Source organism: Mustelus asterias, chromosome 3, assembly GCF_964213995.1.
Source record: "Mustelus asterias chromosome 3, sMusAst1.hap1.1, whole genome shotgun sequence".
In the NCBI taxonomy this organism is placed as follows: Eukaryota; Metazoa; Chordata; class Chondrichthyes; order Carcharhiniformes; family Triakidae; genus Mustelus; species Mustelus asterias.
The window spans coordinates 65,022,086-65,166,264 of NC_135803.1; the positions used below are offsets into that span (position 1 = coordinate 65,022,086).

The 144,179-nt window shown below is 45.0% G+C and overlaps 4 protein-coding genes across 13 annotated transcripts; all 4 read left to right on the forward strand.

Moving 5' to 3' along the window:
* The first annotated feature begins 27,218 nt into the window (after positions 1 to 27,218).
* LOC144491374 (uncharacterized) lies at positions 27,219 to 36,326 on the forward strand. Of its 3 annotated transcripts, XM_078209098.1 has the most exons (4): positions 27,219 to 27,285; positions 29,507 to 29,721; positions 34,772 to 34,964; positions 35,309 to 36,326. In XM_078209098.1, the coding sequence occupies exons 3-4, from the start codon at positions 34,820 to 34,822 to the stop codon at positions 35,437 to 35,439; spliced, it is 276 nt and encodes a 91-aa protein (XP_078065224.1). In that variant the 5' UTR covers positions 27,219 to 27,285; positions 29,507 to 29,721; positions 34,772 to 34,819; the 3' UTR covers positions 35,440 to 36,326. The 3 variants fall into 3 exon arrangements, with proteins under 3 accessions (XP_078065224.1, XP_078065225.1, XP_078065223.1); XM_078209099.1 differs by lacking the exons at positions 27,219 to 27,285; positions 29,507 to 29,721 and adding an exon at positions 34,458 to 34,531; XM_078209097.1 differs by lacking the exons at positions 27,219 to 27,285; positions 29,507 to 29,721 and having other exon boundaries at positions 34,717 to 34,964.
* Positions 36,327 to 42,902: 6,576 nt separating this feature from the next.
* LOC144491373 (uncharacterized) lies at positions 42,903 to 53,061 on the forward strand. The gene is made up of 4 exons (XM_078209096.1): positions 42,903 to 43,507; positions 45,647 to 45,744; positions 50,075 to 50,248; positions 51,101 to 53,061. Exons 1-4 carry the CDS (start codon positions 43,420 to 43,422, stop codon positions 51,566 to 51,568), a joined length of 828 nt encoding a protein of 275 aa, XP_078065222.1. The 5' UTR covers positions 42,903 to 43,419; the 3' UTR covers positions 51,569 to 53,061.
* Positions 53,062 to 66,266: 13,205 nt separating this feature from the next.
* LOC144491370 (ubiquitin carboxyl-terminal hydrolase 47-like) lies at positions 66,267 to 118,355 on the forward strand. 8 transcript variants are annotated; one of them, XM_078209090.1, is made up of 15 exons: positions 67,371 to 67,468; positions 70,485 to 70,669; positions 73,844 to 73,888; positions 78,491 to 78,587; positions 79,709 to 79,824; positions 80,895 to 80,983; positions 82,974 to 83,105; positions 85,120 to 85,215; positions 88,597 to 88,737; positions 92,434 to 92,499; positions 98,510 to 98,590; positions 99,064 to 99,186; positions 104,570 to 104,616; positions 110,125 to 110,170; positions 117,843 to 118,355. In XM_078209090.1, exons 2-15 carry the CDS (start codon positions 70,633 to 70,635, stop codon positions 117,966 to 117,968), a joined length of 1,242 nt encoding a protein of 413 aa, XP_078065216.1. In that variant the 5' UTR covers positions 67,371 to 67,468; positions 70,485 to 70,632; the 3' UTR covers positions 117,969 to 118,355. The 8 variants fall into 8 exon arrangements, with proteins under 8 accessions (XP_078065220.1, XP_078065219.1, XP_078065217.1 ...); XM_078209091.1 differs by lacking the exon at positions 70,485 to 70,669 and having other exon boundaries at positions 67,347 to 67,468; XM_078209092.1 differs by lacking the exons at positions 67,371 to 67,468; positions 70,485 to 70,669 and adding an exon at positions 73,320 to 73,498.
* Positions 118,356 to 134,019: 15,664 nt separating this feature from the next.
* Positions 134,020 to 141,843, forward strand: LOC144491371 (E3 ubiquitin-protein ligase DDB_G0292642-like). The gene is made up of 4 exons (XM_078209095.1): positions 134,020 to 134,231; positions 136,671 to 136,768; positions 136,856 to 137,029; positions 140,305 to 141,843. The coding sequence occupies exons 1-4, from the start codon at positions 134,156 to 134,158 to the stop codon at positions 140,800 to 140,802; spliced, it is 846 nt and encodes a 281-aa protein (XP_078065221.1). The 5' UTR covers positions 134,020 to 134,155; the 3' UTR covers positions 140,803 to 141,843.
* The last annotated feature ends 2,336 nt before the right edge of the window (positions 141,844 to 144,179 follow it).

The window sequence follows — 144,179 nt, forward strand, 5'->3', positions numbered from 1 at the left end:
CCCAAGGGGCAAACTGGCAATGCTTAATCGGCACTTTGGCACTGCCCAATGGCCATCCGGGTGGGGAGGGTGGTTGGGGCTGACGGGGATTTGGGGCTGCTGGGGGGTGGGCGGGGGGGGGTTCGGGACTGGTGGGGGGGTGGGACTGTCAGGGAGAGATTGGGAGATCGGGACAGGCCGGGGAGGTCCGGGAGGCCAGCGATTGGGTGTGAGGGTTGCGGGGCTGGCCAGTAATTGGGCTGGCCACCAATTGGGATGCCGGCAATGCGGGGCCACTGCGCATCCGCCGATCTCAGCACTGACAGATCAGTACATGCGCAGTGGCCCGCTCAGTGCCATGCTGCCGGCCTCTCCAGTGGCAATAGGCCCTGCCCCCTGATTTTCAGAGGGAATCCCACGAAGGCACTCTGCAGTGCTCAGAGTGTTGGAGATTCAGTCTGAAAATCCCGCAAAAAATAATCAGCAGGAGTTACTCCCATTTTCACATGAATTGGAGACTTGGAATGTTTTGGGGAGTGTGGTAAACCACTGTTATGTCCTGATAACCACTGTTATGTCCTGATGACTGGACACATCCCTACCGGTGCTGCCTGAGGCTCCTCCCCTGTTCACTGGGGTATAAAGGTGGCTGCTCCTCCCCTTCGCCTCATTCTGGTCCGGTCCCTTGGTTAGAGTTACTGTAAAGTTAGTTCCCTTTTATACTTAATAAAAGCCTATTATTCCAGATTCCATCTCTGGGTGTTGATAGTGCATCAATTTTATTAACTATATTAAAATTTTCTTGTGATGGAGCAACTCTTGAAGCCAGACAAACTCAAGCTGGACCCTCAAGCCGTGGGAGCCTCTGATAGTTTTGATCACTGGCTAAAATGCTTCCAGGCTTTCCTCGACGCCTCCGCTGTCGTACAGTCTGAGGCTGACAAACACCACTTGCTCCACGCACGAGTAAGCGCCGTCATGTATGCTACCATCCGGGACGCCGACACGTATACGGCCGCAATCGAACTGCTAAAAGACCAGTACCAGCCCCTGGAGAGCTCAAGTGGTAGTCGTAAAGTCCGGTGAGAAACACAGAATGGTCATTGACTACAGTCAGACCAGTAATCGATACACGCAGCTGGACACGTACCCTCTTCCTCGCATATCTGACATGGTCAATCAGATTGCGCACTATCGGGTGTTCTCCACCATTGACTTGAAGTCGGCATACCACCAGCTCCCCATCCGCCCGGAGGACAGGCCTATACGGCCTTTGAGGTGGATGGTCACGTATACCATTTCCTTAGGGTCCCTTTCGGCGTCACCAATGGGGTCTCGGTCTTCCAGCGTGAGATGGACTGGATGGTGGACCAGAACGGGCTATGGGCTACCTTCCCGTACCTGAATAACATCACCATCTGCGGCCACGATCAGCAGGACCACGACGCCAACCTCCAAAAATTCCTGCACACAGCAAATCTCCTTAACCTCACCTATAATAAGGAGAAGTGTGTATTCCGCACACACCGCCTTGCCATCCTCGGGTACGTAGTGGAAAACGGGGTCATCGGCCCCGATCCCGAACGTATGCATCCCCTCCTGGAACTCCCCCTCCCCACTAGCATCAAAGCACTGAGAAGATGTCTGGGCTTCTTCTCGTACTATGCCCAGTGGGTCCCCAATTATGCGGACAAAGCCCGTCCGCTGATCAAATCCGCCTCTTTTCCCCTGATGGCAGAGACCTGTCTGGCCTTCGACCGCGTCAAAGCTGATATCGCGAAGGCCACGATGCACACTATAGACGAATCCATCCCGTTCCAGGTGGAGAGCGATGCGTCTGACTTTGCCTTAGCCGCCACTCTTAACCAGGCAGGCAGACCCGGGGCGCACCTCATAAAAGCCACCCGCCCTTTTGAACGCCTAAGTGTCGACTTCAAAGGGCCACTCCCCTCTTCTGACCACAAGATCTATTTTCTGAATGTGATAGATGAATATTCACGTTTCCCCTTTGCCATTCCCTGCCCGAATATGACCTCGGCCACGGTCGTCAGGGCCCTGCATGGTCTCTTCACTCTGTTCGGTTACCCAGCTACATCCACAGCGACCGGGGATCCTCCTTCATGAGTGATGAGCTGCGTCAGTACCTACTCTCTAAAGGCATAGCCTCGAGTAGGACTACAAGCTACAACCCCCGGGGAAACGGACAGGTGGAAAGAGAGAACGCAACAATCTGGCAGGCCGTTCTACTAGCTCTGCGGTCTAAGGGTCTTCCAGTCACCCGCTGGCAAGAGGTCCTCCCTGATGCACTACACTCGATTAGGTCCCTCCTGTGTACAACAACCAATGCCACTCCCCACAAATGAATGTTCGCGTTCCCCAGGAAGTCGTCCTCGGGGACATCCCTACCATCGTGGCTGGTGTACCCCGGCCCTGTTCTGCTCCGGAGACATGTTCGGACCCGGAAGTCGGATCCCCTGGTCGATAGGGTCCAGCTCCTCCACGCCAACCCCCAATATGCCTACGTGGCGTATCCCGATGGTGCCCCGGAGTCCACTACGCCCCTCAATTCCACCGCCCCAAACTCTTTTGGTCTCCAAACAGCGCCAGGGTCTCTGCTCACTCCTCTCACCCCTGTGTACAGCTCGCCTGAGCCCCGGGAACCATCACCACGCACCCGGCAGTTGGACGAGGCTGTGGATGGGTCCGATAATCGGGTTTTGGCGCCCGAACCGACACCGCAATCTCCGCAACTGACTTCGCGGCCATCGGAACCGACATCGCAACCTACACTACGGCGGTCGCAGCAGCGGATCAAGCCACCAAACCAACTTAATCTGTGACTCTGTATATACAGTTCCACCCATCTCACCCCCGCTGGACTCTTTTTTTAAACAGGGGGTGAATGTGGTTAACCACTGTTATGTCCTGATAACCACTGTTGTGTCCTGATAACCACTGTTATGTCCTGATGACTGGACACACCCCTACCGGTGCTGCCGGAGGCTCCTCCCCTGTTCACTGGGGTATAAAGGTGGCCGCTCCTCCCCTTCGCCCCATTCTGGTCCGGTCCCTAAAAATATTCTAAGTGCTGAATTGGCGGGAAAAATGGTGTAATTCATGATTGTTTTTGCAGTAGGAGTTCACACTCTGTGCACTGCAGAGGTCACAATCATGAATATTATTAAAAACTCAGGAGGGCTGGGCCTATTCACACCAGAGTCTCACTATTCTGGAACTCTGCGCATGCACAGTGGCCCCGAACTGTCAGCCTGTAGTTTGCTGGCCAGCCTGATCGCTGGCCAGCCCGGACCCTTGCAGTGCTGCCTCTGCAGCCCCCCAGGGGGCACCACCCCCCCACTGCCCGAACCCCTGGGGGGCCCCCGATTGTCCTCCTTCACTCCAGCGGGGTCGTCCCACTAGTTCCCCGAAAGTGGGGAGCTACTCTATAAACCTCGCCGGAGTGAAATTGCACTGGTGGTGTGGGGCTTGCTATCGGGCCCGGGGTCTTCAGTTCCAGGCCCGATAATTACATCAAATAACATTAAAAATAGGTTTAAAGTACTTAGCTGGTCTTCCCGCTGTAAAGACTCGCATTCCAATCATTATTCATTATTCTGTATATTGATTTTGTGTCTTTATATGCCCTGTTTGCTGTTTGTTAGCAGATCTCCCACTCACCTGACGAAGGAGCAGCGCTCCGAAAGCTCGTGACGTTTGCTACCAAATAAACCTGTTGGACTTTAACCTGGTGTTGTTAGACTCCTTACTGAGAGAGAAACAAACAGAGTTAATGTTTCGAGTATGTATGACTCTGCTTCAAAGCTTTGAAGACGTTTTTCGCCTTGGTTCCCTCTGCTACATCAGTTAGGCATGACGTAGATACCCAGTACGCCCTTTGAGCAAATATCACAATTTATCAATGTTTCAAAAGACATGCTAATCAAAGAGATCAAGCAATTGACTTTTATAGGCTCGCTGAATTCCTACTGATACGGATGCTACATAACTGCACTTATGTGGCCCTGAAAGCATCATATGACAACAAATTTAATTTCACCAATCAGAAGGACAGAGATTGCTTAAATATGCATTAAGTGATGCATATTATAAAATAGTTAATTCTGAACTTATTCACCTAGAATGCATTATCCTATTGTCCAGCAGTGAAAGATCGATTTCTAAATTTGGGCAAGAAATAGCAAAACTAATAAATTGGGCTTTGCTCATCAGATGAAATTATGTTTTCCAGAATGATGATGGTCTTTTAGGCACCAATATCTGCCACTAAGATTGAAACCATTCACAACCTCATTCTTTCCTCTTGACCCTAAAACATCACCATATCATTTCTTCTCTAGCCACAGGCCTGGTATTTCCCCATATCTTGACTCTGCATTTTCAATTAGTCCATGACCACCCAAATTCCCTTTATGATCCCGATACTAGCTGACATAAAGAATAGCATCTTATTGATTACATTACTGATAGCATTCCATGGACAAAAATTAGCAATGATCATAAACTCACTGACCACGTCCTCAAAACTAAGTGCAATGGCCTGAGCAAGGACATGAATGAATGCTTAAATCAGATCCTTTTAATCATTTGTGGTTCCAGCAACTCTGAAAATACTGAGCAAAGAACAAAGAACAATACAGCACAGGAACAGGCCCTTCGGCCCTCCAAGCCTGCACCAATCATGTGTTCCTAACTAGACCATCCATTTGTATCCCTCTATTCCCAGTTTGTTCATGTGGCTATCTAGATAAGTCTTAAATGATCCTAGCGTGTCTGCCTCAACCACCTTGCTTGGTAGTGCATTCCAGGCCCCCACCACCCTCTGTGTAAAAAACGTCCCCCGCATATCTGTATTGAACCTTCCCCCCCTTACCTTGAACTTGTGACCCCTTGTGTTTGTCATTTCTGACCTGGGAAAAAGCTTCCAACTGTTCACCCTATCAATGCCCTCCATAATTTTATAAACTTCTATTAGGTCGCCCCTCAACCTCCATCTTTCCAGGGAGAACAACCATAGTTTACTCAATCTCACCTCATAGCTAATACCTTCCATACCAGGCAACATCCTGGTAAACCTTTTCTGCACTCTCTCCAAAGCCTCCACATCCTTCTGGTAGTGTGGCGACCAGAGCTGGATGCAGTATTCCAAATGTGGCCTAACCAACGTTCTATATAACTCCAACATCATATGCCAACTTTTATATTCTATGCCCCGTCCAATAAAGGCAAGCATGCCATATGCCTTCTTCACCACCTTTTCCACCTGTGTTGCCACCTTTAAGGATCTGTGGACCTGCACACCCAGATCCCTCTGTGTGTCTATACTTCTGATGGTTCTGCCATTTATTGTATAGCTCCTCCCTGCATTAGATCTACCAAAATGCATCACTTTGCATTTATCTGGATTAAATTCCATCTGCCATTTCTCCACCCAATTTTCCAGCCTATCTATATCCTGCTGTATTCTCTGACAATGTTTATCACAATCCGCAACTCCAGCAATCTTTGTGTTGTCTGCAAACTTACTAATCAGACCAGCTACATCTTCTTCCAAATCATTTATATATATCACAAACAGCAGAGGTCCCAGTACAGAGCCCTGCGGAACACCACTAGTAAGAAGTTTAACAACACCAGGTTAAAGTCCAATAGGTTTATTTGGTAGCAAATGCCACTAGCTTTCGGAGCACTGCCCCTTCGTCAGGTGGAGTGGAGAAATGCTCACAAACAGGGCATACGGAGACACAAACTCAATTTACAGAATAATGATTGGAATGCAGTCTTTACAGATAATTAAATCTTAAAGATACAAACAATGTGAGTGGAGAGAGCATTAAGCACAGGTTAAAGAGATGTGTATTGCCTCCAGACAGGACAGCCAGTGAGATTCTTGACTCTGCATTTTCAATTAGTCCATGACCACCCAAATTCATAGAATCATAGAAACCCTACAGTGCAGAAGGAGGCCATTCGGCCCATCAAGTCTGCACCGACCACAATCCCACTCAGGCCCTACCCCCACATATTTACCCGCTAATCCCTCTAACCTACGCATCTCAGGACGCTAAGGGGCAATTTTTAACCTGGCCAATCAACCTAACCCGCACATCTTTGGACTGTGGGAGGAAACCGGAGCACCCGGAGGAAACCCACGCAGACACGAGGAGAATGTGCAAACTCCACACAGACAGTGACCCGAACCAGGAATCGAACCCGGGACCCTGGAGCTGTGAAGCAGCAGTGCTAACCACTGTGCCACCGTGCCGCCCTTATGATCCCTTTATGATCCCGATACTAGCTGACATAAAGAATTGCATCAGGCAAGTGGGGGTTACAGATAGTGTGACATGAACCCAAGATCCCAGTTGAGGCCGTCCTCATGTGTGTGGAACTTGGCTATCAGTTTCTGCTCAGCGACTCTGCGCTGTCGTATGTCATGAAGGCCGCCTTGGAGGACACTTACGCGAAGATCAGAGGCTGAATGCCTGTGACCGCTGAAGTGCTCCCCAACAGGAAGAGAACAGTCTTGCCTGGTGATTGTCGAGTGGTGTTCATTCATCCGCTGTCGTAGCATCTGCATGGTTTCCCCAATGTACCATGCTTCGGGACATCCTTTCCTGCAGCGTATCAGGTAGACAACGTTGGCCGAGTTGCAAGAGTATGTACCGTGTACCTGGTGGATGGTGTTCTCACATGAGATGATGGCATCTGTGTCGATGATCTGGCATGTCTTGCAGAGGTTGCTGTGGCAAGGTTGTGTGGTGTCGTGGTCACTATACTCCTGAAGGCTGGATAGTTTGCTGCGGACAATGGTCTGTTTGAGGTTGTGCAGTTGTTTGAAGGCAAGAAGTGGGGGTGTGGGGATGGCCTTGGCGAGATGTTCGTCTTCATCAATGACATGTTGAAGGCTCCATTGGCCCCAGTCCAACGCCGGCATCTCCACATCATGAACACCACTAGTCACAGACCTCCCATCAGAAAAAGACCCCTCCATTGCTACCCTCTGTCTTCTATGGCAAAGATGTGGAGATGCCGGCGTTGGACTGGGGTAAACACAGTAAGAAGTTTAACAACACCAGGTTAAAGTCCAACAGGTTTATTTGGTAGCAAAAGCCACAAGCTTTCAGAGCCTTGAGCTCCTTCTTCAGGTGAGTGGGAATTCTGTTCACAAACAGGGCATATAAAGGCACAAACTCAATTTACAGAATAATGGTTGGAATGTGAATACTTACAGCTAATCAAGTCTTAAAGGTACAAACAATGTGAGTGGAGATAGCATTAAATCAGGTTAAAGTGATGTGTACTGTCTCCAAACAGGACAGCCAGTGAGACTCTGCAGGTCCAGGCCAGCTGATGGGATTACAGATGGTGTGACATGAACCCAATATCCCAGTTGAGGCCGTCCTCATGTGTGCGGAACTTGGCTATCAGTTTCTGCTCAGCAACTCTGCGCCGTCATGTGTCGTGAAGGCCGCCTTGGAGAACGCTTACCCGAATATCAGAGGCCGAATGCCCGTGACCGCTGAAGTGCTCCCCAACAGGAAGAGAACAGTCTTGCCTGGTGATTGTCGAGCGGTGTTCATTCATCCGTTGTTGCAGCGCCAGGATATCAACCGGGATATTGGGTTCATGTCACACTATCTGTAATCCCCACAGCTTGCCTGGACTTGCAGAGTCTCACTGGCTGTCCTGTCTGGAGACAATACACATCTCTTTAACCTGTCTTAATGCTCTCTCCACTCACATTATTTGTACGTTTAAGACTTGATTAGCTGTAAGTATTCGCATTCCAACCATTATTCTGTAAATTGAGTTTGTGTCTTTATATGCCCTGTTTGTGAACAGAATTCCCACTCACCTAAAGAAGGAGCTTCAGGCTCCGAAAGCTTGTGGCTTTTGCTACCAAATAAATCTGTCGGACTTTAACCTGGTGTTGTTAAACTTCTTTCTATGGCCAAGCCAGTTCTGTACCCATCTAGCTAGTTCACCTTTGATCCTGTGAGATTCAACCTTTTGCACCAGCCTGCCATGAGGAACCTTGTCAAATGCTTTACTAAAATCCATGTAGACGACATCCATGGCCCTTCCTTCGTCAATCATTTTTGTCACCTCCTCAAAAAACTCAACCAAATTTGTGAGGCATGACCTCCCTCATACAAAACCGTGTTGTCTATCGCTAATGAGAATATTCAGTTCTAAATGCATATAGATCCTATCTCTAAGAATCTTCTCCAACAATTTCCTTACCACGGACATCAAGCTCACTGGCCTATAATTACCCGGGTTATCCTTGCTACCCTTCTTAAATAACGGGACCACATTTGCTATCCTCCAATCCTCTGGGACCTCACCTGTGTCTAATGAAGAAAGAAAGATTTCGGTTAGCGGCCCGGCAATTTCATCTCTTGTCTCTCTCAGTAATCTAGGACAGATACCATCTGGCCCTGGGGATTTGTCTACCCTAATGCTTCCTAAAACACCTAACACTTCCTCCCTTGTAATTGCGATTTGTTCTAACGGGTCAACACATCCCTCTGAGACACTACCAATCAACGTGTCCCTCTCCTTTGTGAATACTGATGCAAAGTATTCATTTAGGATCTCACCTACTTCCTTGGGTTCTAAGCATAATTCCCCTCCTGTGTTCTTGAGAGGTCCAACTCTTTCTCTGACAACCCTCTTGTTCCTAACTTATGTATAAAATGCCTTGGGATTCTCCTTAATCCTGTCTGCCAAGGACATTTCGTGACCCCTTTTTGCCCTTCTAACTCCCTGTTTGAGTTATTTTCTATTTCTCTGTATTCCTCCAGTGCTTCATCTGTTTTTAGCTGCCTGGACGTTATGTATGCCTCTTTCTTCTTTTTGATTAGACCCACAATTTCTCTGGTTATCCACGGCTCTCGAATCCTACCATTCCTGTCCTTCCTTTTTACAGGCACGTGCCTGTCCTGCACTCCTATCAACTGCTGCTTAAAAGACTCCCACATGCCAGATGTGGATTTACCCTCGAACAGCCTCTCCCAATCAACAGCCACCAAATCCTGCCTAATCCGGCTGTAGTTAACCTTTCCCCAATTCAGCACCTTACCCATAGGCCAACACTCATCCTTTTCCATGACTATCCAAAAGTTTACAGAATTATGGTCACTGTTCGCCACATGTTGCCCCACTGAAATTTTGATTACCTGACCGGGCTCATTCCCCAGTACTAGGTCCAGTATAGCCCCCTCTCTAGTTGGGCTATCAACATATTGTTCCAAAGAGCCTTCCTGGACACATTTTACAAATTCCTCCTTGTCCAGACCCCCAGCTCTAAGGAATTTCCAGTCTATATGAGGGAAATTAAAGTCTCCCACTACAACAACCCTATTTTTTCTACACCTGTCCAGAATCTCCTTACATATCCGTTCCTCAACTTCCCGTGGGCTGTTGGGAAGCCTGTAGTATACCCCCAGCATAATGACTGCGCCCTTCCTGTTTCTGAGCTCTACACAGTGTCTTGTTACATGATCCTTCCAAATTGTCCACCCTCTGTACCGCGGTAATATGCTCCCTAACCAGCATTGCTACTCCCCCACCTCTCCTCGCCCCTCCTCTGTCTCACCTAAAACACTTATACCCCGAAATATTCAGCTGCCAGTCCTGTCCTTCTTTTAACCAAGTCTCTGTCACTGCAACCACATCCAAGTTCTGTGCATGCATTAAGGCTCTAAGTTCATCTGTCTTGCCCGTTACACTCCTTGCATTGAAGCAGATGCACTCCAGACCTCCAGGCCCACTGAGTTCATCCTCCCCCAGATTGCTCTTCCTCTTAGGTAGTCTTGTCCTGGCCCCATGCTCATCCCCAGTCTCTACGCTTGCTGACCTATTGTTCTGATCCCCTCCCCCTGCCACATTAGTTTAAACCCACCCGAACCACACTAGCAAACCTCCCAGCCAGGATATTGGTGCCCCTCCAGTTCAGGTGTAACCCGTCCTTCTTGTACAGGTCCCATCCTCCCTGGAAGACTTCCCAGTGATCCACAAATTTGAAACCCTCCCTCCTGCACCAGTTCTTCAACCACATGTTCAGCTGCACAATCTCCCTGTTCCTAGCCTCACTAGCACATGGCACGGGGAGTAATCCAGAGATTGCTACCCTAGAGGACCTGCTTTTTAGCCTTCTACCTAACTCCCTAAATTGCTCATACAGGACCTCCCTGCTCTTTCTGCCTACGTCATTTGTACCAATGTGGACAATGACGTCTGTCTGATTACCCTCCCCTTTTAGGATGCTTTCTACCTGCTCAGAGACATCCAGGACCCTGGCACCAGGGAGGCAGACTACTATCCTGGAGTCTCGTTCGCGCCCACAGAACCGCCTGTCTGTGCCTCTAACTATTGAGTCCACCACTACTATTGCTCTCCTATTCTCCCCCTTTCCCTTCTGAGCCACAGAGCCCGACTCTGTGCCAGAGACCTGGTCACCGTGGCTTACCCCTGGAAGGTCATCTCCCCCCACAGTATCCAAAACGGTATACTTATTTTGGAGGGGAACAACCACTTACTTTCCAAAAGCTATCTTTATTATTTCTCTGACTTCAACGATAGGTCACAGAAGACAAAAGGTCCACTTCCTGTTACCTCTTTTGGTTTTCCCTTTGGTTTGGAGGATGTCGAAACATCAGTTTACTTACTCATCTAAAGCTTTGCTATGGGTACATGTTAATTCAGTTTTGTCATCCTCTGTAATTAATTGTGAGGTTGATGTGCATTGTGCTACATGCCATTCATTATCAGAGAGGGTGAAGGCAGGTAGTCAGCTTCTGTCAATGCTTTCAGATCTGCAACTATCCATGTGGCCTAGACCAAAACTGAACTTTGAAGACTTTAGAATTCAGTTCCCAGCTGGCTGAATCAAAATTAGAAACTTGCCCTATGGGACATTATAGATGTAAAATTGAAGTGCTCACTCTATTACTGGGATACAGTGGAATAGATTCAGGAGCCATCTGGGAGAGTGTGCAAACCAGCCGCCCAATGACACCAGTAAAAGGGCAATAGGATGGGCAATAAATAATGGCTTAGCCAGTGACACCCACATTCTGTAAAAATGAATTTTCAAAGTCAATTTTGAGAATTCAGATTCATTAGGATTTTACCCATTAGTTGCCAGAAGGGTAGGTCCTAGGGGGAGAGGAATCTAAGTCCATGTCACATTTTGAAGACAAGAAGAGTGTTCCTATATCTCCTGGACCTACTGAAATCATTTCTAACTATTTCTAATCCTCTTTGGTTGCATCGCCAGGTAACATGGGACACTGTGCAATGTCTAGTTGTTTCCCCAAATTGGTACACAGAGTGCTATGTTATGCCATCTGTTCCATCTACTCAGCATTTAGTTCCTTTCAGGATGATGCCTGACAGGTCAGGAGTGGAAATGAAGAGGTTAACTATTTGTGTTAATTTTCCATTTAAATTTTAAATTTGCTATTCGGTTCCTACCTGGTAGAGGTTGTGAAACTTTGTCCACTCATCTGTTTTTGCAAGGAGTTTACAACATATTCAAATCTTCTTCAATGAGCCATTGGAGTTTATATATTTGATTATAGTTCCTTTATACTTTGTGCTTCTGATAAGGTCAAGTCCTATAATTAAAGATTTTAAGCAGGGTGGATTTCCTGATGAGTTCACACTTACTTGCATCAGTTTCACAAGAGGCCAGTATGTTCTAATTCTAGGACTGAGTAAAGTCTCCAATGCACATAACTTCTCATATCCTGAATGATCTCTTGCGATGCTCCTTCAAATCTTGATAGTTCTATTGGGGCACAGATAAGTTTTAAAGTTTATTTATTTGTGTTACAAGTAGGCTACATTACACTGCAATGAAGTTACTGTGAAAATCCCCTAATCACCACACTCTGGCCCCTGTTCGTGTACACCGAGAGAAAATTTAGCATGGCCAATGCACCTAACCAGCATGTCTTTCGGACTTTGGGAGGAAACCAGAGCACCCGGAGGAAACCCATGCAGTCACAGGAAGAAAGTGCACAGACAGTGACCCAAACCAGGAATTGAACCCATGTCCCTGGTGCTGTGAGGCAGCAATACTAACCACTGTGCCTCTGTGCTGCCCTACTGTGCCACGGTACCACCGAGCGATGGAATAGAGTTCTCACTTCTTTCTCATATGCATAATATTAGCACTGCAAACTGCTTGAGAAAATGCCACACAGCTAACAATTATATAAAGAATGGTAGCTGCCATTTAAAAGTTGCTTGGTCACCTACAAGTCAAGGGGTGAAGCTACAATATTCAATAAAGGAAAGGTTCCAGCTTGCACATATGCAGGTACACAAATGATGTGTTGTATCCATGCTGAATTAATACACTGTTTCCCTCTATGAAATGCAATTGTCCAGTAAAACGGTGACCTGGAGTGTTCTGCAGATGAAAAGTGCGAGGTTGAATGAGGTCAGCAGTAATATTTCCTCTGAGCTCTACGGCTACACAGCAATCCAGAATGTACCCTGCAAACAATATACAGGTCTCCAACAACCAACATTTCTTTTAAGAGGGGGCTCTGTATGTGGCCATGCAGCCATCTTAAAGGAATCACGCAGTGCAAGCAGACCATACACAGCAAAAATAAATTAGTGGGAGCATCAAGCAGCAACATTCGGAAGGCCTGAATTTAAAATCAGAAAGAAAACCTAAACCTTTGGAAACCTACTAAAGTTAGGTTACGTGACAATTTCTCATATACAATAGCTGCTGAAATACCATAAGTGTTTCTTCTTATTTCATTCACACCATGTCACTAGTCCTGCACATAATGTGTAACAATACTAAGCAAGAGTCAACCTCAAGCTCTACCTTACAGCTAATAGTTGAAATGATTAAGGATCATCACACAACATTTCATTCCAATTCAGTCCAGCTGAATGTTCATAGCTCACCAATAATGAACCTTAAGGGATGCTTAAGTGTCCCAATATACGTTATTTAAAGCAGTTACATTTCTGATTATTGCACTGCTTGCTGGACAATCAAATTTCTTTCTCATATCACCATTGCTACTCTTGCTAGTTACCTTCAATTGGTGTCCTTTATTCTCAATCCTTCTACCAATGGGAACAATTTCTCCCTCTCTACTCTGCACCTGCATCAGTGGGAGCTGATGCTGCATCAATGGGCAGTGGCATCCGGGGGGGAGGGTGGCATTCTGGCGGCATGGCCAATTATCAGGCCATCATCAGTGTGGTGAACCATAGATGGTTACCACTATGGGTACTGAACCATAGATGGTCAGCACTATGGGTACTTGTACATATGTTACTGTTGTCACTGTTGGGGTTAGGGTTGGGGTGTTCTACCTGTTGATAATGTTCTGTGGTACACTCCAGTTGGCTCCACCTACCTGGAGGAGTATAAAGGTCACTGCACTGCCTGGTGACCCTTTAGTCTGGGATTGTATTGTTATATAGTATGCTCCATTCTTGTTACTAATAAAAGCCTTTATTTCCCGGGTACAATCTAGCCTCCCGAGTGATTTAATCGCGCATCAATTTTATTAGTAACAAATTTTGGTAAAAAAAACCCATGGAGCAAATGTTGAAACCCGATCGGCTTACCTTAGATCCACGTGCAGCGGGAGCGTCGAACACTTTCGACCATTGGTTGAAGTGTTTTCAAGACTATATCGATGCCTCAACAGCCATTCAAAACGACGCCGATAGACTGCGGGTCCTCCACGCAAGGGTAAGCGACACAGTATACTCATCAATCCGCGATGCCCAAGACTACAAAGGGGCCATCGAACTACTTAAGAAACTGTACAACAAACCGCCAAACGTGATTCATGCTCGACACCTTCTAGCCACTCGACGGCGGCAGCCCGGTGAAACGACAGGACAGTACCTGCGCGAACTTCAACAGCTAGCCAGAGCCTGCAACTGCAAGCCAGTGTCGGCGGCCTAGTATACTAATGACTTGATCCGAGATGCGTTCGTGGTGGGAATCGGCTCATCTTATATTCGCCTGCGGCTGCTAGAGCAAGGTAACCTAGACCTAGCTAAGACGGTGGAATTGGCTGACACGATGGAAACGGCCTCCAGAAGTCTAGAAACTTACCCCACCGACCACGTGGGAACATCGTGGCAAGTACAGCCACCGACTCAACTCTACCCAGCGGTTCCGAAAAACTGCGCGATTGTGCTTTCAACCTCGGACCTGACGACGGCGGCAGCTCCAGGAGGCCCGCGGTGCTATTTCTGTGGATTGGCGAAACACCCTCGGCAGCGATGTCCAGCCAGAACGGTATTTTGCTCCGCGTGTGGGAAGAAAGGGCACTATGCCAAAGTATGCAGAGCTAAACCACCCTCGAAGCGTAGCAGCGCGGCGTGTGATTCTCCAGAGCCTGTCTCCTTGTCTCCAGCTTCTTCGAGGTCTTCCACCACGTGCGATTCTCGAGCGCCGCCATTCCTGACGACGAAGATGCAAGACACGTGCGACCTGCAGGGGCCGCCACTTTTAGCGCCACCGACCACATGCGAGCCATTTTGGTCAGCACCGACCACAGACGACCAGCAGGGGTCATCATCATCAACCATCTCAGCAGCCTGCAGTTGCACTCAAGACTCAACGGTGGCGTCAATCATCCTACTCAGTGGGTGATGGCATCAATCAGGAAATAATTAAAATTTACTCCACCGCATCCCGATCGGGGGACGGCAGTGCCACTGTTAGAGCTGACCACTGTTGAGGCTGTGAGATGAAGGGAGAAAACCCAGACCGGATGATACCGGAAATACAAACACTTCTCTTCCTTTGATGCGATCAGGGTGGGCATCACAGGCTATGAGAACATCAAGGAAGTATGGGAGGCTGAAGCTAGAGGTTTGCTCCTAGTTAGCATCATTCCACTTTTATTATGTCTATTGCTACCTCACTCCACATTCCCCCTCTCCATCCCCACTCACTCACTCAGGAATGCCTCACTCAGTAGCAATACCACACCATTCAGTGCCACAAGGCAGCATGGCGGCACAGTGGTTAGCACTGCTGCCTCACAGCGCCAGGGTCACTATCTGTGTGGAGTTTGTATATTCTCCCCATGCCTGGGTGGGTTTCCTCCGGGTGCTCCGGTTTCCTCCCACAGTCTGAAAATGTGTTGTTAGGGTGCATTGACCCGAACAGGTGTCAGAGTGTGGCAACTAGGGGGTTTTCACAGTAACTTCATTGCAGTGTTAATATAATTCTACTTGTGACGAATAAATATACTTTAACTTTAACTTTAAACAGTTATTGAATTTAACAGAGTAGACAAAGTTAGAGACGCCAGCTTTACCGTGCAATATTATTTGGTACAAAGCTTTTATCATGAGCGCTCAGCAATAGGTTAAATTGAGTAAATTGTTTGCCATCAGTGCTACGTAGGCTGCACGGTATTCTTTACATACTCTGGTTGCACCTCCATCACTTTACTACAACAACTTAAGCAGGGTTTACTCAGACCAACCTGTATTGGATGATGGAATTAAAGCTAAAGCCAATTCAAAAATATAGCAATGGGTGTGAGGATGCAATTGTAAGTGGACAGATGTGAGAAAAATGTCACTGTCACCTCTTAAAATGAAACTTTAAAATTCAGTGGCCTGGACTATAAAGAGAACCAATTGTTGTTTTTTTCATTGGTCAAGCCTTGATTTCCAAATGTTTTAAACAGGTAAAAATGTTTCCAGTAATGTACAGGAAAAACTGCTGTTTTCGACATGGGCCTACAGGGCATGATTGAAAAGTGTGCAGATGAAATGTAACTTGGAAATATAGGGCTGGATTTTAATGTGTATATGTGCTGGTGGCATAGAAAACCCAGAGGGCCAGTAATTAAAATATAGGAAATTGAGTGGCGGGATACAGAGAGTCGTGGTTAACGGTTGTTTCTTGGACTAGACAAAGGTTCCCAGTGGAGTTCCTCCAGAGTTTGTATTAGGATCTCTGCTCCTTCTGACCTATATTAATAACCTAGACCTTAGGAACACCATTTCAAAATGTGGTGATGACACAGATCTTGGAAGCGTTATGAACGAGGTGAAGAACAGTGTTAAGCTTCAAAAGGACATGTACAGGTTGGTGAAATAAGCGGACAAGTAGTAAATAAGATTTAATGCAGAGAAGTGTGAAGTGATCCAGTTTGATATAAACTTTTTTAAAAATCCAAAAAGAAGTGCAGGAGCAGAAGGATTTGGGGTAAATGTGCACAAATCAATATAGGGGGCAGCACAGGTTAAGAGAAAAGTTAAACACGTAGGTTCCTGAGCTTTATAAACAAAGTAAGATGTCTCAAAACACCAGGTTAAAGTCCAACAGGTTTATTTGGTAGCAAAAGCCACTTGCTTTTGGAGCCCTGCTCCTTCGTCAGGTAAGTGGGAGTTCTGTTTACAAACAGGGCATATAAAGACACAAACTCAATTTACAAAATAATGGTTGGAATGCGAGTCTTTGCAGGTAATCAAGTCTTAAAGGTACAGACAATGTGAGTGGAGAGAGTGTTAAGCACAGGTTAAAGAGATGTGTATTGTCTCCAGACAGGACAGTTAGTAAGATTTTGCAAGCCCAGGCAAGTCGTGGGGGTTACAGATAGTGTGACATGAACCGAACATCCCGGTTGAGGTCGTCCTCATGTGTGCGGAACTTGGCTATCAGTTTCTGCTCAGCAACTCTGCGTTGTCGTGTGTCATGAAGGCCACCTTGGAGAAGGCTACGGGGAAGTACTGGAAGTACTTCTCTGGGGAAGTACTGGACGATGAAGGGTACTCTGTCCGTCGTGTTTCTCTTCTGAGGAGTTCGGTGCGGTTTTTCGCTGTGGCGCGTCGGAGCTGTAAATCGATGAGTCAAGCGCCATATCCTGTTCTTATGAGGGCATCCTTCAACGTCTGGAGGTGTCTGTTGCAATCCTTGTAGCGGAGAAGCTATGACATCCTCTCCGGAGCCTTCAACATGGCATTGATGAAGTCGAACATCTCGCCAAACCAATCCCCACTTCTTGTCTTCACACAACCGCACAACCTCAAACAGACCATTGTCCGCAGCAAACTACCCAGCCTTCAGGAGAACAGTGACCACGACACCACACAACCCTGTCAAAGCAACCTCTGCAACATGTGCCGGATCATCGACACAGATGCCATCATCTCACGTGAGAACAACATTCACCAGATACACAGTACATACTTTTGCAACTCAGCCAACGTTGTCTACCTGATACGCTGCAGGAAAGGATGTCCCGAGGCATGGTACATTGGAGAGACCATGCAGATGCTACGACAGCGGATGAATGAACACCGCTCGACAATCACCAGGCAAGGGTGTTCTCTTCCTGTTGGGGAACACTTCAGCGGTCATGGGCATTCGGCCTCTGATCTTCGGGTAACGGAGCATGGAAAGGTCCATTGACCTCAGGCGGGATTTTATGGTTTTGGGACGAGCAAGGCTGTAAAATCCTGTCCAATAGCACTGAAGGAGGCCACTGATGATTATACATTAGCGAGTATGAGAAATCAAAGGTGCTCACATCTCCTCGGAAGCTTCAGGCAAGTGTTCGATGATGGTTGACAAAATGTCACCTTAATATCCAGTTGGCTGGGTTGGAAAGTGGTCATCTGTTTTGAGATATTCTGGGTTAACAATGACACTTGCTCCTTGACACATCTGCCTGAATTTTAGACAATGGATCAAAACACACTTGACAAGAATGGAGGTCCTAAAGAGTGAGTACAAAGAGCTTGGAAGGAAGTTAAAAAGCAGGACCCCGAGGGTAGTAATCTCAGGATTGCTACCTGAGCCACATGCCAGTGAGGGCAGGAGTAGGATGCTTGGGTGGATGAACACGTGGCTGAGGAACTGGTGCAGGGGGCAGGGTTTCCAATTCTTGGATCATTGGGACCTCTTCTGGGGCAGGTGGGACCTGTACAAGAGAGACGGGTTAAACCTAAACTACAAGGGGACCAATATACTTGCAGGGAGATTTGCTAGTGTTATTGGGGAGCGTTTAAACTAGATTTGCAGGGGGATGGGAACCAGAGTGCCAGAGCAGATAGTGGAGCAGGGGTAAAAAGACAGGTTAGTTCAAGCAAAATCACAAATGGGAGGATAGAGTGTGGTGGAAATAATCTTTTGAGGTGTGTCTATTTCAATGCCAGGAGTATTGTGGGGAAGGCAGATGAGCTGAAGGCGTGGATAGACACATGGAAATATGACATTATCGCCATTAGTGAAACTTGGCTACAGGAGGGGCAGGACTGGCTGCTCAATGTTCCAGGGTTCCAATGTTTCAGGCGGGATAGAGGCAGAGGGATAAAAGGTGGGGGGGGTGGCATTGTTGGTCAGGGAAAATGTTACAGCGGTACTCAGGCAGGATAGATTAGGGAGCTTGTCTACAGAGGCCCTATGGGTGGAGCTGAGAAACAAGAAAGGTATGACCACATTAATGGGGTTGTATTATAGATGGTAGTCATGGCAAACTACCCAGCCTTCAGGAGAACAGTGACCACGACACCACACAACCCTGCCACAGCAACCTCTGCAAGACGTGCCGGATCATCAACACGGATGCCATCATCTCACGTGAGAACACCATCTCCCAGGTACATGGTACCTACTCTTGCAACTCGGCCAACGTTGTCTACCTGATATGCTGCAAGAAAGGATGTCCCGAGGCATGGTACATTGGGGAAACCATGCAGACGCTACGACAACGGATGAATGAACACCGCTCGACAATCACCAGGCAAGACTGTTCTCTTCCTGTGGGGGAGCACTTCAGCAGTCACGGGCATTCAGCCTTGGATCTTCAGGTAAGCGTTCTCCAAGGCGGCCTTCACGACACACGACAGCACAGAGTCGCTGAGCAGAAACTGATAGCCAAGTTCCACACACATGAGGACGGTCTAAACCGGGATGTTGGATTTATGTCACATTATCAGTAACCCCCACAGCTTGACTCCTGGACTTGCACAATTTCACAAGCTGTACTGTCTGGAGACAATACACATCTCTTTAACCTGTGTTGAATGCTCCCTCCACCCACATTGTCTGTGCATTTAAGACCTGGCTGGCTGTAGAGATTTGCATTCTAATCAGTATTCTGTAATTTGATTTCTGTGTCTGTGCCCTGTTTGAGAACAGAGACCACTCCATCTGACGAAGGAGCATTGCTCCGAAAGCTTATGGTATTTGCTACCAAATAAACCTGTTGGACTTTAACCTGGTGTTGTGAGACTTCTTGTTGTATTATAGACCACCCAATAGTCAGCGAGAATTGGAGGAGCAAATCAGTGGAGAGATAGCTGACAACTTCAAGAAACACAAAGTTGTTATAGTAGGGGATTTTAATTTTCCACATATAGATTGGGACTCGCATACTGTCAAAGGTTTAGATGGGGTAGAGTTTGTAAAATGTGTTCAGGGGAATTTTCTACATCTGTATATAGAGGTGCCAACTCGAGAGGATGCGATATTGGATCTCCTATTGGGAAATGAGTTAGGGCAGGTGATGGATGTGAGTGTGAGGGAACACTTTGGATCCAGTGATCATAATGCCATTAGTTTCAACCTGATCATGGATAAGGATAGATCTGGTCCTCGGGTTGAAGTTCCAAACTGGAAAAAGGACAAATTTGATGAAATGAGAAGGGATCTGTAAGTTTTTCGGGCAAATCCTCCATGATTAAAAAACCCAGAGATAAGGAAAATGGCCGACTGGTTGTCAGGCCACATGAATATGCAAGAGGCTGGGATAATCTAATCAACAGGAAACAAAGGAGAAACCATGGCCAGCAGACAAGGAGTAAATGGCCCAACAGCAAAGACAATGAAAACGGATCATTCCATCCACAGACAACATCAATGACTCATCTCGCTGATGGGATTCCAATCAGGATGACTCAGAGAACATTTAAGAGACATTACAATATCAATTAAGGGCAGTCCCGACAGTTACAGCCTTTTGTCCCAGTCAATCGAAACTATCAATGATCAGAAACTGTTTTGTGTGAGAGAATCACTGCTTCAGGTTTTAAAAAGGGACAAGCAAGCTCTGCTCCCTCTCTTTTCTCTTCGGACCAGCATGACAGCACTCTCCACTCGGTCGTCTCCAGTACGCAGCCTGAAGCCCACTGAGCAACTTAAACTAGGATTGTGAGTATCCCCTGGTAATTCGCAAAGTTCCCATGATCATCATAGTGGATGAGGCTTTGGGGAAAGTGGGGGGGCTTTTGCATGCACCTTTCATAGTTTAAGACACTGGTAAACTTGTATAAAGTAAGAATTCCGAGGTGTCCGTTTTAGTATTCCTCCCATAGCTTATAGTCTTATAGAGCATAAGGCATGGTGTGTTGTTTTCCTGGTGTTTGGTGACCTTTGACCTTGATGTTTTGATAAATATATATATATATATCTTTGACTTCCGTTGGAGTCCGTTTTGATCTTTTCAATTTCTCACCAATGATCTCTGACTAAGTCACAATATAAATATTCCTTACCATAATTCCGGAGTCTAGAACTGGGGGTACCCTGGGCGCTTCGAAACCGCCCACTCAGGAAAGGCTGCCAGGGAGTGGATAGGCAGCAGTTTCCTTTTCTCTCTCTTGGGAGCGCTACTCTAGTGAAGTAGACGCAAGGTGGCCATTGTTCCATCGGCAAGAGAGAGAGAATCACTCGGGCATTGGTGGGGTTTGGGTGACGGAGAACCCAACCTAAAATAAGCCCAGTGGAGTTAAAAAGAGGGATCCCGCTACAATGGCGACCACGACAGGACTCCGGTGGTCTGGAATATGTGACTTGTCAGAGGGGGTGAGGGAAAGAAGCAAAATGGAGGAGAGAATCTCCTCATATCTGTGGAAAAAGGTCAACCTCACCAAAACGTGGGTATTAGCACTAATCAATGCAGAGCAGCCCGTAATGGCTGCGGCTGCATGGACAGAGAGCAAGGAATACACTAAAGGGTTGGAAAAGGCAGTTTGGCTAGCCTGCCTGTCCCAGCAGGTAGCCAAAATGGAAAGGAGGATTGCTGTTCTGGAGGGAGAGTTGAGCAAAGTTAGGTCCAGCGCGGGGGACAGCGCTAGAGCAGAGGAACAGTTATTTAATGAATTAACTGATGCGAGGCAGTGCATCCTACAAGCTAGCGAGTCACACCGATACGAAAAGGAATTCCTCCAATGCCAGGTAGTTGAGGCAAAGGAGAGGGAACGGGAGGCCCAGGAACTCCTGGCTCAAGGTGCGCAGAGGTACAAGGAGCTGGAAGGGAGGTTCAGGGACATCCAGGCAGCGTACAGGGTGGCATGCGACGAGTTAGGTGATGGCGAGCATGGGCCGTGCCAGGCACGGATAGAAGAGCTGGAGGAGGCTCTGTCCAAGGTCAGGGGACGGATGCACGTGGGAGGTCCAGGAGGGTCCCCTAGGGGCAGAGGGCTCCTCGCAGTGGATGATTCCCCGGGCGCTAAGGGGAATAGACCGCCTCCTGAGGTGCCGGAAACGTGTCCGGGTCGGCAGGTGGGGTTCGGGCTGTCCAGAGAGGGGCAGATCCAAGGGGGGTCAACGGGGTACCCCCAGGTGGCGGCGTGTCCGCCGGGTATAGCGCACCATTCCTTTGGGAAAGGGAACAGACCGCTGCCTGAGATGTCGGTAATGTGCCCGGGTCAGCAGGTCGGGTTCGGGACGTCCAGGGAGGGATGGGTCCAAGGGGGGTCAGTGGAGTATCCCCAGGTTGTGGTGTCTCCGACATGGGTAGCACACCCCGGAGTGGTGGGGCTACCGAGCATGGAGGGAGAGCCGGATGCCGATGAGGCAGGGGGGCAACAGCCCCAGGTGGGGCAGATGTGCCCAGTTAGACAAAGAAAGTATGGTCCCCCGGTGGGAGGGGACGCAAGGGGACCGATAGAGAGCGATATAATAATTCCCCATGGGGCACATGTGCTCAAGGGGATGGTAACCCACATCCCAAAACTGACTAGGGCGGGAGACCCGTCATTACATTTTATGGAGGTGCAGCAGGCAACTGACATAAACGACTGTGATGAGGTGGAACGGGTAAAACTATTACTGATGACCCTAGACTCATATCTATGTAAGGCAGTGACCTCCAGGGAAGGGGGAAGACCTGCCACATGGGTAGCGGCACAGACAGCAGTTCTGGAGGCCATGGGGTTAAATCAGGGTAGTCCCTTCACGAGGGTGTGGGAGACAAAGCAGCAAGTCGCAGAGTCCCCGGACATGTTTGCAGACAGGCTGTGGACGGTGTATGAGGGAACATGTGGGACTCCCTTAGACAGGCAACATCTGGACGAGAGGACAGCCCACTGGCTGAAGACTCTCGTGGCTAACTGCCTTCCGCGAGTTAGGGCAAAGGCCGAGCATTGGTTCGACCCGCTGGACCCCAACCTTAACGAGGCGGAGGTAATAAGAAAGCTCACCCTTGCGTATCGCAACGGGGAGAGAAGTGAGGAAAAGCCCCATAAGGGCAAGGTGCATGAGGTCGCACCGGCACCCCTCCCTCGGAGAGAGTGGAAGCAGGAAGGCAGCCGGGCATCAGACCGGAGGCCGGTGTGCTACGGGTGTGGGAAGCCCGGGCACTTCAGGAGGGAGTGTAGGAATCCGAGCAGGGAGGAAAGGGCTCTCATGAAAAAGACACCAACCCCGGTGGTAGGAGCACTTACCCCGGAGATGATCGATGTAAAGGATCTGCTGGCTTATCTGCAGACCAAGGCAACAGGGTCCGGGCAGGTAGCGATGGCAACAGGCCAGGGCCAGCCTGCACCCGCACCACGAGCTCCCTTATGACTGCCAGCGGGGCAGCCCACCTTCCTATGTCCATTAGAGTATGGCCCATGCGGGAGACCCTGGGTCAGGATGGAGGTCCAGGATGTGGTCGGGAGTTACCTACTGGACACAGGTGCTTCCAGTACCATTGTCCACGCGGACAATCCCCAAACATCCCCTCTATCCAGCGGGGCGCCCTACAGTCTTGTCGGCTTCATGGGAAACGAGAAGACTGGTTTTTTCTCTGTTCCCTTGTCCATCAGGTTGGGGACACTCCAGGCGCAGTGAAAATGCGTCCTGATGAGATGGGAGCAGGAGGGAAAGGGGATCCTAGGCGCCGATTTTATAGTGGCTCATCAGGTCTTGGTGGACCTGAGGAACCACTGTTTGTGGGGCATAGCAGGGGAAGGGGCTGAGAAGGAGGTCATGGTCATAGAGAGGGCACAAGAAAGGGGGGCTCTGTGTGTAGTGAAACCCAAGGAGGGGTATGATTTGGAAGCCATGGTAGGGAATACCTTGGAGGAATATAGGGGGTATGTCCGGAAGAATTTGGCCGCCTTTGCGACCCACAAGCACGATTGCGGGAGGGTCACTGGGACAGAGGTCAGGATAGATGGAGACCCCCATGTCCCGACCTCAGAAACAGTATAGTTTCCCCCGGGAAGCGGAGGCAGATTTAGAGGTGGCCCTAAATTCACTGGTAAGGCAAGGCATTTTGAGGCCAATTGCCACACATGTGAACTCACCGCTCTGGCCGGTGAGGAAGCCAGATAATTCCTGGAGGGCCACAGTGGACTACAGAGTCCTTAATAAGAATATTCCGGCATGCGCCCCAACGGTAGCAGCTGTGGCGGACCTGTTAGGAGAAATTCCAGCGTCAGCCTCTGTTTTTACAGTGCTGGATATTTCGAATGGGTTTTGGTCCATCCCAGTCAGGCGGGAGGACCAGTATAAGTTCGCCCTCACGTTTAAGGGGCAGCAGTATACATGGAGCTGTCTCCCACAGGGTTTCCACAACAACCCCAGCATTTTTCACCAGTGCATGGCCGAATGCCTGAAAGAGTTTAGTGAGCCCCACAGACTGGTCCAGTATGTGGACGATATACTACTGTTCACGGACAGTAGCGAGGAACATGGCCCCCTGGTAGACAAGTTGTTGGGGTTACTCCATAAGGGAGGGTTAAAAGTTAACCCCAAGAAAGCCCAAATCGGGTTGAGGGAGGTCAAGTTCCTGGGTTTAACCCTTAGGGCTGGGGAGAGAGGGATAGATGCGGCCAGGAGACAGGCAGTGCAGGAACTCCCAGTCCCGGTAGACGTTAGGGGGGTACGATCCTTTTTGGGAGTCACAGGCTATTGCCGTGACTTCATTGAAGATTACGCCGCAACTGCAGCGCCTCTGCTCAGGCTGCTGCACAAGGGGGTGGAATGGGAGTGGGACAGCAAGTGCGAGTCGGCATTCGTCCAACTCAAGGAGGACTTGCAAAAGGCCCCAGCTCTGGGAGCCATTGACCCCCGGGAGGAATTTTTCCTGGAGGTAGCAGCAGGCAGTGATAGCCTGAGTGCTGTACTCCTCCAAGAACGGCATGGCAAGTTGAGGCCAGTGGTGTATTCCTCCCGAGTTCTCACAGAAGTGGAGCGGGCATACTCCAACTGTGAACGGCACCTGCTAGCCACATACTGGGCGGTGAAGCGGGTGCAGGTTTTTATTAGAATGGCACCCATCACCCTCCTGACCCACCACACCCCAACCCAAATGTTGTTAAACGGCCGGATTAAAGATGGCACGGTCAGTAGTGCCAGGATCACCTGGTGGACTCTCTTGTTGTCCCAAATGGCGCTACGGGTGAAGGGGCTGAGTGAGCCACAGCTCGCAGCCAACCTGGTGTACCCAGGGGAGCCACACCATTGTTCCGTAGAGGGGGTATGGGAGGTAGGTTTTGGTTTTCGGGCAGGGCTGCATCCCACGGGTTGTGGGATCTGGGCTCCTGAAGCAGAGATAGCCCTGGCCCTCAAGCTCCCCCACACACTGAGCGCTCAGCAGGTAGAGCTGGCCACAGTGATGTATGTGGTCACACATCCGGAGCGTTTCCCCATTCCATACACCATCTGCTCAGACAGCATGTTTACGTGCAACTCGTGCACGGAGTATCTGGCCATCTGGTCCCGCCGAGGGTACACCTCCTCGGATGGGAAGCCCCTCGCTACAAAACCCCTGTTAGAGAGGATAGTGGCTGCTGTAGGAGAGGGCGGGGATAGGTACATCCATAAGGTTAAAGCCCACTCCAAGACAGAGCCACGGGGTGAGGGGAACCAGAGGGCAGACAGTCTGGCCAGAGAGGGGGCTAGGTACGGAGTAGAGTGGGATCCTTACGGGGAAGGACAGGTGGCAGCAGTCAGGGGACAGCCCCGGAGAGGGGATCCAAGAGTGACCTTGGCCCCAGACCTAGCCACTGTTCAGGCACAGGACCCCGAGTTGAAGACCGCCATAGCAGCCCTGGGTAGAGGGTCCTTATGGAGAGAAGGACATGACCTTAAAGGAAGGCATGCTCTTTAGAGGGGACCAGTGGATAGTGCCTTCCCAGCATAGGAGGGAATTCATAGAGGTAGCTCATGAGAGCCCGGGAGCAGGACACCCCGGTCCCGAGACCACCTGGCAGCGGGTGGAGAAGGTAGGATGGTGGCCTGGCCTCCGGGAGGACGTTCGCGACTTTTGTGCAAACTGTTTAGTGTGTGCCACGAATAACCCCGATCCCCAAAAGAGGAAGGTTTCGCTGGGGCACGTCCGTAGGGTGGAGGGGCCCTGGCAGTTGGTACAGATCGACTATATTGGACCCCTTCCCACCGCTGCAGGGGGATACAAGTACTGCCTTGTATTAGTGGATGTGTTTTCGAAGTGGGTGGAAGCCTTCCCGTGCCGAACAGCCACCGCTGTAGGCACGGCCAAGATCCTAGTCAGGGAGGTGTTCTCCAGGTGGGGATTCCCGCAGTTTGTGGAGTCGGACCAGGGGAGTCATTTCACGGGGCAGGTCATGCAGGCGACCCTTAAGGTCCTGGGCATCACGGCAAAATGGCATGTGGCCTATAACCCCCAGTCCTCGGGTCCTGTAGAGAGGTTGAACCGCACCATTAAAGAGAGGTTGCGGAAGGAGACTGGCAACTCTCCTAACCGGTGGGTGGAAGTTCTGCCCCTCGTACTCATGGGGATCCGGGCTAGTCAGTCCAGGAGTACAGGATATTCCCCACACGAGCTCATGACCGGGCGAGTCATGAGGACTCCGATTCATGTCATGGTACCTGCCCTGACAGAGGGATAGCTCAGGGAGGTCAATAGGGATAAGTTCGCAAAACAGCTGTTGGAACAGCTGAAGCAGGTTCACTGGCAGGCAGCCAGTAACATGGGGGCCCAGCACCGCAGAAACAGGCTGCTGCTGGAGCCCAGCACAACTCACGAGTGGGCCATAGGAGAGCAGGTGATGGTCCGCAATTTTGCGCGGGTGGGGACCTTCGAGCCACTGTACGCGGGGCCGTACAGTATAGTGGACAAGGCCAGCCCCATGGTATACGCTGTTCAGCTCCCCCGCAAGGTGAAATGGTTTCATGTAAACCAATGCAAGCTCTTCGACCCCACCAGGGCCGGGAAGAGCAAGAAGGGAGTGAGGAAGGGGGTAGCAAGTGAGGAAGCCCCCGTAGAGGTGGAAACAGTAGGGGAAATACAGGACCCCACCATTACCCAACAGGTGGCAATGTGCTGTCCCAGCTGGGCAGCACCGGAGGTAGCGGCCGCAGTGAGGTTAACGGTGATACAAGCACCCAGCCCGGGTAATTTTAAACTACCCGAGCATCAGGTCAACTGCCTCAGTGAGGCTGAAGTTAGGGAGGCAGAGGAGATGGAGGTATCACCTCTGGTATGGGAGTCAGGGAGGGGTCGTCGGAGCAGCAGGGTCTCCAGACCCCCGGTAAGGTGGTCTCCCTCACACATGGCACTCAGGGCCCGACCCCGCAGCAAAAGGGCCCGGGTGGAAAGTAGAAGGCGTGGGGCACTACCAAGTGCGGCCACAGGTAGCCCAGTCTCCGCAGGGAACGGAGAGGGATTCCGGAAACCCTTTGGGGAAGGGGAGGCCAGGGGCAGCCAGGACCCTCGGCCCACGGAGGTCCGGACCGGACGGTCGGGCCAGGCAGACGACTGGCCTCAGCAGGGTGAGCATCAGTTTTAAGTTGGCCACCCGGAGACGGGTGGCGGTGTAAATAGATATAGGATTCACGTTCTGGTTGTTTTAGTAGTTTTCCGTGTAGATTATTCTGTGTATGTGATGTTTTCCAAATTGGGAACAGTAGTGTGGAGGTCGGGAACTTCCCTTGTTTAAGAATGGACGCAGGGCACTAGGACCCTGGGGAGCCGGGCTGCGAAATACAGTACCACAGCCGGCAGCTTGTGAAATTGCACAGCGGGAGGCCTTCAAAGGAGAAATTTTGAGAGTGCAGAGTTTGTATGTTCCTGTCAGGATTAAAGGCAAAGTAAATAGGAATAAGGAACCTTGGTTCTCGAGAGAGATTGTAACACTGATTAAGAGGAAGAGAGAGTTGTATGAAATGTACAGGCAGCAAGGAACAGATCAGATGCTCGAGGAGTATAAAAGGGAAATCTTAAGAGGGAAATCAGGAGGGCTAAAAGAAGACATGAGGTTGCTTTGGCAGACAGAGGTATAGGTATGTTAGGAGCAAAAGGATAGTGAGGGATAAAATTGGTCCTCTTGAAGACCAGAGTGGTAGACTGTGTATGGAACCAAAAGAGATGGGGGAGATACTAAATGGTTTTTTTGCATCCGTATTTACTGAGGAAACAGGCATGGAGTCTACGGAAATAGGGCAAACAGGTAGGGAGGTCATGGAACCATTACAGATTAAAGGGGAGGAGGTGCTCGCTGTCTTGAGGCAAATCAGAGTGGATAAATCCCCAGGACCGGACAGGGTATTCCCACGGACCTTGAGGGAAGCTAATGTTGAACTTGCAGGGGCCCTGGCAGACATATTTAAAATGTCAGTATTCACGGGGGAGGTGCCGGATGATTGGAGGGTGGCTCATGTTGTTCCGTTGTTTAAAAAAGGTTCCAAAAGAAATCCGGGAAATTATAGGCCAGTAAGTTTGACGTCGATGGTGGGCAAGTTATTGGAAGGTGTGATAAGGGATAGGATCTACAAATATTTGGATAGACAGGGAATTATTAGGGAGAGTCAACATGGCTTTGTGCGTGGTAGGTCATGTTTGACCGATCTATTAGAGTTTTTCGAGGAGGTTACCAGGAAAGTGGATAAAGGGAAGGCGGTGGATGTTGTCTACCTGGATTTCAGCAAGGCCTTTGACAAGGTCCCTCATGGGAGGTTAGTTAGGAAGGTTCAGTCGCTAGGTATACATGGGGAGGTAGTAAATTGGATTAGACACTGGCTCAATGGAAGAAGCCAGAGAGTGGTTGTGGAGGATTGCTTCTCTGACTGGAGGCCTGTGACTAGTGGTGTGCCGCAGGGATCGGTGTTGGATCCATTGTTGTTTGTCATCTATATCAATGATCTGGATGATAATGTGGTAAATTGGATCAGCAAATTTGCTGATGATACAAAGATTGGAGGTGTAGTGGACAGTGAGGAAGGTTTTCAAAGCTTGCAGAGGGATTTGGACCAACTAGAAAAATGGGCTAAAAAATGGCAAATGGAATTTAACGCAGACAAGTGTGAGATATTGCACATTGGAAGGACAAACCAAAGTGGAACGTACAGGGTAAATGGTAGGACTCTGAAGAGTGCAGTTGAACAGAGGGATCTGGGAATACAGGTACAGAATTCCCTAAAAGTGACGTCACAGGTGGATAGGGTCGTAAAGAGTGCCTTTGGTACATTGGCCTTTATAAATCGGAGTATCGAGTATAAAAGTTGGAGTGTTATGGTAAGGTTATTTAAGGCATTGGTGAGGCCGAATTTGGAGTATTGTGTACAGTTTTGGTCACCTAGTTACAGGAAGGATGTAAATAAGGTTGAAAGAGTGCAGAGAAGGTTCACAAGGATGTTGCCGGGACTTGAGAAGCTGAGTTACAGAGAGAGATTGAATAGGTTGGGACTTTATTCCCTGAAGCTTAGAAGATTGAGGCGAGATTTGATAGAGGTGTATAAGATTTTGATGGGTATAGATCGAGTGAATGCAAGCAGGCTTTTTCCGCTGAGGCTAGGGGAGAAAAAAACCAGAGGGCATGGGTTAAGGGTGAAAGGAGAAAAGTTTAAAGGGAATATTAGGGGGGGCTTCTTCACGCAGAGCGGGGTGGGAGTGTGGAATGAACTGCCGGATAAAGTGGTAAATGCTTTTAACATTTAAGAAAAACTTGGACGCGTTCATGGATGAGAGGGGTGTGGAGGGATGTGGTCCAATTGCAGGTCAGTGGGACGAGGCAAAAAATGGTTCGGCACAGACAAGAAGGGCCAAAAGGCCTGTTTCTGAGCTGTAATTTTCTATGGTTCTATGGTTCTAATGCACTAGTCAGTTGAGGAAATGTTGAGGCTTTATCATTGAATGAATGTTAAATTTGGATACATCCAAGGCCACACTCAAGAGTACTTTGTATACTTTTGGTCTTCTTAACTTAAGTTCGTATGATAGCTGTGGCTCTGTTTGCAACATATTTTCTTCTCAAACACAAATGATGGGTTTAAATCTCATTCCAGAGCTGGAAAACAAAGAAAAGGTTGATACTCCAATGCAGCACCAAAGGAGCACTCCACTGTTGTAGGTGCTATGTTTCAGATGCGATATTAAACGGAGCTTCAGCCTGCCTACTTTGGTAAAAGTAAAAGAGCCCATGGTAATATCTTGAAGAAGAGCAGGAGAGTTGTGGTCAACATCTATTCCTCAATCAACTTCACAAAAAACAGAGAACCAGGTCATTATCACATTGCTGTTTGATTCAGTTTGTCGAGGATTCACTTCAAAGAGTATTTCATTGGCTGTGAAGCACTTTGAGATGTCCAAAGGTCAAGAAAAGTGCTATATAACTGCAAGTATTTTTCTTCTGAAAGGTATACTTGCCTTAGGTATGCAACAAAGGGTTGTCAGATTGATTCCTTCGATGAGAGGTCTGTCCCATAAGGAGAGATTGAGTTGAATGAACCTAAATGTCCTGGGGTCTAGAAGAATAGGGGGTGATTTGATTGAAACATATAAAATTATGAATGGCTTAACAAAACGTTAAACATACTTAACAAGAAGAAGTCTCACAACACCAGGTTAAAGTCCAACAGGTTTATTTGGTAGCACGAGCTTTCGGAGCACTGCTCCTTCATCAGGTGAGTGAAGAGTTGGGTTCACATACATGGCATACATAGACACAGACTCAATTTACAAGATAATGGTTGGAATGCGAGTCTTTACAGGTAATCAAGTCTTTACAGGTGCAGACAATGTGAGTGGAGAGAGGGTTAAGTACAGGTGAAAGAGGTATGAATTGACTCAAGCCCAGACAGTTAGTGAGATTTTGCAAGCCCAGGCAAGCCATGGGGGTTACAGATAGTGTGACATGAACTCAAGATCCCGGTGAGGCTGGGATGAGCAGTACATAAACAAGTTCACCTATTCCATATCCCTACTAATGGAACATTTGGATGACATCTAAATAGGTTTAGATAAGGCCCATTAGACCTGTTATACTCTCCATCAGAATACAGAGTGCAGTGAGGATCAGGATGAGGGAATCCATGTCACTGTGTGGAGTTTGCACATTCTCCCTATATCTGTATGGGTTTCCTCCCACAGTCCAAAGATGTGCGAGTTAGGTTGATTGGCTATGCTAAATTGCCCTTTAGTGTCAGGGGGACTAGTAGGGTAAATACACGAGGTTAAGGGGATTGTTGTCAGTGCAGGCTCGATAAGCCGAATGGCCTCCTTCTGCACTGTGGGTATTCTATGATTCTACAACCTGGTGGGTGAATATCTGAAACTGGGTCATCTCTTGTGCCTCTTGAGAATTTTCTAAACTCATGCATCCTTTTTTTCATTTGTTCATGGGATATGGGCATTGTTGGCTGGGCCAGCATTTATTGTCTATCCCTGAGGGCACTTAAACCTCAACCACATTGCTTTGGCTCTGGAGTCACATGTAGGCCAGACCAGGTAAGGGTGACAGATTTCCTTCCCTAAAGGACATTAGTGAACCAGACAGGTTTTTACAACAATCAATAATGGTTTCATGGTCATCAGTAGATTCTTAATTCCAGATTTTCTTTATTGACTTCAAATTCCACCATCTGCCATGGTGGGATTTGAACCTGGGTTCCTGGAGCATTACCCTGAGTATATGGATTACGAGTCCAGTGACAATACCACTACACGACCACTCGACAATCATCAGGCAGCAGTGTTCCCTTCCTGTCGGGGAACACTTCAGCAGTCAAGGGCATTCAGCCTCCGATCTTCAGGTAAGCGTTCTCCAAGGCTGCCGTCAAGACACACGACAACACAGAATCGCCGAGCAGAAACTGATAGCCAAGTTCCGCACACATGAAGATGGCCTCAACTGGGATCTTGGGTTCATGTCACACTACATGTAACCCCAATCATTTGGCCTGGGCTTGCAAAATCTTACTAACTGTCCTGGCTTGAGGCAATTCACACCTCTTTAACCTGTGCTTACCCCTCTCTCCACTCGCATTGTCTGCACCTGTAAAGACTTGATTACCTGTAAAGACTCGCATTCCAACTAGTATCTTGCAATTGTGTCTATGTCTATATATGTTCTGTTTGTGAACCCAACTCTCCACTCACCTGATGATGGAGCAGCGCTCCGAAAGCTCATGATACCAAATAAGCCTGTTGGACTTTAACCTGGTGTTGTGAGACTTCTTACCATGAACAGTTAGCTATTGGAGAAATCAATTTTTTTTAGAGCAAACCTCTTGGAGAACCTTTTCGGCGAGAAGCTCAGTGTGACAGCAATGAGGGGCAGTCAACACTATAAATCAACTCCATAATGTGCAAGTTTAACTTGTCTATTATGATATAGAACTGTATTTCTAGTGTAACAGCTGACTTTAATGACCTCTCAGACCATAGTGAGCGCATCCTAACAACAACTCGCATTTTTATAATACTTTATTACATATATTATAAATTATCCCAAGGTGCTTCATAGGAGTGTTGTCAAACAAAATTTCACACAGATTCACATAAGGAGTTATTAGGACAGCTTGGTTTAAGGTGTTTTAAAGGCGAGGGAGATGGAAAGTCAGCTCCTTCTTTGACAGCTTTCTCTTAGGGATTTTGCTTCCAGAGTCTTCAACTCCGTCTATGACAGCTGTTCTTTGAAATCCTGCCTTAGGAGATCTTCAATACTAAGATCGTTAGAACCTGTTTTTACCCCAAATTCACCATTGTCTCATGTCAGATTTGGGCCTGTTGTGTCATGTTAATTGGTCAATTTTATTACTAGATTAATTTAATTGGGCCCCCAATCACTTACACCATCCATTTTCATTACCCTATATCTGATTCTATGAAATTCATATTTGAACAGTTTCAAATTGTGAGGTTAACCAAAGCTTGAAACCTCCTTCCTGTACAGCTTGAATATTCAGTCCCTTCAGTGCTGGGGCCGATTGGCTACAGTGTATGGAGTCTACTGTGGCTACAAGAGCTAGGAATCCTGCAAAGAGCAACTCACCTCCTGACTCCTCAAAACCCTGTCTACCATCCATCTATTCTACAAGACACAAGTCAGGAGTGTGATGGAATACTCTCCGCTTTCTTTGACAGCACTTCTCCAACCTGCAATCATTACCACCTCGAAGAATGTAGGCATCAGGTGCAGCTGCACCTCCAAGTTGCCCTCCAAGTCACATAGCACCCTGACTGATATATTACTATTGGTGAGTCAAAATGCTGAAACTCTCGGGAGTTATTTCACCACACAGAGTGCAATGCTTTAAGATGGTGGCTCACCACCATCTCCTAGACTGTTATGGGTGGGCAATAAATGCTGACTACATCCCATGAGTGAATAAAAACAAAATTCTAGATGTGCCTCAGTAAAGGGAGTGCAGCAAGAGAATTCCTGCCTCCTCCTCGCACATTTACTATCTCCCTCACAAGTGAAAATCCAGGGATACAAATTGTGGTAAAGGCAAAATACTATGGATGCTGGAATCTGAAACAAAAACGACAAATGCTGGAGAAACTCAGCAGGTCTGACAGCATCTGTGGAGAGAGAACAGAGCCAGTGTTTCGAATCTGGATAACCCTTCATCAGGGCTGCTGGTGTGTGATAAAAATTGTGGGGCTGGTGTGATATGGAGAAGGAGCTTAGGACTGCACAAGGACAGGGAAGTTTGTGGTGAAGGATGAGGCTCTTAACTTACTGTTAACCAGTGAATCAGAATGCATCATTGGTCAGGGGTGACACAGTGGTTAGCACTGCTGCCTCATAGTGTCAGGGAACTAGATTCGATTCCAGCCCTGGGTGACTGTCTGTGTGGAGTTTGTACATTCTCCCCTACCTGCGTGGGTTTCCTTCGGGTACTCCAGTTTCCTCCCACACTCCAAAGATATGTGGGTTAGGCTGATTGGCCATGCTAAATTCCCCCTTAGTATCAGGAGTTGGCAGGATAAATACATTGGGATATGGGGATAGGGCTTGGGTGGGATTGTTGTTGGTGCAGGCTCAATGGGTCAAATGGCCTCCATCAGCACAGTAGGAATTCAATGATTCTATGATTAAGCTTTGGGCGCTCAGATTTCAAGGGTCCCTTCAGTGCTGCACAGGTAACACAAATGAATAAGGTGTATATTGCTAATGTAGCAGGTAAAATAGCCTGTGTAAGCTCTGAAACCAAAAGCTAAAATGCTGGTCTGGTAGCATCTGTTAGGCATTCTCTCCTTACAAATGCTGCCAGACCTACTGAGATTTTCCAGCATTTTCTCTTTTGGTTTCCGATTCCAGCATCCACAGTAATTTGCTTTTATCTGTTGTAAGCTCTATTGGAATGTCCACTGTCCTTAAAAAGAGACACCTCAGTATTGTATTTAAAAACTGCACAAGGAAAGCACCAAACAACCAATTTATTCACCTCCTGACAACAAAGAAATATAAATATGGACTGTGATTGCATTATTCTGGGCAACAAGGGGGAAAACAGAGTAAGGCGCTACATAAATCATTCCCAATTAAATATTTTATTTTTTTACATTTCGGTACTTTATCTCTAATCAAAAAAACCAATTCAAATTAAGTCCAATCATGGTCCCCACATAAGGGACAAACCTGATCCAAGCTGACAAGACATTGCATCCCATTTTGGGCTCGATCAAACAAGATCCAATCTGACAGGGCGAGGCATTGCTGCCCCTCCCGGGCTTGGTCTAATGCTCCATCTTAGCCAAAGGTCCTATCTGCTTGATGCTGGTTCCACCGCTGCCAGGTAAGTATTGATGTTATTTGTGCATGTGTCAAATGATCTATTGGCTACAGCTCCACCACAAGATGCAATCGCTGCATTTTTCAATTTCAGCAACTCTGAAACAGTTAAAAACAGCAATAAAATGGGAAATTCCGCCCCGAAAGGCAGTGTGAGCATTTACAAAGGATTGTTACTTATTGTGGGTTTCCTCCGTGCTCCGGTTTCCTCTCACATTCTGAAAGATGTGTTGGTTAGGTGCATTGACCCGAACAGGCGCCAGAGGGTGGCGACTAGGGGAATTTCACGGTAACTTCATTGCAGTGTTAACATAAGCCTTACTTGTGACTCTTAAATAAACTTTAACTTTAACTTTACTTTGTTGCATTGTGGACTTGTCCTCAGCTGCATAATTTGATGACATGATTTGGCGAGAAGCATTTTAAGGATGTTATTTACAACCATATACCAATGAGATTGCTCAGAGCTTTGGTTTAATCAAGCTGCCTGAAACTAAAAGTGAAACTGAGTGTTTATATTTGACTTCAGAAAGCACGGAGGAGACACAGCAGCTTGCAAATTTTCCAAGACAGTACAATGGGGAAAGTGTATCAAGTGCTTGTTGTGGGGCTGAAGGAGGAGAAGATCACTCTTGATATTTCCCATTCCGAGGCAGAGTTTAACGCGATGACAGTCCCCAACTTCAAGAAAAAACTGCTGGAGAAACTGCCAAGAGAAACAGGTATGTGAGTCGTGAGAGCAACGAGTGGCCTTTTAATGGGATAAAAGTTGGATGGGGCATCATTTCACCAGGCGATGGAAGTTAAGAATTGCCTCCCCCCCCGTGCTGTAAACAGCAAACGGGAAAGTGAGTGTGAACAGACCTGCATGATGCTGACACCGTTTTATAATCTTTGGTTTTATAGGATTTAACCCCAACTTGGGAATTTAGTTTTTTGGAGGTGATGCTGGATTTAAATCTAGTTTACCTTCACATGAGAATGATAACTAATTGTATTCAGGACATATTTGTAGTTTTGTTTAGGTTTCATTTTTTTCCCTATGTTTTTCTTTTTGACGGAATAGACGCAAATGATCTGCGCCTTCTTTTCGCCAACGTGCAGCTGGAGGACGAAAAGAAATTCTCTGATTACCAGATCAAGGAGAAATCAACTATTCTGCTGGTGCTACGCCTACCAGGAGGAATGGAACAGTGAGGATGAACTTAAAGACCTAATTTCCCCTCTGAACACATGCCAAAGACCTGAAAGTTCTATCTCATAGAATTTTGATAATAGAACATGGAACATTACAGCGCAGTACAGGCCCTTTGGCCCTCGATGTTGCGCCGACCAGTGAAATCAATCTAAAGCCGATCTAATCTACACTATTCCTCTATCATCCATATGTTTATCCAATGACCATTTAAATGCTCTTAATGTTGGTGAGGCCACTACTGCTGCAGGCATGGCATTCCACACCCTTACTACTCTCTGAGTGAAGAACCTATCTCTGATATCTGTCCTATATCTATCGCCCCTCAATTTAAAGCTATGTCCCTTCGTGCTAGTTATCACCATCCGAGGAAAAAGGCTCTCACTATCCACCCTATCTAATCCTCTGATCATCTTGTATGCCTCTATTAAGTCACCTCTTAACCTTCTCTCTAACGAAAACAACCTCAGCCTTTCATCATTAATCGTCATTATGTCACTGTATTAATACAGAAGAATGAATACACAACCAGGATCTTAACATTTTAAATAGATCTATAAGTGTTGTCCAAGTGCTTGTGATAAATCATTGCTCATATTTTGATGATTACTTACCAAGTAGAGGAACCTTTTCTTTGGTGTGTTATTTTTAATGATCTCTTTGTTACATCCTTACCAAATTATTTCAAAATGTCCATTTACAGTGACTTTTTAGTAAGTGAACCAATGTCCATTGATATTAAAATAAAATTCTTTGTGAGTTTACAGTAGATGAATCGGATACATATTTTCCTAACATACAAATTAAAGTAAATGATACATTTTACTTGATATGCTCTTTGGCAATTATTTTACTGTATCATCAACAATAAATTTTACATTTAAGAGTTCACAGTGTGTCTTTGGGAAATTTATAATGTTGCTTTAAAAAAGGATCATATCGGATCTGGAATAATAGCATTCAGAATGTGGGTGACATTGGCGATGCCAGCAATTATTGCCCAACCTCAAATGCCCTTGAGAAGGCATAGTTTGCCACCTTCTTGTACTGCTGTAGTCCAGCAGTTTTGGTACAACTGAATGGCTTGTCAGGCTGTTTGGGAAGGCAGTTAAGAGTCAACCACATGGCTATGGATCTGAAGCCACACACAGACAAGACCAAGTAAAGATGGCAGATTTCCTTCCCTAAAGGACATTAGTGAATCAGATAGGTTTTTACAACAATTAATGAAAATTTCATGGTCACCATTACTGAGAAAAGGGGAACAATCTTATGGAAAAAATTCTAAGCCCAGGACGAGTGTGAAAATGGGAGAGTTTCTGATCAGTTCTTTGGGTGAGTTAAAATCTGCTATCTTATCCACTTAGACAAAAAAAAACCCTCAAAAATTGTAGGGGGAAGGGGTGGGGCTAAAATCACCTGAATGTTGGCTGAGAGCAGCAGCGGGTGCAATTGCACATGTGCAGCAGAGGTCCGTCACTCAGCCTCTGTTGCTTTCAGCCAGTGTCACAAACAGCAACCTCCTCAGTTACCATCGGGATCCGCAGCCTATTGCAACCCCCCCACCCGCCTGGACTGATCTACCAATGGCACCCCCCCCCCACTGGGACCAATCCCCTCCCAGATCACTGGCTCAACCTCCTGATTGCTGGCCTAACTCCGCCCCCCCCCCCCCCCCATCGCATGGCCAGCCCCGATCATCCCCCTCCCTCCCCCCGACTGATCCCTAGTGCAGAGTGGCAGTAATCCCTCCCCCCAGCAATCCCTAGTGCAGATTAACAGTGGGTTCCCTCCCCCCCCAGCACTGATTGGTTTGACTGGCCACCCCCGGTCTGGCCCTACCCCCACAGCACTACCTGATGCCCAGTAGGTAGTGCCAGGGTGCCCAGTGGCACTGCTAGCGTGCCAGGTTGGCACTACCCAAGGGGCACCCCCTGCCCCTGACCTCCCCGGGGGGCCTCAATGGTCTCCAGTTCTACTGGTGAGGCTAACACAACTGGTCCCATGTTGCCGGAGAAAACCTCTCCTGACAAGACTATAGAGACAAATGAGCTCTGACGATTCCATCCCAGACTCATTAAATCAATGCTAAACATATTTAAATGTAATTTAAATAAATTATACAGCCTTGCGGCAGAAATAGGCATGAGGCTGACCCTGCCAGATAGCTGGTGCCAGTAAGGTCTTGAAGGGGAGAAATGAGGCGTGAACCTGATCTCCCGGCTCTCTCGCAGTCTTACCGACTCACCCCGCCCATCGGCTGGCGGCACAATGATAGCATTGCCCCCTAGATTTCAATTCCAGATTATTTATGAATTACATTTATTAATTAAATTAATTTTCATCTGAACCTGTGCCCCCAAACCATTAGTCTGGGCCTCTGGCATATGAGATGGTAGCGCAGTGGTATTGTTGCTGGACTAGTAACCCAGAGGCCCTGGCTAATGCTCTGGAGACTCATGCACGATTGTGGAATTTAAACTCAATAAAACATCTGGCTGATGATCATGAAACCATTGTCAGAAATGACAATGGGAAACCCAGCCCTATCGATCTTGCAATGTCCTCCTGACCAACATCTGGTGACTTGTGCCAAATTTGGGAGAGCTGTCTCACAGCCTAGTCAAGCAACAGCCTGACACAGTCATACACACAGAATCATATCTTATAAATAATGTCCCAGACACCACCATCACCATTCCTGGATATGTCCTGTCCCACTGGCTGTACAGGCGCAGCAGAGGTGTTGTCACAATTATATACACTGGCAGGGGGTTGCCTGGGAGTCCTCACCATTTACTCTGAACCTCATGAAGTCACATGGCACCAGGTCAAACATGGGCAAGGAAACTTCCTGTTGATTACCACATACCGTCCCCCCCGCCACCCCCCACCCAAATGATAAATCAGTATTCCTCCATGTTGAACACTACTTGGAGAAAGTACTGAGGGTGGCAAGGGCACAAAATATAATCTGGGTGGGGGACTTCAGTGTCCATCAACAAGAGTGGCTCGGCAGTAACGCAGACCGAGGTGGCTGGGTCCTAAAAGACATAGCTGATATACTCGGATTGTGGCAGGAGCTGAGGGAACCAACTAGAGGGGAGAAGCGTACTTGACCTCATCCTCACCAATGTAGATGTATCTATCTGAGCATAGCAATGGCAATAGGAGTGACCATTGCACTGTTTTGTGGAGAGAAAGTCCCACCTTCACATTGAGGATACCCTCTATCATGTAGTGTGGCACTACCATTACCACTACCACTGTGGTGATGGACATCAAACAGCTCTAACAAATCAAGACTGGCCATCCATGAGACGCTGTGGGCCATCAACATCAGCAGAATTGTACTCAACTACAATCTGTAACCTTATAACCTTATACCTCCCACTCCACCATTACCATAATACCAAGGTGTCAACCCTGGTTCAATGAAGAGTGCAGGAGGGCATGCCAGGAACAACACCAGGCAGACCTAAAAATGAGGTGTCAACCTGCTGAAGCTACAACACAAGACTACTTGCATGACAAACAGCATAAGCAGCAAGTGATAGAGCTAAGCGATTCCACAACCAACAGAAGAGATCTAAGCTCTGCAGTCCTGCCATATCCAGCCATGAGTAGTGGTGGACAACTAAACAACTCACTGGAGGAGAAGGCTCCACAAATATCCCCATCGCCAATGATGGAGGAGCCCAACACATCAGTGCAAAAGACAAGGCTGGAGCATTCGCAGCCAGAAGTGCCGCGTAGATGATCCATCTTGGCCTCCTCTGGAGGTCTCCAGCATCACAGATATCAATCTTCAGCCAATTTGATTTACTCCACATAATATCAAGAAACAGTTGAAAAAACTGGATACTGCAAAGGCTATAGGCGTGACAATATTCTGGCAATAGTACTGAAGACTTGTGCTCCAGAACTTGTATCGCCTGTAGTCAAGGTGTTCCAGTACAGCTACAACACTGACATCTACCCAGCAATGTGGAAAATTGCCCAGGTATATCTTGTGCACAAAAAAAAACAGGACAAATCCAACTCGGCCCATTATCGCCACACAAGTCTACTCTTGATTTATTAGTGGCATCTTCCTGGCAATGTGGAAAAGTACCCAGGTGTGATCTATACTCAAGAAACAGGACAAGTCCAACCCAGCCAATTACTCAGCCAAATACTGCCCCATCAGTCTATTTTCAATCATCAGTAAAGTAATGGAATGGGTCAACAGTGCTATCAAAGGGCACCTACGCAGGAATAATCTGCTCACGGACACTCAGTTTGGGTTCCAGCAGGGTCATTCAGCTCCTGACCTCATTGCAGCCTTGGTTTAAACATGGACAGAAGAACGCAATGCTAGTGGTGAGGTGAGAGTACTCATTTAACTGAGTCAGCATTTGACTGCGTGTGGCATCAAGGAGCCCTAGCAAAACTGTCAATGAGTATAGGTGGAAAACCAGCCACTGGTTGGAGTCACACCTGGCACAAGGGAAGATTGTTGCGGTGGTTGGAGGTCAATTATCTCAGCTCCAGGACTTCCACTGCAGGAGTTCCTCAGTGCAGTGCCCAAGGCCCAAACATCTTCAGCTGCTTCATCAATGACCTTCCTTCCAAAATAAATATCAGAAGTGGGGTGTTCGCAGATGATGGAATAATGTTCAGTAACATTTGCGAAGCCTCAGATGCTGAAGAAGTCCGTGCCCAAATGCAGCAATCTCTGGACAATATCTAGTTTTGGGATGACAAGTGGCAAGTAACATTTGTGCCACACAAGTGCCAGGCAATTACCATCTCCCCAACAAGAGAGGGTTTAACCATTGTCCCTTGGCATTCAATGATATTACCTTCACTGAATTCTCCCCTATCAACATCTTGGTGTGTTACCACTGACCAGAAACTGAACTGGAGTAGCCATATAAATACTGTGACTACCAGAGTATGTCAAAGGCTAGGAATCTTACGGCGAGCAACTCATCTCCTGACTCCACAAAGCCTGTCCACCATTTACAGGGCACAAGTCAGGAATTTAATGGAATGATCTCCACTTGCTTGAGTGAGTGCAGCTCCAACAACACTCAAGAAGTTCAACACTATCCGGGACAAAGCAGCTCACTTTATTGCTAGCTTTTCCACAAACATTCAATTCCTCCACCACTGATGAACATGACACACTGCAGGAACTCACCAAAGCTCCTGAGGAAGTGTCAGGATTATGACCCAGTGACAGTGAAAGAACATTGATATATTCCCAAGTCAGGATGGGGGCGGCACGGTGCCACAGTGGTTAGCACTGCTGCATCACAGTGCCAGGGACCCAGATTCGATTCCCAGCTTGGATCACTGACTGTTCGGAGTCTGCGTGCTCTCCCCTTGTCTGCATGGGTTTCCTCCGGGTGCTCCGGCTTCCTCCCACAGTCTGAAAGATGTGTTGGTTTGGTACATTGACCATGTTAAATTCTCCCTCAGTATACCTGAACAGGCACCAGAGTGTGGCGACGAGGGGATTATCACAGTAACTTCATTGCCTACTTGTGACACTAATAAGTACTTTGAAAACTTCAAACTGAGTGACTTGGAACAGAACTTCCAGCTGGTGTTGTTCCCAGGTATCTGCTGCTCCTATCCTTTTAGATGGTAGCAGTCTTGGGTTTGGAATGTGCTGCCTAAGGAACCTTGGTGAGCTCCTGAAATGCATCTTGTAGATGGTATGCACTGCTGCAACTGTTCGTCGGTGGTGGTAAGAATAAATGTTTGTGGAAGGGGTAGCAATCAAACGGTTTGCTTTGTCCAGGATGGTTTTGAGTTTCCTGAGTATTGTTAGAACTACACTCATCCAAGGAAGTGGAGAGTATTCCATTACACTCCTAAATTGTGCCTTCTAGATGGTAAACAAGCTTTGGGGAGTCAGGAGGTGAGTTACTTACTGCAGAATTCCTAGCCTTTGACCTGCTCTTGCAGCCACAGTATTGATTTGGCTAATGTTCTGGGGGCCTGGGTTTGAATCTTGCCAGGCAAATGGTGGAATAAAAAATAAAAAATATCTGGAATTAAGAATCTACTGATGATGATGGAATCATTGTCAATTTCAGAAAAACCCATCTGGTTCACTAGTGTCCTTTAGGGAAGGAAATCTGCTGTCCTTACCTGGTCTGGTCCACATGTGACTCCAGAGTCACAGCAATGTGGTTGACTCACAACCGCCCTCCAAGGGAAACTAGTGATGAGTAATTAATGCTGGCCAGCAGTGATGCCCATGTCCCACGAATGAATAAAAAAAGAGTCCAGTTCAGTTCCTGGTAAATAGTAACTTCCAGGATGTTGATAGTGGGGGAGTCAGCTATGAGAATGCCATTCTATGTCAGGGGGTGATGGTTAGATTATCTTGTTGAAGATGGTCATTAAGCTGCCACTTGTGTGGTGTGAATGTTACTTCTGCTTGTCAGCCCCAAGCCTGGATATTGTCCAGGTCTTGCTGCATTTAGATATGGACTGCTTCAGTATCTGAGGAGTCACAAAATGTGCTGATAATTTTGCAATCATCAGCCAACATCCTCACTTCTGACTTTATGATGGAAGGAAGGTAACTGATGAAGTAGGTGAAGGTAGGTGGGCCTAGGATGCTACCCTGAAGAACTCCTGTAGTGATGCCCTGGATCTGAGATGATTGATCTCCAACCACCACAACCATCTTCCATTGTGCCAGGTATGACTCCAACCAATGCCTCTAAAGTACTTGGATCATGGTCCAGTGTCTTTATTTGTTCACTTTCAGGATATGAATGTCATTGGCAAGACCAATATTTATTGCCAATCCCTAATTTACAAGACAATGGTGAATTTTCGTCTTGAATAGTCTATGCTGTTTAAATACTCCTGGAAGGCTGCTAGGTAGGGTATTCCAGGATTTCAACCCAACGATGATGAAGAAACAGAGATATATGCCCAAATCAGGATGGTGTGCGACCTAGAGGGGAATTTAGTTAGTGATTGTTCGCATGCACATCCAGAAAATGCTGTACTCCTTTTCCAGATGGAAGTTGCAGGAAACAATGCACTCACTCCACCCTTGCAATCTCCTAATCCCAGCATCCCCATTCAGGCCCACCTACTCAATAACCATTGCCAGGCTAGCTACTGCCTGGTTTCTTCCCTATTCTCTCCAGTCTTTAGTGCACTTTGACACAACAGAGGCACATGACAATACTGGAAAAAGCCCAATAATACGGGCCATCACATACCCCACTATGATCCCAAAAGCGTTGTTCCTGAATATCTAGGTCACTGCCTTTAAAATAGGAGAGTGTAAGGTCGAAATGAGGAGAAAATATATGTCACTGTAATTTAACTTACCCCTTTTGAACAAAGTTGAGGTGATAATCAGAAGCAGGAAGATGGAATTGTGAAATAAGGGCAATGTTTTCACAAACAAACAAACGCCAATTCCTGTAAATCCCCAGCTCCTACCGAGAAATGAAACCGAAACGAAATAATGCAGCTGTTACTTGGTATTGCATGAAAAATACTAAATGTATGTCTGTAGAGAAAGCCTATTTGAATGTTGTTTTACATTCAAGTTAACAAGTAAACAAGTTAAAACAACATTACTTTGGAGTTTTCAGCGTCACCAGTGATGGACAAATATTGCAGTTTGACGATGTCATCAACACCCCAAGATCTAATATGTTTAAAACATCAAAGGTTGTCGCTGAGCTTGTGTTCAGCATTGGCTGTAACAGCCATCATGCTGAAATAGTTTCTTATTTCTAGTGCACAGCTGTTTAACACAAGGAATCATTGTATATAAGATAGGGTGTAACCTATAAACTAGATTGATTTATCATCTGCTAAATGCGCCTGCTGCTCCATTGTGCGAGGCGGAGATTGTTATCTTTCCGGAAATATGTTGTTGATGGGACTTCCCAGTTAAGTTTATATTCAGCGTTTTAGCACAAAGATCATTTACAATTTGTACAGTCTGTAAAATGTCACAACAACAGCAGCACACAGAAAAACATTATGATCCAGACGATCGTACCCTGAAGTTTGTAAATAGGAAGGATGAAATTACAGGTAAATGCAAATCTATATGTTCTGTCTGTTGTATTTTAAAGGAACGGCAGAAATTACTGTCTTCGCCTGCAGAAATACTCGCCATGGATTAGCACGGTACATGTTTTTTTTAGAAAGATTTTCTTTTGGGAATACATTGTACTTTCTAAATATGACCTGACCTTATCTGAGCTGATTTCCTTTAGAGCAAATGAAATGATTTTACCGATATACTCAGATAGATTAATTAACCAATGAACCATCTCAGTGCTTTGACTTATATACGCAAGATTTAAACATTTTTTACTTCATTCACAAGTTTCACTGTGAGTAGAACCGTGGTACATTCAAGTTCGCAATCCCAGATATCTATTGGATAGTGTGAAGCAGCTGTCCAGAGTTGGATCAAACTTTGTAGAGACTTTGCTATTGTTGCTTTTTAGCGGGTGGGATTAATAAAAACTCTAAATCAAAATCATAAACTAAACACTGAAACAAATTGTTATCTTTTTTCCTTTCTCATCTCGGTTGGAGGAAATTCGAGATTTGAAATGGATTTAGCTACAAATCAATTAATACTTGGAAATTCTAATAACACTAATAAAATTCCAATGAAGGTTCTGAATTCTGGAAGCCACAATTGATTCTGTGAGAGTTTCGACTGTAGGAAACAATGATCCACTGTACCTGGAAAATAAAGGAACAAATATAAGAAGTACTATGAATAATAGCAATGGCAATTGTCCATTCTCACTTTAGTTTCACAGGTCTGCCCTTCTTAACTGGTCTGGTCTACATGTGACGATGTGGAGATGCCAGCATTGGACTGGGGTAAACACAGTAAGAGTTTTAACAACACCAGGTTAAAGTCCAACAGGTTTATTTGGTAGCAAATGCCATTAGCTTTCAGAGCATTGCTCCTTCGTCAGATGGAGTGGATATCTCCTGTCAAACAGGGCATACAGAGACACAAAATCAAGTTACAGAATACTGATTAGAATGAGAATCTCTACAGCCAACTAGGTCTTAAAGATACAGACAATACACATCTCTTTAACCTGTGCTTAATGCTCCCTCCACTCACATTGTCTGTATCTTTAAGACCTGGTTGGCTGTAGAGATTCGCATTCTAATCAGTATTCTGTAACTTGATTTTGTGTCTCTGTGCCCTGTTTGAGAGCAGATATCCACTCCATCTGACGAAGGAGCAGCGCTCCGAAAGCTAATGGCATTTGCTACCAAATAAACCTATTGGACTTTAACCTGGTGTTGTTAAAACTCTAACTACATGTGACTCCAGAGCCACAGCAATGTGGTTGACTCTCAACTGCCCTTGGGCAACTAGAGATGGGCAATAAGTGCTGGCCAGCCAGCAATGCCCATGTCCCATGAATACAAAAAAGGTACAAGTTAGCAGATTGAAAATAATATACCACATATTAAACATTGGACAAACTGCACATTAAGTTTTACACCACAGCAAATAAAAGTCAATATAGTACTGACTTTGAAAGATCTAGTTTATTCTGTTTTACACATCTATCCTCAATTTCAAGCTAGCGTTGTAAACTTTGGTTGGGTATAAACCTCGAGGTTTGATCACAAAACCTCCAATGACAGTCAAGCACCACTTTTCCCTATTTCTCTTTATTATAACTAATAAACAGAAGTGTTCAAGAAGTAGGAAGAAAACATTTTTTTTTTCAGTGCCCGTAGATTTTCTTCCTGGGTTTCTGATGCAGCAAGGTCCAGCAGATTCTTTAATTTCTAGAGATTCCAGGACAATCCTGCAGGGTTGACAACTCCCTCTCTCTCCCCCTCACCCCCCTCCCCTCCACCCTGAGTCCTCCAACAACTAAATGAAGGACTGCCAGCTAGGCAGCCTGTATGTCACAGAAATACCGATCAAAAGTACAGCGAAAATTCAATTGTGTATTTTCTTTGAAAATATTGGCAGCCATTTTACAAGATTGGGAGCCATTTTATTAGATTGGAGCAATAGCTGAAATGAAATTTGTAGATAATTACCATGTACAATCTCAAGTTAAGATATTCATCAAATGTGTCCTTAGGTCTGGGAGTCTTATGTTTTCTGACCTTTGGCTACTGACAATTAAAATTTCCTAAACACTCAAAGTGACAGTGTTTTTGCTATTTCAGGAGATGATGATCCTAATATTTTGCGAGCAGAAATGTCCTGCAAACATGCAGTTGACCCAAACTCACTGACTGGTTGGTGTCGAAGCCTTCTAGATCAGGTAAATCATTCTGGCTTTTAAATTGAGGCTTGGTGAATTTAAAGGAATAAATGTGTAAAGACATAGTTTTATTCCTCTTGAAATACTGCTTTATATGTTTTTCTAAAATTTAGATTTTGTTAGGCGGAGTGGAATGAGATACGTTGTAATGACCATAGCAATGGTGTACCAGATCACTTGCTGTTCATCACTAACTGCACCATGTCAAGCCTAGTGCTACTGTGCTTCTCACTGCAGCTGTACAGGGCCTTGGTGAGACCACACCTGGAGTATTACGTGTAGTTTTGGTCTCCTTATCTAAGAAAGGATATACTTGTCATAGAGAGGGAGTGCAGCAAAGGTTCACCAGACTGATTCCTGGGATGACAGGATTGCCCTGTTGTGGGAAAAATCCACTAGTAGTCAGACTTTGAGATTCAGAAAATACGATTTATTAAACGGAGCTCCGGGAGATAAGGCACAAGTTCATAGAACACCTTTTCTCACTAGAATGTCGGGAGCCGTCCATTTTTATACCCTTTACACAATGGGTAAACCGGTGATTCGAACATTATCACATCGTTTAAGCAAGTACAAACAGATATAGACATTTGACATAGTATTGTTCTTATGAATGGGTACATTTCCTCATGTCTGTATCTATCAATGGTTAGTTTCGGCTCATTCAGGTGTTAATTGGTTTCCTCGCATTCATATTTTCCCGCTTTCCCCAAGGCTAATCTATCCTCTTTGTTTCGGGTTTTCCTTATCTTAAAAGATGTCTTGACCCTTGGCTTGGCTTTCTGAGGTGTTGGTTTGCTATGAGTCACTGTCTGTGATTTGGAAATGGCTTGTCTGTTAGGTTTTGATTTAAAGCGATTTCTGATAAGTGGGAGCCGGTGTCTGCTTTTTGGTTTCTTTCCCAGTTAACTCTTTATGTGCCAAGCAGCCATTTTAAAGTGTGCTCTCCTTGTATTTTTCCCTTTACAGCCCTATGAGAAGAGATTGGGTCAACTGGGCCTGTATCCACTCGAACTTGGAAGAATGATAAGAGATCTAATTGAAACATATCAAATTCTGACAGGGCTGGACAGATTGAGGGCAGGGATATTATTTCCTCTGGCTGGAGGTCTAGAACAAGTGGCTACAGTCCCAGGATATGAGGTAGAATCATAGAATCCCCACAGTGCAGAAGGAGGCCATTTGGCCCATTGAGCCTGTACCAAAAACAATCCCACTCAGGCCCTATTCCCGTATGTATCCTGTTAATTAATCCCCCAACACTAAGGGGCAATTTAGCATGGCCAATCAACCTAACCCACACATCTTTGGACTCTGAGAGGAAACCAGAGCACCTGGAAGAAATTCACGCAGGCACAGAGTGCAAACTCCGCATAGTCACCCGAGGCTGGAATCGAACCTGGGTCCCTGGCGCTCTGAGGCAGCAGTTCTAACCACTGTGCACCCTGCCACCCTCAAATGAGTAGGCCATTTAAGGTTTGAGGTGAGGAGAAACTTTATCACTCAGAGGATGGTGAACCTGTGGAATTCTCTACCACAGATGGTTGTGGAGGCTGAGTCACTGAATATGTTTAAGAAGGAAACAAATAGATTTCTAAACTCTAAGGTGATATGGGGAGTGTGTGGGTGTGTGGTGTTGAGATAGAGGATCAGCCATGATCATGGTGAATGGTCGAGCAGGCTCACGGGGCCAAATGGCCAACTCTTGCGCCTATTTTCTATGCCACAGTATCTATTTCTATCATTGGTAATTTCAAATGAAAATCTGCAGATTTTTATGGATATTTACCATATTGAATCCATCTCATGAAAACTCTGCAATCGAACCTGCATTCATTGTTGGTTATTACAGGATACGTGTTCTTTTCCTTTTCTATTGTTTATATATTAATGTGGATCTTTTCCACTTCCCCAGATAGACGTTCTATTTTGGTCCCAATGTTACCTTATATTTTTAGTATCTGATGGTGTAAAATGCATTACTTTAACAGTTTAACTATTTTTTACCAACCTAATTGAAGAATAATCTGAATCATTGCTCTTAATTATTTCAGAACTCAAGTACAGTGTTATTTTAAAAACTTTCATATCTTTATGATATTTTCGTAAATTATATCAACCTCATCTTGAATGAGAGAATACTCAGTGCTGGAGTGAACAAAGAACAAAGAAAATTACAGCACGGGAACAGGCCCTATGGCCTCCAAGCCTGCACCAACCATGCTGCCCAACTGAACTAAATCCCCCTACCCTTCCAGGGACCATATCCCTCTATTCCCATCCTATTCATGTACTGGTACAGATGCCCCTTAAAACTCACTATCGTATCTGCTTCCACTACCTCCCCCGGCAGCAAGTTCCAGGCACCCACCACCCTCTGCCTCGTACATCTTCTTTAAACCTTGCCCCTCACATCTTAAACCTATCCCCCCTGGTAATTGACTCTTCCACCCTGGGAAAAAGCTTTTGACAATCCACTCTGTCCATGCCCCTCATAATCTTGTAGACTTCTATCAGGTGAACTCTGCCTGAAGAATAGCTAGCGGATGTCGGGCGGAACTCAAATATATAAGAATATTCATTAGATTTAAAATTCTGCTCTAAGTATTTGCATTTTTCTAGCGAAGAAATTTGTCCTTATACTGGAAGATCAATTTTTATTGACAAAATATTAAATGCAACATGGATTAAAGGGCTGAATTTAATGGCCATGGTAGTGTCCCCATTTGGCAACCCCTCTGTAGCCAATGGGATTGAATGTCAATGAGGTTGTTAACAGTCTGCTGTAAGGTTTTTCTGCCCACCAAGGTGAAGAGGTCACCCCCAGATCTGCCAGCTAATTGCTGGCAGTTCCTCACTTCTATCAGTTCCACTGGGTGTGGTGGCCATTTCTGGGACTGCACCCAGCCTGGAGCAGCATCACTATTGGAGGTCCCAGAAAGAGACTAGAAGGGGGCTCACTGGGCTAGTTAGGCAACCCCAGTGAAAGTATGGGGGGGGGGGGGGGGCTGGTTGTTGTAGAGGGCAGGCAATACCTTTCAGCAGAAACAGCCCTTGCCCCACAGGATGGTCTTCCATGAGGCAAAGAATGCTTTATCTGCAGGGGAATCCCCCAAACCTGCTGGGAGGCTACCAGAATAAACACAGCAGTACCCAAAGTGGAGTGGGCCCCTCATCCTTACCATGGTAGAATGCAAATCAAGATAGGATGAGACCTTGAGTAGCCGTCAACAGGCTCCCTCAGGGATTCAGTTGACCTCCAAGCAGGAAGGTCAACCTCAAACTTCCCTGCCCCTGACTTAATTGGCAGGAGTTGAAAAGATAACAGGCTCTTCACTCAACTGATTTTGGTCTTCACCACAACTTCCAGCCTGCTTCTGGTTGGAAAGGTAAATCAATTTAATCCCAAGAATGCAATGGAGATCTTGAGGCAAAGTGAAATGTCAGGATTTTTTATTGAATATTGAAAATAAGAGGACGTAGGAATAGAAAGTAAATAAGATGACGTAGGAATAGGAAGTATGTTAGCCCTCATTGCAAGAGTATTTTAGTTCAGAAGTAGGGATGTCTTTCTGCAGTTGTACAGGGCCTGGTGAGACCATATCTGGAGAATTGCTTGCAGTTTTGGTCTCCCTACCAAAGAAATGATATACTTGCCACAGGGGGAGTGCAGCGGAGGTTCACCAGGCTGATACCAGGATTGGCAGGATTGTCCTATGAGGAGAGATTGGTTTGACTGGGCTATATTAACTGGACGAGAAGGATGAGAGAGGTCGGATTGAAACATATAAAATTCTAACAGGCCTGGACAGACTAAATGCAGGGAGGACGTTTTCCCTGATTGGGGAATCTAGAACCAGGGGACACAGAAAAAGAACCATTTATTCCAACTCTTTGCTTCCTATCTGCTAACCAGCTTTCTATACATCTGAAAACACTACCTACAATCCATATGTTTTAACTTTGGGACTGATTTATAGAGTTGAACAGTGAGTTCAGCGATGGAATAAAATCAGAAAATGCTGGATAAACTCTGCAGGTCTGGCAGCTGTCAAATCTGCTGAGTTTATCCTGCATTTTCTGTTCTGATTTCAGATATCTAACATCTGCAGTATTTTGCTTTTACTTGAATGTTCAGTTATGGAGTGAGGGAAATGGTCACTGAGCGAATGAGTTGACTGTTGAATGAAAGAATTGGACATTGAGTGAGTGAGTAGGGAACCCAGTAGATGGAGTTGTAACCGAGTGATATAGCCCTTACTGCCATTCACATTACGGTCACTTAGTTGATGATTTAGGACCTAATTTTAATTTAATTTTGACACTACAGGGTCAGTATAGGTTCTTTTGCCCAGCGCTGAAGGAGGGAACTACAAGAAAATGTGGGCAGGAATGGCCCTACGATGAAGTTCGCAAACTGGCAGCACTGACCTCTGAGGAGCAACAATATTTTGAGGAAACTGTTGCTGTGCTGGCTGCAGCTGAATACTGTGAATACAAATCAGTAAGTCTCACAATAGAAATAACAGCGCTGGGTAACCGTGTCACATTAAATATGGACCATAAGTAAGGGTTGAAAATTACTTTTTGATCATCAACAAGAGTAACAACTGTGGGGAGGCAGTGGCACAGTAAGAAATCTCACAACACCAGGTTAAAGTACAGTGGTATTGACCCAACATAATGCTCTGGGGACCCAGGTTCAAATGGCTGATGGTGAAATTTGAATTCATTCAAAAATATGGAATTAAAAGTCTAATGATAACCATCAATCGATTGTTGTAAAAACCCATCTGGTTCATTAATGTCCTTCAGGGAAGGAAATTCTTACCTGGTCTGGCCTACATTTTCCTCCAACCCACATTAAAGATTGCGCGATCTTTGGGTCTGACTTTCTTCAAGGTCTCTTTTACTTTTCTGTTGTCAGCGAAATCTGAGCTTGAAGATTTTGCAAAAGCAGATGACACAAATTCAGCCATGCCTGAAATTTGCAAAATGTTAATACACCAGCACTCATTCAGTATAAAAATATAGTTAGAACTTATAATAATGCTGTATGCCAGTGTAAATTAAAGGCTAGTCCAAATTAGTTCAGTATATTAAGAGGATTTATACATGTTTAACCTTTGAACTAGCCTATTTGCCACTCTGAGTTAGTTGCGGTGTGAGAAGGTTTATATCTTAGACCAGCCAATAATTAAAAATGGAAGGTAGTGTCAATCTACTTCAGAATTAAACAATTTTGACTGACTGGTGCAACAAGGTTAGCTTGCCAAAATTCCACTGTGGCGACCTGGGTTATTGATGTGTAGTTGCTAAAGCTCACTAAATGTTTAACTTTATTTCTTACTAATAGTGTCCAGGATGTGGAACATTTGTTGAACGCACAGACTTGACTAACCTGAGTGTCCACTGCACCATCTGCACTGCCGAGACAGGGAAAGTTTCCGAGTTCTGTTGGCAATGCCTGAAACCATGGAAGGGACCTGGGCCACGTTCTGACCGATGTGACAATGAGGGATGCACCAACGTAGAATTGGATACATTACTCAGCTGCCCATTAATTAACCTGCCAGACACTGTAGTGCAAAACTGCCCTTCTATTCGGGCATGCCCTACTTGCGGCAGGCTCCTTGAACACAACCAGAAAGGATGTAAAAATATTAGATGTTGTAGGTGTCATGTTGAATTTTGCTTTGCCTGTCTTGAGCTGACGGCAATATGCCAGGCAACTACACCAGAGTCTTGGTATGGTTATTGTGCTAAAGAGATTGCACCAAGGCAAACCTCAATTCCAAACTGGAATCGAAATCGTTTTCCTTAAATATATTACATACAATGCTCACAATAAAGTTATATGAAAGTCAGTGGATTGAATTGAATACCTGTGGTGAGTTTGGTGGTGGGTGGCATTTAATCAAGCAGGATGGCTACAGGTGGAGGTCCCATTGCCTTTCCGCCTCAATCCTGATTAAACCTGGGAAGGTCCATGGTTGCCCTGTTCACTTGAGGGGCTCATCCCATCACCACTGCTATTAACCTATGCACCAAGCAAGGACAAGCAAACTCATGCGTGTTGCTGCTAGGCTCCCAGGAGATGGGGATCTTTTGTTCAAATGCACTAAAATCACTTGGTGCCTAATCGAGGGATCTAGCATAGGAAAGGGGGGACACCCTCTGAGATGCACTACCCTGCCCTTGTTGCTGATCCCCCCCCACCCCGCACCTGCGCCTGTCACCCCCCTCTCACCATCACTCACCTGTGGCCTGTGATCCACTGATGATCCTAGGCCTAGGGACGGTGTTGTATTGGCAACTGCCACCGTTACCCTGGTGCCATTGCTATTTAAAAGAGTTTCTCCCTTAAAGATATGATGCATGACTCTGACTCTCCAGCTTGTCACCAAATCCCCATTAACTCCACTGAATGCCATCCATGATTTCAACCCAGTGGTGTGGTACATTGGGAAGCTTTTCGCCCTTGTCCCAGCCATCAAATCACATTTGGATTTTTGAGCTTCATTTCTTAACTTCTTCATAACCCTATAATGTTTCCAGACATCAAAGTAAAGATTTCAAAGATAAAGATTTTAATTTCATAATTAAATTAATTTCACAGCTATTTTTGAGTAATGTTGATTAAATATTCTGTGCTTGTGTGGAGAAATGTTTGACTTTGGTTGCCTGAGATGATTATTTGAATTGCAATAGTCTATTGAGTGAGTGTGGCACAGTGGCACAATGGTTCACACTGCAGCCTCACAGCTCAAGGGATCTGGGTTCAATTCTTGGTTTGGGTCACTATCTGTGTGGAGTTTGCATGTTCTCCCTGTGTCTGCGTGGGTTTTCTCCGGGTGCTCTGGTTTCCTCCCACAGTCTGAAAGACATGCTGGTTAGGTGCATTGGCCATGCTAAATTCTCCCTCAGTGTACCTGAACAAGTGCTGCTGGAGTGTAGTAACTAGGGGATTTTCACAGTAACTTTATTGCAATGTTAATGTAAGCCTACTTGTGATAAATAAACTTTACTTTAGCTTCATAATTCTAAATTCAAAGGGCATGGGAAGGTGAGAGACTAACTTTTCAGTTGTTATTTAAAACCTAGGTCTTAAAGTCATGAATAGCCATCACTGCCTCATGTCTATCTATGATTTGCTGTTGAAACTATATGATCTGGCACCACTTGTTGTACAGCCTGTAATCGCAGCTTTGATGTTTTTTATGAGTTGATCAGTTCATCATTTGCACATCTTTGTAACTTCCACTGCACATACTTCTTGACAATAAAATCAGATTGAAGAATTAGGAGATAAGAGTTAATTACATGACTTTATTAAGATGCTTTAAACTACAAGGATTTTACAGAGAGCTTTGGGGGAACTGCTCTGCTTCCAGAGTGCTACTCCAACTGATAGAATTGTGAATAATGGATTTATCAATGTTCCATTGGGTTATGACTGGGTCAGGAGTAAATTAAACACAGGGAGCCAGCCTCTTATAAAAATGGTGCAAACATCAACTCTGATGGAAAATGAAACCACTAGATTTCTCAGAAATGCACAAGTACCTGCCTACAGAAAGGAAAGAACATGATGGTCTGTTCTGACCATTATGCTCATATTTTGTTACAGTTGGTGTATGGTCAAAAGTGAATGATTTTTAAAAATCCAGCTGTGAACTCTGCAGTTCTCCCTACAATGGGCGGTCGTTGCATCAAAGTCAGGAGGGTGCCTCCCTACATCTGTCTGACCTGGAAGCTATGTGGAATCATAGAATCATAGAATCCCTACAGTGCAGAAGGAGGCAATTTGGTCCATCGAGCCTGCACCGACAACAATCCCACCCATTCCCTATCCCCATAACCCTTTGTATTTACCCTGCTAATCCCTCTGACACTAAGGGGCAATTTAACATGGCCAATTAACCGAACCCGCACATCTTTGGACTTTGAATCAAACATCCAGGTGGGTGCACAAAGGTTCAGGATCTTCCCATAGCCATTCTTATGAGCGTTAGATCGGCCTGTGGCATCAGAGTCTGTATCTGGGGGGAGGTAGCCATCTGGGGTGGGGGGGGGAAGCTCTGTGCCACACACCAGTGCCACACAATTGGGGGTGCAGAAGGCATCGTGCACCAATTATGTGATGGGATGGTGCAGCCATGCGGGACGCTATTGTGGCCGCTGAGGTGACAATCAAGGTGGTGCATGGCACTGGGGATGATGTTGGGTTGCTAGAATTCAGACACATAGGGACATGGGTGCCTGGAGGAAGTGAGTGGCCTGGCATGTCCGGGGGAGGGGTTGAGAGGCCAGTGATGTCCGGGAGGGGGTGGAGCCCAGGAGCCCAGTGATGTCTGGAGGGGACTGAGAGCTTGGTGATGTCCGGGGAGGAGGATGGGGGGAGTTGTCTACGTTGCCAGCGATCCTCAGGAGGGGGGGCGGGGCGTGGGGGGAGGGTGGTGAGTGGCTAGCGATGTCCTGGGGGAGGGGAGATGAGAGGCCGGTGATGTCCGCGGAGGGGAGGGCGGCGGCGGGGGGGGGGGGGGGGGGGGGGGGGGTGGGGGGGGGGGGGGTGAGTCTATGCTGACTGCCCAATCAGAATAATGATTGCCTAAGTGTTTATTTATCACACCCTTTAAAATGGATTCCAATGGTTTCCCTACCACTGATGTAAGGCTAACAGGACTATAGTTCCCTGTTTTCTCTCTCCCTTCCTTCTTAAATGGTGGGGTGACATTTGCTATCTTCTAATTTCAGGAACCATTCCGCAATCAGTAGAATTTTGGAAGATGATCACCAATGCGTCCACTATCTCTATAGCAACTTCTTTCAACATTCTGGGATGCATAATATTAGGTCCCGGGGTCTTACCAACTCTCAGTTCCATTAAGTTCTCCAATACAACCTTTTTTCTTATGTTAATTTCCTTCAAATCTGCATTCTCCTTAATCCCTTAGATCTCTACATCTGGAAGATTTATTGTATTGTTTTTAGTGAAAACAGTCACAAATGTTTTTCTGCACACACACTTCTCAGGTATCCCAACATTTCTGTGAAATCTAAAACATTTCCAGAATGATTTTCTTGTTAACTTCTCAATAACAAATTTGCAACAGTTTGCAAAGTTCAAAATGTGACTCCAGACCCACAGCAATGTGGTCGACTCTTAAATGTCTTCGGGAATGGGCAACAAATGTTGGCCCAACCAGTAATGCCCACATCCCACGAGCAAATAAAAAAAATCAATACTGGAGCTCAACACTCCAGTTAATAAATCAGCTAATGCCCTCTCCTAACATTGCAGAATGACCTACACCAGCACTACTTAAAGGGGCATCAACTACTTTCTGGTTAGTTACTAATTTTCTTTAGCTGCCTTTGTCTGAGTTTGTACGAGTGTTTGGTGCTTTTGAGAATTGTTTAAAGTTATTGAAGTCTAGAAACAGTGACTGTCCAGACTGCAAGGATTCTGCACAAACCACTTACTGTTAAACATGGAAGTAGTAGATTACATCTCCCTTGGGCTACAACATGACAGGAAGAATGACCAGATGTAACACAGAACAATACAAGCTGCTGGAAGAGGGAGGAGGAGGAGGAGGAGAAGGGGGAGATTGAGAAGGGCTCACAGCATGAGGCTATATTTACCCAGGTGCTAAGTGAGCAATTCTCCTACCTAAATCTCAATGAGAAACAATGGAAGGGATTTTCCAGCTGCACTCGCCCCAAGGCCGGAAATTCCTGCCCGAGGTCAATGGACCTTTGCATGGTCCACCCCAGCTACGATTCATATGGCCGGTGGGATGGGAAAATTCCATCCAATGTGTCAGGAACCTTCACTTCACAAAGAAGGTTTGCACACAAATCTCTGGAACAAATTTCAGCCAAACTGCAGCCTCAGAGCAAGCTGAGGATAATATTGTTAGTGGCTGTCAGGGTGACTATGTACACCTTTTACACATCTTGGCCATTTGGTCAGGCTGAGTGGGGAAAGTGCGGTGTCTCTTCTTGTCCATTCTGGAAGACTAAGGGAAAGCTTCTCGATGTGATGGCTAACACAGTAATCAGTGACCATAGAGACACTGCTCCCAAGGATGTATGGTCGACCCATGGAGGCAATTTCTCAATGCTCATTCCTGCTCTTTCCCCACTTGCAGTAAGTAGTGCAAGACAGAAATGGAGCCTGTAAAACTGGCTATCATTCTTCGAGTACATCAAGAGGAGAGAAGACATCAAGGAGGCGTCCAGCTGCCTAAAGACAGGATGGAAACCTGAGGAGGAAGGGGTGGCAAATCCTACTCTGCTGCCACTGGAGTGGCCCCAGAGAGTGGCTGTCCAGAGGCACTTCTACGGCCCAGGGTGTATAGATGGCATCTGCCCTTCCTCGAGATGAATGAGAACCAATGGGTCACCTTCTCCAGGAGTTGCCGTTGCATAGACTTAAAGGGTATCCACTGCCTGTGGCTTTAAAAGTCACAGCCACTCTCAAGCTTTATGTTGAGATGACCCAATGTCTCCAGGTAAAAAACCAATCAGCTTTCTCTACAGACTCACTTCTTTCCTTAACCTCCTCAGCCTGCAATCTGCCAATCAACAAATACTATGAGGATCCTCAGTTCTCCAGCAGTTGTCATGTTGCACCATCCATGTGTCTTGCTAAAGTCAATCATATTTACATTGACTTCCAGCACCTTTTTGAGCCAAAATACCCAAAACATTTCAGAGGTTAAGAAGCTACAGGCTCACTTTGAGGCTGGCCTTATGCTAGCCTTTCACAATTTTGCATCTCCTGCTGAGGCCTGCATCTCCTGCTGAGTCCTGCAGCTCCTGCTGAGGCCTGCAGCTTCTCAAGAACATGCTTAGCCCTGGCTGCATGATATGGATGTTTAAATGAACTGGCAGCAACAAAGTTTGCATAATGACTGCACCGGAAGTGAAATGTGTGGATAAATGATGCATCACAATTTTCATGTTTGTTTACAGTGGTTACCATATTTTTGCAGCCTTTATTTCAAGAAATGAAATAGAATTCAAGTTGAAACAATAAACTGACAAAACACATTAATAGACTGAATAAAGCATGAACTTCTTTGAAAAACACAATCTGCATACTTCTTAACACAGGTAGATGCTGATGTATATTCTCAACACCTCTTTTATAGGACAATGCATTGACGTCATTTTTATGAATATTTGTAGTCATGCTCCTTCACTTTAATATGTGCCTTAAATTTTTTAAAATTAAGCCTTTATTTTAAATGGTTTAACATTAAGAGGAATTTTGCATAAGTCTATTAAACATTCATATGAGAACAACACCATACTTGAAAAATATGCCCCACTTGCATTTGAACTGGTGTAAAATAACAGGAAAAAATTTCCCACACAGCCATACAGAAATGAAAAAAATAGAAAAAAAGCCAGGTTTTGATGTCTATCAAACACTTACACTGAGATTTTAAATTCAGAAATAAAGGCATAATGAAGTAATTTCCTTCGCAATATGAAATGGCAATTATAATTGTTTATTTGCTCGGTAATAGTTCTCACCATTAGATGATTAACTTATCAAAGCCTTCCATGTAATAATTAGCACAGTGGAGTAAGCTTCATTAAAGGAGCCATTTTTTGACACAATTTCAAGCTGGACATTCACCCAGCATGCTTTGGGAAGTTAGGATCAGGGCTGAAGGAAGAAAAGCTTGTTTTACAATTAAAACCTGCTAAACTGTTGCAAAGCATCAAAACCATGCAATACCATCAAGAAGGAAGAATGACATTGGACTATATTTTCATCACTGGTTTGGGAATCACAATTTGGGCCATTTTCTGATGTTGCATTCCAGAATTCTAAAAAGCAGCCCGCTCATCTGGTATTTTTGTTTTTGGAAGTTTGGTGTAGGCTGGAATTGGGGCCACCACCTCCCAAGGCAACAGAAGCAGGCAGCTGGCAGGTTTGAAGGACTGTTTACTGGGACATTAGCCCAGTCGTATCTATGGATATGTGGCCTTCTATCCCTCACATTTCACCTCTCCACCCACTCTCATGCCCCTTCAAATGTCCCATTACTGCTCAATGCCTATGCCCCTTCAGATATCCAATGCCCACCATATCTCTCATTTCCTCTTAGATCTCCCATGTCCCCCATGCATCTTCCATTTTAAGAAGTTTAACAACACCAGGTTAAAGTCCAACAGGTTTATTTGGTAGCAAAAGCCACACAAGCTTTCGGAGCTCTAAGCCCCTTCTTCAGGTGAGTGGGAATTCTGTTCACAAACAGAGCATATAAAGACACAGACTCAATTTACATGAATAATGGTTGGAATGCGAATACTTACAACTAATCAAGTCTTTAAGAAACAAAACAATGTGAGTGGAGAGAGCATCAAGACAGGCTAAAAAGATGTGTATTGTCTCCAGACAAGACAGCCAGTGAAACTCTGCAGGTCCACGCAACTGTGGGAGTTACAAATAGTGTGACATGAACCCAATATCCCGGTTGAGGCCGTCCTCGTGTGTGCGGAACTTGGCTATCAGTTTCTGCTCAGCGACTCTGCACTGTTGTGTGTCGCGAAGGCCGCCTTGGAGAACGCTTACCCGAATATCAGAGGCCGAATGCCCGTGACCGTGATATTCCTGATAGGAACATAGGGTCAAGAGTAGGCCTTTCAGCCCATCGAGCTTGCTGCATCATTTAATACGATCATGGCTGAGCGGACACTTCAATGCCTTTTACACCCAGCATCTCCATAGCCCTTTACGATATTGTCAATCAGGAATCTATCAATCTCTGCTTTAAACGTTCAATCAGCTTGTTATTGGCCCTGATTTTGCCAGCATGGCTGCCCTGAAATCGGGGTGGGTGAGGCTCACAGAACGGCATTCCCCGTTGACCTCGGCCACGATCTTACAAGCCTCGGGCGGCCGTGATGGTAAAATCAGGGCCATTGTGTGTGATTACAAACCACACAATAGGAATTTCACTGACACTGAAATAAAATGTCATGAAGTTGTTGAGGAAACTCCAAGCTTCAGATAATACTGGAAGGCGTTATTTGAAGGATAAGTATGGGAACATGAGTTCATATATTTAGGGTTGAATATAATGAAACCATACCATAAAATATCACATGTACCAATAGACAAAGAAAGTATAAAAAAGAGGAAAATATGAATAAAACTGTCATATTGACCGTATCCGTGAGACTCCGACACCAGGCATTGAGTGATTTGGGATCGACAGCATGCCCACAGGACATTCCTATTCTCAGAACAGTTGGATCATCATCTCCTAAAATGGATAACTGTTATTTACAGGCAATCTTTAAAGGATTTTTTTAAAAAATTTAAAAACTACACTTTTACAGCAAAAATATTTATTGTCTTTTTAATACTTTCATTCTATGGGACTCAAAGCTAAATCCAGTATTACATTGTAGCTAGTTTCATATTGATTATTAACTCATTGCAAAACATTCTAGCTGCAGCTTCTAATTATAACCTTTGGCAAACATGCATTGTCAGATATGAAACCATTGTGATACTTGCTATTTACATAGCTATTGATTGCCAAGTGATGGGTGTAAATTGACACAAAACTTAGGGCACAATTTCACACTGTCCAGTTGGGTGCGTGCCCGATCCAGAAGTATGTGAAATCACATGAGAAGGTGCCAAGCACACATCCAGATGTTGTCTCGCACTTGCACTATATTTCTGTCGCAGGCGCAAGTGCAAATTGCGTATACCCCCGCTGACAATCAGAAAGCTAATTTAGATGTGAAAAGCACAATTGACCTGATTACTATGTTGGCCTGTGCAATTTTTACGGGCAGGCAGCCATCCAAGGGGGCTCGGATGACCATAGGCTACTCTCCCCTTTGAGAGGCAGAGTGCTGATTGGTGGGGATATTACCTGGGAGTCACCCCACCTCAGGTAAGGTTGAGAAGGTGGGCCTTCATGAACAACCTCAGGCAGGGATTGAACCTACACTGTTGGTGCTGCTCTACATCACAAACCAGATGTCCAGCCAACTGAGCTAACCAACTCCTGTACCAGCTAAGGTTATTCATGAAAGCCTCATCTTCTCAACCTTGCCCCTCGCCTGAGGTGTTGCGATCCTCAGGTTAAATCACCACCAGTCAACTCTCCCTCTCAAAGGGGAGAGCAGCCTACAGTCATCTAGGACAATGGCAACTTTACTTCCTTAAAAGGGGGGTGGAGCAAAAGGCAGACCGAGTCGGTAGAAGTTTTTGAAAGTTTGGTTTGGAGCATTGTGAGCATTTTCACTGCTTTTTTGTAGGTTTGTGCATCTAGTCTGTAATTGTCAGGGCATTTCAGTCTTGTGACATCTGAGATTTATGTCCCTCTAGCATGGTTCAGCCCCATTAGCATCCCTACAGATGGGTATAATCTACTCAGCTGGGAGTACCTCTTCTGAGGACAGGAGGCCAGGTGGTCAAAGACATCACCTCAGAGCAGAGGCACAAGCACAAGATGCTCAGGACTAGCAGAAATGGCAAAGGGGACATCCCGCAGAAGATGCCACTACCCAGCTACCAACGTATACAGGCAGCAATCCAACTACCTTGACATGACAGAGGTCCAGTGCACCGTTCCTCAGTTCCCCGCACTGGACTATGCCAACTCAGAACCCACTCTTGCTGAGCACAGAAAATCACTGAACCTTTTCCGGCACTGGATCCATGTGTGCCAGACCAGTTCATGGCTGTTGATCTCAGCTGCCACCTCTACCCAGGCTTCCTTGGTGGGTGGTCTTCTCCTTTCATCCTGCACCATGAGGGTGTCTCTCCTGGCAGTCACTACCTCCCCAAGGGCATATAGGCAATCACCTGAAGTGCTCTCCTGCCTGCAGTGACTTCCTGGTGCTGCTGCCATCATGATGCAGACCTGCCTCTGCCATTGGATCTGGTGCCCACCATGCTCCCGGCCTCACTGGCCCCTATCCACACACGTTTCATGCTGGCTGCCACTTAGTGGCCAACCAGCCTAGCGTGATCACTAATTGGTCTCGAGCTGGACTGGGAAACGCAGCTGCACCCTGTCTAGTCCGTCGTAATTTCTGTGTCCTCACGAAAATTGCCACAAATGGAATCATAAGGCCCAATCTTACTGGCTGTTTACACCACTTTAGAGAATTTGGTGGCCAGCCAAATCTCCATTCAATGCGATGGGATGGGAAAATCCCACCGGCTTGAAAGGTGGTGAACTTTCAGCCATAGAGTCTCTTTCTTTAAATTCTTTATGTGATGTGAGTATCATTAGGAAGGCCAGCGTTTGTTGCCCATCCCTAATTGCCCTTGGACTAAGTGGTTTATGTGACTATTTCAAAAGGGAACTAAGAGTTTTGGTGGTAAATCTAATTACTAGAAAGCATTTGTTCACATAGGGCCCGATTTTACCATTTCGGGCGTGAAAACATGGTAAAGTCGGGCGTGAGGTCATTAACGTGATCCGCGACCTCGTCTTTACCGAGGACCTCAATGGCCACGATCTGATTCGCGTCTGAAACAGGCGCAATGGCGATTTACATGTATTTACGTGCATTTAAATTGAATTAATGAACTGCCCGCCCAGCTTTATCAGCATTTCCCACTTTACCATCGGGTCGCGCGTCCAGATTCGGCGCGAAACAGACCTTTGCCGACCAGGTCTGTTTTGGACGCTCCAACTTCTGAAGAGGTAAGTTCAGCGCTTCCAACAGCTCTCTGACTCAGATCGGTGGTGGTGGAGTGGGTGGGGAGGGAGGCGGGTCAGATCACTCTCTGGTAGCGAGGCGGCGGGGGGGGGCAGGAGAAGGGAGCCCGACCATTTTCTGGTGGGGTGGGGGAGGAGGAAGCGGGTCAGATGTATCTCTGGTGGGGGGGAGGGGAGGAGGGAGGCCCAATCATTGTCTGGTGGGGGAGGGGGGAGGGAGGCCAGACGGATTTTGGGGGGGTGCAGGAGGTGTCCACTGTCGCTCTGCGGGTGATCGGTGGGGGGAAAGGGAGCAGAGGGTCGCGATTGGTCGGGGTAGTGGGGGGGGGTGGATAAGGGGGACAGTTATGTTGTGGGGGATGGGGTGATGTCTGTGGGAGCATTGCTCCCGTTTTTCGCTCCCGGGCCGCTTTATCCGCTTTGTGTGGCCCGGGAGCGATGTGACAGGGGCGCAATTTTCAAATTTTTTTCCTCACTGCGCATGCGCAGTTCAGAGCTCTGATCATTTGAGGCGTGATAAGCCCCGCCCACAGCGCAATTCAGACCCACGATTCTTTTTCCAGGCTAAGTGCGTATGGGAGCGCCTGAAAGTAGATTTCCAAGTTGGATCTGAATTGCGCCCAGATTCAGCTCTTAGAATGAAAATGGTAAAACCGGGCCCATATAGTATGCTCAATGATCCAAATATTGATCCGAACACTGGAAATGCAAATACCATGTATTCTCCATGGAACCTTATGAGGCTGAAATAATTTCTTCACAGTTACCAAAAGCAATGATAAAATGGAGGCACAATGGCAGAGCAGTTAGCACTGCTATCTCACCGTGCTAGGGACTCGGGTTCGATCTGGCCTCAGGTGACTGTCTGTGTGGAGTTTGCACATTCTCCCCGTGTCTGCGAGGGTTTCCTTCCCCAGACCAAAGATGTGCGGGTTAGGTTGATTGGCGATACTAACGTGTCAGGAGGATTGGCAGTGTAAATATATGGGGTTAAGGGAGTAGGACCTGGGTGGGATTATTGTTGGTACAGGCTCGGTGGGCTGAATGGCCTCCTTCTGTACTGTAGGGATTGTATGATTCTATATGAAGTCGCCAAGCCTCTAGGATCAAACTGGAGTCTCTAGAAGTTTACATTTCTCCAAAAACACTTTGAGTAAGCCAAGTGATTAATTGTCGTAGGAGTGAGGGCGTGGTCACTTCTTCAAAACATGTTCTTGAATTTGTTTTGCCTGTTAGTTACTAAGGGCAGCACGGTAGCACAGTGGTTAGCACTGCTGCTTCACAGCTCCAGGATCCCGGGTTCGATTCCCAGCTCGGGTCACTGTCTGTGTGGAGTTTGCACATTCTCCTCGTGTCCGCGTGGGTTTCCTCCGGGTGCTCCGGTCTCCTCCCACAGTCCAAAGATGTGCGGGTTAGGTTGATTGGCCAGGCTAAAAATTGTCCCTTAGAGTCCTGGGATGTGTAGGTTAGAGGGATTAGCGGGTAAAATATGTGGGGGTAGGGCCTGGGTGGGATTGTGGTCGGTGCAGACTCGATGGGCTGAATGGCCTCCTTCTGCACTGTAGGGTTTCTATGATTGATTCTATGATTATTATCAAAGACAGCGGATCATGTGGTGAAAATCAGGAATACATTCAGCCAGGGTTGTTAACCCTTAAAGCAGGACTTATGGTGAAAACCAAAACCCCCTTCAATTAAGATTTATGCATCAACGATTTATATATTGGGTTAGAAAGAGTGGTGTCCAAATTTGCGGACAATACTAAAATAGGAGGGACAATAAATCATTCTGAGGACCAAAGGGGATATTGGAATAGAATTCTGGAGCTGGGAGCCAAGACAAAACATGTGGTCATCTCTGGTACGTTGCCGGTGCCACGTGATAGCGAGTTGAGGAACAGGGAGAGAGTACAGTTAAACATGTGGTTGCAGGGATGGTGTAGGAGGGAGGGTTTCAGATACGTGGATAATTGGAACACATTCTGGGGAAGGTGGGACCTGTACAAACAGGACAGGGTGCACCTGAACCAGAGGGGCACCAATATCCTTGGAGGAAAATTTGTTATGGCTCTTCAGGGGGGTTTAAACTAATTTGTCAGGGGAGTGGGAAAAGGAGTTGTAGTCCAGAAGTCAGTGAGGGTGGTGAGGTATTGGGGAAGGTATCAGGGTCAAGGGTGGGTACCGGTAGACAGGACGGTGGGTTGAAGTGTCTCTACTTCAATGCAAGGAGCATCCGGAACAAGGTAGATGAACTTGGGGCGTGGATTGGTACTTGGGACTACGATGTTGTGGCCATTACGGAGACGTGGGTAGAACAAGGACAGGAATGGTTGTTGGACGTTCCGGGGTATAGATGTTTCACTAAGTGTAGGGAAGCTGGTAAAAGAGGTGGAGGAGTGGCATTGTTAATCAAGGATAGTTTAACGGCTGCGGAAAGGCACTTCGAGGGGGATCTGCACACTGAGGTAATATGGGCTGAGGTTAGAAATAGGAAAGGAGCGGTCACATTGTTAGGAGTTTACTATAGGCCCCCAAATAGTAATAGAGATGTGGAGGAAGAAATTGCTAAGCAGATTATGGATATGTGTGGGGGTCACAGGGTAGTTGTCATGGGGGACTTTAACTTTCCAAATATTGATTGGAACCTTTGTAGGTCAAATAGTTCGGATGGGGCAGTTTTTGTGCAGTGTGTACAGGAGGGTTTCCTGACACAATATGTGGATAGGCCGACAAGAGGTGAGGCCACATTGGATTTCGTACTGGGAAATGAACCGGGCCAAGTGTTAGATTTGGTTGTGGGATAGCACTTTGGAGATAGTGACCACAATTCGGTGTCTTTTGTTATTGCAATGGAGAGGGATAGGGCCGTACGGCAGGGCAAGGTTTACAATTGGGGGAGAGGTAATTATGATGCGATTAGGCAAGAATTAGGCGGCATAAGTTGGGAACAGAAACTGTCAGGGAAAGGAACTAATGAAAAGTGGAACTTTTTCAAGGAACAAATACTGAATGTCCTTGATAGGTATGTCCCTGTCAGGCAGGGAGGAAATGGCCGAGTGAGGGAACCATGGTTCACGAAAGAGGTGGAATGTCTTGTGAAAAGGAAGAGGGAAGCTTATGTCGGGATGAAGAAACAAGGTTCAGATGGCTCGATTGAGGGTTACAAGTTAGCAAGGAATGAGCTGAAAAAGGGGCTTAGGAGAGCTAGGAGGGGACACGAGAAGTCCTTGGCGGGTCGGATCAAGGAAAACCCCAAGGCTTTTTACTCTTATGTGAGGAATAAAAGAATGACCAGGGTGAGGTTAGGGCCGGTCAAGGACAGTAGTGGGAACTTGTGTATGGAGTCAGTAGAGATAGGCGAGGTGATGAATGAATACAGGCTAATAGACTGGAGGAAATAGATGTTCGGAGGGAGGATGTACTGGCAGTTTTGAATAAACTGAAGGTCGATAAGTCCCCTGGGCCTGATGAAATGTATCCTAGGATTCTTTGGGAGGCAAGGGATGAGATTGCAGAGCCTTTGGCTTTGATCTTTGGGTCCTCGCTGTCCACGGGGATGGTGCCAGAGGACTGGAGAATGGCGAATGTTGTTCCTCTGTTTAAGAAAGGGAATAGAAATGACCCTGGTAATTATAGACCGGTTAGTCTTACTTCGGTGGTTGGTAAATTGATGGAAAAGGTCCTTAGAGATGGGATTTACGACCATTTAGAAAGATGCGGATTAATCCGGGATAGTCAGCATGGATTCGTGAAGGGCAAGTCGTGCCTCACAAATTTGATAGAATTTTTTGAGGAGGTAACTAAGTGTGTTGATGAAGGTAGGGCAGTTGATGTCATATACATGGATTTTAGTAAGGCGTTTGATAAGGTCCCCCATGGTCGGCTTATGATGAAAGTGAGGAGTGTGGGATAGAGGGAAAGTTGGTCGATTGGATAGGTAACTGGCTGTCTGATCGAAGACAGAGTGTGGTGGTCGATGGAAAATTTTCGGATTGGAGGCAGGTTGCTAGCGGAGTGCCACAGGGATCAGTGCTTGGTCCTCTGCTCTTTGTGATTTTTATTAATGACTTAGAGGAGGGGGCTGAAGGGTGGATCAGTAAATTTGCTGATGACACCAAGATTGGTGGAGTAGTGGATGAGGTGGACGGCTGTTGTAGGTTGCAAAGAGACATAGATAGGATGCAAAGCTGGGCTGAAAAATGGCAAATGGAGTTTAACCCTGATAAATGTGAGGTGATTCATTTTGGTAGGGCTAATTTAAATGTGGATTACAGGGTCAAAGGTAGGGTTCTGAAGACTGTGGAGGAACAGAGAGATCTTGGGGTTCATATCCACAGATCTCTAAAGCTGTCCACTCAAGTGGATAGAGCTGTGAAGAAGGCCTATAGCGTGTTAGCTTTTATTAACAGGGGGTTGGAGTTGAAGAGCCGTGGGGTTATGCTGCAACTGTACAGGACCTTGGTGAGACCACATTTGGAGTATTGTGTGCAGTTCTGGTCACCTCACTATAGGAAGGATGTGGAAGCGCTGGAAAGAGTGCAGAGGAGATTTACCAGGATGCTGCCTGGTTTGGAGGGTAGGTCTTATGAGGAAAGGTTGCGGGAGCTAGGGTTGTTCTCTCTGGAGCGGAGGAGGCTGAGGGGAGACTTAATAGAGGTTTATAAAATGATGAAGGGGATAGATAGAGTGAACGTTCAAAGACTATTTCCTCGGGTGGATGGAGCTATTACAAGGGGGCATAACTATAGGGTTCGTGGTGGGAGATACAGGAAGGATATCAGAGGTAGGTTCTTTACGCAGAGAGTGGTTGGGGTGTGGAATGGACTGCCTGCAGTGATAGTGGAGTCAGACACTTTAGGAACATTTAAGCGGTTATTGGATAGGCACATGGAGCACACCAGGATGATAGGGAGTGGGATAGCTTGATCTTGGTTTCAGATAAAGCTCGGCACAACATCGTGGGCCGAAGGGCCTGTTCTGTGCTGTACTGTTCTATGTTCTAATCTCTACAGTACAGGAGGGGGCCGTTCAGCCCATCAAGTCTGTACTAACCACAATCCCACTCAGGCCCTATTCCTGTAACCCCATACATTTATCCTGCTAATCCCCCGACACTAGGGTCAATTTAACATGGCCAATCAACCTAACCTGCACATCTTTGGAGTGTGGGAGGTAACCTGGAGGAAACACACGCTGACACGGGGAGAATGTGCAAACTCTACACAGACAGTCACCCAAGGCTGAAATTGAACCCAGGTCCCTGGCGCTGTGAGGCAGCAGTGCTAACCACTGTGCCATTTTTATAATGTGAAATAGAAAGTAATATAGAATTCAACGGCAGCACCAATGTTAATACAAGCCCACTAAAACATGCCAGCCACTGAATAGTTCTTCTGTTAGTTCTCGCCACACATTTTTTTTTTCTCTCAGTAAGAAGTCTCACAACACCAGGTTAAAGTCCAACAGGTTCATTTGGTACCACGAGTTTTTGGAGCGCTGCCCCTTCATCAGGTGAGTATGTTTTCTCTCACATCGTTTATTTTCCACTCCTTTACTTCCTAAATATTACCTCAATTTCTGGTTCGATCTCTCAAACTACATCCCCTCTCTCCGACAACTTTTGTACTCCTCTTCGAACCACATTCTGGTTAAAATGCCTGAATGACTTGTCCCTTCCCCCTTCCCACCGAGACGGATTCTCTTATCTGTGATCTCATCCTTTCTATTAACAAATACCAAAGCACCGTCTCTGGGATCAAAGTTGCCGCCGCCCTGCTCAGAACCAGACATACTGTACCAACACACTCATCCAACGTTTAGTAACAAAGGCACTCCAACTGGAACTGAGATATATATAGTACGTCAAAGGCAATAGGTCGAATTGACGGCGAATTACGTGGGAAAAAAGGGCTGGTCGAATTTGGGAACAATCTGTGCTTAGTTTCAGTTTCATCCCAATGATAATTTGCGTGAAATATTTTATGGCCATTCATTGATTTTTGCAGGTTGGTGCATTTTTGTAATAAGAGCAATGATTTGAAGTGTGAATATTTGGAATGCTGCTATGTTTAGCCGCTTTAAATATTCATGTTGGGTTTATCTCTCCATCCACTTTTCTGATGCCACATCCTGTCTCACAAAGATTGCCTTCTACCTTCCTGTAACTGTGCTTGTCTCCACTCTGCTTCCTTTTACCTGCCCCTGTGACCCTTGCCAAAACTTTTGTTACATCCAGGTTCAAGTTTTCGAGTGTGCCCCTCGGCGGGCTTCCCACCGTCCACTCTCCGTGAATTGGAGGTTATCCAAAACTCGGCCACCTGGATGGTCACTTGCACTTGGCCGCACGCTCCTCAGTCTCATCCTGTGTCAAAATGCCCCATGGCCTCGCACAGAAAATCCCTTCTTTGCCACTACAACTTCACCGAGAATGTAGAGAAGCCCGTTTCACTAGTTGTTCAAGTAACTAAAATGCCCGTTTCACTAATTGTTCAAGTAACTAAAATGGTTATATCTCCCTGTATAAGTCTTGTCTGGATACCTCTATTTTGAATTACTATAATTAAAACAATAATTACTGAAATCATCGTATGCTTGGATGGTTAGATTATTCATTTATCCAAATGTACAGATTTATGTATTACCCTGAAATCATTTAAACATTTCTTTTACATAATTTGCTTATCAAAATAAAACTAAGCAGCTATCGTTTTCAAAACATTATTAACATTTTCAATTAAAAAAATATAATTTTATTCCCTCGCTGCAAAATTTAAAAAAAATGTAAACACTTGTGTAAGTAATGAAAATGTTATTTATATCAAGGTATGATATAGCCCAGAAGAGGTTATTTAACCATTTGCACCAATGTCAGCAAAAAGTGGACACACATCTTTCATAATTACCGCAATGTAATTAAATAATAAACTTTTTAAGCATGTGCAACCAATATAAAAACACCTTTACGATGAGTTTCAACTAAATTATAATAACAGTCAACAAAGGTGATTATTTAGAAAGTGAAAAATGATCTGAAACTAAAACTTTCAAGTGGTAGTTTAAAATGTGTCACATACATGTTAGTATTAGCGGGGGGGGGGGGGTTAATTTAAACATAGGAGCATACATAGAGACATATGAATTAAGAGCAGAAGCAGGCAATTCAACCCTTTGAGCCTGCTCCGTCATTCAATCAGATCATGGCAGTTCTTTCTTTCTCCCCACCTGTTCCCCATATCCCTTTAATCCGATTTTTATCAGAAATATATTATCTCCTTGAAACCATTTAATGATTCACACTCCACCAGGCTGTGTGGCAGTAAGTTTCATAAATTCTGCGAGAAGTAGTTCCACCTCATCTCAGTTTTAAATCTACTGCCTCTCAACCAAAACCTGAGACCTTTTGTTCGAGATTGCCCCACAAGGGGAAACATTTGATCTACATTTACTGTATCAATCCCTTTTAGTATTTCCCCTCTCATCCTTCTAAACTCCAGTGAGTAGAAGCCCAAATTGTTTAATCTCTCCTTATATGAATCCTTTCATCTGCAGAATCAATCTGGTGAACCTCCTCTGAACTGCCTCCAATGCCACTGCATCTTCCTCAAATAAAGAGACCAAAACTGGACTAAATACTCCAGATGTGGTCTTACCAACACCCTATACAATTGCAGGAATACTCCTCTACTTTTATACTCCAGTCCTTTTGCAATAAATGCCAACATCCCTTTTGCTTTTTTATTATATGCTGTACCTGCATATTAACTTTCTGCGATTCATGAACAAAGACACCCAGATCCCTCTGTTCGGACACATTTTGAATCTGCTTTCCATTTAGATAGTAATTTGATTTTCTATTTTTTCAGCCAAAATGTGGATAACCTCACACTTATCCACATCAAATCCATCTGCCAAATTTCTCCGAGTCAATCTATATCCATCTGTAAAATCTTTACCCGCTCACTTCACTTCACTGCCTGCTTTCCCACCAATATTAGTATCATCTGCAAATTTTGCTATGTTACACTCTGCCCCTGCTTGCAGATCATTTATATAGATTGTAAACAGTTGAAGTCTGAGGACTGACCCCTGCTAGTTGTTGCTAGTAACTGCTCGTTACATTTCACCAGCTAGAGAAGGATCCATCTATCTCACACTTTGCTTATGTCAGTCAACCAATCCTCAATCCAATCTAGTACTCTACCCCTAATCCCTACGATCTCACCTTCTGGATCAGTCTTTTTTTGCGGCTCCTTGCCAAATGCCTTCTGGAAGTCTAGATATACCACATCCACAGGTTCCCCATTGTTCTCATTGCTGGTTTTGTCCTCAAAGAACTCAAGCAAGTTTGCCAAGCATGAGTTATCCTTCATAAAACCATGCTGACAATAGGGGATTGAGCTTTGTCTTTCCCAATGTTCAATCATCTCCTCCCTAATGATTGATTCCAGCAACTTCCCCACTACAAAGGTCAAGCTAACCGGCCCATAGTTTCCTACTTTCTGCCTCTTTCCCTTTTCGATTAGGGGCAGCACAGTAACATGTTCCCAAACCATTGGGACCTTACCAGAATCCAAAAAAAATTTGAAATATATGGGCCGTCCTCATGTGTGTGGAACTTGGCTATCAGTCTCTGCTCAGCGACTCTGCGCCGTCGTGTGTCGTGAAGGCCGCCTTGGAGAACGCTTACCCGAATATCAGATATTCGGGTAAGCATTCTCCAAACACGACGGCGCAGAGTTGCTGAGCAGAAACTGATAGCCAAATCCTGCACACATGAGGACGGCCTCAACCGGGATATTGGGTTCATGTCACACTATTTGTAATCCCCACTGCCTGCCTGGACCTGCAGAGTTTCACTGGCTGTCCTGTCTGGAGACAGTACACATCTCTTTAGCCTGTCTTGATGCTCTCTCCACTCGCATTGTTTGTATCTTAAAGACTTGATTAGCTGTAGGTATTCGCATTCCAACCATTATTCATGTAAATTGAGTTTGTGTCTTTATATGCCCTGTTTGTGAACAGAATTCCCACTCACCTGAAGAAGGGGCTTGGGGCTCCGAAAGCTTGTGTGGCTTTTGCTACCAAATAAACCTGTTGGATTTTAACCTGGTGTTGTTAAACTTCTGAATTTAAACCTGGACAGAACTTTGGTTCTGCAGCTGCTTGGTTGATGGAAGGTGACAGTGGATCTTTACAGCTAATTGCAGGTACAAGCAATATTTTAGGTTCTAGAAGCTTGGGGTATTGGGGGTGGGAGTTGAGGATATCATGTGACATCAACTTTGATTTGGACACAGGATATACATTATTTTGTCTGGATTATTGCGATGGTTATGGTTTCAACCATTAATATGTTCAACAGTGCTTTCAGGCTCTTTTGTCCTCACAGACTGATCATCTCCATTGTCCAAGACCTGGCATTGGGAATATAAATAACCTTTGTTTAATTCCTTGGGATTTAATCTCTGCAGTCACAGGGTGATTTAGTGGTCCTTTAGAAATAACGCGGTGGCAGCTGTTCTGAATGTCAGGAAGCTCCTTTTGTTTGAGCCATTGCCAGTCATATGTTCAGTCATTTTAAGAAGTCTCACAACACCAGGTTAAAGTCCAACAGGTTTATTTGGAATTACGAGCTTTTGGAGAGTTGCTCTTTTATCAGGTGAGTGGAGAGGTAGGTTCACAAACACAGCACATATAAGCTAAGACACAATTGCAAGATAATTACGGATTGGAATGTGAAGAATGGTTGGAATGCGAGTCTTTACATTCTTCACATTCCAGTCCATCGCTGACATCTCCACATCACAGTCATTTTAAAGCCTTTGTCCAGTTATATATTCAGGCCTCACTGATGGCACACCCCCAACATGGGTTTCCTGTTGGCGAGGGGTGCATTCAATGAGAAACCTCGTTGATAACAGCGGGACCAGATGACCTATCTGCCAACCAATGGTGGGCCGCCTCTACAGGTAAATTCTGCCCATAGCGTGAGGTCTTAGCTCTGGGACATCCACCATAGCCTTGGGGAAAGAATGAATACTCTATTTTATTTTTTTAATGATGTCTTAAGAATGAAGAATAGAAAGTGAAGAAGTATACATACATTATCTCATTCATGCTGGGAGAAGAAACACAGCTAGCAGGGACAGTGGCAGTTCCCTGCTGCATTTCCCTTTATCGAGGTTTAAACCCAGGACAGTGCATCAGCAAGGGCATTGTCTGGTCCTGGGATATGGAAGGTTAAGTGACTTGGGGAGGATTTGAAATTCATCTCTGTGAGGAAGACTATTCGATTGTACGGTCCTGCGTTCCCCCTGTTGGGGATCCGGCATAAGTTTCAGAACTCTACATGTCCAACATGGCGGCACGGTAGCACAGTGGTTAGCACTGTTGCTTCACAGCTCCAGGGACCTGGGTTCGATTCCCGGCTTGGGTCATTGTCTGCGTGGAGTTTGCACATTCTCCTCGTGTCTGCGTGGGTTTCCTCCGGGTGCTCCGGTTTCCTCCCACAGTCCAAAGATGTGCAGGTTAGGTTGTTTGGCCATGCTAAAATTTTCCCTTAGTGTCCTGAGATGCGTAGATTAGAGGGATTAGTGGGTAAATATGTAGGGATATGGGGGTAGGGCCTGGGTGGGATTGTGGTCGGTGCAGACTCGATGGGCCAAATGGCCTCTTTCTGTACTGTAGGGTTTCTATGATCTTTCTATGAACTCTTGATTAAGTATCTCTGGGGATTTTACAGGCTCATTAGCCCCCAGAGAGTGAGTGATAGTTAAGTTGCTGTGGGTGATCCACAAGGGAATGCTGAACATCTCATTCTGTGGCTTTCAGAACCTTGGGTGACAGGGCTGAGCTTTCCTTGTCCAGATTAGCTCCTGTCTGTTCACTTTGTTAAACCTGTGGGTTCAGCTATTCAGACCCAGGGATTAGTTAGGCTGATTGTCAGGAGCGTGAGGCAAGGCTGGTAGCAGTTAAATGGGGCCAAGAAATTAAAATAACTTATGGCAGCGACTGCATTCACAGTTTAAGGGGAACATACTGTGGATGCTGGACTCTGAAATAAAAATAGAAAATGATGGAAAATCTCAGCAGGTCTGACAGCATCTGTGGAGAGAGAAATGAGCCAACTTTTCGAGTCAGGATGACTTTTCATCAGAGCTGAAGATAAGGAAAATAGGACATGATTTATACGGTGAGGTGGGAGGTCGGGGGTGGGCAGCTATAATTGATAGCGGTGGCATAGACAAAAAGACAGAGGGAATGTAAATGGTGAGGATAAAGGCTAGGAATTGTGCTGATAGCCCATTGAGAGAATGTGTAAATAACAAAACAAAGTTGCAGAGGGTAGGAATGTGGTAGTTGACCTGAGTGGGGTGGTGGAGTAGGACTGGAACAGGGAAAGTTTCACTACCCCATAAAAAGACAGGTATGACTGGGACCCATGCGAGCCACACTTTTTATTTGGTGGAAGACAGAGGAGTTAAAGGAGAAATTGTTGAGTGAGATTAAAGAAGAAAGTGTTGAGTGAGAGAACCAGTTCAGCCAGACTGAGGAGAGTGTGGTGGATGGGGATTATTCACGTTTCTGTCTGAGGAAGAAGGGAAGAGCTCTCAGGCCATCTTGGTGGGGAATGCAGGTGTAGAGGGATTGGATATTTTGATTCACAGTTTAATGTGGGGTTAAAATAGTCTGCCCCTAGAATTGGGTTGCCCAAGTCTATCCCGAGATTTAAACATTAGCAACTGCCTTCCAACCCCTGGAATGCGCACTAAAATAACTTGTGAAATAAAAACAAAACAATTGAGACCCGCCCAAAAAAATGTATTATAATTTCCCGTAAAACCAAGTCGCGCAGTCACCGGATCGTGAGTTAATAGTAATTTAAAACTTGAACCAGGGCAGTGCTGCAAAACTAATCTAGTCGGAACCGAAAATGAAAGTTTAGGGTGGTGTTCTGCTGCAACCGAGACACCACGGACATTTCAAATAATAAAGGAAACCGTTTCTTATATAGTTATTTGCTGTGATCCAAGGCAGTAAGTGTTCCGCAAGTTTTAGGGGTGAAGTGTTTGATGATGAATTTGATTGTTCTAGTTATACAAACGGTCAGATTCCTGGCCTGGGTCATTTTTCACAGGTTGCCTTTGCGGACCTGGTTCCTGTCTCTGTTTTGGAAGGTGTGGCCCAGCAAAATTATTGGTAAAGTGGAGTTTAATTATCTCTGTTAATGAAAGGATAATCTTTTAATGCTGAGACGCCAATCAAATGAATTATTTCAGCGATTGGATGTCACTTTGTAAACAACAGTACAGGAGGAGATTCTCCCCCTGGCGTTCCAATGTATGTAAGGATGTTACAATTCTTTCTGTACTTGTTTGCAGCGGCCGTGGGAACTATGGGCAATAAACAAGGTTTAAACGGACCAGGTAAGGCTATCATAAACAACATAGTGAAATACAAAAATAAAGCCTGGAAATAGTCCTCAAAAGTAGCATATATAGAGAGAATGGAATAGTTATCTGTTAAACTAGAAATAGAAATAGGAATAGTCCACATGGCCTGTGGAGGCTGTTACATCATTCAATACCATCATGGTCCATCTTAGACAGCGGGTGGGATTTTCCAGCCTCACTCCATCCCAAGACTGGAAAATCCCGCCCAACGTCAATGGATCTTTGCATGGTCCGGCCCCCACCTGCTATGGCGGGCAGGATGGGAAAATTCCACACTTTTCCATTTTTCGTCCTGTTCACCATGTCTCTTAATTCTGTCTATTCAATCCTTAAATATAGTCAATGTTGGAGCATCCACAGTCTTCTGGGGTAGAGAATTCCAAAGATTTGCAATCCTTTGAGTGAAGTAATTTGTACTTGGCTCAGTCCTAAATGATTGTCCCATTATCCTATGATGGCCCCCATGTTTTAGGTTCCCCAGCTAGCAGAAAAAACCTCTCAGCATCTATCTTATCAAGCCCCTTAAGAATTTTATAGGTTACATTAAGATTCCGCCAGTGGCATTCTGCACCATGCCATTGCAATTCCCTGAAGCTCATTCTACCAGCATCCCCCTCACAGAAGAAAAATTAAATTAAATTGTCCCTTTTGAAAAACATAGATTCTGTGTCCTTTCTGATGCAATAGTGGATGGTAAACTGAGAAATATTGCACATATTGCCTGCTCCAGGCTGGAAAGATCCTGACATGTAAAAGATCATGGGACAATCAACTTCACAACCACTGGCAGTGCAATCTTTGCCCTTGTCTGAGGCTGCAGCAGATGCCGGGGGGGAATTTTCCCACCCCACCCACCACGGGAATCGTAGCTGGCGGGGGGTGGACCATGCAAATGTCCATTGACCTCGGGCAGGATTTTCCGGTTTTGGGGTGAGTGCAGCTGGAAAATCCCGCCCAGATTTCCATAAACAACACCTTAATGAAGAGGAGATTTGTGGCCCCCTGTCCTTTTCTGAGGTTGAGGTAAGGAATTTGCTTCCTGAACACCTTCAGCTGAAAGCATCTCCTATTCTGAGTCCATCTCCCCCTCCTCGACCCACTTTGAGCTGCACGTCCAGGTCTGTGTCACATCATCTTAGCTCATTTTCCTTGTGCTGTAGGCCAACGGGGATGCAAATCACTGCACCCAGGTCTAGAAGTAAGTGGCTTGTGCAGAATCCTTTAAATCTGCATGACATTCTTCAGCATGTGCTACACCACTCCATATCGACTTCAATAACTTTAAACAACTCTGGAACTCACTGAAAACTTCCACAATCACAGCAGGGAGTGGCACAGTGGTTAGCACTGCTGCCTCACAGCACCAGGGACCCAGGTTCAATTCAGCCTTGGGGGACTGTCTCTGTGATGTTTGTATGCTCTCCCCATGTCTCATGGGTTTGCTCCCATAGCCCAAAGATGTGCAGGGCAGGTTGATTGGCCAGGCTAGTGTCCCAGGATATGTGTGTTAGGGGGATTACTGGAATACATGGGGATATACGAGGATAGGGCCTGTATAGGATGCTCTGTTGGAGAGTTTGTGCAGACTCAATGGGCCAAATGTCCTTCTTATGCACTGTAGGGATTCTGTGAAGAGCCAGTAAAAAATTCTCAACAATTCACCTGAAAGTAGTTGAAGATCCTTTTAAACATGTTGGTAGATGCTTCTTCCTGCTATTGGGTGAGTGTTCAGCTGCATATGTTTAAGGGAGGGCATTAGCCTACCAACTAATTCCAAAATGACAGTACTGATTTCAACTCAGTATTACATGTTGATCATTGTAATGGCGAGTATGTGTATTGGCATCACAGACATCATTTTGGATGACAAAAAGCACTTGTAACACCAAAAATCAGACACTATGGAGCAGAATTTTGCAGCCTCCATTTACACCATACTTACAGAAACAAGATCTGAGGAATAAATCCAAGTCTTTCCAGCCAGTCACAATATAACCTGCCTCTCTAGTCAGCTGTGTCATCCTGTCCAAGAGGTGTCTTTCTCTGTGTTCTGTGAGCCTTTTACTGCATTCCATAATTGTCTACTCTCTAGTGGGGAGTTGTCCCCTTGATTCCCATTGACTCCAGTTTTACCAGGGTTCCCTGTTGCCCCACTCAGTCAAATGTTGCCTTGATGTCAAGAGCAGTCACTCTCACCTCACCTCTGGAGTTCAGCTCTTTTGTCCATGTTTGAACCAAGGTTGTAATGAGATAGCAAGTTGAGTAACCTTGGCAGAACCAATCAGGGTGCCAGTGAGCAGGTTACTGCTAAGCAAGTGCTGCTTGATATCACTGTTGATGACCCCTTCCATTTCATTACTGATGATCAAGTGTAGTCTGATGGGCTGGTAATTGGTTGGATTGGGTTTGTCCTGCTGTTTGTGCGGAGGATATACCTGGGCAACTTTTTGCATTGCTGGATAGATGCCAGTTTTGTAGCTGTACTGGAACAGTTTGGCTAGGGGCGCAGCAAGTTCTACAGCAGAATAGGCTTCAGTCCTATTGCTGGAATATTGTCAGGGCCCAATGCTTTTGCAGTATTCAGTGTCCTCAAATATTTCTTGATATAATGTGGAGTTAATCTGTGATGCTGGGAACCTTCAGAGAAGGCAGTTTCTTCAGCCTGTCCTTTTGCACTAATGTGCTGGGCTCCCCCATCATTGAGGACAGGGATAATTGCTGAGCCTTCTCTCCAGTGAGTTGTTTAATTGTCTACTACCATTTATGACTGGATGTGGCAGGATTGCAGAGCTTGGATCTGGTCTTTTGGTTGTGGGATTGCTTAGCTTTGTTTATCACTTGTTGCTTATGCTGTTTGGCATGCAAGCAGTCATGTGTAGCAGCTTCAACAATTAGGCATCTCATTTTAGGTATGCCTTGTGCTATTCCTGGCATGCCCTCCTACACTCGTCATTGAACTAGGGTTGATCCCCTGGCTTGGTGGTGTTGTGATCCCAGTTGATATTACTGCTGGATGGGAAATTTCCAGCATGGAAAGAAAAGTATTTCTTTTCCTTCTCATCGTATCCTGAATATCTCTGGTCATCCATGGTTCTCTTGGCTTGTTACTCCTTCCTATCACCTTAGAGGGACCATGCTGGGCTTGTGCCCTCTCCAGTTCCCTTTTGAACGCGCTCCACTGCTCTCTACAGATTTCCCCACTAGTAGCTGTTCCCAGTCTACAATGCGGGGCTACTGTGCACGCGCCGCTCTCAGCGCTGACAGATCGGCGCATGCGCAGTGGCTCACTCAGCGCTATGCTGCTGACCTCTCCAGCGGGAATAGGCCCCACCCACTGTTTTTATTGTGATTCGCACTGAGGCACTCTGTGATGCACAGAATGTGGCAGATTCATTCTGAAAATCCTGCTTAAAAAGTCTTGCTCCGGGGCTCCTGATGGGTAGGATGACGTCTCTTCACTGGAGAGGGGGGTTGGGGGGGATCTGACGCCTCTTCCCTGAGGGGAGGGGGGTGGGGGGGATGTGATGTCTCTTCCCTGGGGGGGGGGGCAAGGGGGGGATGTAACATCTCTTCCCTCAGGGGGGGTGGGTGGGGGGGATGTGACGTCTCCACCACCCCCAGGGGCAGAGACGTCACATCCCCCCCCCTACACCCCCCCCCCCCCTTCAAGGAAGAGACGTCACATTCCCCCCCCCCACTGCCCCCCCCCCCCCCCCCTCAGGGAAGAGATGTCACATCCCCCCCCCCCCCTACCCCCCCCCCCCCCCCTCAGGGAAGATGGGTCATCCTACCCATCAGGACCCCTGGAGCAAGGCCAGGATCCAGGATCGCAAGATGCTTTCGACGGACACCAGTGATCAAGGTAGGTCGGGGGCCCGGTGGGTCCGATCCCGGGGTGGGGTCTGCTGGCGGGGCCTGCGTCCCAGGGTGGTCCGATCGTGGGGGGGGGGGGGTGGGCTGCCGGGGTGGTTCGCGGGGGCGGTCCGCGAAGGGTGGTCGGGGGCGATTCGGCGGTTCAGTTGCTGAGTTGAAGCCCTATCGGACTTGAATTCAGCAACACGGTAAATGCGCGGGCGCCGATCGGATCGGAGCCTCGTAAAGTGGGAATCCTTGGGTAAGTTGGGCGCGGGCTTCATTATGCCGATTTAAATGCATGCAAATGCATTTAAATCGGCCCGCTGGCCGATTCGGGCGCGCACCGGATCGGCGCCCGGATCGGCCGTTGGTAAAGGCGCGATTGGCCTTGGGTCTGGTCTGGTCTGCATTTTAGGCCCGACGCCCAACTTTACCACGAAACTTTGGTAAAGTTTACTCAGGTTTTTATGCAAATTCGGCACTTCGAATTTTTTTTGGGAGAATCCTGGCTAATATTTCTAGATGTGTTTTAAATGCTGTTGCTAATTTCTAACAATTTCTAATTTCCAACAATACTTTTTGCCTGTATTCTTTCTCTCCTTATTGTAATGTACTTTGATATGTCTTCTTACATACAAGGAACACCATCTAAATGCTTGTTATAAAGAAAAACCAAGCAGAATGTTTACAGTTCTAACTAGCCTTTCCTTTTCTGTGCAGGGTTTGTGGGCCTATCTAATCAGGGAGCCACTTGTTTTCTGAACACGTTGCTTCAGACATGGTACATGACCCCAGAAGTTCACAGCATCATTGTCAAGTAGGCATTAGGTTTCTTTCATCCTGTTCATAGTGTTTATTCTGTAGAAAAATCTCAAACTGGGAAGTTTTGTCAACTCCTATTTGGAAATTTAGAAACAATTGTATTTTGCCATCAGATCACGGGAGACTAGAATCAATGCTTGATGGGATTCGTGAATACTGGAATTTGGAGCATTCCAGTGCATTTTGGACACACTGCACCTTTCAGTACCCAGGCAGTGGAGCAGGTGTGGGTGTTGAGGAGAAGTGGGTGGGGTGGGGGGAGAGGGTGGTGGAGGTGGAGAACAATGGCAGAGGAGAAATAGGGTGACAACAAGTCCATAACCTGAAACTGCTCATTATTTAGTACTGAATACTAATCAAATTCAGAATGACCTGTATAGCATATAGAAAAGTAATAATGTTTGATGAGTGTACAGTTTTTGAGAATATAAAAAAACATTCTTGGATTCAGTAGAGAAGCTACATTGTGCATCTAATTATGCTCTGTTACCCCACGATGACTACCTCTTGTTATTAAATGTTAAATGTTGTTTGTGCAGCATTTACATTGCTCATTTTCAATAGCACAAATAATGTACAAAACAAATTGTTTATCATATTAGAGTTGCCACATAGAATGATGTTTTCAATTGTCAACAAAGGGAAAGAAATATCCATAAAATGCAAAGATTAATCCACTATTTAAAACTGAGTAGTAGATAAAGCATTAATCAGTGTTTCGTTTCTGCTAAAAGTGTGAAGTTCCTGTCTATATCACAGCATATAAGTTAACTCAAAAGTTAACAAGGATTGAAGCTTACTATATTAACAGGACTATCTAATGAATATAGTGTTTGTGTGCTTTTTGGAATAAATATGTTCCAAATGAGTTTAAATACTAAAATGGATTCCCTATTTTTTATTTGCATGATTTCTCCACTAAAATTATCGTCAGAGGAATTTTGCCACCATTGTTTATGTGCCAAGTACTTACTTTTATTTAAAAGATGATTGTTAACCATTTAGAAATTTAGAAAGATTAACAATTTATCCTTTGGGAAATCCAAGATTATTCTGTTTCTTAACTGCAAATGGGTTTGGTTTTTCTAAAATGTAAAAACTCCCATATTTTTTCAGCTTCAACGAAGACACAGAGTTTATGTTTGAATTAAAAAGCCTCTTTGAAAAATTAGAAAGCAGAAATCAAATGCCTTTGAGGACAAATGAATTGACCACAAGCTTGAAACTGAATGGTAAGCAATGGACAATCGATCCATTTATCTCATAAGTATCTATATATCTACTTATCCATCCTCCATCAGAGAAATTGTTTCTTCAGTTCTCAGTATTCTGCTCCTGGTCCATTTGTCACTTTTCAAGAATTGAGTTGCCCCCTTTAAGTGAAGTCAATGTTGAGTAGACAAAGCCAACACTTACTTGATATTTCTCATTGTGCAAAATAAATACAAAGGCTAAGCTGGTTATCAATGTTGTATGCCAGTAAAGAGAAAGTGATAAAGTAATACTTCGGACAGAATTTTATGGTGCCAGTGGAATCCTGGCAGGCTGGAAGCTAAAAATCACTTTACTGACGTCAGAAATCGGGTTGAAATCTTCCTCACCTGACTTTCATGACGGGTGTGCGAATGGGTCAGTGTTAATAAATGAGAAGAGTGACTTACCCTGGCTGCACAAAGAAGGTCATTCATTTTCTTCCTACACTGGATGCCCACCCTCTTGCGCAAGGAGCTTGCGCTTACCAGCATTGCCACCATGCTGAGTTGGTGACCTAGCTTGTCGATAATCTGACAGCCTAAGGGTAGAGAATTTAGCATGGCCAATGCACCTAACCAGCACGCCTTTTGGACTGTGGGAGGAAACCAGAGCACCCGGAGGAAACCCACGCAGACATGGGGAAAACGTACAGACTCCGCTCAGACAGTGACCCAAACCGGGAATCGAATCCGGCTCCCTGGCACAGTGAGGCAGCAGTGCTAACTACTGTGCCACAGTGCCACCCTTATTACAGAATATTACAGATATTACAGAAGTCTCATAAATGAATAAGCATTTAGCTAGTTTAATGGTAACATAGTCACCTCTGAATCCAAATTCTTGGTTCAAGTCCACCCTTATATAAATCCATAAGTATTGGCAGAAGTTCATTTCTGCTACTTTTCACTGAAGCCAACACATATTAGGAATTCCAAATCAAGATCGCCTCTCCTTTACTCAATTCAGTTTTCAGAGTTGTGGTCATGCCATGATTGCATAGACCTGTATGTTCACTTAAACACAATTTCTAACTATTCTTCCTTTTAAGTTTTTGAGCAGCGTGATATAGAAGAATATTTTCGCTATCTGATTAACAAACTGGCTGATGAAGTGGATCGAGGACATGAGATTCTCAAGGTAAAGTTCATCTTTGGTAGTGCTTACATGCACTTTCTTTTTGAAAATGTGTCAACTTCTCAATTTTTCTTGTTCTGTTTTTCCCATGCAGATTTATGTGTGTCTCAACTTTTTCCTTCCATTTTTCCTTATCTTCCTCATTTTAATGTCCTTTCAAATGGTTGCTATTTCTATAGTATTTTACCCACGAACAAATTAGGCATGACTGCTTTATTCATTATCTTCTTCCTAAATTAAAGCCTGGGGCAAGATGGGAACCAAAGTGCGTGGGAATGAAAGTGGATAAAGGGCCAGGGTTGATAAAACCATCCAGGACATGTTGTAACATATATAAATGAAAGAAACTCGAGATTGGGAGTGAGCAAGAGAAATTGAGAAGGAAGGAAGGGGTCGCAGGGGAGCGGGGGGGTCAGATTGATGAAAAAGCAAACTGTATGTAGTTAGCGCAATTTACTTTGAATAGCTATATTTGCAGTATGTTATTTTGCTGTGTTTGTGTGATAACTGACTGACATTTTACTTGCTGTATAGTGTCACAGTTCATACAATGGTCTGACCTTCTATGCTCCTCTCCTTTACTCAACTCAGTTTTCAGAGTCGTGGTCATGCTGCGGTTGCAGGTCACCCATCTTTCTCAGATACATATTCCGCCCATACACCACTGTGTGTTCTGCTACTTTAATGCAGCTTGCACTGGAGAATGCAAACAGGAAAAACAACAGGAAATGCTGACAAGCTCACTACAGCAAAATTGCCCCCTTTGATCATTTTTATATTTTCAACTCTGTCCTGGAAACGCCTTTCCTCTTACACAATAATTTAAAACACTAAAGTCAAACACTAAAGTCACAGTAAATGGTATATTAACCGAGATCTGTCAAAAGAATTGATGTTTACAAACCCTTTTATAATGCGTCATTCATTTTCCCATCAATATCACCCTAGGTGATCCTTTACTTTATTTTTGTTTCTCTATAAATACTTTATCGCTATTTTACAAAAATATTTAGCTACTCTAATACTCCACATGCTATCTACAGTACTCCTAGATATTTTCTACCAGCCAATAGGTACGGCATTTACAAGCAGGAAGCTGTGTCATGCTCTGTGAATGGCCCTATCTGTCAATCTAAAAGAAATGTTTTTCAGTTCCAGTGCTCTGAGAAATGACAGGGCATAATCTCAGCAATTCAGCCAATGTGTGCTCGTGAACTCCAGGCTTAACTCTGGTAGATCATATGGTTCAGTGGGTGGACTCCTCCTTTGGTAGACCATTACTAGTGCCCATTGCCACTAGCGGCACATCTTGGCTATCTCTTTGCCCCAGGGGCCAGAAAGTCCTGTGTCTGAGTGCCAGTTCTCAGGTGGGTTGGGGGTGAGTTGATTCCCCCCACTCCCAAAGGAAACCCCCATTTATTCCATCAACCTTCTTTATTCGAGTATCAAACACCTCTCATAAATTTTTTTACAACTTCATGACTCTAGGTTATGATATAGGGCTCAAAATCTAAGTAGACCACATGTCCATCAGGCAAAAGGCTGCTATGCCACACCTCACTGGACATTACAGTCTCCAAAGATCTACTGATCTTCTGTGGAGCTGATACCCAGACTTCTTGATGTAAGGAATTGTATCTCTGAAACTGATCCTCCTTGTTTTTGCCATTTTAAGGGATGAGCATAGGTTCCATTCTTATAGGAGGTGCAGAAAGTGCCTGTAACAGTTGAGAATTTTGAACCATTCTGCCACACGGCTTATTAGGTTATGAGGGGAGTGTTATGAAGAGTTTTGTGTCCCAGGTATTTTGCCCTCTTCCACTGCCCCCCAGCCCCTTTAAATTTAAAATAGACTTAAATATTTGTCAATGGGATTAACGAAGCATCTGGATTTTTTGAGCTGGGATTCAAAGTATCAGTTTTTCTTTCAATATCGTATTAAATCCTGAATGACAGATCATGGGCTCTGTGTTCATTGGCCTGTGTCTTCTAGCTCTATCAGATCACAATAGTTCAATCCCTGGAGTGTTCAGAGTGCACAACACTTGTTGAGAATGACTGTTTCTTTCTGGATCTACCGTTATCGATTCATTCAGCTGACCCTTCACTGAAGATTAACTGTCTGGTAAGTTAAAAAAAATCATGAAACAATTAATTTAAAGTCATATTTTGTATTCAGATAAATAAAAACAATTTTACTGTAATATGATAAGCACCCTCTTTCTCCATTCATTCTATTTGTTGAATTTAGTACAACTAACACTTTGGCTATCCATAGCTTCACTATATTAATCCAAAGTAATCCACACTTAAATACCATCTTGCAGAGTAAAGGATTTAAACCACATTGAATGTGGTCGATCCTTCATTGATTGATATTCTTGGATTCCTCATTTCCTCTGATCTCAAACAACATGGTGGTGGAAAATTAAATGGCTAAATGGGAGGAGACGACTTCATAAATATCCCATCCTCATTGATGGCAGAGATCAACATGCTGTGTTAGAGACGAGGTTGAAGCAGTTTCTCTTGAGCCAGAGGTGCTGAGTGGATTCTCAATATGGACCTCCTTCTGAAATCCCCATCATCACAAATGCCAGTCTCCAACCAATTCAATTCACTCCATAGAATATCCAGAAAAGGCTGAGCACATTGGATAGAGCGAAGACTATGGGCCTCGATGATATCCTGGCTGTAGTACTGAAGACCTGTTCTCCAGAACTAGCCATGTCCCTCGACAACTTGTTTTAATCCAGTTGAAACACCTGTACACATCCAACTAAGGTGAAAACTGTCCAGATTTGTCATGTTCACAAAAGAACAGGGCAAATCCAATCCAGCCAATTGCTATCCTATCAGTCCATTATAAATCATCAACATGAAGGAAGGTATTGTCAACAGGGCTATCAGACATTTACTCACCAATTCCCTGTCAACAATGTTCACTTTGGTTCCATTACTCAGCTCCAGGTCATTTTTGTTCACAGCCAAATCCCGCAAATAGTGATCTTATAATGACCAGATAATCTGTTGATTGGGTGTGATGTATTAGCTTAAGACACCTTAAGTCCAAAAGACGTGCTGGTTAGGTGCATTGGCCATGCTAAATTCTCCCTCAGTGTACCCGAGCCGGCGCCTGAGTGTAGTGACTGGGGGATTTTCACAGTCTCTTCATTGCACTGCTAATGTAAGCCTACTTATGACACTAATAAATAAACTTTAACTTTGAGAACACTCCTGCATTGCTACAAAATAGTACTGTGGGACGTTTTATGTCTGTCTGAGATGCAAAGTACGCCATCTTGCACTCCTTTGAATTATAGCCCAGGTGTTGAAACCAGTGACTTTTGTGAAGTGATCTCTGTTTTATATTTTGCATCTCCCACGCAGCTCTCTGTGGAACAAAGTTACTGCTCCTGTCTGAACAGGCTGTTGTTTTTACCTTTTGATATTTTGTATTCTGCCTTAGATGGCTTTAATGTGAAAATTAAACAGAGGGTGGAACTTAAGAGTTGCAGCGTTAGGCCAGGCCACTGGCTAGTGAGCCAGTGGCATTAATGGTGTGGTCAATCAGAGGCAGACAACTCTCCAGTACTGGCAGCGTCCACTGCTGGGATTGCAATCCCCATAACCCCACATATTTACCCCGCTAATCCCTCTAATCCATGCATACCGGGACACTAAGGGGCAATTTAGCATCGCCAATGCACCTAACTCACACATCTTTGAACTGTTTGCACGTGGAGAACATGCAAACTCCACACAGACAATGATTTAAGCCGGGAATTGAACCCAGGTCCCTGGAGTTGTGAGGCAGCAGTTCTAACCACTGTGCCACTGTGTCTGTCGGCAGCAGCATAAAGACACCTGTAGCCTTCAATATAGAACTGGGTATTCCTAAAATGAACTCCGCAAACTCCACAATGTAACTTAATGAAGATTTGTGCCATAATAGATTGACAATGGAACACCTTGCACAGGATCCCATAATACATTGCATTGCTGTGATTTAACAATTCTGACGTATATTAAAACTATTGTAAATAGCAACCTACAATGCAGTGCCTTAGATGTCTTGTGGAACCTTTTCTGATTTTAACCTTGTTATGTATTGTAAACGTGTTATTTTCTTTCTAAAGGAATTAGCTCTCCAAAACTTTTTGAAGAGAATTACACTAAAAGATGACAATGCATCTTATTGTGACAAGTGTGACAAAAAGACTGAAACAGAAATAGTAAGTTTTCCAGTGTTTTGTTATGACAATTTATATCATTTCACAAGCCATTGGCTGTTACAGGAAGGGGAGAAACAACATTGGCAGCTGGGTGGAGATAGAATTAACAGTTTTCAATGTGAAATCACCTTCATGAGACCTTTAATAATACTGCATGCAAGCAAAACCAGCAATTACAGCATGAAAAATTCACATTGGCTGTTCTCGTTGTAATTGTAAACACACAAATTTATAAAAGAAGTGCATATATTTGCAATGCGTTAAATTATATTAAGGGGTGGCTGGTGGCACAGTAGTAAGAAGTCTCACAACACCAGGTTAAAGTCCAACAGGTTTATTTGGTAGCACAAGCCACCAGCTTTCAGAGCGCTGCCCCTTCGTCAGGTGAGTGGGAGTTCTGTTCACAAACAGGGCATATAAAGACACAAACTCAATTTACAAAATAATGGTTGGAATGCGAGTCTTTACAGGTAATCAAGTCTTAAAGGTACAGACAATGTGAGTGGAGAGAGCGTTAAGCACAGGTGAGATGTGCATTGTCGCCAGATAGGACAGTTAGTGAGACTTTGCAAGCCCAGGCAAGTTGTGGGGGTTACAGATAGTGTGACATGAACCCAAGATCCCGGTCGAGGCCGTCCTTATGTGTGTGGAACTTGGCTATCAGTCTCTGCTCAGTGACTCTGCGTTGTCGTGTGTCGTGAAGGCCGCCTTGGAGAATGCTTACCCGAAGATCAGAGGCCGAATGCCCGTGACCGCTGAAGTGTTCCTCAACAGGAAGAGAACACTCTTGCCTGGTGATTGTCGAGCGGTGTTCATTCATCTGTTGTTGTAGCGTCTGCATGGTCTCCCCAATGTACCATGCCTCGGGATATCCTTTCCTGCAGCGTATCAGGTAGACAACGTTAGCTGAGTTGCAAGAGTATGTACCGTGTACCTGGTGGATGGTGTTCTCACGTGAGATGATGGCATCCGTGTCGATGATCCGGCATGGCTTCTTTAACGTGTTTAGGGTGGAAGCTGGAGAAGTGGAGTATTGTGAGGTTATCCGTGGGCTTGTGGTACAGTGACCGTCCTTAATGGAGATGCGTGTGTCCGAGAATGCAACCGATTCCGGAGAGTAGTACATGGTGAGTCTGATGGTGGGATGGAACTTGTTGATGTCATCATATAGTTGTTTCAGTGATTGTTCACCATGAGTCCAAAGGAAGAAAATGTCATCGAAGTATCTAGTGGAGAGCATCGGCTGAAGGTCCTGTGCGGTGACGAGGTCTTGTTCGAACCTGTGCATGAAGATGTTGGCATATTGAGGTGTGAATTTGGTCCCCATGGCTGTTCCGTGTGTCTGGATGAAGAACTGGTTGTTGAAGGTGAAGACATTGTGGTCCAGGATGAAACGGATGAGTTGTAAAATTGCATCTGGAAACTGGCAGTTGTCGGCGTTGAGTTCTGAGGCAGTTGCAGCAATGCCATCGTCGTGGGGGATGCTGGCGTAGAGTGCCGAGACATCCATTGTGACGAGGAATGCTCCTGGTTCAACTGCTCCATGTGTGCTGAATTTCTGTAGGATGTCCGTAGTGTCACAACAAAAGTTCTTTGTACAATGGGTTTCAGGATGCCCTCGACTTAGCCGGAGAGGTTCTCGCAGAGGGTCCCATTGCCCGATACAATCAGACTCCCGGGTGTGTTTGCCTTGTGTATCTTCGGGAGGCAGTAGAGATTTTCAACGCGGGGAGTACATGGATGAGAGCACGGAGGGTGCTCTGAAAATCCGGATCAAAGGTCTTGATCAGTCTGTTGAGTTGACAGGTGTGTTCTTTGGTCGGATCTGCGGGTAACTGTCTGTAGTGTTCCCCGTTGTTCAGTTGTCGGTACACTTCTTTGCAGTAATCCGTTCTGTTCAGTATGACGATGGCCCCTCCTTTGTCTGCTGGTTTGATGACAATGTTGCGGTTGCTCTTGAGAGCGCGGATGGCGTTGCATTGATGTTCGGGGCTGTCTTGTGAGTGCGGCTGATGAATCGGGTGTTGATGCACCTCCTGATGGCTTGGCATACATGTCAAGTCGAGGGCAGCGGCCTTCCGGAGGAGTCCAATTCGACTGTTTCCTCTTCGGTTGCTGCACTGCGGATCTCTCTGTCGGCTGTTCCAGTTCATTGGTTGTCTCATTGTGTTCGCTGTTGGCCTCTTGGGGTTTGTGGAAGAACTCCCGCAGCCTCATTCGCCTGATGAATTCCTCTGTGTCTGCTGCGAGACTGATGGGGTCTATTTCGGTGGTGGGGCAGAAATTGAGCCCTCAGCTGAGAACTTCGATTTCATCTGGTTGAAGTGTGTCGTCCAACAAGTTGACAATGGACTTCCCTGCAATGGTACTGTTTTCTGCTGTGGTACCGGGAGAGGCTTGGTTGCTGCTGGTGGTGATGCCGAGTTCCTCAAGTTTCCTGTTGTTGGTGTGCATGTAGATGGTATAGTTCCTTCATCTCGTCTGCTTGGCAGAGTTTCGCAGCTGGTCTGCGTCCTGAGCGCAAGTTGAGAATATGTACTCTATCTTGGTTTCCAGGATGTGGCGTTTGCTGCAGAGCTGGCGTATGAGGTGGTTGAGGAGTGTGAGAGAGGTGCGACGGCAAAGTCTCTCAGCGTAGTCTGTGTTATAGGTTGACCTGAGTGGGTTCGTGATCTGTAGTCCTTTAACCTGTGCTTAACGCTCTCTCCACTCACATTGTCTGTACCTTTAAGACCTGATTACCTGTAAAGATTCGCATTCCAATCATTATTTTGTAAATTGAGTTTGTGTCTTTATATGCCCTCTTTGTGAATAGAACTCCCACTCACCTGACGAAGGAACAGCGCTCCGAAAGTTAGTGGCTTTTGGTACCAAATAAACCTGTTGGACTTTAACCTGGTGTTGTGAGACTTCTTACTGTGTTTACCCCAGTCCAACGCCGGCATCTCCACATCATGGCACAGTAGTTAGCATTGCTGCCTCATTGTGCCGGGGACCTGGGTTCAATTCTGGCCTTGGTGACTGTGTAGAGTTCGCATGTTCTCCTCGTGTCTACGTGGGTTTCCTCCAGGTGCTCCAGTTTCCTCCCACAGTCCAAAGATATGCAGGATAGGTGGATTAGCCATGGTAAATGTGTGGGGTTACAGAGATAGGGCGGAGGGGAAGGCCTGGGTGGGATGCTCTTTCAGAGAATTGGTGCAGATTCGATGGATCAGACGGTCTCTTTCTGCTCTGTAGGGATTCCATGGTTCCATATTTATTACTTCTTAATCATGAATTACTTATGAGTGAAATACAAAAATAGGATTCATCTCTATCTTTCACGACTCCATTTAAGATTTGTTACACTCACTTAACTTAATCTAACTTTATATTTTGCAGAGGTACTATTTTAAAAGGTTGCCTCAAATTCTCACAATCCAGCTAAAACGATTTGAAATTGTTGGCCGTCGTTGGATGCATTACCGGAAGATTCATGAATCTATTTCTATTCCATTGACTTTGGGATTTTACAAATCCCAGGTAAGATATTTGCCAATATTATTAATGATAATATTTTAATGGAGAATGGTACTGAGTATCTGTTTTTCTGGAGATAACTTTGCAATATATTCCAAAAATTGTTTTCATTATGTATTTTTATTATACTGGGATTAAGTCAGAAGCAGAAGAAGCTTGAAAGCACTATCATGTGATGGCTCTAACGAATGGTCATCAGCAGCTGGCTTATCTCCATTACAGTGCATCCTTTTAATTTTTCTACAGCTCTTCATGTAAGCCAGGGTTCCCCAAACCTTCCAGCAGCAGAACCCCTCGTGACCCCCCCAAGAGTATTGGGGAGCCCCAAACATTCTTATTATGTAAATGATACATTTTATCCCCCTCACATGAATCCCCTCCCAAAGCCCCCCTCAGATCAACCTCTCCCATGGCCCCCCTCAAATGAATCACCTGCCTAAATCCCCTATTAAAAACCACTCTCCCAGCTACCCCCATGAACCTCCTGCCAAAGCCCCCCTCATGGTGAGGTGAGAGTGACAGTCGTTGACATCAAGGCTGCATTTGACCGAGTGTGGCATCAAGGAGTCCCAGCGAAACTGGAATCAATGGGTATCAAGGAGCAAACTCTCCACTGGTTGGAGTCATACCTGGCACATAGGAAGATGGTTGTGGTTGTGGAGGGTCAGTCATCTCAGCTCCAGGACGTCTCTGCAGGCGTCTCTCAGGGTAGTGTCCTAGGCCCAACAATCTTCAGCTGCTTCACAAATGACCTTCCCTCCGTCATAAGGTCAGAAGTGAGGATGTTCGCCGATGACTGCACAATGTTCAGCACCATTCATGGCGACTCAGATACTGAAGCAGTCCATGTTCAAATGCAACAAGATCTGGACAACATCCAGGCTTGGGCTGACAAGTGGCAAGTAACATTCGCGCCACACAAATGCCAGGCAATGACCATCATCAATAAGAGACACTCTAACCACCGCCCCTTGACATTCAATGGTGTAACCATCATTGAATTCCCCACTGTCAACATCCTTGAGGTTACCATTGACCAGAAACTCAACTGGACTCACCACATAAACACAATGGCAACAAGAGCAGGCCAGAGGCTACGAATACTGCGGCGAGTTACTCACCTCCTGACTCCCCAGAGCCTATCCACCATCTACAAGGCACAAATCAGGAGTGTGATGGAATACTCCCCACTTGCCTGGATGGGTGCAGCTCCAACAACACTCAAAAAGCTTGTCACCATCCAGGACAAAGCAGCCCACTTGATTGCCACCACATCTACAAACATTCAATCCCTCTACCACTGATGCTCAGTAGCAACAGTGTGTACTATCTACAAAATACACTGCAGCAATTCACCAAAGATTCTTTGACAGCACCTTCCAAACCGATCACCAATTCCATCTAGAAGGATAAGGGCAGCAGATAAATGGGAATACCACTACCTGAAAGTTACCCTCCAAGCCACCCACCATCCTGAGTTGGAAATATATTGCCGTTCCTTCGTAGTCACTGGGTCAAAATCCTGGAATTCCCTCCCTAACGGCATTGTGGGTCAACCCACAAAACATGGACTGCAGCGATTCAAGAAGGCAGCTCACCAGCACCTTCTCAAGGGCAACTAGGGATGGGCAATAAATGCTGGCCAGCCAGCGACACCCATGTCCCACGAATGAATTTAAAAAAAATCTCCTGGCAAAGACCCCCTCACATAAATCCCCTCCCAAAGATCCCCTCACATGAATCCCCTCCCAAAGACCCCCTCACATGAATCCCCAAGTCGGCCTATCAGAGAGCGCGGGCTCCGAATGGCCAACTTGATTTTTAGTTTTTTGATTTGTGACCTTCACTCTTTCTCGAATCTTTGAATCTTCAGTTAACCCCTGGAGGCCTTTCAAGGAACCCTGAGGTTCCGTGGACCCCAGTTTGGGAACCACTGAATTAAACCATTAGTTTTTAGCCAGCAGTAGATTTTAGTCCCATGTCTTGTTACTTTTCGCAAGATTTATACTTATACAAGGAAGAAACACAAAGTTGACATGCAGGTGTAGCTAGCAGTTAGAAAGGTGAATGGCATATTGACACTTACAAGGGGAGTGGAGTACAAGACTGAGGACAATTGTTCAGGGCTTTGGTGAGATCACACCTGGAGTACTGTGCACAGTTCTGGTTTCTATATTGAAGGATCAATATTTTTGCCTTGGTGGCAGTACAGCAAAGGTTGACTGGAATGATTTCTGGTGAGGGGGTGGTCCTATATGAGAGGCTGTGTAAATTGGGCCTATACTCTCTGGAGTCTAGAATAATAAAGGGTGATCTCATTGAAACATACAAATGCCCAAATGCAGCAAAACCTGGGGTCGGATTTTCTGCTCCTGCCTGCTCTGGGACTGGAAATTCCTGCCTTAGGTCGATGGACCTTTCAATGGTTCAATAAAATGTCCATCCCACCTGCAATGATTCCCGTGTTGGATGGGACTGGAAAATCTACCCCCTGGACAGCATTCAGGTTTGAGCTGTTAAATGGCAAGTAGCATTCGCAGCACAGAAATTCCAGTAAGTGACCATTTCCAGCAAGAGCGAACCCAACCATCTCCCCTTGACATTCAGTGGCATTACCATCACTGAATCCCTCACTATCAATATCCTGTGTGTTACCATACACCAGAAACTGAACTGGACCAACCATATAAATACTGTGGCTACCATAGCAGGTCAGATGCTCGGAAGTCTGCACCAAGTAACTTACCTCGTTCATTCACTGTCGCTAGATCAAGAACCTGGAACTTCCTTCCTAACAGCACTGTGGATGTAACTACTCCACATAGACTGCTGTAGACCAAGAAGGTAGCTCACCACCACCTTCTCAAGGTCAGTTAGGGATGAGCAATAAATGCTGGTCTAGCCAGTGACACCCACAACCAGTGAAAGAATTGTAAAAAAAATGGCATGAGTTTTTGATAGTGTCAATTTTACAGAAGGTACAATGAGGGAGGTTGGCAAGAAGTGCATTACAATAGTCTATAAGTAATGAATCCATGGATGAGTTTCAACGACAGGTAAACTGAGGCTGGCCAAAGTTGGGCAATGATATGGAGATGGAAATCTCCCTCATTGTCTTAGTGAAGGCATATCTATCTGGCTAAGATCTCATCTCAGGATCAAATATGACAACAAGGTTGTGAACGGTCTGTTTTAGCTTCAGGCCATTGTCAGAGAGAAAACAATGACAGACACATAAAGACCCACTAATCCATCCTGTCTGTCCCATACAATGTGGTGCCTTGTGTATTGCAATATGTACCATCTCCAACTACCCAAAATCATATGACATATCAGAATAGGGTGAAATCAGATAAGCGGCATACCTGTGTCACCAATGGCCTACATAGCCTCAAGAAATCATTGTTTGTATCCTGCTGTCTGCTTTGTTCTTCCGTGAGGTCGATGCTGGTAGTAAGTATGTTGAAAAGTCACACCAAGTACTTGAACTATTAGTGTGTGTTTCAAAGCATTTGGTAGCATATTTATAAAGTTAATGTAGGTATATAGTCTAATTTATAAATTCTGTTGTTCACAGCTCCTATGTAATTGGCAATTTGATTCTTAGAATATGATTCTTTCTAATTCTGAATTGCATAAAATTAATTTCAAAATGCCACAAAGCTGATTTCGTAACTTTTAATGCAATTTTTTATACAGGGTAACGGCAATGAATGGCATTTCAAACCAACAAAGTCCAAGCAAAGAAATCCACAGGAAAATAAGGCAAGGTGCACAATATCCAACTAATCCTATCCCATATCATCCATTTTAGACTATCGCCAAAAGTTGAAATGACCCCATGGAGCTTCAGAGGAATGTCTGGTGCAAAATATTTAATTAGCCAGGATATTACAGTCTCTCCCACCCAGCTGGATATTATGGTCCCGCCAAAGTAAACAGTAATCGAAATGGTCTGCTGTATCTGCTGGGGTTGGTGGGTTGGTGGGGGGAGGCCTACAGGATACATTGTAAATTAGTCAATCAAAAATGTGATTGATGAAATTATTCTATTTTTGCACATACTTGTTTTCTCTGTTACTACTAGTCACATGATTATTATGATGGGAACTTATATATAGATGATGAGTGGGGACAACTCCCTGCTTGTCACAAACTGTAGCAATCAGGACGTAACACTTGGGAGAACACCCCTTGACTGCACTAATGTGACAGGCTTGGTTTTTAACTTCCAGCATTTAACCTTCATGAGCTGTTCCTTGTGATGAAAGTAGCATGTTATGAATATATGAAATGGAGCAGAAGTAGGCTGGTCAGCCCCTCAATCCTGCTGTGCCATTCAATACAAGCTTGGCTGATCTGATTGTGTTTAGAATTCCACATTCTATAACCTTTGATTCCTTTACCTAACAAGAATCTATCTACTTCTGCATTAAAAGTATGCAGTGACCCTGCCTTCTGAGGCAGAGTGTTTCAAAGCCGTACAACCATCTGAAAAAAAAATCTCTCCATCCCTGTTCGAGAAGGGCTTGATTTGATTTATTATTGTCACATGTATCAGTATACAGCGAAAAGTATTGGGATAAATAGAAAACCATATGATTGCTCCATCTCCCTGAAGGTCCTTTTCTGCCTCCCCCACCCACCCCACTTGGGCATTAAGCAGGTTGTGTTACTGTGGAACATCACACCCTGCAATGCACTGAGGCCAAGTCATCGCAGGCTTGGCAAGACATGCCTCAGTGCCAATTGACATACACACTCTTAGACTTCTGCAGAGAGGGGTTAGGAGAGCAATAGTGGTGGGGGATGCGTCGGTTAGAGGCACGGGCAGGCGATTCTGTGGGTGCGAACAGGACTCCAGGATGGTAGTCTGCCTACCTGGTGCTGGGGTAATGGATGTCACCGAGCGGATAGGAGGCATCTTAAAAGGGGAAGATAAAGAAACGGATGTCATTGTACACATTGGTGCAAATGACGTAGATAGGAAGAGCAGGGGGATCCTACGAGAGCAATTCAGGGAGTTGGGAAATAGACTAAAAAGTAGGGCCTCCAGGGTGGCCATCTCTGGGCTGCTCCCAATGCCTCGTGCCAGTGAGGCTAAGAATAGGGAGTTAGTACAATTGAATGCTTGGCTAAAGGACTGGTCCAGGAGGGAGGGCTTCATTTTCCTAGATCAATGGGAAGTTTTCAGGAGAGGATGGCACCTGTACAAGAAGGACGGGTCACAACTAAGTTGGAAGGGCATGAATATCCTGGCTGGGAGTTTTGCTAGTGCAGTTCGGGGGGATTTAAACTAGTATGGCAGGGGGGTGGGGATCAAAATATTAGGTCTACAAGTGTAGAGGCTGGGGACGAGCTTGGGGCTGGGACAAGGCTGGCAAAGAAGAAGAGCACTCTGGGGGAGGATGAACTCACTGGGCCTGGAGGTCTGGAGTGCTTATACTTCAATGCAAGGAGCATAACAGGTAAGACAGACGAACTTAGGGCCTTAATGCTCACGAGGAATTTGGATGTGGTTGCGGTGACAGAGACTTGGTTGAAAGAGGGACAGGACTGGCTGCTGAATATTCCGGGGTACAAGTGTTTTAGGCGAGACAGAGGAGGGGCCAAAAGAGGTGGGGGAGTAGCAGTATTAGTTGGAGAGCATATTACAGCGGTGCAGAGGGAGGACAATTCAGAGGGGTCATGTAACGAGTCACTCTGGGTGGAGCTTAGAAACAGGAAGGGCACAGTCACTATGTTGGGGGTATACTACAGGCCCCCCAACAGCCCAAGGGAAGTGGAAGAACGGATATGTCAGGAGATACTGGATAGGTGCAGGAAAAATAGGGTTGTTGTAGTGGGAGACTTCAATTTCCCTGGTATAGACTGGAAATCGCTGAGAACTGGGACTCTGAATGGGGAGGAATTTGTAAAATGCGTACAGGAGGGTTCTTTGGAACAATATGTAGATAGCCCGACTAGAGAGGGGGCTATACTGGACCGAGTACTGGGGAATGAGCCCGGTCAGGTCTTCAAAGTTTTGGTAGGGGAACATGTGGCAAATAGTGACCACAATTCTGTTAGCTTTAGGATAGTGATGGAAAAGGATGAGTGGTGTCCCAAGGGTAAGGTGTTGGATTGGGGGAAGGCAAACTTTAGTGGGATTAGGCAGAAATTGGCAGCTCTTGATTGGGAGAGGCTGTTTGAGGGTAAATCCACATCTGGCATGTGGGAGTCTTTTAAGGAACAGTTGTTAGGGCTACAGGACAGGCATGTGCCTGTAAAAAAGAAGGATAGGAAGGGTAGGATTCGAGAACCGTGGATAACCAGGGAAATTGAGGGACTGATCAAAAAGAAAAGAGAGGCGTATGTTAGGTCCAGGCAGCTAAAAACGGAGGGAGCTCTGGAGGAGTACAAAGAAAGTAGGAAATAACTCAAACGGGGAATTAGAAGGGCAAAAAGGGGTCACAAAATGTCCTTGGCAGACAGGATCAAGGAGAATCCCAAGGCATTTTATTCATACGTTAGGAACAAAAGGGTTGTCAGGGAAAAAATCGGACCTCTCAGGAACAAAAGTGGGGACTTATGCTTGGAGCCCAAAGAAGTAAGGGAGATCCTAAATGAATACTTTGCGTCAGTATTCACAAAGGAGAGGGATATGTTGACTGGGAGTGTCTCGGAGGGGAGTGTTGAACCATTGGAGAAAATCTCCATTACAAGGGAGGAAGTGTTAGGTTTGTTAGAGAATATAAAGACTGACAAATCCCCAGGGCCTGATGGAATCTATCCAAGGCTGCTCAGGGAGACGAGAGATGAAATCGTTGGGTCTCTGACGCAAATCTTTGTCTCGTCACTGGACGCAGGTGAGGTCCCAGAGGACTGGAGGATAGCTAATGTGGTCCCGTTATTTAAGAAGGGTAGGAAGGATAACCCGGGTAATTATAGGCCGGTGAGCTTGACGTCCGTGGTGGGGAAGTTGTTGGAGAAGATTCTTAGAGATAGGATGTATGCGCATTTAGAAAGGAATAAACTCATTAACGATAATCAGCATGGTTTTGTGAGAGGGAGGTCATGCCTCACTAACCTGGTGGAGTTTTTTGAAGAAGTGACCAGAATGGTTGACGAGGGAAGGGCCGTGGATGTCGTCTATATGGACTTTAGTAAAGCGTTTGACAAAGTCCCTCATGGTAGGCTGGTGAAAAAGGTTGGATCTCATGGGATAAAGGGGGAGGTGGCTATATGGGTGGAGAACTGGCTTGGTCACAGAAGACAGAGGGTGGTAGTGGAAGGGTCTTTTTCCGGCTGGAGGCCTGTGACTAGTGGTGTTCCACAGGGCTCTGTATTGGGACCTCTGCTGTTTGTGATTTATATAAATGATTTGGAAGAAGGTGTAACTGGGGTGATCAGTAAGTTTGCGGACGACACAAAATTGGCAGGACTTGCAGATAGTGAGGAGCATTGTCAGAAGCTACAGAAGGATATAGATAGGCTGGAAATTTGGGCAAAGAAATGGCAGATGGAGTTCAATCCTGATAAATGCGAAGTGATGCATTTTGGTAGAAATAATGTAGGGAGGAGCTATACGATAAATGGCAGAACCATAAAGGGTGTAGATACGCAGAGGGACCTGGGTGTGCAAGTCCACAGATCCTTGAAGGTGACGGCACAGGTGGAGAAGGTGGTGAAGAAGGCATATGGCATGCTTGCCTTTATAGGACGGGGTATAGAATATAAAAGTTGGGGTCTGATGTTGCAGATGTATAGAACGTTGGTTCGGCCGCATTTGGAATACTGCGTCCAATTCTGGTCGCCACACTACCAGAAGGACGTGGAGGCTTTGGAGAGAGTACAGAGGAGGTTTACCAGGATGTTGCCTGGTATGGAGGGGCTTAGTTATGAGGAGAGATTGGGTAAACTGGGGTTGTTCTCCTTGGAAAGACGGAGGATGAGGGGAGACTTAATAGAGGTGTATAAAATTATGAAAGGCATAGATAGGGTGAATGGTGGGAAGCTTTTCCCCAGGTCGGTGGTGATGTTCACGAGGGGTCATAGGTTCAAGATGAAGGGGGGGAGGTTTAACACAGATATCAGAAGGACATATTTTACACAGAGGGTGGTGGGGGCCTGGAATGAGCTGCCAGGCAAGGTGGTGGAGGCGGACACACTGGGAACGTTTAAGACTTATCTAGGTAGCCATATGAACGGAGTGGGAATGGAGGGATACAAAAGAATGGTCTAGTTTGGACCAGGGAGCGGCACGGGCTTGGGGGGGCTGAAGGGCCTGTTCCTGTGCTGTATTGTCCTTTGTTCTTTTTTCATTGTTCTTTGCATGTCAAGAAATGGGCATCTGACTAAAGTCCTTTGCACAGGTCCATGCCATCTCTGCACTTATACTTGCTGACTGCAGAAGATCGTTGAACCTTTTGTGGCACTGAAGCCACGTGCAGTGTACCATGGTGCGCCCACTAACCTGGCTTTTGACTTCTGTCCATACATCCTTCATCAGATGGGATGGCCTTTTCTTTCAATCACTGGACATAAAGATGTGCCACCTGGCACTGACCTTCATGACCAGCAGTTCCAGGCATTCATCTGAGAAATGGAGAGTGGGGGCAGAATGCCCACCTGACTTGCCCTCCAGACTTCCATGACCACCAGCTGCTGAGGCCATGACTACACATGAGGACACTTCTTGGATAGCCTCGAACCAACTTCTCACTCTCCCCCATAATTCCTCGCTGCCTCTTCTGTTTTTGAACACCCTGGCGAGACCCCTTTGGACCCAACACACCTGATGTGTTCCCACTCTCATCCACTGCCTCATGCACTGAAAACCAATCGGCAGCCACGTTTCACTGGCCACCTGGTGTAATACAACATTTGATGTAAAATCCAATTCTGGCCGGGTGACGTCGAGTGCAACAGGAGGGTAAACTCCAGGCCCAAGAGTCATAAAACCTCATTAAAAATGCAGCTACACAAATAGCCGTAGACCTGCTGTCTCCACTATTAAATGAAACTAGACCTTTCACCTTTTTAAACCCACAAATAAAGAATATAAATTAAACTTAAAGCTAAAATTTATTCCTAATGCACACAAATACAACTTATTTCAAAGTCTCAATTTCCTGATGCAAGGCACTATTCAAAAAAGAACAAAGGAGATCCTTCAGTCTCTTGGCCAACACATATTCCTCAACTAACATCGACAACAGATGATTCAGTTGCTTATTCCACTTGCTGAGTGCAAATCGGCTGTCACAATTTCCTACAACAATACAAGATCATAGAAACCCTACAGTGCAGAAGGAGGCCATTCGGCCCATCGAGTCTGCACCAACCACAATCCCACCTAGGCCCTACCCCCACATATTTACCCGCTAATCCGTCTAACCTATGCATCTCAGGATTCTAAGGGGCAATTTTTAACCTGGCCAATCAACCTGACCCGCACATCTTTGGACTGTGGGAGGAAACCGGAGCACCTGGAGGAAACCCACGCAGACACGAGGAGAATGTGCAAACTCCACACAGACAGTGACCCGAGCCGGGAATCGAACCCGGGACCCTGGAGCTGTGAAGCAGCAGTGCTAACCACTGTGCTACTGTGCCGCCCTCAACAATATCTTGCATTTCTATAGTGCCTCTAACAGAATAAAATGCCTCAAGACACTTCACAGGATTGTCATCAAACCAAATTAAACTAGTGATTACACCTCAAAATTACTTGGGAGGTCCTTGGAATGTCACTAATTGTAAAACTATAAAATGTTTGTTCTTTTAATTTTAGAAAAATAACCTTGAGGCAAATGTTGAAAGAGAAAGTCAAAATACTGAAATCGAAGCAGAAAATGCTGGAAACACACAACAGGTGAGTCAACAGTTATAAAAAAAAAGTCTCGATTTTGTGGTTTTCATCAGAATATTGGACTATCCCACCTTTCAGAGCTCTGGGACAAACTGTACTTTGTACAGCATAATGTACAATGTTGGCACTCCTCCTATGTTGTGAGGATGGTGTCACTTGCATGGCTGGAATGTGTTGCCAATGTCCTGTCCTCAGCCATCTTAAACATACCTCAGTTTTGTCACAATGCAGCTAACCCAAAGGCCGGAGTCTTACTACTGTTCACGCCAACGGGATTTTCATACCCCGCTGCAGTGAATGGAGATTGGCTGTCCACCAAATTCTCCAACCTCGCTGCAGCAGGGGTGTGGCGTGAATGGGCGGTAAGATTGCATCCAAATAGTCAGTGCAAAGAAAAGTTAAGTTTGTATTTAAGAACATTCGTGCCACAAGAGGAAAGAAATAATCTTGCTGCTTCATTTCTCTCTTAATTTTAGGAGGAGAAGTATGAGCTATTTGCAATATGGCACCATAGTGGAACATATGAGAGTGGCCACTACTATGCTGAAATCAAATCTGGTGATGATTGGTATAACTTTAACGACAGTCGTGTTGGGAAGGTAACTGCAATCGGTAAAATAAAAGTTTGTTTTGGTGTAAGGGTGTAAAGAGGTGCTTAATGGACTCTGTGCTGATAAGACTAGCCTGTTTGAAAGTTTTACCACAAGATTTTGGGCCTAATAGTTGATTCCCTTAATTTAAAGCTGCCTGAGGTGCTAAAATTGACACCTGCAGGTTTAACACTCAAGCACTGGTTAGAGGTTACTCTTTGTGGAGCAATTTATTTGGGATCTACATAGCTACTTTCAATAAAAATGTGGAGCACACTAACTGACACCAAGGGCGGAATTTTACCAGCACGCCTGCCCGAGGCTTGTAAGATCCCACCCGAAGCCAACGGAGAATGCCATTCTGCAATCCTCGCCCGCTCCAATTCCGGGCCAGGCTAGCTGGTAAAGTTCCAGCCCAAGGGTGAAGGGCACCACCTTGCCCCAAATGGACAGTAAAATCTGAGTCTACCTTGAAATCCTCAATAGTTTGTTGACTTCTGTTGGGGGAACGTGTTGGCTCAAACAATAGCTGCCATACACTAGCAGGCAGTTTAAGTGGCAATCAATTCCTCAAGAATCCTTCGGAGGACATTTCCTAGCACACTCTTCAATTCCTTTATCAAGACGGCATCTTGTCCAAACATGGGCTGAACCCAATGCTCTCTAGCGCCTAAAAGAGCCTGAGAAAATCACCCCAAAATATCGCCATTGCATTAGATAGGAAGTTTTTCAATCCCAACAAGGGATGCTGGGAATTAGATGGCACATCATCTGATGCTATTGTGGTATATTTACTGGGAGAATCTCTTCTCAGTATTAAAACTGGTGTATCAGCTGAATAAATATCGATGGTTCAGTGGTATATGTTGATCCTCCAGAAGGAACTCTTCAGATGTAGGCAATAAAATATGACAAAACTTACTCCAAATTATAAATCAAAGAAAAAGGTTTAATAAGAAACTTCATTACACCAACACTTGAGGCCTCACCCTGGGCCATTCCAAGCAATTTAACAATTCCCAACAGGTTCTTATTTATACTGAGCCAGCTGATCATCACATAATTTTGTCATTGGTTACGTAGTTTACTGGGTCAGCTGACCCTTACAGCTTGTTACCATTGGTCACACTACAACAAAGATTGTGGAGTATACGGGCGGCACGGTAGCACAGTGGTTAGCACTGCTGCTTCACAGCTCCAGGGACCTGGATTCGATTCCTGGCTTGGGTCAATGTTTGTGTGGAGTTTGCACATTCTCCTCGTGTCTGCGTGGGTTTCCTCCGGGTGCTCCGGTTTCCTCCCACAGTCCAAAGATGTGCGGGTTAGGTTGATTGGCCATGCTAAAATTGCCCCTTAGTGTACTGAGATGTGTAGGTTTGAGGGATTAGCGGGTTAATATGTAGGGGTCTGGGTGGGATTGTGGTCGGTGCAGACTCGATGGGCCAAATGGCCTCTTTCTGCACTGTAGGGTTTCTATGATTTCTAGATCCAATGTTATCATCGGTTACATTCTAACAGTATAGGGTAATTAATTATAATGAAGCTAACTTTAATTATCATTGACCTGTGCCTGCTAGCATGAGGCCCAAGTCATTTTGAGTTCTGGATCTCTTACAATGTTTCGGCAGCAAGTAGGCTCTGAGAGGCTGAGAAACTGGTCAGCTGCTACATCGAGCCATTCGGCAATCAAAGTCTGTCGAGGAGGAGGGAATCTCTTGCCCTCAGATGGTAAGCAGTAGCCTAGAGTTTTGATCCCATCAGAATTTTTTGTTCAACTTTCCTAAGCTGTTTCATGATTGATGTCTAGCAGTTCATTTGAAGGACCGTTGGCCTCTCATTTTCAGGTGTAAGCATGTGAAGTGTGTGTGTGTGATGCAACCTCCGTCCATTAGTATGTTCATTGTATCTCATACCACAAGTAGTTTCCCATATAGAACCAGGCAAGGGCCCTGGCACCCATTTTAGGAGCCTACCCACGATGGAGGAGTTAACATAGCAGCACGAATAGGGTGGTAAGTGACCTGATGCCATTTTTGGGATGCTTCTGCTCCGTTTTCATTAGGGAGAGGGAGATAAAATTATTGCTGCTAAAGTGAGTTGAAATTCTTGGTTGAAATTAGAATAATCTTTCAGGATGGGAATGGAATCATTATCGAGAGTGGGAAAAGCAGATATTTAGAAATGGGAATGACATCCTTAAGAATCCAAAGTGTTCCTGAAGGATTTCTGCGTAAATGTGAGGTTGTGGTGAATCACCGTCTTGAACTCCTGCAGGCTTTGTTGTGTAGGTACACCCATAGTGCTATTCGGGATGGAATTCAAATATATAAACCCAGAGATGGTGAAGGACTGCTCATATGGTTCCAAGTCAGGATAGTGTGTGACTTGGAAGAGAACTTGCAAGTGGGGGTGTTCCTATGCATCTGTTAGCCTATTTTTCCTTGGTGGTGTAGGCTGCAGATTTGGTGCGTGCTTTTGAAGGAGTCTTGACATGATACTGCAGTGCATCTTGTATATACTACACACTGCTGCCACTTTGCACCGGTGATAGAATCATAGAATCCCTACAGTGCAGAAGGAGGCCATTCGGCCAATCAAATCTGCACCAACCACAAACTCACCCAGGCCCTATTCCCGTAACCCCACATATTTACCCCACTAATCTGACACTAAGGGGCAATTTAGTATGATGAATCAACCTAACTCACACATCTTTGGACTGTGGGAGGAAACCCATGCAGAGATGGGGAGAATGTGCAAACTTCACACAGACAGTCACCCAAAGCCAGAATTGAACCCGGGTCCCTGGCTTTGTAAGGTAGCAGTGCTAACCACTATGCCACCATGCCATCCATCTTTGGAGAGAAACAGAGTTGATGTTTCGGGTCTAAGTGATCCTTCCACAGAACGTTATGAAGTTTGTTTTACAAAACAGTACATAATTGGCCTGTTAAGTCACTTGACGAAAAGATATAGGGCCAAATCTTCTGAGGAGCACCAATGAGCGTCAACTTGTCTCTCTGCACCTGTTTCCTTACCTTGCTTCAGGGCTCCACATTTCTCGCCCGAAATTCTGAACCAGGCTCCCTGAGAAATGAAACCTGTTCTTGGAGTCCTTCTTCATAGTGGGGAGCATTAGTTTGTACTGTAAGCCTATCAAGCTACTAACTGGGTTTTTAAAAATATTCTTTACTAGCCAGGCCAGTATTTACTGCCCATCTCTAATTGCCCTAGAAAGGTGGAGGTGAGCTGTCTTCTTGAACTGTTGCAATCCATGTGGTGTAGGTGCTATTTGGAAGAGATTTCCAGGATTTTGACCCAGCAACAGTGAAGGAATGGCAATATAATTTCAATCTAGGATGGTAAGTTGCTTGGAGGGATATTTTGAGGTGGTGGTATTTCCATGTATCTGCTGGCCTTGTCCTTCTAGTGGTAGTGGTTGTGGGTTTGGAAGGTGCTGCCTAAGGAGCCTTGGTGAGGTCCTGCAGTGTATCCTGTAGATGGTCTTCAATTTTGCTTAGGCAATGATCTCTATAGAATGAATGGATGATGATACAGTTCCAATTCAGGATGGTGTATGGCTTGGAGGGGAATTTGCAGGTGGTGGTGTCTCTATGCATCTGCTGCCCCTGCCCTTCTTGATGGTAGAGGTCACAGATTTGGAATGTGATGTTGAAGGAGCATTGATGAGTTCTTGTGGCACATCTTGTAGATGGGACACACTGCTGCCACTATGCATCAGTGGTGGAGGGAGTGAATGTTGAAGGTGGTGGATGAGACCCAATGAAACGGGCTGCTTTGTTATTGAAGCTGCATTCATCCAGGCAACTGGAGAATATTCCATCATACTCCTGACTTGTGCCTTGTGGATAAGCTTTGGGGAATCGGAAAGTGAGTTATTTCAGAGTTCCCGGCCTTTGATCTGCTCTAATAGCCATATGGCTAGTCCAGTTCAGTTTCTAGTCTATGGTAACCCCCAAGATGTTGATAGTGCGGATTCAGTGATGATAATGGCATTGAATATCAAAGAGATATGGTTGAATTCTCTTATGTTGGAGATGGTCATTACCGGCACTTGTATGGCGCAAATGTAATTTGCCACTTAACTCAAGGCTGAAAGTTGTCCAGGTCTTGCTGCTAATGGGCATGGTTTGCTTCAGCATTGAAGAGTCAGTAATGGTGCAATCATCAGCAGACATCCCCACTTCTGACCTTCTAATGGAGGGAAGGTCATTGATGAAGCAGCTAAAGATGGTTGGGCCAAGGACACTATTCTGAGGAACACCTGCAGTGATGTCTGGAGCTGAGATAATTGACCTCCAACAATCACAGCTATCTTTCTTTGTGCCAGGAATGACTCAAGTTGTTTTCCCCTTGATTTCCATTGACTCCAGCTTTGCTAGGGTTTCATGTTCAGTCAAATGTTGCCTTGAATTTTAAAGGTAGTCACTCACCTCAGCTATTTTTCTCATGTTTGGACAAAGGTTGTAATAAGGTCAGGAGCTTAGTGACCTTGGTGCAACCCAAATTGAGTATCAATGGGCAGGTATTTCTGATCAATTACAGCTTGATGGCACTGTCGCTGACCCCTTCCATCACTTTTCTGTTGATCAAGAGTAGACTGATGGGGCAGTTATTTGTCGTACTTTTTAAGGACAAGACAAACATGGATAAATTGCCATATAGTTGAGTAGATGCTGGTGTTGTTGCTGTACTGGAACAATCTGGCTAAGGCATAGCAAGTCCTGGAGCAGAAGTCTTCAGTACCATTGTCGGAATATTGTCAAGGTCCAAAGACTTTGCAGTATCCAGCACCTTCAGTTATTTCTAGATATTACATGAGGATCTGTGATGTTGGGGACCTCAGGAGAAGGCTGAGCTGGATCATCCACTTGGCATTTCTGGTTGAAGATCATTGCAAATTTTTCAGCATTGTCTCTTGTACTAGACTCTCCCATCTTTGAGGATGGGGATATTTGTGGAACCTCCTTCCAGTAGTTGCTTAATTGTCCACCACCATTCATGATTTGATGTGACAGATCTGATTACTCTGTTTGGCATGCATATAGTCTTGTACTGCAGCTTCAGCAGATTGACAGCTCATTTTTAGGTATGCTTTTAGGTGCTGCTTCTCGCATGCCCTCCTGCACTCTACATTGAGTTAATACTACAAAACTTATCAGCCAGCAATCTCCTCTGTTTGGAGATTGTTCATTAATATAGGCTGGATTTGAACTCTGAGGCGAGAGATCAGTATCTAACCCATTTGTGGTGATTCCCTAACCCCCTCAATCTACTGTTGATTATTTTTCAATATCAAGTCCTGAAATAATTATGTGGCTATATCTAGTTCTGAAATCCTGTAACGTAATCTTGTTGTTATCACCCCCAGTGTGGCTCATTTTTGGACACCGTGCATAAGAAGCAAGATCCTTTGAGGTGAAGATGAAATTCATTTTTTATGCAATTCAAACTGCAAGCATGTTTAAATTGATAAAAGTAAAGTGCCTTTCAAGAGCTACAGTGGTGTCGTGATGATGCACCTGGACTAGTAATCCAGAGGCCCAGTTATAGATTGAAATTACAGCAGCTGGTGGAATTTAAAGTCAATTAATAAATCTGGAACTGTAAAGTTAGAACATAAAGAGCAAGATAACTAAGTTGTTGTAATAATTTATCTAGTTCACTAATGTCCTTTAGGGAAGGAAATCTGCCATCCTTACTTGGTCTAGCCTACTGCTAATTTCAGATCCACAGCAATCTTAACTACTCTCTGCAATGTTAATTCTAGTGATTGAGACAGGCAGTCCATTGCTAACTGCACTGTTGAATGGCTGCATGCCTCAGTAATGGTGGTGGGGGGTGGGGAGGGGGGGAGGTGGGGGGTGTAATTTTGCACAAGGCTAGCACCACTGAAAAACTAACCTATATAATTTACAATCAGCCTGCACCACTAAAAGGGGAGGTACATTCTGCCTGCAGCAGGGGGCAAAACTTTAAGGAAGAGTGAAATATCATGAAAGGTACAAAATGGGGCAACAGAAAGTGCTCCACAAGATTCTCAGATGCTGTAATGTTGAGATCCTGGTACAAGACGAGAGAAGCAGAGAAGGGAAGACAGGTGATGGTAGGAGAAGAGAAGTCCTCTTCCTGTGGGATGGGGTTTGGATGGTGATAAGGAGGTTCTCCAGAGGTGTAATGATAGGGCAGTGAGAGGAGATAGTCATAGTAAGATTGGCCCTCAGAATAGGGATCAAATGTCATAGAGTCATGGAGGTTTACAGCATGGAAACAGGCCCTTCGGCCCAATTTGTCCATGCCGCCCTTATTTTTTTTTAAAACCCCTAAGCTAATCCCAATTGCCTGCACCTGGCCCATATCCTTCTATATCCATCGTACCCATTTAACTATCTAAATGCTTTTTAAAAGATAAAATTGTACCCGCCTCTACTACTACCTCTGGCAGCTTGTTCCAGAGACTCACCACCCTCTGTGTGAAAAAATTGCCCCTCTGGACACTTTTGTATCTCTTCCCTCTCACCTTAAACCTATGCCCTCTAGTTTTAGACTCCCCTACCTTTGGGAAAAGATATTGACTATCTACCTTGTCTATGCCTCTCATTATTTTATAGACCTCTATAAGGTCACCCCTCAGCCTCCTATGCTCCAGAGAAAAAAGTCCCAGTCTATTCAGCCTCTCCTTATAACTCAATCCATCAAGTCCCGGTAGCATTCTAGTCAATCTTTTCTGCACTCTTTCTAGTTTAATAATATCCTTTCTATAATAGGGTGACCAGAATTGTACACAGTATTCCAAGTGTGGCCTTACCAATGTCTTGTACAACTTCAACAAGACGTCCCAACTCCTGTATTCAATGTTCTGACCGATGAAACCAAGCATGCCGAATGCCTTCTTCACCACTCTGTCCACTTGCGACTCTACTTTCAAGGAGCTATGAACATGTACCCCTAGATCTCTTTGTTCTGTAACTCTCCCCAACGCCCTACCATTAACTGAGTAAGTCCTGCCCTGGTTCAATCTACCAAAATGCATCACCTCGCATTTGTCTAAATTAAACTCCATCTGCCATTCATCAGCCCACTGACACAATTGATCAAGATCCCGCTGCAATTGGAGATAACTTTCTTCACTGTCCACTGTGCCACCAATCTTGGTGTCATCTGCAAACTTACTAACCATGCCCCCTATATTCTCATCCAAATCATGGTGGACAAAGAAACACTTGCACAGAATATTTTGTATAACTCAATCTTTATTAAGGTTAAAGAATGTCAATGCACACGAACTACTCTTTCCTTAAATTTTTGGAATGCCAATTAGCCTGAGAACACTGAATAAACATTTGAACTGCCTTTTTACTCAACACTTGCTAAAATACTGATTAATTGATACAACAAAACACAAGATTCACAGCTTGAACTCAAATACGACTCATGGCAAGGCAAGTTGAGTAGGCTCCCTCCCAGCCATGTCCTTGTCCTCGTCCTCCTCCTCGTCCTCCTTCTCCACCTCATCGTCCTCCTCATCCTCATCATCCTCATCATGCTCATCATCCTCATCCGCATTGTCCTCATCCTCATCCCCATCCCCATCCTCATCCTCATCCTCACTATCATCATCATCCTCATTATCATCCTCATCCTCCTCATCATCCTCATCCTCATCATCCTCATTTTCATCCCCATCCTCATCATCCTCATCCTCATTATCCTCATCCTCATAATCCTCATCCTCATCCTCATCAACCTCCTCATCCTCATTTTCATCCTCATCCTCCTCATCCTCATCATCCTCATCCTCATCATCCTCATCCTCATCCTCATCATCCTCATCCTCATCCTCCTCATCCTCATCATCCTCATCCTCATCATCCTCATCCTCATCATCCTCATCCTCCTCATCCTCCTCATTATCCTCCAATCCTCATCATCCAATCCTCCTCCTCATCACCTTCATCCTCCTCATCCTCCTCATCCTCCAATCCTCATCATCCTCATCCTCATCATCCTCATCTTCCTCATCATCCTCCAATCCTCATCATCCAATCCTCATCCTCATCATCCTCATCCTCATCATCCTCATCATCCTCATCATCCAATCCTCCTGTTCCAATCATCCAATCCTCCTCCTCATCATACTCATCCTCCTCATCATCCTCATCCTCATCATCCTCAGCATCCTCATTCTCATCCTCATCATCCTCATCCCCCCATCCTCATCATCCTCCAATCCTCATCATCCAATCCTCCTCCTCCAACCATCCAATCCTCCTCCTCATCATCCTCATCCTCCTCATCATCCTCCTCCTCCAATCATCCAATCCTCCTCCTCATCCTCATCCTCCTCATCATCCAATCCTCCTCCTCCAATCATCCAATCCTCCAACCCCAACCCCTGGACCCTAGGGCACTTCTCTTTGTGGTGTTTGGTTGTGCAGGTCTTCACTCTCAATGCTTCCAATATTCCTTCTTTTATCCTGATTCACTTGATGCTGAGTCATGAATTGTCTCCTTAAGACTTAAACTCATGAATAGAAATATACAGGATACTCCTGTTTAACCAAGTTAAGTTAATCAAAATCCCATTGTCCCCTGAAACACTCCTATTCGCCAATTATGGTGTCTGATGGCTTCTTTATTGTTCTTCCTGTTCCTTAACTGCAGCAGTTCTCATGCTTGTACAAAGTTGACCTCTTTTCCCATCATGCTCTGTGGACATTTAGCTGTTAAACCATAAGTCCACATTATCAGTGCCAGAAATCCAGCCTCAAGGAACTGGATGCTGTGCTGAATGAGATTTAGTGATCTCACACGAGTCGGGATTGCATCCTTACATGTTAACTCAGACCTACTGCACCACAATCCTCGTACACTGCTCCATTCACCACAGTGCTTGCACTCACCTCACACGTGCAGCACTACATCCTAAAAACTTTACCAACTGTTCTCAATTCCTCCAAACACCAGCTGCTCCCATAAACTCAGCAAAAACCAGTAAAAAGTAAGCAACTAATCTGGAAGTTATTGGTGATTCCTTTAAATAGAAACGGTAGGAATCCCTCTTGCTGCCGACTGTATATTCAACTCTCTGTGTTAATTAGAGCAGCTGGCCAAAAATGGCAGGTCAGATATCAGATCAGTATTAGACACCGACACACAATCTACTGACCTCCAATCTACAATTCTAGTCCATGCATGTCACATCCATTGCTAATACTTTCACCAAGATTGTGTATGAAAGTTGCGCAATCACTATGGGGGCGATTCTCCCAAATAAGTTTGAAGTGTTGAATTCGCAGGAAAACTGGAGTAAATCACGCTGGTTTTTTCAGTGTGACTTCAGACAAGAATCTCCCACACTCTGTGCAATGCAGAGGTCTTAAATTTCAGGAGGCGGGGCCTATTCATGTTGGAAAGGCTGAAACCAGTGGAGCTCTGTGCATGTGCCCCAAACTGTCAGCCTGCAGTTTGCTGGCCAGCCCTGCAACCCCTGCAGTGCTATCTCCCCCCAGCCCCCCCACGACCTGATCGCAGCCCCCCATCCATTCGCCGGCCAGCCCCGAATCCCCCTCACGTCGCGGACAGTCCAATCTCCAGCCCACCCCGCCCCTGCAGTGACGATCCCCCACTCCCCTGACAGAGCACCCCCTCGGCCGACCTTCCCTGGCTCACCACCACCACCCCCCCCAGCCCACCCTGATCGCTGGCCTCCCTTCAACCCCCATCGATCGCACTGACAGAGTGGCAGCTGGACACCCCACCTCCACCAATCGCCCCAAGGCTCCGCCCCCACAAGGCCCTGCCCCCCCCATGCCCCACGCTAATAGGTCCCGCCCCCTTGACACTGTCCCATGGCTGATGGGCAGTGCCAAGGTGCCCCTTGGGCATGGGCACATTGCCTCATTGGCAGTTCCAGGGGGCACAGGCTGGCACTGCCAGGGTGCCCATGCCAAAGGGGCACCACCCTCCACCACCTGACCCTCTAGGGGCTCCGATTGCCCCCCCTTCACTCTAGCGGCGTTGTCCCGTTAGTTCCCTCAAAGTGGGGAGCTAGTCTGAACCCTACTGGAGTCAAATACTCCTGGTGGAGTGGGAGATGCTAGATGGCCCAGAGAATTCAGTCCCGGGCTCGCTAATCACATTTAAATTACTTTAAAATTAGGTTAAAATAACTTACCTGGTGTTCCCACCGATTTCCAGCGCGAATCAGACGGCGCCAGATATCTGGCGTTGGGAGTTACGCGCGCAGCGGGAACGCATGCGCGAACCCCACGAATCGGCCGACACGCGATTCACGATGGGAGAATCGCCCCCACTATTTTTCTATTGAACTGGCTCCTGTAGCACTGACATTACAACACCAAACTTTGCAGCCACAATCTTACATAGTGGATATATTACGTTACTCCTAATGTGGACAGGTGTTCAGCATAGAAGAAATTTTAAAATATTTGAATTAATTTTGTAAAATCAAATAGGGCAAAAAATTTGAAAATTTTAGAATTTGATATGAACAATGTAAACCATGAAACCATTTCATATTTTCCTTTATTCTTTCACGGGATGTGGATGTTGCCAATCTCTAATTGCACTTGGACTGAGTGGTTTGCTGGGCCATTTCAGGATGCAGTTAAGAGACAACCACATTGCTCTGGGTCTGGAGCCACGTGTCGGACAGACCAGTTAAATAGAGCAGTTTTCCTTCCCTAAAGGATATTTTCCACAACAATCAATGACAGTTCTATGATCTAGTTTTCAACTCCAGATAATGGACTTTAAATTACCTGCTACCATGGTGGGAATTGAACCCTGCCCCTTGGGCATTCGTCTGGACCTTGCAATTGCTAATCCAGTGACATTACCACTACGCCACTGTCACCATTTTTGTTTCATCTTTTTTAAAGTAGATTGTTTAATATTTTACAGCTCCAAAACAGCCTACCTGATTATGTACAGAAGAAAAGATAGTGAGGTATGTCAATTTATACAATTCAAATCAATAGTTGCTTTATTTCAGCAAATGATTAATTTACAAAATGCTCCACTGTACAGTAATTAAGAGCCAAAGTTCACATTAGTTTGTATTCTGAAACATCTTGACCTCCTATCCATATTCTGAAGAAACGTAATTTGTGCTGAGATGCTTCTACCAAGAATAAACCTTCCACAGCATGGGGAAGCGATGGCCTCGTGGTATTATCGCGAGACTATTAATCCACAAGCTCAGCTAATGTTCTGGGGACCAAGGTTCAAATTCCACCACGGCAGAAGATGGAATTTGAATTCAATAATAAAAGAAATATTTGGAATTAAGAATCTGCTGATGACAGTGAAACCATAGTCGGTTGTCAGAAAAACCCATCTGGTTCACTCATGTCCTTTAGGGAAAGAAATCTGCCATCCTTATGTGGTCTGGCCTACATGTGGCTCCAGAGCCACAGCAATGTGATTGACTCTCAACTGCCCTCCAAGGGCAACTTGGGATGGGCAATAAATGCTGGCCAGCCAGTGACGCCCATGTCACACGAATGAATTTAAAGAAAGCATGTTTATCATGATCAAAACATTGGGCAGAGTTGTCTGATTTTGAGATTAAGTGCAGTGGCGGGTGGCACCTGTTCCGGCAACCAGAATGGTGAGATCCTGCTCCAAATTCAGCACTTGGAACCTCATTAATTATTGGTTGGCAGCTGATTCGTCCGCCTGCCCTTAGCTGGTGGGTTTGAAGCTCCTGGTGTCAAATTTAAGCACAGTCCAACACACTCATACCTCTCTCTCCAGCCCACCTGTCTTCACCAGACTATACACTATGTCCACAATCCAAAGAGAAAAGACTAGCAGCTTCAAGAAGAAGGCAGCACCAGTTTTTAGCAGGAGGCCTCAATGTCTTTATTTGGGAATGCAGGTCCACCGGTCTGTCCTCGACCCAAGCGATGGCACAAAGAAGCATACCAACATCACCTCTCTGGCCTGGAATGCCGTTGCTCTTTGGTCAGCGATGTTGTCACCCACTTGCGACGCACTATCCTGTGCAGGAAGCTGATAAATGATATGATCTGCTCTGCTAGGCTAAGTCCACTCTCAACTCCCTCCGCTATCAAACTCTTAGCATACTCAACAGTTACTCTCTTCACGAGCCTCACACATCCATTGGCAGGTGACAGATATCGACACGCATTCTTGCTACAATGCTTTCACTACACCACCACCCAGTCTATCTTATTACTTACACTCCATTCTTTGTCCATTCTGGGTGTGACGCACCACACTCATGGGACATGTGTTTCACCCAAACTCTGCTCCATCCCTTCTGATCACATCTTTCTTTTGTCTCCATACAGGCCAAACTTGCACACAACAAGTGAGAGCGAGCCCAGACTGGGGAAGGGGTAGCAGAGACTATCAGTCTCATCGAGTTCAAGGAGGCTGCTGCAGAACTCACAGGCAAGGACTGGGACCGCTCCAGTAAAGGTCTCAGTGCCATCACTTCACCCAATCTACAATTTGCTCTGAATGTAATATACTCTGAATTCGTTTCAGTTCATTGACTAACACTGTCCTTTGTGTATTTCAGGCACCAGCAGACCATCACCCAGCACGTCTCCCAGCTCTTGGAGCTAGTCTGAGAATAAGGGAACTCAGGAAGAATCATCACAGCGCTCACCCACACCCTCCACCAGTGCAGAGATACACACTTCAATGAGGTGTAGTCCAAGGCTAGACTTGGAATCACATTCTGGAGAACACCTCACAGAGACGTCCCCGCGGGAGTTGGAGGCAGAGACAGCTCAAGTCTCTGACACTCGGAGGACTGCTGGAGACCAGCCATCCACTCAGTTCCAGGCGGATGATGAGCCTCTGGAAGCAGCTGCCATTTCACTGATGGAGATGCAAATGGAGGCAGAGGAACATTGGGCAGAGGTTCAACAGTCACTCGTCAGAGTAAAGTGCATGATGGAGTACGTCTGTGTTCTGTCTGATGGCTCTGACATGTGAGTGCCTCAATGCCGCCATGGGAAGATTGGCAACCACCATGGAGAGCTTGGTCCAGCAGGTCCTGCGGGCTTTGCGCTCGGTCATGCACATGGCTACACACTTTGGTGGGCACCATCAGGGTGCGGACCACATGAGGACCAGGCACCTTGACCTCCCTCCAGGTGCCCTTTCCCCCCAGTAGCCATGCCAGAGTCCTGTGGTATCCACAGAAATGATGAGCATCAGGACACCCCAAGGGTGTGCAGCCACTCAGAGACCCCTCTGCCTGTGCCCACACTCGAGGGAGCTTCTGACCCTGAGCATGAGAGGGAATATTGGGGCCAGGCACCTCCAGAGGACATCCAGAGGTCATCACAGGCATCAAAAAATAGCAGTCAGCAGTCTGCCTCCACCTCGGCTGCGGATGTCAGTGCTGCACCAAGACATAGGGCCTGATTTTACCAAAACTTCAAGCCCGTTTTCGGGCGTGAAATCGTGGTAAAGTTGGGCGTCGGGCCTATACCATGATCTGCACCCGATTCCGAGCAGATCGCGGTTTTACCGACACCCGATTCGGGCGCGGGTCCGGCGCGTGCCCGAATCGGGCATTTGCATGCATTTAAATCGACTTAATGAACCGCGCGCCCAACTCTCCCGCCAAATCCCACTTTACCGTCTTCTGGCCCGATCCGCGTCCACGCTGTTACCGACCTGCAAATTAAAAGCCTGAAGTCGCCGCTGCAGCCTCCGAAGAGCGGGGTCAGAGACTGCAACAGCTCTGACCCAGGTCATCCTCTGGTCGGGGCGGGAGGGGGGGTGGGAGGAGGAGGGAGTGCGACATCTCATCCCCTGGGGGGGGGGGGGGGGGGGGGGGTGAGAGGGGAGGGGGTGTGACTGATCATCCCCTGTTGGGGGGGAGGGCGGTGGAGAGGTGGTGTGACGTCTCATCCTCTGTGGGGGGTGGGAGGGGAGGGGGTGTGACTGAACATCCCCTGGGGGGGGGGTGGTGGTGGAGAGGGGGTGTGATGTATCATCCCCTGAGGGGGGGAGGAGAGGGGGTGTGATGTCTCATCCTCTGGTCGAGGGGGTTCCGCTGCCTGTCTGCAGCCAGTCCCTCCTAGCACCATCACTGGTACACTACCACCCACAGATTACTCTTCCCTGCAGGTATGAGAGAGCAGGAAAGATGGCTGTGGCTGGTAGTGTACCAGTGATGGCAGACAGGCAGCGGAACCCCCCCCCAGGGGATGATCAGTCACACCCCTTCCCCTCCTCCCCCCGCCCCAAAGCGATGAGACGTCACACCCCCTCTCCTCCTCCCAACACCCTCCCGCCCTGGCCAGAGGATGAACGTCAGACAGCCGCTCTCTCCGCTGTCTGCTTTTTTTTTCGCACCCGGGCACGCTGTCAGATTTTTTTCGAACTGCGCATGCGCAGTTCAGAGCTCCAATCGGTCCGCCAGTGCTAAGCCCCGCCCACAGCGCAAATCGGGCCGGAGCCGGCAAAACGCGTATGGGCGCGATGGAAAGAGGATTCCAGGCGCGATCTATTTGACGCCCAGATCTGACACTTAGACTCAAAATGGTAAAATTCCCCCCATAGTGATAGGGTTAGGAAAGTTAAAAAGTTTTGATTTTGCCTCAGAGTCACAGGTGATGAATACATTGCACTTTTTGGAAACGATTCCATGGGTATGTGAATAATAGTTAGAAGAAAGCATTTTGGTTCGAAACTTTGCAATCCTGTTATTCCGATGTTGTTGAGCATTGCTCACTCTGAGTGTCCCCTTTTAAGGTTAACATTCACATGATGTCAACCTCAATGTAACTTGGTACTGTACCATGGTGTGTTGTCAGGGAGATGAGTGCAATTCTTTATTCAGTATATGATGGGTGAGTTCGAAACCGGTAATCCTTAAGGGATAGCAATGGCTGAGGAGGGCTAATCAGCAATGTGACTCTCTGCTTATCTGAGTTTCCTAACTGATAGTGTCCCAAACCAAGACATGCACTTTAGCATTAGAGTCTAAGCTGGTCCACAATTCCTTTGCAGCTGTATTTACATCCTTATACGATATGGGAAACGTTCAGTTTCAACTTACATTGCTGTTCTTCCTTGCTGGACTCTAAGTTGACAGAGAACTAAGATCTGACCTAAGTGAGTCGGGACCCTTAAAGCCCAAGTGTGAATGCAGGAACTGTCCTCTCAGCAGTGGTTCAGCTATTCCTGCAGCAGTTACAAAATGTTTTGGAGAACTAGAAGGGATGTCTTCTGATGATCAGTCTTACATTTTATACCTCCTGGAACCATTCAGCCAAGAGGGAATGCCTCCCAAGTCTCCCCTCCTCCATGACATCAGCATCAACATGTTGTTCCTCAGCATCCTCAGGGCTTCCTGCACCTCCTCATCTTCATCTTCTGAGGAGCTCTCCTCCTCCTCCAGTTCCCCCTCTGCATAGCCAGATTGTGAAGGGCGCAGCAAGCTGCAATGATGCAACAATCCCTCTGTGGTGCATATTGCAGAGAGCCACCTGAGCAGTCCAGGCTTCTGAATCACACCTTCAGCGGTCCAATGGTCTATTCTCTGAGGGAGCATGTGGTGGTGTGAGCATTGCTGTACCTTTCCTCGACTGGAGTCTGAGGGAGACACACCAGTGTCATCAGCCACTGTTTATCCCCCAGCAACCATCCCTGTCGACTTTCTGGCCACTTGAAGATCCCAGGCGGAAAAAGGAGACCCCTGTACTCCCCAACCCCAGGCACAGCACTGATCTGAGATGGTGACACTGGAAGATCCCTGAGTCCAGCAGCACAATGTTGTCCATGAAGATCAGCTTGGCATTGAGATGGAGGCAGGAACAGATCTCCTGTCAAAGTGGTGAACAGCACATCAGGGCAGTGCAGCACTATGGCAGGTAGGCTTTGTCTGTGGTACTTACTTCAAAGTCACTGGTGAACCACTTGCTCCTACTCTTTATTAATTGGGTTCTAGACTGACATAATGTCTAGTTGGTGTGACACAAAGGCTAGAATTTTCCGACCTTCATGCTGGTGGGATCTTCTGGTCCTGCTGACAGCGCACCCCCGCGGTCGGCTTTCCAACAGTGAGGGGTGCATTCAGTGGGGTACAGGAACTCATTGGCAGGTGGGAGTTACTGTGGACTGTTTGCGATAAAGGTTGTGATTCCATGGTGAGTATGATGTGTGATAAGAACAAAAGGGGAATATTCCTTTCTGTTGTTTAACATTTCCTGCAAAAAGAAAATAGTGTTTAGTCAGCAATTATCTCATTCATCAGTTACAGTCAAAGTTTTAAAACATGAAATCTTGTAGTTCATCCATTCAGTTGGTAACTTAAAGTTCAAACCTCTTTTTCAACATTGTCAATCTCCACAGAGATCATAACAGCTTAATTTCTAGAGGGACAGAATTGAAAAGCACAGATGTTATTGTAAGTTCGTATAAAAACGTAGTGACCTGGTGGAAGTCATTAAGGTTAATCAGTTTTACAGATGGATGTAGAGATGTTTCCACTTGTAAATGAGACCAGAACTAGGATTCATAAAAGATACAAAGGAACCTAATAAATTTAATAGGAAATTCAAGCAAAATGCTATTATCCAAAGAGTGGTTAGAATCTGGAACTTAATAACACAAGAAGTAGTTGAGACAAATAACATAGACACATTTAATGGCAAACTCAATCACATTAGGGAGAAAGGAATATCAGAATATGTTGGTGGGGGCTAAAGAGGTGTGGAAGGAGGTTTGTTTGGAGTAAAAACAGTGCCATGGACCTGTGAGTCTGAATGGCCTGTTTCTGAGGATAAATTACTTTTAATCAATTTTCTGTAAAGTATCTATTTTCTTCTCTGACCAGCAACCAAGATGTTACACTAACAGCTGGTTCTCTTTCTGCTGCTGCTTTTGACATGATTACAGATATTTACTGTTGCCAAGTGCTGTCTTGACTTTTCTCTTGGTAGTTCATAACAGGAAAGCAAAATTTTCATACAGATTCAGCTTTCCTCAAATGAATGCTTTGAGATTTCAATTTCTAGTATCTTTAAAATGTTTTTGGAGAAGAGCAAGGAAACCCTCAAAGTTAAGTTTATTATTAGACCTGGTGAATCAGGAAATGCTTTTTCATTTCCCACAGAAAGAAGTTGTGCTGTTGCTGCTCTTGATCACAACCTTCTCAACATCCCTTCTCCCCACCAGAGTTGACCTTGCTGCCAGCTGGTCAGTCTCTGAACTGCCTAACATTGTGTTGCCTTAACTCGCTTTAATTAGACACAAGCTGCATTAGGATGCTCATCTGGGGCCCATGCCTCAAAATAGTTCTGTTATTTTCATTGTTGGAATGGGTGGGCTACTTGTAGTCGAAAATTTCTTAATGGTGACCAAATTTTCTTAAAAAGAACTTAAAAACAGCTATAATTAACTTCACAATTGCAATATTTTGATTTAGAAGGCGTATTCAGAATTTATTTTAAAGTAAACATGAAAGACACACGGAACAAACAAGACATTAACCTCAGCCGTGGGACCCTCCGAAGGGTCAAACAGCACTTCCTGATGCCGGAAGAGCTCTCCGAAGAACTGAGGCACTGAGTCAAAATTCATTACAATTATATCTCTCTGATATTTAAGGTACTCCCTCTAATTAGCTTAGACTTGCTCTCATTTCACATTAACATGTCAGCCCAATACATGACAATTATGAGTCATTGCTTGACTTAATGATCTTTCATTTGTTAACCCAAAAACTGGACATTTGCCCCCTGGCATGATTAACTTTCGTGTTGCAATGTCTCTCTAAGGACACCACTGTTCAAATATCTTTTCCATTGGCGCTTTGCCAAGACAACTGGCCATATCAGCCCTGGGACTGATATTTTCTTATGCCTGGACAATAGAGCCTTTCAATTTGTTAATAAATATTTCATTAATTGTTTCAATATCTGTACTGAGTGTTATTTCCCTATTGTCTTTTCTGCTAACTGAATATCTTTTTGCTTATGAACTTTTGAACTTCTTGGATTCAGCAATATTCACATTGGCTGTAAAACTCTAAACTTTCATATTCATTCATTATTATTACAATTATATCAACATATTAAAATCATCCTTCATATTCTTTTAATAATGTTAAGCATTCGCATATGAGTAAGCTACCAACATGACCTGTTTAGGTGTAAATGTGTTTTAATTCTTTTCTTCCCATCTATTACGAAACCTAAGACTGCTTGTGGTTCTGCTCGCTGACCCAGAATCCCCTTCCACACTATTGTAAAGCTAAATTTATCACAACAGGGGCAAATTTGGATTCAGCACAGGCATAAAATAGGGATAAGCAGATCGGCTGTCCATAAAATGCTCTGTCCAATTTTATTTCCATTAACTTCAGTAGAAAGGGCAATTAGATGGAGCATGTATAGGTCAGCCAATCCACAAGCACACATTTTACCCACTCTCTAACAGAGATGAAAATTACTTCCAATGACTTCTTTCAAAAATATCAACAATAGTTCTAAATTTCAGTTGTCAGTTTCCCCGAGCATGTCACAAAGTCCTAATAGCTCATGTGATTCTTATTGAAATGTTTTGCCTGCAAACTGAATGAAACATTTACTTAGGAATTACCTTTATTGCTTTTATCTATTTAGGCGCATCGTAATGATTCCCAGAGCCATATTAGTATTTTGGGAGCAGATACCACTCTTAAAGCGGATGGTAGAAGCAGCTACGGTCGACAGAAGCAAAACACCACATACACTGGAACCCCTGTGTGATAGCACCCCGATGCTTGGAATTCAATATTATGCAAGTCTTGTGTGGTTGCTGTTTTATTTCAGTTTAAGAAAAGAAAGTTGTACCAACTTATTATCATGTTGATGTAATATATCTGCAGACAATAACCCACCTTAACTGCTTTGATGAAATCAATTAAAATGTTCTTCAGAGCCACAGTTCTTAATGTATTACAAAGGGATTTCGATTGGATACTTATAGCGAGGTCTTGCAGTTCAGGGACTACAGTGAAAGGGACATATATAAAATGTCCTTGTTTTATAAAAAACAAACAACTGGTTAAGTTTTGGTTGAATATTTTCATGATTCCACAGTTGTCTATCAGTTATTGTTGGAGGATTTAATAAAGATTGAGCCTTCAGACCTGACTGAAGTGTAACAAGGCAAATTTATTCAAGCTTTTACCACATGCATGTGGGAGAGGCCTTCCAAGTCAAGCTTGGAGAGACACTCTGCCGTTTACAGCTCAAAGCATTATATTTTTACATTTTTGCGTCACAATGGTTGCATGCAACATTATTTCAGAATAAACCATGTATCAATCAAGTGTTAATGGTCGTGTTAAAGAATAAAGAAGGTGCTGATAGTGGCATAAAGATAGCAGAATGTGTTCATTACAGAACAAGGGTCAGTGCTCTGGCAAAGCAAAACTTAAAAGCAGATGACAGGCGGACTATAAGGTGTGGGAGGGGGTCTGTTTCACAAGCAGCTCCAAGGCTGAGCAGGGGAGTTGGGTTATGAGGGAAGTTGGGTGGGGTGTCTGAGGGATGTGGGAGTGGTGTCTGAGGAAGGTGAGGGGATGTCCAGAGAAGAAGGAAAGTTTCTTAGAGGGTGGTGTCAATGGTGGAGTCCTTGGGGGAGAATCTAGGATATAGGTGGTAGGGGGGAACAATGACAGTCAGAGGGGGCAATGAGATGTGGTAGGGTAGCAACTTCAGGGTGTGAGTCTGGCAGGTGAAGATACTAGGTGGATCAAAGAGGGGAACAAGACAGGTGGCTCAGATAATGAGGAGTGCAAGATCATTGTTGGCATGGGGATAGTAATGGGCGTCAGCTCTGAGGGGAGGGAAGGAGTTAGATTATTATAGGGTCCAGGGTCACAGCAGAGGTTCAAGGGTGATAGAAGGGGGAGGAATAGTGATATTTGGTGGGTCAATGGTGATAAGTCGAAGTTAGTGAGCGGCAGGAGTGGGTAGAAGGTGATGGAGCATGTTTGCACAGTACACATGCAGTATTTTCTCATACTGCACTTGAAAACACAGTCACTCTGGATGTGTGAATCCTTAGAGTGGGAGGAGGGTCTTTTCGGGTGGGTGGAGTTCATTCCGCACAAGTGGCCAAAATATTGGGCACCCTAATAGTTATGAAGCAACTGGATATCAAAGACTCTCAGTTGTATTCTCTCTATGGTGAAGGCCGCATTGCAGCAGGTTTGCTCCCAACTCATGGGTTTCAATGTTGAAATCCGAGCAACGCATGGAGCTGCTATACACTCTGTGTCATTTGCTATTGGCTGTAGTCAAGAACTGGGTGCAGGGAAGGAAGGATGTGAATGTCTCAAAGGGGCATGGCTGGTGGAGAGCAACTAACTCATGACTCCAATCATTAATCCCACCGGATGAATGATCATGCCTGACAAGGAATCATGTAGTTGGCTGAAGAAATGGACTTTGTATGGAGACAAGTGGAATGTGTCTGGGGGAGGCTTCTTGCACATAGCTCTTATCACCCTGGTCAAAGAGCAACGTCTCCAATACACATTCTATATGAATGGCAGAAATACCCATCTCTGGTCCTCCAAAAAATCCTTTCCCTGAAACATAAGAACATAAGAAATAGGAGCAGGAGTAGGCCATCTAACCCCTCAAGGCTGCTCCGCCATTCAGTAAGATCATGGCTGATCTGATAGTGGGTTCAGTTCCACTTACCCGCCCGCTCCCCATAACCCTTAATTCCCTTAATGGTTAAAAATCTATCTATCTGTGACTTAAACACATTTAATGAGGTAGCCTCTACTGTTTCATTGGGCAGAGAATTCCAAAGATTCACCACCCTCTGGGAGAAGAAGTTCCTCCTCAACTCTGTTCTAAATTGACTCCCCCGTATTTTGAGGCTATGCCCCCTAGTTCTTGTTTCCATTGTAAGTGGAAATAACCTCGCTGCTTCTACCCTGTCTAGCCCCTTCATTATCTTATTTGTCTCTATAAGATCTCCCCTCAACCTTCTAAACTCCAATGAGTACAGGCCCAGTCTACTCAATCTCTCCTCATAAGCTAACCCCCTCATCTCCGGAATCAACCTGGTGAACCTTCTCTGTACCCCCTCCAAAGCTAATATATCCTTTCTTAAATAAGGGGACCAAAATTGTACACAGTACTCGAGGTGCGGCCTCACCAGTACCCTATACAGTTGCAGCATGACCTCCCTGCTTTTATACTCCATCCCTCTCGCGATAAAGGCCAACATTCCATTTGCCTTCTTGATTACCTGCTGCACCTGCAAACTGAGTTTTTGTGATTCATGCACAAGGACCCCCAGGTCCCTCTGCACAGTAGCATGTTGTAATTTTTCACCGTTTAAATAAATAATTTAATAATTAATTATATGGTAAATAGTTGAGGCCCCAGCACCGATCCCTGCGGCACGCCACTAGTCACTGATTGCCAACCGGAAAAGCACCCATTTATTCCGACTCTCTGCTTTCTGTTAGATATGATGTGGAGATGCCGGCGTTGGACTGGGGTGAACACAGTAAGAAGTCTCACAACACCAGGTTAAAGTCCAACAGGTTTATTTGGTAGCAAATACCATAAGCTTTCAGAGCACTGCTCCTTCGTCAGATGGAGTGGAAATGTGTTTGTCTGTTTGCACTGTTTGAGAGCACATTTCCACTCCATCTGACGAAGGAGCAGTGCTCCGAAAGCTTATGGTATTTGCTACCAAATAAACCTGTTGGACTTTAACCTGGTGTTGTGAGACTTCTTATTCTGTTAGATAGCCAACCTTCAATCCACGCTAACACTTTACCCCCAACTCCGTGTACCTTAATCTTATGCAGCAACCTTTTGTGAGGCACCTTATTGAATGCCTTCTGGAAACCTAAATACACCACATCCACCGGTTCCCCTCTGTCAACCGCACTCGTTATATCCTCAAAAAATTCCAGTAAATTAGTCAAACATGACTTTCCCTTCATGAATCCATGCTGCGTCTGCTTGATTGAACCATTCTTTTCCAGGTGTCCTGCTATTTCTTCCTTAATGATAGATTCCAGCATTTTCCCAACTACGGTTGTTAAGCTAACCAGCCTTTTGTCTACCTCCCTTTTTAAACAGTGGCATTACATTAGCTGTGTTCCAATCAGCTGGCACCTCCCCAGAGTCCAGTGAATTTTGATAAATTACAACTAATGCATTTGCTATTACTTCTGCCATTTCTTTTAGTACCCTGGGATGCATTCCATCCGGACCAGAGGACTTGTCTACCTTTAGTCCATTAGCCTACCCAGCACTACCTCTTTAATAATAGTGGTCATTTTAAGGTCCTCACCCCCTACAGTCCCATGACCGTCAATTATTGATATGTTATTTGTGTCCTCCACTGTGAAGACCGACACAAAAAACTTGTTTAAGGCCTCGGCCATTTCCTCGTTTCTTATTATTAAATCCCCCTTCTCATCTTCTAAGGGACCAACATTGACTTTAGCCACTCTTCCGTTTTATATATTAGTAAAAACTTTTACTATCAGTTTTTATATTTTGTGCTAGTTTACTTTCATAATCTATCTTTCCTTTCTTTATTGCTTTCTTAGTAGTTCTTTGTTGTTTTTTAAAGCCTTCCCAATCTTCTAGTTCCCCACTAATTTTGGCCACTCTGTATGCATTGGTTTTTAATTTGATACTCTCCTTTATTTCCTTAGTTATCCATGGCTGGTTATCCCTTTTCTTACATTCCTTCTTTTTCACTGAAAAGGGTGGGGTGTCCAACCATCCCTCGACAGAGGCCAGGTGAGATGCTGAACTCTGGTCTGCAGGTTTTGAGATGGAGGGAAACCTGTAAAGGACATGCTCACTGAATTTATCACTTCACGGCACGGTAGCACAGTGGTTAGCACTGCTGCTTCACAGCTCCAGGGTCCCAGGTTCGATTCCCGGCTCGGGTCACTGTCTGTGTGGAGTTTGCACATTCTCCTCGTGTCTGCGTGGGTTTCCTCCGGGTGCTCCGGTTTCCTCCCACAGTCCAAAGATGTGCGGGTTAGGTTGATTGGCCAGGTTAAAAATTGCCCCTTAGAGTCCTGAGATGCGTAGGTTAGAGGGATTAGCAGGTAAATATGTGGGGGTAGGGCCTGGGTGGGATTGTGGTCGGTGCAGACTCGATGGGCCGAATGGCCTCCTTCTGCACTGTAGGGTTTCTATGATATGATTTCTATGATTTCAACTCATCCACTGAGGCATTAATAATGCCCGCTGTAGGCAACCTTGCCTTGGTAATGGCTCTCATCCAAGTAAGATGATGGAGGGCTCATTGCAATTTGGTACAGGGCCATGAGGAGCAAAGGCCTAATCAATAAGGAGCAGCGAGGCCTCTATAATGTCAAAATGTGGCAAACATGGATCACTACAATGGTGAGCATTGGCCTGGGTGTATTTCTGCCAACTGTGTTCTTATCTAGAAACAAGCGAATGCCAATTCCAGAGGTGTCCTCATCTGCCCTGAGATGTGGTTGCTCACATTTGCGAATTTCTCTGGTAGAAGTTGCAGACGCAAAGACTCTGGAAGTGCAATGTAGAGCTCCTGACCTACAGTTATCTGAATAACTATCCGGGCGCCCTTTTAATATATTTTTTATGAATCCATGGGGTATGGGCATCCCTGGCTAGACTAATATGTATGGCCTATTCCAAATAGTCCTTGACACATTGGTGGTGAGCTGTCTTCTTGACCTGTTAAAGTCATGTGGTGTAGGTGCTGTTAGGAATGGAGTTCCAGGATTTTGACCCAGCGACAATGAAGGAACAGCCATATATTTCCAATCCAGAATGGTGGGTGGCTTGGAAGGGAACCTCCAGGTGGTGGTTATCCCTGTAGCTGCTGCCCTTGTCCTTTTAGATGGTAGTGGTTGTGGGTTTAGAAGGTGCTGTCTGAGGAACCTTGGTGAGTTCCAGGGAGCGAGGAGTATAGCTACATTGTAAGGTAGAGGCGGCTGAGGGACTTCACTGGTGCATTCTGGGAGGAGTCGACCGGCAACATCTACCAAGAAGTGGGAAGCGGAAGATCTGGTGTTAAGGAGCGGCAAGCTCGAAACACGACATTAGTGTTTCCCTCCTTCTTCCTCCTCTAACCCAAAAAAAAGGCCACTGTGAGAAGGTAAAAGTGAAGGTAAGAATTTTATAAATTTTCCTAAATAATTTAATTAGTACTCGAAATGTCGGTCAGTGGGGTTAAGTGCTGCACATGTGAGATGTGGGAGATCCGTGACGCTTCCAACATCTCGGGCAACTACATCTGCAGGAAGTGCACCCAATTGCAGCTCCTTATAGACCACATGGATAGGTTGGAGCAGCAGTTGGATGCACTTAGGAGCATGAAGGTGGCAGAAATCATCATAGATAGGAGCTTTAGAGACATGGTCACACCCAAGGTTCAGCCAGATAGATGGGTGACAACTAGAAGGGGCAGGCAGTCAATGCAGGAATCCCCTGTGGTTGTCCCCCTCTCTAACAAGTATACCATTTTGGATACTGTTGGGGGAGATGGCCTATCAGGGGACAACAGCAGCAGCAGCCAGAGCAGTGGCATCATGGCTGGCTCTGTTGTTAAGCAGGGAAGGACAAAGAGAACTAGAGCAATAGAGCAATTGTTATCGGGGATTCTATATGAGGGATGCAGATAGGCGCTTGGATGTGAAAGAGACTCCAGGATGGTACGTTGCCTCCCTGGTGCCAGGGTCCAGGATGTCTCTGAACGGGCAGAAAGCATTCTGAAGGGAGAAGGTGAACAGCCAGAGGTCATGGTACATATTGGTACTAATGACATAGGTAGGAAGAGTGATGAGGTCCTGCAGCAGCAGTTTAGGGAGTTAGGTAGAAAGTTAAAAAGCAGGACCTCTAGTGTTGTAATCTCAGGATTACTCCCTGTGCCACATGCCAGTGAGGCTAGGAATAGGAAGATAGTGGAGCTCAACATGTGGCTAAACAGCTGGTGTAGGAGGGAGGGTTTCAGATATCTGGACCATTGGGTTCTCTTCCGGGGTAGGTGGGACCTGCACAAGAAGGACGGGTTGCATCTAAATTGGAAAGGCATAAATATTCTGGCCGGTAGCTTTGCTGGTGTCACATGGGAAGATTTAAACTATTTTGACAGGGGGGTGGAAACCAAAGCAAAGGTGAATTAACTGAAGGGGAACCAAAGAGTAGGGCCAGTAAGAGAAAGAGCAGGCAAGGTGTGGTTGCAAATCAAAGAGGGTCTGGTGGACTGAAGTGCATTTGTTTGAATGCGAGAAGTGTAACAGGTAAGGCAGATGAACTTAGAGCTTGGATTAGTACTAGGAACTATGATGTTGTTGCTATTACGGAGGCTTGGTTAAAGAAATGACAGGATTGGCAGCTTAACATTCCAGGATACAGAGGTTTCAGGCGGGATAGAGGGGGATGTAAAAGGGGTGGGGGAGTTGCTCTACTGGTTAAGGAGAATATCACAGCTGTACTGCGGGAGGATGCCCGGAGCGCTCAAACAGCGAGGCAATATGGGTGGAGCTCAGGAATAGGAAGGGTGTAGTCACAATATTGAGGGTTTACTATAGGTCGCCCAACAGCCAGCAGGAGATAGAGGAACATATATGTAAGCAGATTTTGGAAAGGTGTAAAAGTAACAGGGTTATTGTGGTGGGAGATTTTAATTTCCCCTGCATTGACTGGGACTCACTTAGTGCTAGGGGCGTGGATGGGGCAGAGTTTGTAAGGAGTATCCAGGAGGGCTTCTTGAAACAGTATGTATATAGTCCAACTAGGGAAGGGTTCATACTGGACCTGGTATGAGCTCAGCCAAGTGGTCGACCTTTCAGTAGGGGAGCAACTCGGGAACAGTGACCACAATTCAGTAAGCTTTTAACACACTGATGGATAAAGAAAAGTGTAGTCCTCAAGTTAAGATACTAAACTGGAGGAAGGCTAATTACAACAATATTAGGCAGGAACTGAAGAATAAGATTGTAGGCAAATCAACATCTAGCATGTGGGAGTCTTTCAAGTGTAAGTTGATAGGGATTCAGGACCGGCACATTCCTGTAAGGATGAAGGATAAGTATGGCAAGTTTTGGGAACCTTGGATAATGAGAGATATTGTGAGCCTCGTCCACGAGGAAAAGGAAGCATTTGTCAAGGCTAGGAGGCTGGGAACACACAAAGCAAGTGTGGGATACAAGGAAAGTAGAAAGAAACTTAAGCAAGGAGTAAGGAGGGCTAAAAGGGGTCATGAAAAATAATTGGCCAGCAGGATTAAGGAAAATCCCAAGGCTTTTTATACACATATAAAGAGCAAGAGGGTAGCCAGGGAGAGGGTTGGCCCACACAAGGACAGGGGAGGGAATCTATGCATGGAGCCAGAGGAAATGGATGAGATATTAAATGAGTACTTTGCATCAGTGTTCACCAAAGAGAAGGACTTGGTGGATGATGAATCTGGAAAAGGGTGTGTAGATAGTTTGAGTCGTGTTGAGATCAAAAAGGAGGAGGTATTGGGGTTCTTGAGAAACATTAAGGTAGCCAAGTCCCTAGGGCCTGATGGGATATACCCCAAAATACTGAGAAAGGCAAGGAAGGAAATTGCTGGGGCCTTGAGAGAAATCTTTGTATCCTCACTGGCTACAGGGGAGGTAGTCATGATGTGGAGATGCCGGCATTGGACTGGGGTAAGCACAGTAAGAAACTATCTACACACCCTTTTCCAGATTCATCATCCACCAAGTCCTTCTCTTTGGTGAACACTGATGCAAAGTACTCATTTAATATCTCATCCATTTCCTCTGGCTCCATGCATAGATTCCCTCCCCTGTCCTTGTGTGGGCCAACCCTCTCCCTGGCTACCCTCTTGCTCTTTATATCTACTTTATATCTCACAACCTGGTGTTGTGAGACTTCTTACTGTACAGGGGAGGTCCCAGAGGATTGGAGAATAGCCAATCTTGTTCCTTTGTTTAAGAAGGGTAGCAAGAATAATCCAGGTAATTACAGGCCGGTGAGCCTTACATCAGAGGTAGGGAAATTATTGGAGAGGATTCTTCGAGACAGGATTTACTCCCACTTGGAAATAAATGGATGTATTAGCGAGAGGCAACATGGTTTTGTGAAGGGGAGGTCGTGTCTCACTAACTTGATCCAGTTTTTCGAGGAAGTGACGAAGATGATTGTTGAGGGTAGGGCAGTGGATATTGTCTACATGGACTTCAGTAAGGCCTTTGACAAGGTCCCTCATGGCAGGCTGGTCCAGAAGGTGAAGTCGCATGGGATCAGAGGTGAGCTGGCAAGGCGGGTACAGAACTAGCTCGGTCATACGTGCATATCGGTCATAGAAGACAGAGGGTAGCAGTGAAAGGGTGTGTTTCTGAATGGAGGGCTGTGACAAGTGGCGTTCCTCAGGGATCAGTGCTGGGACCTTTGCTGTTTGTAATAAATATAAATGATTTGGAAGAAAATGTAACTGGTTTGATTAGTAAGTTTGTGGATGACACAAAGGTTGGTGGATTTGCGGATAGCGATGAAGACCATCAGAGGATACAACAGGACATAGATCGGTTGGAGGCTTGGGCGGAAAGATGGCAGATGGAGTTTAATCCAGACAAATGTGGGGTAATGCATTTTGGAAGGTCTAATACAGATGGTAAATATACAGGAAATGGCAGAACCCTTAAGAGTATTGATAGGCAGAGGGATCTGGGTGTACAGGTACACAGGTCACTGAAAGTGGCAAAGCAGGTGGAGAAGGTAGTCAAGAAGGTATACGGCATGCTTGCCTTCATCGGCCGGGGCATTGAGTTTAAAAATTGGCAAGTCATGTTGCAGCTTTACAGAACCTTAGTTAGACCACAGTTGGAATATAGTGTTCAATTCTGGTCGCCACACTACCAGAAGGGTGTGGAGGCTTTGGAGAGGGTTCAGAAAAGATTGGCCAGGGTGTTGCCTGGCATGGAGGGCATTAGCTATGAGGAGAGGTTGGAGAAACTTGGTTTGTTCTCACTGGAATGACGGAGGTTGAGGGGAGACCTGATAGAAGTCTACAAGATTATGAGGGGCATGGACAGAGTGGATAGTCAGAAGCTTTTTCCCAGGTTGGAAGAGTCAATTACTAGGGGGCATAGGTTTAAGGAACAAGGGGCAAGGTTTAAAGGAGATGTACGAGGCAAGTTTTTTACACAGAGGGTGGTGGGTGCCTGGAACGTGCTGCCGGGAGAGATAGTGGAAGCAGTTACGACAGTGAGTTTTAAGGGGAGTCTGGACACATACATGAATAGGGTGGGAATAGAGGGATATAGTCCCTGGAAGGATAGGGGATTTTAGTTCAGTCAGGCAGCATGGTCGGTGCAGGCTTGGAGGGCCGAAGGACTTGTTCTTGTGCTGTAATTTTCTTTGTTTTTTGTTCTTTGCTCTTTGTAAGTTAGTCTGACCTTGTGAAAATGGTTGTGGTACTCTATTTCTGATACTTAGGTCATGTGAAAAAGTTCCTTCACTTCCGAGCATTTTTAATTGCATCTTTCCATTGACCAATTTATCATACCGGTTCATGAGTTTTTCTATTAGTGTGACCATTTCAGCAATCTTGTTCTGGGTATGATCTCGGTTTCCTTCTCTGGCTAAATTGCTGCTTCATCTTGTTCTCTCTGGTACAACTTCCACAACTGGGTTACTGTCTTTTCCACTCTCTTCCTTTCATCTTCTGCATCTCCTCTACCTGGTTTTTTGCACTCAGCCTCTGCTGGTTGAAGTTTTGTCTGAGCCAGTTCCAGCTCCATCTCCCACAGATGGCTTTTCTTTTAACTTGAATTTTATCTGAAATCCTTTAGATAAACTGGCTTCTCTTTGTTGAAAGAGTTCTCTTAGTGATTGCAGTCTTCAACCTGTTTCCGAATTTATTCCAAACTCAGTTTTATTTCCCAGCTGTTGCCTATCCAATCCCTCACGCATGTTTTGGTTACTTCTGACAATTTATCTGTTCTGATATGTTTCAAGTTCTCATTCTCAGCATGTGCTAGTTTTACCAAAAAATTCTAAGTCCAGAACAGGCAGAAAAACGGGAAAGTTTCAGATCCGTTTTTTAAAATTATTCCCAGGTATTCGTAATTTACATGTATACCATACCCTTGAATTAATTGAAGTTCCCCTAGACCTTTTACAACAAAAGTGATAGACTCCAGTTAGGGAGCTGTGCAAATTTAGATTAAGACACAGGCCTTCAACAATCTGTTCAAGAACAGTGATATGGTATACAAATTTGGGTCTTTTGAGGTAAAAAAAACCCCTTTTAATTCAAGTACCTAGATTCCAAGCTCCTAATTTATAACAATGGGGTCCTCAGTTGTGTCTGACCTAACAAGGTACGAGCAACTAAGTGAAATTTATTAAGCATAGTGTTATATATACTTAACAAAAGCATTAAATATGGCATAGAAGTTTCTGGCCCCTCAAGGCTCAGGCTTCCATAACATAATTCTTCTTCTCATAAGTGATGTTACATTGAACTGTGTTGCACAATTACACCACAGAAGCAATACCGAAACTGTACTGAAGTAAACTCTTGAGTTTACAAGTTTTATTTCCAATACTGGCTGTCTCATTGTTTATTAGGAAGGAGTTTGAATTAATCTTTTTCATTGACTACAGGTGAAGAGTGACCTCGTGTCACCTCATTTCTTTAATTAGAGGAATGTAGTCTTGAGATAAATGTCTGCTTCATATTTCCTGGGCCCCCGGAGTTGAATCTTATTGTGAACAAATTATACATCATTTTCGATACCGAATAAAGCTGTGCAAAAATGTTTGGCGGGATTTTCCACACAACCCCGCTGCATGTTTTGCAGCAGCAGAGATGGCCCGCCATTGGCTGGCAGCGAGACCTTCTAGTCCCGCAATTGCCAACAGGGTTTTCTGTTGAATGCACTCCTCACCGCTGGGAAACTTGCAGCGGGGGTGTGCCATCAGTGGAACTGGAAGATCCTGCCAGCATGAACAGCCAAAACATTCCGACTGATAAGTGGTCAAGCCCTAAGGTACCTGCTTGTTACCCTTGAAGGTAATCCCCTTTCTATAATTCTTTTCAATCTTTCTCTACTCTGTTATAAAATCTAATTATTATTCTCAATTCTCCAGTTATTTCTTACTTGTACTCATCCCCACTCTACTTCTTTTATTAGTCTGTGGAACAATTCTGGATAAGAGCCCCCAAATTTGTTACAACCAGGTGTGAAGGAGTGAACCAGCTCCCCTTGCTTCAGCCCCCTGAGTTGGTCACAAAGGGTGTTTAAAAATGCAGTTTCCTCGTAGATGCCTTTGCCAATCCCAATGTATTTACTTTTTTTCTAATAAGGAGCCAATCAGGCCAGGCTTTCATGAGTCAAGGAAAGAGTAAGTTTATTATTTGCTAAACCCAAGAAATAAGTACCACAAGATGTGAAGACACACATACACAGATATCAAAAGTAAGAATGTTAAGAATCAACTAAAAGTCAAAATAATAAGTTCTTTGTGATGCAGGTGCGGTGTAGTTTAATTCAACCTACGTTAACTTTAATTCAGTTTAGCTCACTGCTTTATACTCAAGTTCCATGTCAATCACCACTGTCTTGCACACATTATCAACCAACTCAAGCTGTCTGTCAGTCCCATACACATGATCCTGACATTCCAGCTTACCAATTGAAGTGTTAGCATCTATCTTGTTTTTGTTTATTTGCCTGGGATGACATACAATGTCCAGTTGTTGAGCAGAGGCTCTAAGGTCCAAGCACCCACCATTGAGGGGAACCTCATTGTGAACCTCTCAGTGACTGCAAGTATTGTATCAACACATTCAGAAGTAAATTGTTCCTATAATTTTATTCTGTTTGTAAAATGAAGTTACAATTTTACTCAATTCAACAAATGGAGGAAAAAGATACAAATGCTGAAGAAGCAGCTGAAGGATCCAGGTAAACTAGCCAGTAACGGGATTAAAAACAAATAGACTATTCAGGTCGTGGGAAGAGGGAGGTGCTAACTGGTTACAAAAACAGCCACGAGTCCAGAACAGTGCAATTGCTAGAGCAATATTATTCTGAAATATGAACCAGACACAGTTAGTTTCTGAAACATAATTAACACTGATGTCAGGCAGTAGGTTGTAAGCATGTTACTGGTAGGTTCACTATGAGTTTTCTCATAATTATTAACCTATTCATTCCTGTAAACTTGCAGTGTAAGTTGCTTTTCATTCAATTCCATGCACAAACACTTCATCATCATTTTCATTCACTTGCCCAGAGTTTATGAAGTCCGAAAGCATAACAAGAGGCAAGCAGGGATGTACTTCTGAGGCTGTATAAGGCTCTGGTCAGACCCCATTTGGAGTATTGTGAGCAGTTTTGGGCCCCGTATCTATGGAAGGATGTGCTGGCCTTGGAAAGGGTCCAGAGGACGTTCACAAGAATGATCCCTGGAATGAAGAGCTTGTCGTATGAGGAACGGTTGAAGACTCTGGATCTGCACTCGCTGGTGTTTCGAAGGATGAGGGGGGATCTTATTGAAACTTACAGGATACTGCGAGGCCTGGATAGAGTGGACGTGGAGAGGATGTTTCCGCTAGTAGGAAAAACTAGAACCAGAGGGCACAACCTCAGGCTAAAGGGATTCTCCTTTAAAACAGAGATGAGGAGGAATTTCTTCAGCCAGAGAGTGATGAATCTGTGGAACTCTTTGCTGCAGAAGGCTGTGGAGGCCAGGTCATTGTGTGGCTTTAAGACAGAGATAGATAGGTTCTTGATTAATAAGGGGATCAGGGGATATGGGGGAAAGGCAGGAGAATGGGGATGAGAAAAGTATCAGCCAGGATTTAATGGCGGAGCAGACTTGATGGGCCGAGTGGCCTAATTCTGCTCCTATGTCTTATGGTCTTATGGTCTCATTTTAAACCAAAAATGTGAATTTATGAAAACTATCATTAAATTCTTTGGACATGTCATACAACAAGATGGCATAATGGTAGACCCTCAAAAAATGAAGGCCAACATGGCTTACCACAACCAAAATGTGCTACTGATGTCCAGAGATTCCTCACAATGGTCAATCAATTGTAATTTGAGTCTGAACTTAGCTACGATCACCGAACCTTTGAGAGATCTTTTATAAAAAAGGCCAACAGTGGTTTGTGGAATTAAGCAAACCAACGTATTAAAGAAAATAACCAAATGCTAAACTCTTCAAATGTACTGGCACATTATAATCCAAGATGACCCACAGAGGTGGCCGAAGATGCTACTCAACAGATCTTGGAACCATACTTGCTCAGGTTCAGGAGGATGATAACAGAAAGCCAGACCACTTTGCTTCCAAGGCATGAACTGAAAAGGAACAATGCTTTGTGACTATGGAGAAAGAAGTGTTGGCAGTAACCTGGGCATCTGAGAAGTTTTCTCATTGTTTGATGGGATTGCAATTTCAAATTGAGACAGACCATAAATCGTTGATCACCCTTCTAAATTTTTCAGAGATTGTCAAAATGCCCCTACCCATATTATGATTCAGAATCAAGCTGATGTGTTATCATTATACAGCTATGCATGTGCCAAGCAGAACACACATCATAGCAGACACATTTGCTGGGATTTTATGACCTCGCTTGGGCGAGGCTCGTAAAATTCCGTCCTAGGCCAACTGAGAATTACATTCTGCAAGCCTCACTTGCCCCGGTTCCGGGGCGGATGAGGTGGTAAAATTGCAGCCATTATCTAGAGCTATGGTTGATCAAGCACTAACCCAAGACTCAGTTCTTATTTCAGAGCTGAAAACATTTTTATCAGTCCTAACCAACTCTTTACCAGCTTCTGAGATAAAACTACAAGAAATCAGGAAAGCACAAAAACAGAATATATGAGTTGTACCCAGGTTAGGAAATTTTGCCAAGAGCTTGGTTAAAATATAGTCCAAATAATCAACTTTTTAATGAAAATACCACAGAGGAAGGAACTAATGATAGTGGGTGATCGTCCAGTATCTAACCATAGATTAGTAATGCCCAAGGCTATGAGGGAGGAAATTCTTCATAAAATTCATGGCAGTCACTTGGAAACAGTGAAGTGTAAAGCTTGTGCACATCAATATATGTGGTAGCCAGGAATTTGCTGAATAATGTAGTTGCTCACACAGTAACATCAATAGTTTGGTCATCTATCAACAGAAAATGTAGTGTGCATAGACTTTTATGAGCCCTCTGGTCTGGCATTGCATTTTTACTTTGAATACTTTTTGGATTTTTCTTTAGGCAAAACATGTGGCCTGTTCTGGATTAGGAAGGTTTCCCACTACTTATGAGTGACTTAGGTCTAACTCTGCTTGTTTCTTCAAAAACCTTTTTATTTACATTCTACTACATGCTGAGCTTCTAGATAAGTACATCTCCTTCTTGTACAATATGAAGCCTTGAATTGCTTTATTCTGCCCAGATAATGTCTAATATCCTGGCAGTAAAAACAAAAATTGACCTACATATCTCATCATGTTGCTTTTGCTTTTCATAAACTCAGTTTTCCTTTTGTTACTCATTCAATGCTTCAGAGCCTTGGTTATACTCAGTTTCTCCATTTCATTTTGGACTTCTACTAATCCATTCCATCCTATGAAAAATCTCTTCTACTTGGTCTTTCATTTGTTTACACACTTGGAAAAATTGCACTTATGAAGCTATCCATACCAATCACACAGAATCAACGCTCAAGGAATCAAGTGTTCAACTTCCAATTGATTCAATGATACAGAAGGGATAATGAATGGTCAAGTTTCTTCCATCATCTTTTCAAGGTTCATGAATGAGGTCTTGTTCAATGTGCAGCATTCTTACATTACCTCAACAAGTGGCGAAACTTAATCTGAAATGTCTGGGCAAAGACTGTCAGCAGATTGTTCAAACATGTGGAACATCAGTGACCAGCCAGCATGTTTCATCTCAAAGTACCCAGTTTAAATTTCCAGCAGGGGTTATCACCAGAAAGGAGAATCTCATCTTGTTGTCCCATTCCCTGTCTGAGGATTAACTGTATTTCTGGTTGTTTTCACAGGGATCCACTGACTCTGCTTAGAGGAGGAATTGAATCAGTAACCTTGCTGGTTTGATATGGCTTTATAAATTTCATTGAATGATAAAGGAAGCAAAAATACTGAGGCCGAATTGCATTTGCAGCATACAAATATATTGCAAACAATTCAGTATTCTAGCATTCTTCTATTGAAGTTGGAATGGAAATTAGACATGTTTTACAGCAGGCTGATGGTCCTTTCTGCCCATTTACCGCACAAATACAGAAGATACAAATTGTCTCCGTTTTGTTGGGTCAAGAAGTGAACGCTTTGGTAGAAATACTCTGGCAGGGTTGGAACTGATAGAGTCCGCCTACAGAGCTGCATGACAGAGAAAGGGCATGTTGATTTGTCATGGAGAACAAGGATGCATAATGCATTGTGGCTGCATTTACTGATGGTATCATCCATAACGTTGGCCTGAGTGGTCTCACGCCGATGAGCAAGGTGGGAGCCAGAATTCACTTTTAGAAGTGGACACATAGTGAAGTTACAGAGTTACAGAGGTGAACGCAAGTTGGAAAAACACAGAACTCTCAAAGGCAAAAAGGATATTTATAACAGAACCATAACAATGTATAAAAATAAAATTGCCGAGAGGGACTTCCCAGAAAAGGTAACAATTTCAAGAAATCATCATGTTCTGAAGAAAGTGAAACTGAAACACGATTTCCTGACGGAGCAGGCGTACACTGCTTTGTTGCGATTGGTCCGTGGAATGGTCTTCATTTTATCGTATTGTGCTGTAAATAAATTAGGAGAGTTTGTTTTGTGGAAATACCCTGTGTATTTGAACTGTGCGGGGAGCTCGTCGGACACATAAATTGGAACTGAAGCGGTGACAGGAGATAATGGAAGGCGAGGAGAAGCGCTATGATCCTAAAGACACCACTTTGAAATTTGTAAAGAGAAAGGACGAGGTCACAGGTAAAATGCCAAGGGATACGCGTCAGTAGCGTTACACCTTAAAAATAAAGACAATTGGAGTGATTGTAGCATCAATACATATGTTTAGTTATCTTTAACGTAATGTAATCTTCAATCTAATAAAACAAATTCAAGGCATTTTTGGAAACAAAATCTGATACTGAGCAGATGGCAGGTGGCCAAATCTTTTGTCAAAGTTTTAAGGATTGTTTTAAAGGAGAAAAGCGAGGTAAAAAGGTGGACTAGTTTAGGGGAGGAATTCCAGAGCTTCCTGCCCTGTTAACAGATTTTGGAGGAGTGATTACACCCCAGAGTCTTCAAGAAGCCAGAATTAGAGAAGTGCAGATCATAGAATCAGAGAATCCCGACAGTGCAAAAGGCGGTCATTCGGCCCATCGAGTCCCCACCGAGGCTTTTACCCTGCTAATTCCCCTGACAGTAATGGGCAATTTAGTGTGGCCAATCAACCTAACTTGCACACCTTTGGAGTGTGGAAGGAAACCGGAGCACCCGGAGGAAACCCACGCAGACACAGAGAGAACGTGTAAACTCCACACACCCAGTGGCCTGAGGTGAGGTGAATTGAACCCAGTCCCTGGTGCTCTGAGGCAGCAGTGCTAACCACTGTGCCACCCTGGTGTATGGCAAGAGGAGATTACAGAGATAGCCTCAAAACAAGGATGAGAATTTTCCCGTCAAATTAAAGTGCACTGTTTCAGACAGTGAATTCTGATATTAATTCATCTTCCATTTTGCTGTGATACTTTCATTTTCATTGACAAAGTGACGCGGTGGAATTGACAAAAAGAATTGAAGGATTGCAATTAAATTTTAGGTGATAGTGATATTTTTACAGGGGTTTTGCCTTCATTTTAATAGGCAGTTGCTTTGGGAAGGATTCTGATCTACAGAATGCTTTCATCGTGGTAGGCACACCCAGATAGACTCGAGTTACATTATGCCTTTATAAACATTGGGCGAAAAATAGTTGTTGGTTTAGTAGTCATTGGAAGTAATGCTCCTTTAATCCTCATCATTTGTAAGTGTTTTATTCTCCATATAGATTAAGGTTCTTTGAAACATTTCAGGATTACTCCACTATCCACTTGTTTTAAGGAAAAGAGTTTTAAAGAATATGTGGTAGCATGTTCTTTGGCCCAAATTTTGCAGCAGTAATAGTCGTGAATCTGCATTTTCTATCATTTCAATTAAACTGACATGAACCTCTGGAGTGCACACAAGCACAGAATTATACAAGGAAATGGAATGTTGCTGTCCATGATAATATGCTTCCCCAGTGGCTGTGCTGTTGAATCATCCACTCTCCATACCCTCCCACCACCCCACTTCAGACTGTTATCAATGGAAGTCAATAGAATTGACAAAAACGTTTACTCTAATGTTGTAGTCCTGCTAATTTTAAAAATCAATCCAAAGAATGCGGACGTCAGTAGCTAAGCCAGCATTTATGGCCCATCCTCAATAGCCCTCAAAAAGGTGATGGTGAGCTGTCTTCATGAACTGCTGCAGCCCCTGTGGTGTAGATACACCCACAATGCTGTTAGGGAGGAAGTTCCAGGACTTTGACCCTTGAAAAAGTTACACCTTGCTAAATGAAATGTAACTGTATTTTCTAAACAGTGCAATAATAATATAATTATTGCTAAAGACCTTCAGTAGTCCTAAGGAAAACCAATGATGCATTTGTGGATTGCCAAATTTTCCCATATTGGTAAAAAAATTCACATTTGTTTTCATTTTTAGAATATTTGCTTATCTTTATTTTAGCTTCTAAATTCAAACATGATCATTTATGTTGTTTTCTGAAAAATTGAATTGAAAGTGAATGATATTCAGTGCTTGAGTGAATATTTCAATGTGATCAGCTGTTTATCTGCTGCTGTACACCAAGACACCCCTTTGGCCTGGCACCAGATTTAAACTTCTAGCGAGAGAGGGGAAAATCATGGCATACAATGTTAGATCTTTGTGATAAGTTTTCTTTAAGGTTAGCAGTAAGTGCCCTTGTTTTTCAACTGACTGGAAAATCTGACCAGTATATTATAAAACCATAGGGAGTGACCTTAACAAAAACAGTCTAAGCCCTGAATGAGCATGAAAATGGGAGAGTTTCAGATCTGTTTTTTCAGTGAGGCCACAAGTCCAATCTTATGCCACTCTGTTAAAAAAAATGCTAATCATAGTTAAATCTACATTACTGGATTTAAATATTAAAATGTGCCTCGCATCTTTTTCGGGTGCGAGGCTGATCTCACCAGATATCCGGGCCCGGTAAGGTCACGATAGGTGTGAACTCAATTTTTCGCCTTGCTCGCGATCTTACCAGTTCACCCCACCCATTGACTGGTGGGATGAGAAAATAGGATTTCTCCCATTGACCTTATTGATCAAAATTCTAATGAAAAATGTCCATTTCAGGAGATGATGACCCAGATGTTCTGAGAGTAGAAATGTCCTGTGGACATGCTGTCGACCCCAATTCACTCACTTTATGGTGTCGGAGCCTGATAGACCAGGTCAGTGCCTTGGACAAAATTAATTTTTTTGTTAAGTGATTGTTAAAAATAATATTTTTAAAACATAATTTTCAATTCCTATTTTAGAGTCATTTCACATTCCACTGCCCTGCTGAAAAGGAAGGCACTAAGGAGAAATGTAACAAGCAGTGGTCTTACGTGGAGGTTCGCAGGCATGCATTGCTGACTGATGAGGAACAGATGTATTTTGAAGAGAAGGTTGCCACACTCGCTGCTGCAAAATACTGTGAATACAAATGGGTAATCCAGCATCAGCAATTCATATCTATTGTTCATAATAAATGGGGGACATTACAGGAATTGAGAAAGTTCTGAAGCCAGGATGGAGTGAGAATATAGAAGAGTAAGGCAATCAACGTGGTTGATTCAGGCAGGATGGCAATGTCTGCTTATTAGAAATGTTTTTTTTAAAGTGAAATTGAAACAAAAACGTGGGATGTATCCTGGCATTTCTATGGTGAAATATATTAAATAGGCTGGGGCCCATTTCTGTTTGAATATAGCAAAATGAAAGGGAATGTGAATTTTTGTTAATTGTGAAGGAGCTCAATGAGGGAGATGTAGAAAAGATGTTTACACTTGTGGGGAGTCTAAAACCAGAAACCATAAAGATAAGGTAGTTACCAAGGAATCCAAAGATTCCTTCCAGCAGGGAAGGAATGAGCTGTTTTTTCAGGTAAAGCACATATAAGTACATCAGGCATTGAATCAAAGAAGGAGTCTGATCCTTACCCAACTTAATCAGTTTTTCCTTACAACTCAGGCCTTTGATACAGGGGATCAGTTTCCTGGTTTTACTTTGCATTCAACAGCTGAATGGCATTCATGAAGCTTGGTGATAAGAAGTGGATGTTGTACTAGTCTGATCAGAGTGCTATACAATTTGGTCATAACTTCCTTTGACTCAAATTCTTCTACTTTGTTATTTAGTTTAACATTTTTCTTTTTGTTTAGTGCTGCCTGGCATTGATTGGCACTGAACATCCAGCCTGAGCATCCAGCCTGCCTATTACAAGGGTGAAAGTTTCTGTTTTCTTTAAGTACTGGCTGTGCCGAGGAAACTGGCATACAGCTCCCCAGCTCCCCAGCTAGCTTTTCTTGCCAGATAATGCAGCATTTTGAATAAAACAAATGCTGTAAGCATCTCTGACACTGTAGCACTGGCAAGGTGGGCCTGATAGAGCCAGCAATACCGGCTCCACAGATATCAGGGTGCCCTTGTCCAGTGGGCACTGCCAGGGTGTCTGGTGGGCACTGCTCGGCGATGCCCCGACCACCTGGGGGCTTCAATGGTCTCCGAGCCCCCTGGTGTGGCCATCATGTACCGGAGACCAGCATAGATTCGTGCCTGTGTGCCAAAGCAGTGGGAATATTTCAGGAAGGGGGACAATCACATGCTGAACTCGCTACTGAGATTTAAATCAAGTTTATCTTATGTTAATCAGCCTCTCACCCTTTCTGGGCGTGATCTGGTTTGCGGCAGTAGAGAGGAACCAGAATGATTGCAAACCATTTGGAGGCGCATGCAGAACCGATTTTTAGGCCCGCATTCTATTTTCTAGGATTGGTGCAATCTGCGCCAGGCACGACGAGGTCACCTTATCATACAGCAGGGGCACCTGTCTATTCATGTCTCCTTCCTTTGCCTCCAACTCTTCCACCTCTCTTACCTCCTGCTCCTTACCTGATGAGCTGTCTCCTTCCAGGGCCTCACCATCCTCAAAATCCACACACCTCTCTGGAGGTCCATATTATGAAGAGTGCAAGAATGACTGACACCCTTTCAGGAGGGTATTGCAGAGCACCAACCAAATAGTCCAGGCATGGGACCCAATGGCCTCTGAGCCAGCGATGCCCCATCAGTTGTGATGCTGATGCATTGCCTCAGGAAAGAGGGAATCTGCCACATGGGTGACGGATTGATGTGCAGTCACCTATGAGATTCTCTAGAGCTCTTCACTGAGTAGGGCAGAGATGATGTGGAGATGCAAGTTGAGAATATGGACTCTATCTTGGTTTCCAGGCTGCGGCGTTTGCTGTAGAGTTGGTGTATGAGGTGGTTGAGGAGGGTGAGAGAGGTGCGACGGCAAAGTCTCTAGGGCAGAGATGCCAGTGACCAACTGTCTAGAGAGTTGCAGTCTTCTTTGACATTGTTTCTCAACAATGTGTGGTCTTTCTGCTTGGTGCCCCTCATTCCACTCCCGAATGCCCTGCACTTGCTCTTCCCATGTAGGTCACTGCTTCTCATTCCCAGTGGCTCAATTTCAGAGATTGAAGCACCTGCAGCCTTCCTGGTGTTCACATGCAGTCCAAACAACCACCAGGACAGTGAAGATCGTAAACTGACAAAGTTTTAAATATTGATTCCTCCCTTGATGTGTGATGGGTTGTTGCAACTTCAAAGGAATATGTCCTGGTCTAATTCAGACACTTGCTAACCAAGCCCCCTCCAGGAAAATTGCAAAAATGTGGAACACGGGTTTTTACTAATCCTATAAGTTGTTAATTTGAATAATAATTGGTATGTGTGGCTTCGAGGAAAATTAGGGGGGGGGGGGTGGAAATATGGCCCTTTGCATCTGTGATTTTCTGCCATTTGGACAATTTCTTATCCAGGTGTAGCCTGGACACACTCAGCATTGAGTTTATATAGAAGCCTTTCATGTGGAACATTATTCGATGTTTTCTTTGGAAATCCACATATATTACAGGCTGAATAACATGTACCCTGATTGGGAATGTTTCCCACTTTGTGGAGCACGTGATGGTGCGTGGTGATGTCGGGCACAGTTCATTACTTTATCATCATGTTGGTTTCCAATAATAGCATAAATGGATCAAAAAGTTGGGAACCTGCCCATGTTATTTAAACAGCAATTCACTGAGCCAATTAACTAGCTATCTCACTGGAATAATACAGTCAGAAGGCAATAATATGCCTCAAGCTAAGATTTATGACAGGTAAAGAAACTTTTTTTTAAGGACAAAGCAAGCTTGTTTGGGTGGGTTTTAGTCTCAGCTTTGTAGTCCGAAATCCACTGGCTCCAGGGACTGCTCATTTTGAATATTTTCATGTGACAAGGATGCTCCTCTCATTTAGAGGACACTTTTGAGTGTTCATTGAATATGAAATATTTTCTTTGTTATGCTTGCCTCTGTAGAAGTTTGTCCCTGTAGAGGTTATGTAGTTTTTTATGTTGTGGCAATGATTTAACTGTAGCAAACATTTAACTTTTGTAGAAGATTAAAAATTGGGAAGATAGTGGGGAAAAGGGGAAAATTGCAAAAAAGTAACTTCACAGAAGTGGATATGAATGCAAAGATCTTTTTGATGCTAAAAAAAATAACACCAGCTAGCATACATGTTTGAATGTCCATTTCATTATTGTGTTGTGTAAAGCTAAATACATATAAAGTATGCTTTGAAAGATAATGAGTAGGTGCTGTCAATGGTGACATGCTTTGAATACTCTTCCTGTCTCAATATTTAGTTATTTTTGTGTTTTTTTAAAAAGTGCCCTGAATGTAAAAGTTGCATTGAACGTAAAGACCTGACAAACCTGTCAGTCAGATGTACAATTTGTACGACCGAGAAAAGAAAGTCTTATGAATTCTGCTGGCAATGTATGAAGGAGTGGAAGGGCCGAGCACCACGATCAGATCGATGTGACAATGAAGACTGCACCAATATCCAGCTGGAAACCCTAATAAACTGCGGCACAAAGATTTTAGAATACAGCAACATTACCTGTCCCAAAATCCGTGCATGTCCTACATGCGGAATGCTCATAGAGCGTAAAGAAATGTGCAAATATATCATATGCACTAGATGTAAAGTAGAATTTTGTTTTGTGTGCCTTCAGAGTAAACTAATTTGCAGCAAATCATCTAACTATTCTAATGCATGTGCTAAACCTGTGGCACCAAAGCAAACCAGTATTCCTGCATGGAATCGTACTTCAAATTCAAATGCTTCCAGTGCTGCTGAGTCCTCTTGGTGTACAATCAGTTAAGCAAATAATCAGAGTCTAAGATTACATGAAAGTACAAACACAAAAAAATCACAAATCATTCAATATCACAATGCATGTCATTTATTATTGCTGATCAATGTTATCTGATTTTGGTAATTACGTTAAGAGGGGATTTGATAGTTTTTGTTTGTTCTGATGATTCTATTCATAAGCTGTTACCAAGCAAATAAATAATTACTATATTTGGCATTTTATATTGCCAAGGAAATTATTTCCTAATATTTTCATCTCTGAATTTATATGGCTTTTGCTGTGTTCTGTATAATGACTTCAGGCTGGCATTTCCATTTTCTACTCTTCATTCATATGTAATTGTGGGTGCAGCTTTATACTTGTTGTTTGACATGGTTACAAATGCAAGAAAGTATATTTTTCAACTGTTGTATTTTCATAGGAATGTTTGCACTAAATCGCTCTCTGCATTGTCTCAGTGTTAAATTACTTAAAATAAGCATTTAATTTCAAAAGTAGTATGCGCATGAAAAAATTGAAGGGAAATGATGTTACAACATGCATAAATAGGCTGTCGATGCACTGTACTGTAAAAGGGCTGTTGAGATTGTACATCAGTGCATTAAGCAGTGTGCAATTTTTATCTTTTTTTAAATTCAATTTTTGTCTGAGCTGTTTAACATTTATCTTTGTATTATTTCAACTTGTATTTTGTTTCCTAGTAATGTTTAGTTTCCTGAAATAAAATATATAAATGTAAGAAATTTGGCACAATGTAATGTTTTATATCGATGGTTCCCAAATCGTGGGTTGCAAACATGAATGGAGTTGTAGAGATCATATTTGGGATTGCAAGATCCACCTTCTCCTAGGCACCAATGCAGCTATGGAGAGCAGACAAACCAGACTGGAGCTGCTAGCAAAATAGCCCTTGAACCATTAGACCGATACAGCCAAACAGCAAGGGTTGGACAGTGAGCTCAAAGTGCTCTTTACCCTCAGAGTCACAGGATCGCTAAGTAGTTTTAATAACAAGGAAAAAACATTTATTAAACATGGAAAAATTGGATTATGATTCAATACTCATTTGCTCTCCCTTAGCATAATAAATACACACAGATTTTAAGATTAACATGGATTACAATATACATCTTAAACTACAATGATCTCAGCAACACAGCACACAGATTGGCTGTGGTCAAATCACACAATTTACACTCTGAACCCAAGTTGGTGTCTGTGGATTTCTCCTCAGACTTCCCCCACTTGAGAGTTCTGAACTCCACTTCCAAAAACACACTTTAAAATCTTCTTTCACAATAATGCTTTCTATCAGTAGCTTGCATTCCGAAATCCAGTCCAGTGTTTGCAAATTACTCTTTCAAACAAATCTTCCACTCTACTTTTAAAACCAAATCCAGTACCCAGGTTTTACAGCATGCCCTTTAGGATTTTGTTGTCTTGACTGCTGTACAAACTGCACAATTGCTTTAACTCCTGATTCCCAGACTCTATTATAAATGGCATCAAACCTTTGATTTACCTCAGAAGTCTGCTTTCCCACTGGTTACTGCAATTGTTTCTTTAACTCAAAACACTTTGTTTACTCTTCCTTGAATTCTTCTGAACAATACCTTGGTCTCTGTTCTCTTAACTTCAGTCATCTTAAGACATACAGTATTTCTCAATTCCCTGGTTATCTGTACAGTACTAATTCTGTGGGAAGTGTGGCACTTTGCAGGCTCCCTTGTCCTGTCCAGTCTTTCTTCTGGCTGAGTTGAGAGATGTTCACACTCCAGTGTCCTGTCTCCAACTGGAATTTATCCCGCTAACACTAAAACTTAAGCTTCCTCTTTTAAAAGGGCCTCCAGTTGCTAAACAATGCCCACATACTTACACCTTTTAGTTATTCCTCATGCTGTAACCTTCTCTAAGCACAATAGAATTACAGTGGAAATTGAAACCAATCCCCATACATATAAATACTTATGTCCAGCATGAACTTAGCTATAGGATTTACCCCTTCCAGACACAGAAACATGAAATTAAGCCCACTTAACTATGCTCATTTCTAATATTTACCAATACGAATATAAATCCCTTAACATTACCCTTGTTTTCTTAACAATTGTCTGATTGTATATGAAACAAAATTTTGCAGTGTTAGTTTGCGTGCACCCTATCGCTGATCACACCATGAACATGAAACAAACTAGAGTGCAAATTTTATTTTACAGTATTATGAAAAATCATTAACTTGGCAAGAAAGTATCCCATCGATTTATTTATAACTGTGGAGATGATAACATTACCTCAGTCCGCATTAACATGTTTTGCACACATCACCCTAAGTATACAGTGAGTTTCAATACATGCAATGCAGATAAACTGCACAAGGTCTTCTTTTCCATTGCATAGAAGAAGTAGTGGACTTTTCTATGCATTAGATATTCAATATTTTTCATACAAGGGATATAATTACATTTCATTTCATCAGATCAAAAAATGCCTGAGCAACAGAGTGGAATGATTGAATACATTAGGCTGGATTTTCCGACCTCTCCACAGCAAAATATTCTGGGGTCACGCTGCAGTGAGTGGAAATTTGGCTGAGCGCCAAATTCTTCATTCTTGTTGCAGTGGCAGCGGGGTATGAATAGCTGGAGAATTCCAGCCATAGGTCTTCACTGTCAGTGTGAAGCATTGGAATCCACAGGTATCTCTGTGTGACAGAACGTTTATGAGGTCAGAGCAGAAAAAAGGAATGATTCACAATGATATCTGTTTTCTTGATCAGCAGGTCTGAAGGCTGCACTTATTGTTGCTGCTCCCTACACTATACCGCCAGTATCTACTTTGCAAACCATTTTATCATGATACTTCAATACCTAAAAACTCATCAGAAAAATAACAAGTTAAAGTGAGATAATAGATAAGTGGACAAAAGGACAAGACTTAAGTCAATGGAAAATACTGTTGAGAATCAGGTGCAGGGTAAAATAGTTCACTAGTTCATTATGAGCCCATTATCCATTGCTGTCCTGTCAATTTCACCCAACAAAGTCCGCACAGAGTAAACATTCATAAGCAACAAACAAAATTCTATCCATGCTCCACCTTCTGTTTCCAAGATAATTATGAATGATAAAGGCAATCTAGTCCAGCCCATCTGATCTAACCAGAATGGCATATATATTAGGAGCAGGATAGGCCATTTGGCCCCTTGTGCCTGCTTTGCCATTTCTAAATGATTTTTATTCACGTTACATCATGCGGGCATCACTAGGTAGGACAGCAATATTGCCCTTCAGAAGGGGGTGGTGAGCTGCCTCCTTGAACTGCTGCAGTCACTGAGGTGTATGCACACCCATAATGCCGTTAGAAAGGGAATTCCAGGATTTTGA

Coding starts and splice junctions, on each gene's coding strand:
- LOC144491373 (XM_078209096.1), top strand. CDS start 43,420: ATGTCACAACAACAGCAGCACACAGAAAAACATTATGATCCAGACGAT. Junction 45,745..50,074: donor GTCGAAGCCTTCTAGATCAG/GTAAATCATTCT, acceptor TTGACACTACAG/GGTCAGTATAGGTTCTTTTG. Junction 50,249..51,100: donor AATACTGTGAATACAAATCA/GTAAGTCTCACA, acceptor TCTTACTAATAG/TGTCCAGGATGTGGAACATT.
- LOC144491371 (XM_078209095.1), top strand. CDS start 134,156: ATGGAAGGCGAGGAGAAGCGCTATGATCCTAAAGACACCACTTTGAAA. Junction 136,769..136,855: donor GTCGGAGCCTGATAGACCAG/GTCAGTGCCTTG, acceptor TTCCTATTTTAG/AGTCATTTCACATTCCACTG. Junction 137,030..140,304: donor AATACTGTGAATACAAATGG/GTAATCCAGCAT, acceptor TTTTTTAAAAAG/TGCCCTGAATGTAAAAGTTG.
- LOC144491374 (XM_078209098.1), top strand. CDS start 34,820: ATGGGGAAAGTGTATCAAGTGCTTGTTGTGGGGCTGAAGGAGGAGAAG. Junction 34,965..35,308: donor GAAACTGCCAAGAGAAACAG/GTATGTGAGTCG, acceptor TTGACGGAATAG/ACGCAAATGATCTGCGCCTT.
- LOC144491370 (XM_078209087.1), top strand. CDS start 73,535: ATGATGAATTTGATTGTTCTAGTTATACAAACGGTCAGATTCCTGGCC. Junction 78,588..79,708: donor GTTCACAGCATCATTGTCAA/GTAGGCATTAGG, acceptor ATATTTTTTCAG/CTTCAACGAAGACACAGAGT. Junction 92,500..98,509: donor GAAATCCACAGGAAAATAAG/GCAAGGTGCACA, acceptor TTTTAATTTTAG/AAAAATAACCTTGAGGCAAA.